The following is a 144,179-nucleotide window of genomic DNA, read 5'->3' as shown; positions in this document are numbered from 1 at the left end:
AGGGCTTCTGGATGTCTGAACAAATGTTTAGCGTCCTCTGCAACAAATTGCATGCAGCTCCGGAACGACAAGATAAGACGTTCAATGAATGTTCAATGAAGGAAGAGAGGGGCGATTGCACTGTGGAACTAGCTGCCGGCTTAGAGTACAGGAGAACTGGGCATCCTTTAGAGTCAGCCTCACAACTGTGTGCAATATGAAAATATTTTTGTTGTCTGCCCAGCCCTGAGCCTAAAGATGGATAATTGTATCACGTTATGAATTCTGACAATTATCTTTTGTGTCTTTTAAAAATATGAAAGACTGCACGTTTGTCAGGATGTATCTGGGACTTGAGCTCTTGGACTCTAAATGGAATATCAGATGCAGTCATTTGTTTTTATAAAAGTGTGGCATGGACATCAAAATTATGGTGGGGGTTGCAACAGAGAGCGAGTGATAGGGTAGGAAACAAAATTCCTCCTCGATGAAATGTAGCAGTCTACAGCTTATTCGCTGTTTGTCATTCTCTTTCAAGGTTGACAAAGCCCTAACAATCTGAAATACATGATAAGAGAAACTTTGAGCTATGACGGCATGATCAGGAAAGTGATCTTGTGTGTTTGTTATTTGGTTGCCTGATTGCATACTTTGTGGGGAGCCTGTCTGTGCAACCCTATTTCTTTGTTTTGGTGCAGTTGTGTGGTTATGACATGTTCTTTATTATGTTTGTAATAGTTTTACGCTTTTAAAGAGTTTCAAGAGAGGTTGAGTTTTGGGCTGATTTTTATTGGGGTGGATGGGTTTTATGTTGTGTATGGGCTGGAAACAAAGTTGCCAGATTGGGTATCCAATTGGGCTTCTGTTGAGCACAAGCTGGAAAAAATAGCTTTGGGCAGGTTGGTAAAATTTAGGCTGATTTTGATAACACTTGACAGTTTCTTAGAAATTATTCATAGGAAAGTGGAAACTTCTCTTAAAACTGTCATCAGTCTGTGACAAAAAAGGTAAAAACTTGCACATCTCAATAAAATGTGTCCTTGCACTCATTTCATTAGTTAGTTTATTTTGAAATGTTGAAAATCTTTTGAACTTGATATCATTTTTCAGCTAATCAACTTTCAACTGTAAATTTAGGTTGGTCAATGTCAACTGTAAATGCTCCAAAGAGTTCAACTAAGGTGCTTTGGCCTAGAAGCCTTACTTTTTATGCTTCGACTTGACGTTGAAGGACAGATCATGCCAAAGTGGGGAAAATACAAGAAAACAAAAACAAAAAAAACAAAAAAAACAGAGTGGAATGACAGGACTGGCCCTATCCCAGAGGACAATTCCAAAGCTCATTGGAAGTATTGTAATACAGAAACCCGAGCATAACTTGATGTTTTGAAAGAATATGGCATCACAATAAAGCATAGGTCTCGTATAGGGTTCCAAGTTACAAGTCTTTTGCTGTCCCAATGGGATCTGGTGCTGGTCAAAACATAATTAAGATAACCAAAAACGCTGTGAACTGAGGATTGCAATGTTGTCACAGGTCTATTAATGCAGTCCATGACTTGGAAATTGATAGGTTACAGAAAAGTAGAATCACTTTATCGCTATTTTACGTTGTGTTGGGGTTGGCAACCCTGCACCTGTTTCCTCTATTAAGGTATCGTCAGAGTTGCATGAGAGAGTGCTGATGTGAATACTGGACTCTCATCAACTGTAACGGGTGAACTGCCTGCGCATTATGGCCACATTACCACTTGTTAATGTTAGCTACCCGCTTGTGCCTGGTTGTTGTGGAGAGATAATTTTTTATGAAGTTTAAATCATTTTATAAACATAATGACATTAAATTTAATTCTAAGAACGTTTTAACAATTCACGTGTAATGCATCGTTAGCTTACCCAAATTAATATGAGGCGTATGTGTTAATAACTGCAGCTAGCTATCTGTCTGACCGTAAATGATTACCATAATGTAGTGTTTCCTATTAATCACATTCAGTGAAATTGTTTTTTTAATACTACAAATAATTTATCACAAATGGCAACTTTATTTTTATGTATATTCATACCTCAAAAATGGGCCCATTTCGCATTTGGTCCAGTGTTTCCAGAGTAGCAAACACCTGCTCTATTTGTTTGGGGTATTTATTTGTCGTTGAGCTGGTTAAAGATTTTAAAACATTGACTAATATAATTGAAATATACAGAGAGATTTGCTTAAATAAGGCTGTGTTCAGAGAATGACTCAATATAGGGCATCACTGTCTGTATGACCACTGTGGCAGTTTTTGCTGCTCAGAAAACACTGAAGCACTGAAGGCCCCTTTCTTATTAACTGGTTGCATAAATTAAGTTGTGCAATCTGAATTTTGGCCTTCTAAAAGATAAACTTCAGTTTGTGACAAATGTATAATACTTCAACATGATTGCTTTTATGCACCATCTTTCACTTACATCTTTGGTTGTTGTCAGTTGCATATAACGAATTCCAAGATGTCTTCCATAACATAGACAGATGAACTACAGGTCCTGGAATCTGGAGCTTTCAATGCCTTGATATGCAGTTTGGTTTGGTTTAGCTTCAGATTGCCAGACCTTATTAAAACAACCGCTGTTATAAACTTAGATTGTCATGCATTTGCAGCTAAGCTAATGTTAATCTGAAAATAATGTACGTTTAAAAAAAAAGTGCATTACCCTTGAAGCACATTTATTGGTAGCTGTTAAAATGTGGTGTTATGGTTGTCCTGCACGTGTTAGATTTGTCCCTGTTCCAACACATCTGATTCGAATGACTAATTCACCTTCTGTGTATCATCAAGGTCTGCACAGGCCAATTAATTAAGCACTCATTAAGTTCAGCTGAGTTGAACCAAGACAACACATGCAGGACACTGGCCATTGAGGACTGACTTTGGACACCACTGTTCTACATAGCTCACCCTTTGTTACTCATAAGCAGTAAATGTGACGGTTCTATAACATTCAGTTTCTTTAACATTTGTTTTCACAGTGTGCCTAAAATTTAACATGCCAGAAGGCCGACAGCAAGATCAAGGTGTATGACTAGTTTGACACAGAGGTTGATGTTTTTGACGAAATAGCCAAGCACTCACCTGGAACCTTCTGAGTGACATTGAGCAATGATAAACCTGGTAATCACTGACATTTCACAGATGTATTTATGTTTAATTTAAAAGCTGGTATGGGAGTATTAGAGTTCCCTTTATTTAATATTTTTGTACAGGTGCTGCTCTATCATCTTTGACCACTCTGATGATACCACTATTCTGAACTTCACAATGTGTGACCCATCAGAAAAGGAAGTCATTGCTGAAGGAAGTCCACATTAAAAGGCCATGCCACATAAATTATAATGCAGAAGCGGTGGGTAGTGGACAATGTTGTTATATCTAACCCGGAAGTTGTTACATTTACTTATGTACTTTTCCAGTCTTACATGTGATTCAAAAGTTTCTAACATAGTATATGTATTTTGCTCTGAAATGTGTGTACTGACTTAAGCACATGAGTACAAATCATACACATAGGCCATAAATAAACATTTTAGGTGTTGAATTGTTTTTAATAATGCTATCCAGTGCCAGTTTAATGACACATTGTTTGATCATACATCAGGATTCCCCCCCAAAAGTGTCAGTGATGTATCCACAGGGATCATTCAAAATGTAGATATGTTAGTAAAAGGCTTCTTGCAACATTAGGCATATGGAATAATCAATCTGCTTGTATTTAATTATGTAGGAGCATTACTGTGATCCAGAGAGCGGTTCAGGCATTCATGGCATTTAAATACCATTCAAAGAAACTGCAGAGGTTTTCTCATTAGTCTCAATATGATATTGATACAATGTAAAATGTGTGGCCAGGAGTCAACATTTATTTTTATTTTTTAAGGTGGTGTGCCAATCCAGGACTTTTACTGTTGACAGTGTTGTCTGATGAGAAAGTGGAAGCAGTTATTGCTATTTTGAGACCCTCTGCTGATGATGACACTGTCTGTGAGAAGATAAAGAAAGCAGCAGATGTCTTCTGTCTTTCTGCGGTCTCTGGACACACAAGGACTGGTAAAACATTTTCATTTGTTAAATTACTGAAATATCCAGAGTAACATTCAACGTTTATCACTGGATTTTCTTTTATTCTTGCATTTCCGATGGAACAAGATTTCAGACTCCTGTTAGGCGAGGTCACTGCCAACAGATTTTTGGAGAAGTGGCCCACCAGTCTCAAAGCAAACGCTATAAAGGAAACCCATGGACCCATACCCACCACTGATCTTTTGGCTTTATTGCAGAAAGCAGAGTTGGCGGCTGAAGTTGAGAATGGTATGTTGGTCTTCCAGGTAACTGTGACAAATTGCTATGTTTGTGAGATGTTGGTAACCTGTTGTTGATCTGTAGGCTGGGATAGTGACATGCCTGCTATCTTGCAGCTGCTACATCTGTTACCACCAGCTGCACAAGGATGAAAGATGTCTGGATCTCAAGTGGTGGATCATCTCATCAGATTCCTAAAGGTAGGCTAAATAGCTGTTTAAAATAAACTTTCCATCTCTTCACCTTTACAATTCAAACTGATTCTGTCTGATCTTCATTCAGAAATTTGCCACTAAATACTTTTGTCAAATGCTTTTTTTTTTTTTCTTTGTAGGCTGGAATTGATGTACAGCAGCATCTAGACAATATTATGCAACCTACTTCTTGCTCGGGGTTCCATCCGAAGCAGCATCCATGTGCTCTTGTGATCAACACCTACACTATTCCATGTATGACAACATGTTCCGTAGGAGTTCTTGATGAGCCCTTTAATGCCCATTATGCCTTTGAAACGTCATACAGTTCTTCCTTGACCAACTTCACTTTTCTCCAAACAACAGTTTACAACATAGATGTTGAAGAAACAAATGCAACCCCTAGGGTTTCAGAAAATGTTGTTAGCATAAGATCAAACAATGAGGTGTTTTGTCTGCAAAGGTGACCATGATACACTAAACACCTTAAAGTAACCCATGGTCTCTGTATTGGCAGGGCATTTTATCTTAAATGTGGTCAAGTAGGATGTTTGTGTTCTTTGCTAAGTTTCCTAGTTTTAGAAAGAATCTCAACAGGTGTCATCTTAGCGGTTTATAAGAATGTGGGAAAGGTGAGTTTTCACCTGACGACAATGTTCTTGTTCACAAGTGATGTTTCAACCAATGTTGAAACAGTGACTGAAACTTTACAGGCTGACTCAGTAGACCTTGTAAATAGTGCCGCAGTCATTTCTGAACACTGTGGGTGTTGTCCAATGTTAAGTGAGCTCTGTAGTGATTTCCATGGAAGAGATTGTAAAAGACATCCAACATCACACTAAAGAAACGGTCCTAAAGCATGCATTTAGCGATGAAAGAGACACTAATGTGCAAGAAAGTTGAAGCATGTTCTGAAGAGCTAGAGAATCCTTTCACAATTTTAACTCAGAATTCAAATTCAATTCAATTCAATTCAAAGATACTTTATTGATCCCCGAGGGGAAATTAGAATACAAAAGATCCAAATTTTTATCTGGCAAGTGGGAAACTTTAAAACTAGTTGTAGGTGGAATTGGATCAAGATTTAAAATAAGGCAAAATAAGACTGGAACATAAGATCAGATTGTAGTTATCTACTTTGGAGTTGATATTAAGTCCATACATAACGTAAATGTTAAGCTCAGCTGTTGATGACTCAAGACTTGGATATTTAGGGTGGATCTGTTTTTAAGGGTCATGCCCTGTTTTCAGCTGAAAAGCACACCATGCAGATCCAGATGTTCTGTGATTGTTTTGAGGTCGCAAATTCTCTCGACTCAAACCGAGGTACTCAGAAATTGGGTGCAATATATTTTGCATTACAAAACTTCTCTTTAAAATTGAATTCTATTTTTGTTAACAAACACCGCCTTGTTTCATGCACATGATCTCAAATGGTAAAGTTTTAGTGAATTTATTGCACCTATTGGAGACATTAAAGTGTTGGAAACTGATGGATTAGTCATTACACAATACCGTGGCTATGTTTGACAGGTTACTGGGGATAATTTGGACTTTGCTTGTTTGGTCTGGCCACACGAAAGAAATGCAAATAGCTTGTACACCTCTCTTATATTTTGTGGGTGAAGAGTTCATGTGTTTCAAATTCACTGAAATCACACAACTGAAAACTTCTCAGTTGCGATGAAAGACATTTTTGTAAGTATTGCCAAGTACAACTTGAGGCTTTTGTTTAAGTATTTTAAAGAACATGTTACATTGCAGGAGCTGAATTTGAGAAAACTAAATTTTGACTATGAAATTATGGAGAGGAACAACATGTCAGTGGATGTGATTTTATGTGAAGAATCAAATGATCTGGGACTAAAGGCAGTGTAATCATGGTGTTTGTTAAACAATGTTCCTACCATTTGGAGATTTAATGTCTGCCAATCCACACTGGGTCCAACTCCTCTTACTACATCAAATAGTAAGCATTGTACTTTTTTGAATGTTTTCCCAAGGTCTTTGTGTATATTTAAACCAAAAGATTGTGGATCACCACAAATTGTTGAAAAAGTTGTATCCAGATGCAAAACACTTTAATCAAAGCACCCTTTCCTCATTCATTTTGATGCTTGTTTTTTGGCTATCCACTTGCCAAAAACCATAATCAAATAGACATCTAATGTAAATGTGATGGCTGTGGAAAGCTTTACAAAATGGTCTGAACTGCTGTGAAAGTTTTAGATTGAACTTTCAAGACAGCAGAAACCCAGCCATAACAAATCTATCCTTTTAAACTGTCACACATAGAATGAAAGCTCTAACCAAGTGTATGACTAAGAGGAGGACCTGACCCCTTTCCGTAGGGGTGGAGCTATAGTGGTGGCCAGGGTCTCATCAACCTGATCGGACACCCAGGTGCCATCCAAGGTGACTGACAGGTCACCCCACCTAGCACTGAAAGATTTGTGATTACAGTAAAAGATGAAGACAGACATGACTTAAGGTCAGCGTTTTTTGTCCATGCACGCCAACCCATGTGGGCTGTTTTGGGGTCATGACCAGGCCCTTTGACTTATTGCGCACTCTCCCATTTTATAACGAGTGGAAGTACAGAAGTACATTAGCAGAGACTAGCCATCTTTGTAAAATGGGGATTGCATTGTGTGACACTCAGCATTTTCTTCACTCTCCCCAAGTTTTAGTTGAGTTTTGTCCTTTTAATGGGTTCCCGTTCAGCGAACAGATCAAACTGTTCCGTAACTGATTCATCATCATTGCCATGCTCAGGTTCTTGCCTTTTGGTTTTCATCATCTTCCATCTCTTGAAAGGATGGGTTGAGTCGTGCGAAGCTCCTCTCCATCTGGAAAACTGAGCAGTCCGAGCCGTTCTGGCTTTCATTGGGTTTCTTTTTATTGGACAGATGAAACGGTTCTCTACCACCATCATTATTAGCATGTCTTTTGTTAGCTCATTTTTGTGGGCTTCCTTGACAAACTTGTGAATCACACCTCTTCATCATTAATATCACAATCATCTTCAAACTCACCATCATAATCTAAGATGATTGCAGTTACTGTCTGTTTTTCTTTGAGTCCAAAATTCTTTGAGTTAGATTTGTCCTAAGACTGTAGAGTGTAGATTATTTAAATGTCCCCCTTTCAGAGACCTGGCACCACTCTCCAATGCAAACAGACGTTTTCTGATTTTTGGCTATGTGAAAAGTCTAATCTGTTTAACAATAATAATCACAATGCATGCTTATGTCATGTCACATGAAATGAGCCATTTGTTCTAGATCTCTATAAGGTCAAGAAGCTGACAAAAGTAGCAACATGTTTTCTTAGTTTTGTTGAGTGAAAAAGTTCCAGATTGCTTGCCTTTGTGTCTTTGGCAAACCTTTTTCAGTCACAGCCACAGATGTTTGTGGTCTTCCCATTCCTTGCAAACACATGGGTTTTATTTGAGCATGCCAACTTACCTTCACTTCTTGCTTAGGATATCAAAAGATGTCGTAGTGCGTTCTGTGAGGGGGGAAAAGGCACTTTCCTCCCTCTCTTTTCACAAGTAACTAAATGATTAAGCCTGTGACTCATTTCCTATATGTTTCTAAGGTCAAGTATGATGCTCCTCCTACATGCTTCTTGTTAAACAGATTTATGCAAGAAGACTATCAACATTTTCTATGCAGTAGTACTTGAGTTCTTCAGCTTTCTTCTTTGCCTCATCTATTTTTCACAAGTAATTCTGCAGCGCAATAGCATCCTCTGTCAGAGGGACTTCTTTGTTCCGCTGTCTTTGTTACATGGTACTATGGGCATTTGTTGACCATAGCTTGACCAAGAGCTTTCCAGCAGCTTCTTAAATTCCTTTGCCTTCTTTTCGGTCAAAATATCCGATGCCATTGAGCAATGTCCAATCCAAACTTCAGTTACCTCCTTCAAAGAAAATCCAATTTTAATGGCAGTAGATGACTTCCCTTACTCTGAAATGCACTTTGTGTACCCAGAACCCTCTTGCAGCTTTAATTGCCACCTCGGATTTGGTTGGGTCACATAGATTCTTAAGACCTTAACAGTCTTAACATCTTTGGCAACATCTTCTAACCCATATAGCTGTGCTGGGCTTGCTCCTATTCTTTTAATGTATCGCCATAATTACAAATGACATGATTTCTGAAGTGTGAGGTCCTCTCACCCTGCATCATATTATAGATGGTTTTGTAATCCCTCAGATGATGGATTGAAAGCAGATAGGAGGCAGCTTTTTGTATTCTTCTTTGACCATTCTTTTCTTCATGCATGGTGTCACTCTGTTGCTCTTCACTGCAGTTCCTGCAAGTCGCCAAGTTCTGTTTGCTTAAACATTGCATGACAGTGTTGGCAGTGCAAGTAATCCTTTATATCTCCCTTCCTTGATGGCAATTGCCATATTGTAATTTCACCTTCTTCCAAGACTTGTGTTCCCAGTCACCCTTATTGAGAAGGGACTCCAACAGCTTCGGCCTTTTGGAGCCAGTTGGAAAACTGAAAGCATAAGCACCTCTGACTCATCCTTAAGTTTGCACTCCAGATGTCATTAGATTTTTAAATTGGCTCGTTTGCAATAAAAACAGTAATGGAGTTTAACCCATGTTCTACCTCAATCAGTCTTCTGTGGTTGCTTTAACTGTTCTTTGAGGTTTACCCTCCTTTTCTGTCTTCTTTTCATGACACCTGATGTCTGTCTAGCTTTTTTGTGTGTCTGCTTGATGGATGACGTAGGGTCCACCAAGGTCATGTCTTTGTCACTGAATGAATGAGTTGCTGACTGCTGGTACTCTATCTGAATTGCTGTTGCTTGAGAGTTCGGGGTCTGTAGATGGTTGGTCTTTACTGGACCCTTTGGTTACTTTGAATGCTTTTATTTTGGAATATGTTACCTTTGCTTTGGTAAATCTCTCATGTTTCCCGTGGTGATACCATAAAGCGTCCATCCTACTTGAAAATTGCTCCATGGCTGCTACGCAGCTGTTCTTTGGCAGCAGTAAGGTAGTCTGTATCATATCCATCATATGCATGAATGAATAACACGGAGGCAATCATCATTGCAAAATTTTTGATAGACTTTTAAAAATGACTAAAGTTACTTTTTTGTAGTTCAAGTTGTTAGGAATACACTGTCTCTATAGACTTTTCTTCTGCTACCAGTTGCTGGGTCAGATCCTAACGTTAAAAAAAGGAGGCAGGGAAAGCTGACTAAAGCACCAGCCTCGGTAAATGCAGTTAGCCAAGCCTTTCTGCTAAACCAGGTCCTGAAAAATAACTGAGTGTAGAGTTTCCCCGTCTTTGGACTCCTGATTAATTGTGATGTTCAACTGTTTAGATCCGAGCTCTTTCATTTTAAGCTTTTCCTGAAATTATCCCCTTTTGAAAAGGTTTTGTTTAAAGAGATTTCACTGAATTGTTTAACTCCTCCTTTTTGCTTCCCCATCTCTGCAACTCCCATCTCTCGATCTGCTAATCAGCTGCACTTTGTGACATCCATCGTGGCAGCCGGCAATGATGTATAGCCAGAACACAGAGAATTTAAATGAGAACACATGAATGCCATGTTTGCCTGTGGTGAATACAAAACGACCATTGAAAGTAACAAATTACTGTAAATTTGTTACTCTCTGTGGGAGCCTAAATTCAGTTAAAGTTTATTCAGATGTGGAGGGTAATTTAAATTCATATTTTTTTTATGGTGATTTATGTTTAAGATAAATAAGGACCATTTACAGCTTAATATGTGTATAGGATGATAAGTTAAAAGATGAAGATTTCTTACATCTAAGCTTTCAAGAAGATATGTTCCTTAAGTACGAGGTTAGAGAAAAAGAATATTCTCCATACTAGTATATGGGATAGGATGTTGACAAGAGTTCAGTTGGAAGAACATAGTAAGATACTTTACTACAAAGTTATCGAGGTATAGCAGAGATGCATTTTGGAGAGGGTGTGGGGCCACTGGTGCCAACCACTTCAATATTTTTTGGGGTTGTCAGGTTATGATTAATTATTGAACAGAAATATGTGAACATGTATTTGGAGCTAAAATTCCCCTCATGTGAAAGGCAGTACCTCTGGCAAATTGAAAAGATACAAATAAAAGATAACTTGATGTGTTACTTGTTGCAAGCAAGAAAGCCATTACAAAAAATGGCTGAAAGTGGAATCCCCGACTATTGAAGTCTTAATAAACATAGTACACGAAATATGTCATGGAAAAGTTGTCTTTCTCCCTCAAGATGCAAAGGGACCCATTTTTCAAAACCTAGACTAAATGGACTGAGTACTTAAAACCTTTACAGTCTGACTTATTTTAGACAATTCAATACTGGTCTTGTGAACAATGGTTTGCTTCCCATGTATGTGATGTATGGTTTCATATGTTGAAAATATATATTTTTTTAAATCTACTAGTTCTGCTACTGCCATTTCTGTTCCTCTTATCTAAAAGATTATATCACTATATATAAAAGTATTCTAACATGAAATCTGTCAAACTGAGCCATTTACAGTACATTGATGGCAAAGACAGCAGTAATTCTACAACAGCATGGGGGGAGGGGGGAGAAAAGAATCGAGGTTGCAATTTTCCATAGTCCAAACCCCAACATAACTCATGCTGCAGCAGGACCTCAGAAGAGCTGCACAGAAACCAATGTCTAAAAACTTTAATATGCTGAAGCAATGTGAGACAGATTTTTATCCTGGATTTTTGCCTTGTTGGCTTTTTTGGTGAGACACATATAAATAACATATTTTACACAGAAGATTCATCATGTTTCCTGACCTTTCCTGTATCTGATGGTTGTACATATGTGATGTGTTAACTGTTGACCTTTTTTAAGATTTAATTTTAAGTAAAGTCAAGTTTATTTATATAGCGCTTTTCAGCAACATGGCACTCAAGGCACTGTCCATAAAGAAAAACATTACAATGATACAGAAAATCAAACAACAGAGGTAATTATAAAAAATAAAGAGAATAGAATGATGGATAAGAAAATTAAAGGACCGTTGGACTAAAAACCTAACCTGTTTAGATAACACAGTCAAAGGCCACTCTAAACAAATAGGTTTTTAATCTTGATTTAAAGCAAATTAGGGTTTCAGTGTTATACGGTTCTCTGGGAGTTTATTCCAGATTACTGGAGCATGAGAACTAAAAGCTGTTTCTCCATGTTTGGTTCAGGGTATGCAGAGTAGATTTGAGCCAGAAGACCTGAGAGGTCTGGGTCGTTGATACACTGACAAGAAGTCAGTTTTAAAATCTATTCTTTGAGATACGTGGAGCCAGTGGAAGGACTTTAGAACCGGGGTGATGTGCTACACTTTCTTAGTTCTAGTGAGGACGTGGGCAGCAACATTCTGGATCAACTGCAGCTGTCTGATCGACTTTTTAGGCAGACCTGTGAAGACACCATTGCAGTAATCAATTCTCCTAAAGATGAACACATGAATTAGTTTTGCAAGGTCCTGTGACATTAGTCCTTTAATCCTGGAGATGTTCTTTAGGTGATATAAGGCCAACCTTGTTACTGTCATTATGTGCATCTGAAGGTTCAGGTCTGAGTCCATCACTACACCCAGGTTTGGAGCCTGATTGTTGGTTTCTAGTTGTATTAACTGAAACTGCGTGGTAACTTTTAAACAATCTTCCTTTGGTCCAAAACTATTACTGCAATTTTATTTTGATTCAGTTGAAGAAAAGTTTGGCCCATCCATGCATTGATTTCTTCTAAGCATTTACCCAGCGCTTGAATGGGTTCATAGTCACCTGGTGACATCGTAATGTATAACTGTGTGTCATCTGCATAGTTATGATAACTTATGTTTATTACAATCTGATTTAGGGGGAGCATGTAGATAGGAGGGGCCCTAAGATGGACCCTCGGGGAACGCCACATGTGATTTTTGTGGTCTCAGATGTAAAGTTACCTACTGACAAGAAAAGGTACCTGTCCTAAACAGAGTGCTGTTCAGGAAAGGCCGACCCAGTTTTCCAGGTGCTCTAATTAAATGGAGTGATCAACTTTGTCGAATGCTGCACTAAGGTCCAATATTACCAGCACTGTGGTTCTTCCACATTTATACGGATGTCATTGAACACCTTGACAAGTGCAGTCTCTGTACTGTGGTGAACACGGAAGCCTGACTGGAAGACATCGAAGTGGTTGGTCGTTATTAGGAAGTTGTTTAACTGCTGAAATACAACTTTTTCAATAATCTTAAGGGGAGGTTTGATATAGGCCTGTAGTTCTTCAGTAGCAGCTTGTCCAAGTTGCTGTTTTTCAATAGCGGTTTAATTGCTGTTTTTAGGGCCTGGGAGAAAACACCTGACAGAAGGGACATGTTTATTATTTGAGTTAAATCAGACGTTATGACTGGCAAAGCTTTCTTAAGGAAAGCTGTGGGTAAAACATCGAGACAGCAGGAAGAAGAGTTTAGTTGCTGTTTAATTTCTTCTAAGTGTTTGTAGTTTATTTGGTGAAATCGGGAAATGTTGTCAATCAGTTCTATTTCTAGAGACAACTTTGGTACTGGAGTTGATGTGGATGTGCTGACTGCCCCTCTGATCTTTTGGGTTTTTTCAGTGAAGAAGTTGGCAAATTCATTGCAGCTCCTGGTCGAGGGGAGTTCAGATGCTACAGTTACAGGAGGGTTCGATAACCTGTCATCCGTGGCAAATAGGGCACGAGCATTGTTTATGTTTTTGCCGATGATCTCAGAGAAGAAAGATTCTCTTGCATTTTGCAGTTGTAAATTATATCTGTAGAGTCTCTCTCTATGGATGTTCTAGTGAACCTGTAGTCCAGGTTCACTATAAAGAATTATAAAATTATTTGCTTGGCATGACAAGATGGTTTAATGCACTCTTTCATCATTATACTTTTTAATGGCTAAAACAAGCAAACAAAAACCAACAAAAAAGAAAACAAGCAAACATTTTTTCCCATCTTAGTTGCAGTTTATAAATCAGCTTCCAATACCCAAACTATCCAGTAGGGGACAGCAGCAGATTTTGCAAGAGGAATAATCAATCTAACACAAGATGGATTTAAGTAGCAAGCTTAATGCCACAGTCAGCAGATGCAATTTATCTGCTGACGGACAACACACAAGACTACTAACTGAATCTCGAAGAATACTTAATTCTGGGGATGAATGTGCATCAAAATGACTTTCATAAATTGGATTTATGTATTTGAACAATATCAAATGTAGCTCTTATAACTTTTCACATCTTCACTGTTGAAGACTGACCCATGTCTTTTGGTTCTCATTTAACTCGTAGCAACAGACATGTTGAGTTTGCCATCACAACGGGCACCATTCTGCTGGCACAGCTGCAGCAAGTCAGCTTGTCTACTGTGACAAATCAGCTGATCTCAATTCCAGCATTCCCTTGCATACAGTGGAAATAGTTTCAGGGTTCATTTGCAGTTTGAAGACTGGATTGTACACGGACAATACAGAGTGAGAAGAGCAGTATTTTAGCAGGCAGCAGAGTAGGAGGGTGGATTTTAAAGATAGGGAGTGAATGCAGCGTGTCTGAATCTCCTGATAAAACACTAGGATTAAGAGCTCTAGTGGGTGGAGACAGCCAATATGGCTGTCTCTAGGGCAAGGCCTGTGTGTACCCAGCTATTAATATCAAATCAAAACACCATACATTGTCCCTTGCAGAGAAACAATCGAGTGACAAAGGAGTGATGAGACCCTCGAGTCGAAATAAATAAATAAATGAATAAATAAATATATTCAGAGGAGGGATTGAAATTCAGCCAAGAAATGCAGCTAGTGATGTATAAGAAACAATGTGAATAAAGCGTATCAAGTTCATCTTAATGTTCAGCTGTTGAGGATAAAAATCCTGCTGGAAGTCATCCTGTTTTCCATAATTAACGTTTCAGCTAACTGGTGTGATGTTTTTTGAGATTTGTTTGATTCACAGTGAAATTCTGCTTGTGCATCATCTGTTTATTAAAAATGTGTCATTGTTTACTGTGGTTGACATTCTGTCTCAAGTTTATCAAGACTCAGCACGGCATGGTATTTATAAAAATATTACTGTTTCATGGTATCATGGTTTTTACCCAGACTTAAAGCAATAAATGTACAGGGGTTGGACAATGAAACTGAAACACCTGTCATTTTAGTGTGGGAGGTTTCGTGGCTAAATTGGACCAGCCTGGTAGCCAGTCTTCATTGATTGCACATTGCACCAGTAAGAGCACAGTTTTGCTCAAAATATTGAAATGCACACAACATTATGGGTGACATACCAGAGTTCAAAAGAGGACAAATTGTTGGTGCACGTCTTGTTGGCGCATCTGTGACCAAGACAGCAAGTCTTTGTGATGTATCAAGAGCCACGGTATCCAGGGTAATGTCAGCATACCACCAAGAAGGACGAACCACATCCAACAGGATTAACTGTGGACACAAGAGGAAGCTGTCTGAAAGGGATGTTCGGGTGCTGACCCGGATTGTATCCAAAAAACATAAAACCACGGCTGCCCAAATCACAGCAGAGTTAAATGTGCACCTCAACTCTCCTGTTTCCACCAGAACTGTCCGTCGGGAGCTCCACAGGGTCAATATACACGGCCGGGCTGCTATAGCCAAACCTTTGGTCACTCATGCCAATGCCTAACGTCGGTTTCAATGGTGCAAGGAGCGCAAATCTTGGGCTGTGGACAATGTGAAACATGTATTGTTCTCTGATGAGTTCACCTTTACTGTTTTCCCCACATCCGGGAGAGTTACGGTGTGGAGAAGCCCCAAAGAAGTGTACCACCCAGACTGTTGCATGCCCAGAGTGAAGCATGGGGGTGGATCAGTGATGGTATGGGGTGCCATATCATGGCATTCCCTTGGCCTAATACTTGTGCTAGATGGGCGCATCACTGCCAAGGACTACCGAACCATTCTTGAGGACCAATGGTTCAAACATTGTATCCTGAAGGCGGTGCCGTGTATCAGGATGACAATGCACCAATACACACAGCAAGACTGGTGAAAGATTGGTTTGATGAACATGAAAGTGAAGTTGAACATCTCCCATGGCCCGCACAGTCACCAGATCTAAATATTATTGAGCCACTTTGGGGTGTTTTGAAGGAGCGAGTCAGGAAACGTTTTCCTCCACCAGTATCACGTAGTGACCTGGCCACTATCCTGCAAGAAGAATGGCTTAAAATCCCTCTGATCACTGTGCAGGACTTGTATATGTCATTCCCAAGACGAATTGACGCTGTATTGGGCGCAAAAAGAGGCCCTACACCATACTAATTAATTATTGTGGTCTAAAACCAGGTGTTTCAGTTTCATTGTCCAACCCCTGTATATTATGATCTAATTTAAGTTCAAATGGAGCAACTATTCCTAATTTTGCTAAAATAATACAGAATAAACAGATTTAGAAGTAGTTGTCAAGTGTTTACTGTGCAATATGTTTTCTCTGATCTCCTTATAGAGTAATGCAGCTCTAACAAGCTTTTATATGTGCTGCTTAATTTTGGTGTACAGGGCAGAGCCTGGGGTTGACATCTCTGCAGACCAGCCACCTGAAGCTTCAAAACAATTTTATCACAATAAGGATAATAATACTGAGCAGCACTCCTCATTTTTCACAACCAGAAATGTTTCCAAACATCCAAATCTGTCTTGAAAGCGAGGAAAAAGTATAAATTATTATTATGATTTCAGTCAACTGGCCAGCAGTGTGCAGCAGCAAGGGGAGTACTGCTTTACTGGAGAACTCAGTCACTTTCATTCTCTAATTAGGATTTTAAACCTTATTAATGGAATTATTAAAACGTTTAGCAGTATTGAAGCCTTATCTTTTTGAAACCTTGACATACCTTGAAATGGGCAATAAAAACTTGGTTTACAAAATACATCAGGGTCATTTGATATTAAATTAAACAAATGTTTGTACAACTACTGGTCATAAAATTTAGAATATCATGAAAAAATTGATTTATTTCAGTAATTAAATTCAAAAAGTTAAACGTGTATATTATATTCATTCATTACATACAGACCGATATATTTCAGATGTTTATTTCTTTTAATTTTAATGATTATAAGTGACAACTAATGAAAACCCCAAATTCAGTATCAGAAAATTAGAATATTAAGACCAATACAAAAAAAGCATTTTTAGAAATGTTGGCCAACTGAAAAGTATGAACATGAAAAGTATGAGCATGTACAGCACTCAATACTTGGAGTAATAGTTGGCGCTCTTTTTGCCTGGATTAGTGCAGCAATGCGGTGTGGCATGGAGTTGATCAGTGTGTGGCACCGTTCAGGTGTTATGAAAGCCCAGGTTGCTCTGATAGTGGCCTTCAGCTCTTCTAAATTGTTGGGTCTGGCGTATTGCATCTTCCTCTTCACAATACCCCTTAGATTTTCTATGAAGTTAAGGTCAGGCGAGTTTGCTGACCAATTAGGAACAGGGATACCATGGTCTTTAAACCAGGTACTAGTAGCTTTGGCATTGTGTGCAGGTGCCAAGTGCTGCTGGTAAATGACATCTGCATCTCCATAAAGTTGGTCAGTAACAGGAAGCTTGAAGTCCTCTAAAACTTCCTGGTAGACGGCTGCGTTGACCTTGGACCTCTGAAAACACAGTGGACCAACACCAGCAGATAGCATGCCACCCCACACCATCACTGACTGGAAACTTTACACTGGACCTCAATCAACGTGGATTCTGTGCCTCTCCTCTCTTCTTCCAGACTTTGGGACCTTGATATCCAAAATAAATGCAAAATTTACTTTCATCAGAGAACATAACTTTGGACCACTCAGCAGCAGCCCAGTCCTTTTTGTCTTTAGTGCAGGCGAGATGCTTCTGACGCCTTCTCTTGTTCAAGAGTGGTTTGACAGAAGAAATGCGACAGCTGAAACCCATGTCTTGCATACATCTGTGCGTGGTGGTACTTGAAGCACTGACTCCAGCTGCAGTCCACTCTTTGTGAATCTCCTCCACATTTTTAATGGGTTTACCAGGTTTCTTCAATATTGAACCTTTTCACAATATTCTAATTTTCTGAGATATTGAATTTGGGGTTTTCATTAGTTGTCAGTTATAATCATCAAAATTAAAAGAAATAAACATTTGACATATGTCAGTCTGTGTGTAATGAATGAATATAATATACAAATTTAACTTTTTGAATGGAATTACTGAAATAAATAAATTTTTTCATGATATTCTAATTTTATGACCAGCTCCTGTAGATATCCTAAAGTTTTGTGTATAAAGTTTTCTTTTGTAAAGTTTCCTCAGTCTTTTGGACATTAATATATCCTCCATCATTAGCTGCTGCAAAATGTTATTAGCTTTTTCTGTCCATTTAGAAACCTCTTTCTTGACTATTAAAGAGTGAATATTCAGTAACAGTCACCTCAGACAGCTAGTTTCTTTAGATTTTTTTTGCATGGTTATTTTACTAGAAATGCCCATGCTAGTTTCAATATTATTAATGTCTTTCAATAGATTAGGCTATGAAATAGTTATTGTCATCATAACCGCCCTAGAGCAGGAATGTTTTAATTTGGTTTAATTTCACTGTGAGAAAAAAGGTTGTTTTTATGAACTGTTTTTATACAGTATAGGCCTATACCTCGTTTCAACAGAGCCGTTTTCTATGCATAATTCAACATTTTAGTGATTATTTCATTTCATGACTTTGTTACAGCTGTTTTTGTAGGTCCTGATTAAAATCGTTGAGGGAAAAAAACACATTAGAAACCAAAGTATTTCAATGTTTTATTCATTTCTGTGCATTCAGAAAAATAACAAACGTTTAAACTTTTGATATTAAAAATACATCTCTAAGAAAAAAAAATCATTACACACATTGGACATCTATTCCCATGTCCAAACTTAGTCACTGCAAACTGTGGCTGACCATCTATTTAAAGTTCAAATGAGCTGCAGCTCAACTAAGAAGGATTAAGTTTAATAATTTTCTTTGCTTATTTTAATTGAATGTGCACATGAACATACTCATATCCACACCAACAGTGTGCGGCCATGCCAGTACATTCTCTTCTCTCCACTCAGATCAAAGGTTGGCAGAAGCTTCTGGGTTCCTGGAGGGCAACCAACTCTCCATGACATGCTTTCTCTCTCCTCACACCTCTTACCCTTCCTCTTTCCATCATACATCACTTCTTCATACATGAACATTTACTACACACATCAGTTTCTGTCTTTTATCAGATAAAATGGGCTTAATCCATTAACTATTTCTTTAATTAGCACTTTTCAAAACAAAAGTGCATAGTTTGACCATCACACTGAATATCAGCGTTTAGGGTGTATACAGCTGGCCAGCACAGGCAATGATCAGCCTATGGTGAAGCTGACACCTTCTCCATCACAGTGCAAATACTTTCACATAAATACGTGTAACTCCACTGAACAACAAATTCCAGCTTTGATAAAATGTGACATTTGTAGTGCTAAAATTCTACGGTTACTGTCTAGATGTCACTAGTCTACTTATGTACATCTTGGTATAATCCTTTCTAACAAGTTCTGCTCTGTGAAATCTATTTTGCATCGGTCATCCCATCTGTCTTTCCCTAACATCCTCACTTCTTCTTTTGTCTGTTTCCTCTCAGCCTCTTTGGGCTTCCTGGGACATGGAGCGACCCAGCGTTTTGGGTGCTTTGGCAAACTCCATGAGAGTCGGCTTGACCGGTGGGAGGTCTCTGGTGATCTCGTCCACGCTCCTCTTGCTGGGACAGATGCCATCTGGCGTTGGGAAGGGCTGCAGATCCTGCTCCGTGTGTGGGGCCCCGCGTCCGAGCCTGACACCCAGCTCTGCAGGTATAAAGATGGGCAGTGGGAGGGTGTTTCTCTTTGGCAGCAGCTGGTGCTCCCTCACCCCTCTTTCCACAGTGCCCACCCTGAAGACTCCAGAAGGGCAGCTCTGAATCAGAGAGCGATACTGCCACTGCCGGAACATGGTCTCTCTGCGGGAGTCATCAGTCATGTTCATGGTCTGACTGTAGATGTCAGAGAAAAATTTGAGTTGGAAACTATAGAAGCATTCACTTTAGAGGTCTATGTCATTGGGCTACCTGGTGTGTCTCACCTGTCCTGAGGTTGGGTCTTGAGAGTAACACTGTGCCAGTCAGCACTGTAACTCTCCCTCTTTGCCTTGTTCTCCTCCCAAACGCTGCAGGTCAGCTCACCTCCCATCCCCACTCCGTTTCTCTTTTCCAGCACGCTACAGAAAGGCATCTTCTTTGCTAGAAAGAGATTTTAGATATTTTTTTGCGTCCACTAAGTTCTTAAAAACTTCCTTTAAATCTGGGATGCTTCAGCTGGATGTGTTTCCAAGCCTTGTCGCCCTTGAGGATGTGTCTGCCTGGACTCAGTTCTGTCTACTGCTTTTATACACGCCGTGTTGCTATTTTTGCTTAATGTTGTCATTCTGCTTTGCAGTGCGTACTGACATCTGACACCGAATCTTCCGTGGCTCATTCCCGGAGACCTAGAGGGCAAACAGAGAAGACGTTTAGGGTAATTGGTTTGATAATCCCTTGATTTTCAGATTGTACATTCAATCACTTTTTTAATCTCTTGGCCCAGCTCTTTCCACATCAGCTGTGACTACAGAGAGGAAAGTTTAAACAGAGGTTAAAAAAACTTGTAGACAGGCAACGCGTTCAGTTTTCGGAAATAGAAACAGTGAAACTGCTGTTTTCCAAGGATATTTCAGGCATATGGGTTGGTTTAGAAAAGAAAGGTTTCAGGTATGCTCTCCTGATTTACCCTTAGTGCAGTTCATAAAGATCTTATGCAACAACTGGGCTTGTTATCAACATAACCACCTAGCCACCGCGTTAGATGTCAGCAAAAGCTCCCCCGCCTGTGATTCATTACCTCAGTGACAGAGAACCACATAAGCTGTTATGAACTCAGGTTACAGGCTGTGAAATACATGCACACATCCCCACAAATCTACACAGACTCACCTCTGACAGTCATCTGCTGGTGTGATGTTACTTCCAGTCCCCCATCTGTGACTCACTCACCCACATGTGGCTCTGAGATCATCCCACTGCAGATATCACTTATCACAAACACAGCATCCAGCACGATCATCATAACAAAAAGTCTAGATGATCAATCAATTAGAAAAAACTTTTTTATTTCAGGATATTACAACATTAAATTACCAGAAGTTTAACTTTAGTTCTTAAATTTGTGTAAACTCATGTACTTCATTTGAACAGTTATTGCAGTCGCTTGGACCAAGTTCCTTTTCATTGACACCGTGTGTGTAAAACACTGCGCTAAAAAGATACAGGGTACAAGCAAACCTGGGGCATCCCCCCGGGTCATATGTTCAGTCGTAATAGCACTGCAACATTTCTAACATTTCGGACATCTTGTAAGCCTCTAAATATGGTCGTTCCATGTTGAAAACTTGTAGGTGCTTCAGTGTGAACCAAATGATGAACAGACCTTCACAATAAAAACAAACTATTATTTATATGTTGATAGTGATTTAAAGGTTAAATGTCTTATTGTGCAAAGCACACAAACTATGGCTTTGAATATATATTTTTATTTAATCGTGCAGCAATATTTGTGACTAAATGTTTCCAGTAACCGCTGACTGATGTGTGCCATTCGTTGACTCGCGGGAAATGTTATCAAATCCTCGATGTTGGTGGGTTTCCTCAAATAGATTTGTGACTTCAGGTCAGATGGAATAAGCTAAAGTTGAAACTTCTTTCCATGACATACGGTAACATAAATAACACAGTAAGCTGTTTTCATAGCTTTGATCGTCGTCTTCTTCAGTATTCCATGATTTTGTATTTGTTTTCTGGTTTTTCTGTTATATTGCTTATATTTTATTTTGTTTTCTGGTCTGTCTCGGCTGGTTTTACTTTGTATTTTACACACACACCTGGTTTAATTTTAAGTTTAATTGACCTCAGATCTCAGAATGACTGAACAGCAGAACGAACTGTTAAGCATTTACATTTTCTGAAAACCAGCTTGCTAATTGTTTTGGTCAGTAAACAGGCTAACTGCAAAAAGCAATGCAAGGCAATAATTGTGTATTTTCCTGCATTTTATGCATTCATGCTCTAAAGGAATGTGTTCGCTGAAGAACTGGTTGTACCACTCTTGGGGGCAACAATTGCCGTGCAGGCTCTGTGATAACTGGCAATGAGTCTTTTACGTCGCCTTGGAGGACCTTTGGCCTACGCTTCTTTGCAAACGTGGAAAATTCTGCCTCGTTGGAGAGTTTTCAAGCATTAACGACTGGTGTAACGTCATACTGCAGCATCTCAATCAAATTTCAATCCAGACTTTAACTAGGCCACTCCTAAATACTTATTTTTCTTCTGAAGCATTCAGAGATGGACCTCCTGAATCATTGCCCCACTCCTTAGCCAAAGTAGCCTGGAGCTTAAGTTCATAAATTGATGGTTAGATGTTATTCTCAGGGATTTTCTGATAGAGAGCAGAATTAATGGTTCTACCAATTAGATCCTCCAGCCATTTTAGGGGGAAATGTGTGACGGGCCTTTGTGTTCTTTTTAGTCACCTGTGCTTCTCACCTCTCTTCCACTGATGCTATTTTGCCAAACCTTTGTTTCACTGAGTCATGAACACTGACCTGAGGTAAGTGAGACCTGCTGTGCTTTTGATGTTGTTCAGGGTTCTTTGTTGACCCTCGGGATGAGTATTTGATGCACACTTGGAGATGTTTTCCCATATCAAGGTTCAACATTGTCAATTGTTTTCTGTTTATGAATATTGGCTCTAACTGTGGTTCACTGGAGTCCTAGGACAATTTTCAAGACTTCTAGATGTCAGTTATTTGTTTCTCATCTGTTTTATAATTTTATTTTGACAGAGGCATTAAATGTTGCTTTTTGAACTTTTTTTTTGCCTTCTTTATGTTGTTGGGAACGTTCTATTTTGGTGATTTATTGATTCCAAAGGTCTGGCAGTAATCACTTCTGGGTGATGCTTTTGAAACTGACCCAGAAGGTTCGGCAAATCATTATTAATTTATGATTTAACAAGGAGGGCATTTATATTTTTATTTGGGCCTAGGTTAGATCAGATTTGGTTGGTTTGATTATTTCAAATAATTACAGGATCACTGAGGGGGAAAAAACCTTTGCCTAGAATGGTTTATTTTTGAATAAAAATTGCTGGAGATGATGTTAGGGGTAACAGTAGATGCTGCAGTAACAATAGAAAAAGGCTGGTAAATTGCATGCTCAGGCACTCTTCCAAGCTTTTCATTTGCCAACGCCTACACAAGGAAGCTTCAACAAACTCCAATAATTAATCAATCAAAAGTTATGCATGCCTAGCTTTTGGAGATACTAACCGTATCACTGATGTTTGCACACATATTTTGCTTATAACAATGACTATATAAAAGAGTAATTATTGAGTTTGTAAATATGCATCAATCTGTGGGCTCTGTGTTTCTGAGGAATGAACAGGGAGCTAGAAGCTTTAAAAAAAAAAGACAAATCACCCTTAAAAAAAAGTACAGATACTTATGTTTTATCTTTTTTTTTTTTTTATCAGTGTATTATTTATCCTGTGAAATGTCTTGTGTCAATCAAATCACAACAATCTCAGCTTTCCAGTGGTATGTTGAACCTAAATACATCTCTTGCTTGGACAGCAAAGTAGTGTGAAAAACTACCAGGACTGCTTTCATCTATCCCATCTGAATTTTTTCAAGGGTTACAGATGGCAACTGTTACTGATCCCCTCGTGACTCCTGAGACCTTAGCTGCCTTAGCTCCTCTTTTTCGCTGCTTCAGCTGCAAGCCTTCACCTATAGCCCCAAACCCTTGTGACCTTTTGTCACCACCTTTTAAAAATATCTAGAGTAAAGGACAACAACAAATGACTAACAAAGAAAAACAATGTTACCTCTGCTGTTGGTTTTATTAAAGCATCTAAAACAGTACTTCAGCTGGCAATCTCAAATGTGAGCAAGTGAGAACACGTTAAAAGCTGCGCACAGAGGTCTATCCTGGTATTTCTCAGATAATCAGAGGAAAGAGGAATGCTGCTGAACTTTGTTTACGAGTTAGCTTGAACCAAATTCCATTACCCTGAAGACTTATTTTTTTGTATAGATGGTAATAATAAACTATTCTGAACACTATTCCTGAGGTTTCTTCTCTTAATTGTTTTTGTTGTTCTTCCATAGAGTACAGTTAACTATTTTTAAGTTTGCTGTCTTCCACCCTAAATATTTTTTCTTAGAATTCAGTTCAAAGACAATAGTATGGTTCCATTGACTCATCTTCTCATGTAAAGATTTATTTTTGTCCACTTATCTCAGGGCAGGTCATGGAGGTAACAGAACCAGGAAGGGAAATCCCATAGCTCTTCTCATTGCCAATACTCTTGAGTCCCTTCTAACTGATCACAAGGAGGCCCCAAGCCAGAAGGAAATTTAATCTTTCCAGCAGGTTCTTGCTTTTCCCCTGTTTCATCTCCTATGGGATGTGCTCAAACGCTTTCCAAAAGCTTCCATGGAAGCATCCCAATCAGATGCCCAAACAATGTCAGATGGCTCACATAAAAAGGAGAAATTTACCATGTCCAAGATTCGGGCCAATTTCCAAGCGGCCTTTTTTTCTCTTAGGTCCTGGATTAAAAAAAAGAAATTGATTATTTGATTATTTATGAACAGTTTCAGTCTGGTTTTAAATGATATTAGAGTACTAAAAAATCTCTATCAACAGATTTAAATGATTCTCTTTTAACTGTTGATTCAGGAAAATCTGCTGTGTTTGCTCTTCTAGACCCAAGTGCTGCTTTTGACACCATCGATTACAGCATCCTCTTCTCATAGCTTGAACAGCATCAAAGTTACTATCCTGTAGTCTTACTCATCCAGCTAAACTGGTGAATATTGTTCAGCTTCAGCATCACTTACATGTGGAGTTCCCCATGGCCCCAGTTTAGGCCTCATTTTGTTTTCTTTAGATCTGTTGCCTTTGGGTTCCACCTTTAGGAGGTCTTCCATCTCCTCCCACTGCCTTGCAGATGATATTTTAATTTAGTCAGTCAGTCATTTTCTACTGTTTATTCCATAGTGAGTCACGGGGGGAACTGGTGCCTATCTCCAGCAGTCTATGGGCAAGAGGCAGGATACGCCCTGGGCAGGTCGCCCATCCATCACAGGGCAACACACAAACAACCATGCACACACCTATTCAATTTAGAGTGACCAATTAACCTAACAGGCATGTCTTTGGACTGTGGGAGGAAGCCGGAGTACCCGGCAAGAACCCACACATGCACAGGGAGAACATGCAAACTCCATGCAGAAAGACCCGAGGCTGGGAATCGAACCCAGGACCTTCTTGCTGCAAGGCAACAGTGCTACAAACTGCGCCACCATGCAGCCCTTATTTTAATTTATGTAAAATAAAATAAAGATAAAATAAAGTGATTCTTTTGTTGCATTGTCCCGATGAGTTCAAATCATGTATGAATTTCCATTTTTAGTATTAAAAAAAAGTTGTCAGTTCTTCCTTACTAAAGTAAAGCAATGCTCCTTTTATTTAAAAAAGTTACAAAAGAAGTTTCATGCAAATGTCATAAGACTGGTCTAAATAAGGGCATTGGTCATTCATTCTTTCATTGTTACCAACAATTATGATAATCTTCCAAAGGCATCTTGTGTTTTCATTCCATGTACTCCGTAACATTTGTCATATCTGAATTTCACTGCAAACTTAAATGCCAGATTTGCTAGGTTTTACTAATTTTACCATTCAGTTAAGTGTACCTAATGTATAAAAATGTGCAAGTGTAGCTATATATGTATTTAAATTGTTTATCTACAAACTTTTGAGACTGATGATGTTGTGAGCCAACTAAAAGCAGAAAACTTTAAGGGGGGCTTTTAATTTGTGCTCTTTTTTTGTGTGTGTGGCCACAAGCTAAACCTGCAGGACATCAGAAGACCTCTGCCTCTCTTGAATGAGTCATACTATGCTACTGAAACAATTGCCGTGGAGACCCTGTAAAGGTGAGCGAAAAAAAGTAAAGTCTGTCAAAGCCATCAACCCCCCCCCCAACATCCTCACCCCTGCAGCCACAGCAGTCTGGGCTCAGCAAGGGAGAATTTTGTGTTGTGTAACAATGCTGCCATGGCTTCTGCAAAGTGACATTTAAATGAGCTCTCATCGACAAAGAGACAGAAAGTGGGAGTGAGGAACATGCAGGGGCCCAGGCAAAATATATTGTGAGGTACTGTATGTTCCATTTTGTTGTGACAGGGAAATGAGTTTGGTGAGATGGCAAGCAGCCTCCAACACAGGTGACCCTGACACAAAGTGCTGGCCTAATGGAGAGATAACTCTATGGAAGTTAACTTCAAACTGATTCCTGCACACAATTGCTACAACTGTGCTTTCTGTTGGTGGCAATCAGGCTGCTGCTGCGTTCAAACACGTGCCTCCACTGGAGTGTTATGTAACAACAACAAGCAGCTGATCATCACAAACACCACCGTCGCCATGCAGATTGTAACCCTGTCGGGCCCCAGAGGGATGGTCACACAGACTACACTGGATCAGGGCAGAACAAAACCAGCCAAGAGAAGAAAACTGCTGGGGCCACATGAGACTGTAAGAAACCCAAATGTATTCAGCTTCAAAGAAAAGTGCCTTTCAAAGGTATTTATACCTCTTGCACTTTTTGACATTTTCCCATATTGCAACCAAGAAATTCACAGTTTTTTTAATGGGATTTTCTGTGAGCTGTGACATACTCTTTGTTTTCAGATCATGGACTGAAGAGTGTTCCTCAAGATGTTGAAAGCTTTGGATATTTTATAGCCTTGTCATATTTTAACGTTCTCCACAGCTTTCTCCCTGACCAGTCTGCTGTGCGCCAAATGTTTCCATCAAACCTCTGAGGCTGACGTTAAACACAGGGGAACTATGTTTACCTCTGAAGGCAAATAATTCTACTCGATTTTATTTAAGGGTATCAGATTAAAAGGAGCCGAAGGTTTTAGATTCTGCACAACTTTGTGTTGGCGTAAAATCCCAATTAATTATTTTGAAGCCTGTGGTTCTAAATGATAAAATGTGAATACTTTTGCAAGGCACTGTATATTAGTATTGCCATGCTACTCAGCAGGAAAAAAAATCATTTCAGGCTAAAGTCTAAAGTTAAACCAACATGCTAACATGTGACTATGCACAAACAAGAGGCTTTAGGCAGAGACTTTTATTTTATCATAACCAAACACACAGACTTGCACATCTACTTAGATTTTTTTTTCACATTTTCCATAGCTTGCTGGAAGGAAAACAGCACCCCGCATACATCCCATCAAAGCAATCTCACTCACACACAGAACCAGTTCGACATAGAGTACTGACTACTTCTTTCAGTTTCTATTTCCAAATTAATCTGAATCCAAATGCATGCTTCAAACAAGTGCTGATCAGATAAAAAGAAATCATTGTTAAACAATATTAATAAAAAAAAAAATGAATTGTGACATTAGATAACTAGGCTATTTATTCAGTGTTTGCAGAATCATGTGATTGACTGGAAGTGCTGATAATCACAGGACAAAAGATAAAGGGGTTCTGCTGGAAAAAATCATTGCTACCCTGAAGGTCCACAGCAAATGAACAATAGACTCCTTGGTAGGGAGAAAAACACTCTCACAGTAAACTTATATTTAACTTTTCACTGTAAATCTGTAAGAATCCCCGCTTAATTTGGAAGAGAGAAAAACAGAAATGGGGAGAAAAAAGTATTTAGCGTGCAGCAGCAAACGCTCAATTTGAGGCTTCAGACACCTGAGGGCATTCAAGATTGATGACTACTGCCCTCTGGCTTCTGTCTGCCATCACTGCAAGCCAGCAGATTTTATTGGATCAGTTTTTAATCATCTTTTTCACTCTCATCCTCTTCTTCATCGTCATCATTGCCACGCCCATTCATGGCCTCGACCCTGGCCAGCAGCAGGGGCAGGTTTATGGCCAGGCCCGGCATCTCCTCGTCAGAGTCATCAGTCGGAGGGTAGAACCGTTTCGCCTTGGCCAAGAAATCTTCAGCTATGTCGAGGTACACGAGGCGATCCTGCAGAGGTGAAGACAGAGAAAGGTGAACTACTTACTGCTATAAGCTGCAACTTACAGCTATTATCTATTATAAACAAATATGTTATCGAATTAAAGGGATACTTTGGGAATTCTGATGTGAGATTCTGATAAACGTTTATAAGTAGTTAATTTACCTGCATAAAATAACTCTTGGTGGCTAATGACTACTCCAAGAGGGGCCAAGACCAAAGTGGACTTCTACCCTCCCAAAACAACTCCAGTCTTAAAATGTGGATGGCAGTAAATGCAAAAGCTATTTTATGAACCTTTGTGTGTACTGGAGGGTCATTTAGTGATAAGCTCTTAACTGAGGTTGGAGGTGGTGTGCCACCAAAGATCTTCCTGTGTGAAACACATACTGAGAGAGGAATATGTAATTCCAAGTAACTCCCTAATAGAAAAGTTAGGTAGTGTAAAAATCTATAAAATAGCTTTCAGTTTAACTTCTTTAATGTTTTTGTTTATTACACAGTAACTATGGCCAGAGACACTTTACATGTTCCGTTTCACATAGGAAAATCATTGGTGGCGCACCGCAACCTACCACCATTTCCTGAGAAAATAATAATCATCTTCTGTTAAATAAGCATCCAATCCAAACGTGACAATAGTTTAAGTATTCATAAAATAGTGTTTGCATAAACCAATAAGATGATTTTCAGACCCAAGATCTTTTAAGATGGTAGAACCCTGCTTTGAGCTCAAACCGTCTGAAGTGAGCCGTTAGCTTTAAACTACTTGATTAGCTAATCTGAATTTATAATAAATGAATGAAGTTATTTGCAGGTAGAATATGACCTATCCCTTTAACATCTGAATAGTTTTTTTGGCCTTCTCTCACCAGGATGAACAGATATCGTTCAGGTGGCGGCTCCTTGCTGCTGAAGATGGAGGTCTCGGTGTGCAACGTGTGTAGCATGGCGCGTGCTGCCGGGGCATTACGCATGCGGTCAGCTGAGGCACCAGCAGATACTGTCAGCAGTGAGTCTGCCTCAGCCATGAAACCTGGAACAAAATGAACAGCCTTAACAATGACAGCTGTGTTCCGCTGATTGTGTTCCTGTATGTTCTAGTTTTACCTAAGTTTTCCAAGACAGTTTTCCATTTGTCTCTGACTTCTCTGCGTGTATCTCTCATGGCTTCAATGTCCACACTCAGGCGACGATAGCCCTGCAAAAAAAAAAAACGTGTTTTTTTTTTTATCTATGCAAAAGGTTTTTGGTCTGCTTTTCTCAACTTTGACAAATAAAATATGCTACAGAACAGAATCTATGGTTCCATTAGTAAGATAAGCAACAAAGCAGCTCCAGACCATCACACTACCACCACCATGTTTGACTGTAGGGATGTTGTCCTTTTTCTAAAATGCTGTTTTAGTTTAACACCTTCCAAAATACTCCACTTTTCTTCTCATCACTCCACAGGATATTTTAATAAAAATCTTGTGGATCATCAAGATGCAAATGTATTTAGCCCTTTGTGCTATCTTTGGTCAGCTGTGCTTTTGGCCTTGGAACTATCCCATGGATTTCATTTTTGCTCATTAACTTTAGTCGAATTTTGAACACTTAACTGAGGCAAGCAAGGCCTACAGGATTTTAGATACTGTTCTGGGTTCTGACCTGTTCTTGATGCAGTCTTAAAGGGTTTTTAGTAGGTCAGCCACTCTTGGGATGGTTCACCACTGATTCATGTGTTCTCTGATTTGTGGATAATGGCTCTCACTGTGTTTTGCTGATGTCCAAAATCCTTAGAAATGGCTTTGCAAACCTTCCCAAACTGAGAGATGTCAATGAGTTTGTTTGTAAATACATTCTTGAATTTCTTTAGATTTCTGAGATGTTTTACCCTACTTCATGTTGTCAGATGGGTTTTGTTTAAATAATTACGCGACTCTTGCTGTAAATATTGACTTGACAGTTGATTCATGATTCAATAAGGAAGAAATTTACCTTTTCACCTAGGGGTTGGTTTGGATAGATTGTTTTCCTTTAATTAATAAAATCATAATTTCTAAACTGTTTGTATTTCGTCAGGTTACCTTTCTCTGATGTTAAAATGTGTTTGATGATCTGAAACATTTAAGTGTGACAAAAAGCAAAAACAGCAGAAATCTGTAAGAGGGCAAACACTTTTACAGCCCTGTCTATGTATTTACTTTACATATAAAAACATGCAGTACAAAACAATAATATATCAGTTGTTTATACTTGTTCTTTTTCTTTCTTCCCTTCCTCTACATACCGTAGATCCAATGCGGGTCATATTCCTGGCCTGAAGCAGGGTGTAAAGCGTCCGGTCATCATCTCTTTCTGAGTGGCTGCGGTCTCCAGGTTCACTCCACAGGTTGGTCTCCTCATCTCGTCGCTTCTGGACTTCACGCGTAAAATAATCCAGCGGGTCTGGACTGTGTTGTAGCACAGCACAGCACAACTCATTCACTGACATATTGAAATATGTTTTGTTTTTTTTAAGAGTCAATCAAATGGTAAGGATCTGCAGGAGTAGAAAATTCTTTCTCTTTTTTAACTGTTTTCTTACGTTACAAGAGGTTGCTTTTCCTCTTCATCGTCCTCATCTTCAGCACAGCAGCAGCAACAGAACTGCATGCAGAACCTCTTGAAAGCTGAACCCATCTAAAATGAGCAAGAGTCAACAGGTACCAGGTCTGCACAATGTCACAAACTCCAGATGGAAGTTCTGCTTGACCTTATTTGAAAGATGCAGCACCTTCTTTGGTTCTTGAAGCAACTTCTAGTGGCACTTCTGCAGCTCAGTGTCCCCTGTGAACGCTCTGGAGAGATTTTTTGTACTGAGATGACCTAATTCATGGATAGTATTTCAGGAAAAAAAAACACAAAAATATTGGCTAAATGAAAAAAGTATTGCAATATACTGCAAGAACATTTATGTGATCCACTTGAGCAAACCAGAGTTCCTTTTCAGATTTAAAACAGACAGGAAATACAAACAAAATTAAAGACATAAAAACTAATCACTTATCTCCAATCTCTACCTAATTTTCAGCCTCCCATTTTCTACAATCTCGCCATGGCTCCACACTGAGTCTGATGTTTGGCTGGAAAAGCTCAGGGAGATGACATCCCGACAACTGGTGCTTCTTATCAGCCTCACATAGAGGATAATACGGGCACTAAACAGGCTTTTGCTCTCATTGATAACATTTACACACCCATAACCTCAGAAGACAGTCACAGCACAATCATGTGAGCAGCTTTGTGTCCTATCCTATGAATTGTGTTTTGCCCCGAGGACAACACATCTTTTCTACAGCAGTAGGGCTAATTGTACATGCTGTATCTACCACAATGGTGTGGATTTAATTTTTAATTTGATTATATGCTGTTCCATAGGGTGTAAATAATTTATAAGCTTTAAAGGGCAGCACGTTTAGATTGACGTCTTCATTTTTACAAAAGACACCCTGAGCTCTGGAAAAGCATTGTGTGTGTTGGCATGTGGAGTGGATTCCTAGCACCCAGCGTGACTTTCTGTTGTTAGGTTATGGCATTAATGCAAAGTAAGGCTGTAATAAACGAGGCCTCAGTCACAGTGTGTCGTTGTTCAGTGCGTAAACACGGTCATGATGCAGTGCAGAAAAATGTGTGTCGATAAGACCAAGACCTTCAAATGTGAAGGGTTTCAATATTTGTACTAAAATTAATAAGGTTTCTATATTTCAAAGACAAATAATATCAAAATAAAAATAAATGCAGATTTCGCAGTACGGGCATCAATTTTCATTTGAACAACTATCAAAAATCACACCTTTATTTTGCAATCAAGAATGAAGGTTATATTTTTTGCACTTATAAGAGACTTTTATTCAAACTGCCACATAATTTATACGGTGGACTAAAAGTCAAGTTGAGGAAAAGTCCATCCATCCATTTTTTACACACAGTCTGTCCCTGCAGGGTTTTGGATGCTGGCGCCTATTTTTGCATCACTGGACAGGAAATGGGTACACCCTGGGCTCATTCCCAGTACAAGACAGAGGAACACAAATAAGCACAGAACAAATAACCATGCATGCACACACTCACAACATAGGGGTACATAGAGTGGCTAATTTACTTAGCTTGCATGATAATGGATGGTGGGCATAGGCAAGAACCTGGGAAGAGCCAAGATAGGCGCCTCCACACCGAAAGGCCCAGATCAGGATTCAACACAAGAACCTTCTTATTCTGAGCCAACCAGGCTGATGAGTGCACCCCATGTAGCTGCGGAGAAAGTCCTTTTTAAACTAAATTCCTAAATTTCTCTGAAACACAAAACAAAATCCACATTGAACCGACAACATAGCAACTCACCTAAACGTGTCCAATATATACAATCAGAGCACTAATTAAAACATTTAGAACACCTGGATCTGTAAAAAATAACAGCTGGACAATGACCCAAAAGTAAACTTCAGGCACAGTAAGGAGGAGGGTGGGGTAAGTGAAATATCTCCAAAGCTGACCAGTCGAGAAAAGGGATGGCAAAGTTTCCATAATAACCATTAGTAGCCACCTGCATGCTAACAAGTTGTTTGGGAGTGATGCCAAGAAAACACGGTTTATCTGGTGTTAAACAACCTCAATGTATGGAATAAGATAAATGTCAAAAAAAAGTATGCGTAGGTGTCTACATTTTTAACTAAGTAAAAATGAATAAATTTAAGATTTGTATTTGTGCCTTGTTGTCAACTTATACATACATGTGACATCAGATGTTTCATCTGTGACAATATAAGTTTAGAGGTTACGAATACAAGTTACAACGTTAAAGCTTTGCAACAACACAAGTACGAAACACAAATTTACAAGTACGAATCTAAAACCCCTGATGAAGCTGTTACACTCCTTACCAGTTGGTGGTGGTAATGCACCTCAACGTTGTTAGCCAACCCCCGTTAAACAAGAAGAGGAAGTGGGTTTTGTGCTGTTCCCCAACAGTACCTTGTATTCCTGCAATGAATCAGTGGGAAAGCACATCCTGCCCACTGTCAAGCCAATACGTGGTGCTGTGGGTCTGGTATTGTGGTTAGAGGGCATGGCATCATGATATCTTTGGTATAACCCAATATTTTAAATAAAATATTTGACACATCTCGGGAAAATTGAAAACTGGTCATCACTGGGTCTTTCAGTATTCTTATGATCCCAACATAAGCTTAATCTAATTCAAATGAATACAGAAATCGTTCACCAGGTACAAAAGTCAACCTTCTCCATGGCCACCTCTGTCCCCAGGCCTAAATCCTATAGAGGAACTGTGGGTGGACCAAGAGAACATAAGATGGTGCAGAGGAATGGTCAAAGATCCCTCTTTTTCAATGCTGCAAAAATAAATATGCTAAACTGTTGGAAAAAGGGTGTTGAACAAACTGGTGCCAACAACCACCAGTGATTTTGTTTAAAAAAACTACAAGCATGTGTTTTTTTGTTCTCCACAGAATAATAAATCACTTGGTTCCAAAATTAGATAAATAAAACACAGAAGGATAATATTTTGAGGCTTCTCCTGTCAAACAGCAAGAAAGGAGAAAAAAATCAAAGTGCTGCAATAACTACAGACGTCAACACTGTGAAAAACGTTGTGGAACCAGAAGTGCACATGCATGCAAACTCAAGATACTCCAAGACCTTCAAATGTTCTCCGTTGTTGCTTTTCATTAACCTGATCATCATCAAACCTCTGCAGACACACCACTATAGAGTAAAGCAGGTCAAATGACAAAAACAAGCCTTACAAATAATGGGTTTCGTTACTAAAACTAAAAACAAAGAAAAAACAACAATTGATGAAAAATCTCAGAGAACGTCTGTTCACAATTTACTCACATTGTTACAAACTGGACCCATTTCGACTGACACCAGAATTTGTGAGTTAAAGAAAAAAAAACTATCTCAAGATAGGTTCACCCTGTTTTATTAGACATTTGTTAAGATTCAGTAAAAACAGTTGGTCAGTAGGGATGGCTTTGAATTAACATGTTTGATATGAAAATGAATTAGACAAATTAGTTTGAAAACTAATAAAGAAATAAGTAAACATAAGTATTCCAAGCAGGCTTCTTATACATTTAATAGACCCTCAGTGAAGAAGAGAATAAACAGCTTGAAATTACCAAAAAGCAACAATAAGTCTTGTATGTATTATTACTGCAACAAAGGCACAACTGTTAACAATATCTTCACTTGAAATCTCTACTGTCAGTATCTTAATGATAAAACAAATACATTACCCGGTTTATTTCATTACCCAAACATTTTGGACTTCATGCACAGTTTTTTTTTTTTCCCTACAATAATCGCAGCTTCCAAAAACAAAGTAAAATTCCTCACAGTCGAATCCACAACCTTGGTCCTTCAGGAAGAAGAACTGAAGTTGTCTCAGTCATCTTAAAACAAAACCACGACTTTTCCGGACAGTTTTAACTTTAAACCATGATTGTTTTTAAATTAGCACCAGTATGCAGACTAATACCAAGTCCAAGCTGAAGGGGGTGTTTTCACATGATTACAAGCTGCGTTTTGCTACATTATGTACGAATTGAAAGCTAAATATTTATTAGGTCCATATCTCAAGGGCACGAACGAAGGATAGCAGGGTAATCAATTATAATTTTAATTCATTTATAAATCAGCTAATTTTTTCACCCCCAACAAGGCCACATGAGGTTATTGGCACAAAAGACAGCTGTAGTAAGAAGACAGCCTGGTCTACTTTTAACTTCTGAACAATCATGCCTTTGATGTGAATTCAGCTTTAAAATATATGGAAAACACACAAAAAAAAACTTTTTTAAAAACCATGGTACAACAGATTTCTCTGCTATGGAAAAGACTGAGCCGTTTCCCAAAGTACGTCGGTTATTTCTCCCTCTAGCAGTGAGCAGGAAGTACCGCGTCCTCTTTATGTATCACAGTATTCTTTGAAATAATGTTTGGTGAGAATATGGCTGTTATGTGTAGGCAGGTAGATAGAAAGAGAAAATAAAAAAGGTGCAGAGAAACGAAAAAAAAAAACAACCGCAAATCAATAATAAACATTAAGTTCTGTGAGATAAGGCTCAGCTGCCTCTGTTCTGTGCCAACAGTTCTTACAGATCACCTCTGACCTCATGAAAACCTTTCTTGTCAATAAAGTGCACCACACCTCAACTCAGAACAAGTCAAATTTCCTCGTGAGAATCAGAGCAACAGCCACAGGTAAACTGTAAAAAATTAAGTTTTGAAGATAATCAGCTGCTCCATCCAAATCACTCGGTCTGATCCAAAATATGGTCTCCTATGCTCAGAGATAAAGTCTGTTCCGTTACAGCAGCTTGTTGCACACGGCCTTTCAGCTCAGAGGCTTCACAGGATGCTGCTTCCCCTTCTCAGGTGGACGATGGGGTCCAAGACAAAGAACATAGCAGGGCTGCTTCCCAGGGGGCCTTTCCTTAGGCTTTTAGGGGTGATGATGATGATGGTGGTGGTGATGGGAGGGCCGGAGGTCAGCGATGCGTTGGCGTAAATGGGACATAAACTCAAACATGGTGGCAGCAAGGCTTTGGTGGATGAGGTAGCGGGGCAGACGGCCCTAGAAAGGAACGAGTGAATATTAGGTGGTTGGAGAGAACAACATGGTGATACATATTTATGCCTTAAAACGTGATCAAGAAGAATAATTCTTCAGGCTTAATGGAGATGCCTTGAAGTTCTTTACTTCATTATCTTGAGATAACAGCCTTATTATGTTATCATCTGGCAATAACAAGACATTTAGCTCACTGTGATGCGATAAGATGAGGTTATTACCGTCTGAGGCTCATTTAATAGTTCTTATACAATTATCTCAAAAGAATATTACTTTGAGCTATTTATTTCAAATTCAGTTTCAGTGATTCATTAATCAGTTCTGAATCCTTTTTGTTGTGATAATTCATAATCTAACCATGCTGAAATAACAAGACCTTAAGCCCGTTTTAAGGAGGTAGAAATTTGATCAGGTTATAAGATGAGATCTCATGTTTATCTTGTTGTAACTCAAAATAATAATTTCATATGGAAATAATATGATCTCGGGCTCCTTGTTGTAAACATAGTTTAAATGTCTCATTTGCTTTTAAAACTGCTTCATTCTTTTATTATCTGAACATCTCAAAGCTCTTAATCTTGAGCTAAGAGGTTAATATATCCGTCTCAACACAGAAATCCTGCCTGGAAACATAAATTTAAACCAATGCATTACTGACTTATAAACTACTCGCTTTGTGCTATAATCACCCTATTATTTCAAAAAACAACAAACAAAAGGCTGGCTTCTCAAAATTAAGAGGTAGTCAACTCCTAAAACTCCTAAAAGAAAATGTGCAGCATCACATCAAGTGCTGCGGTTTTCCAGTTTCATACATGTATTCTTTTATCATTAAAATTACTTCACTTTATTAGCAGTTTGTTTTGAGAAAGTCGGATTTTAAAGTTCTCAAACAGAGTAGTGGAAATAAATATGGCTTCATTTTCTATGCTCACTCAGATTTAAATGACTCTAAAAGCAAATACCAGAATTTCCAGACTTAACTATTTTTATTTTATTTTAATCTCTTAAAATATCAGGATTCCTACAAATTCTTATCAGATGATTTTCAAATAGCTACTGTTCTGAAAACTTGAGGTTGAAAATGTTTTCACCTTGCGTGGATGCTTCACGCTTTTAGAAATGATCATGGTCAACATATCTTGGATAATTTAACAAAGATTTACAAGAATATATCTCAATCAGGCTGCCACACGTGGGCATCGCTTTCTGCTTCATTCCTGTCAGGTTGCTTGGTCATTGGATGTAAACAGCTCGAGTCCAGGGACAAATTTTTAATACGATGGAGATCTAGGCTTTGATTTAGCCAATCTAGAACATTCGCCTTGTTCTCTTTCAACCATTTGTGTGAAGCTGTTGCTGTATGTTTGTTGCAGTTTCCTGCTGGAAAATAAATCTAATCCCAAATTGCTCTCTGACAGACTGAATCAGATTATCATCCAGGATTTGGTGATATTTTTCTGAGAAGCATCTCCAGAGCATATTGGTGCCACCACCATGTTTTACAGTAGAGTGGTCCAGTGCTTAATGTTTGCCAGACATAGTGTTTAGTCTAAATGCCAAAAAACGTTGGCTTTTGTCTCGTCAGAGTTTAAATCTCCCATATATCTAACTGGTGAAGAACCTGGGCAACAGTTTTATGTACAGTCTCTCCCATCCGAGCCACTGCTTTGAACTGCTTTAGACTGGTTGTAGGTGTGTTGATGGCCTCCCTCCCCAGTCTTCCTCAGGCCAGTCACCCTTCTAGAGAGTATGGCCTTCTCTAGGCAGATTTAGAAGGAATAAATACCAAACTTATTCCATTTCTTAAAGGTGAATTTCACTGAACACCATGGGTCGTGCTGTGAGAGGCCATCTCCTGACTTATACACTTTAGATTTATAATTAACTGACATTAGTTTGTAAAATTCTTTTTCACGTTAACAAGAAATACGTTTTTTTTGCAAGTTCTTGTCTATGAAATGATTTACAAAATCAGCCAAAGTGGAAAACATCAAAGGGATGGTGGGGTGTCATAAAAAAAGACTTCATTGTTGATTTTTCCACCTTCAAATCTGTGTTGAGGACCCAGATGAATGTGCAGACAGACGGGTTACTGCTGGATTTCAGAACCACAAATCCTCCTGGGCCATTTTCTCCCCTAGAACAAGCAATAATAAAAAGAGGATGTTAAAAAAAAAAAAGGCACCACTGCAAAAGAAATCATGTTCTCTTCTACTGGAGTGATGACAGGAAGTCTGCCTAGAGGTATGGACTGACCTGACGTAGCGACCACATGGGGGTTTGGCATCGTGGTTGGTTGCCATGCCAGCAGACATGTAACAGTCTCGTTTGCGTTCGACTCGTCGAACATTAACAAAGTCCCTTGAAGAATAAAATTTAAAAAAATAAATAAAAATACAACATCAATAAATCAATTTACTTTGTTTCAGACCCGAAATCTTGGTAAAAGAAAAAAGGAAGACTGATCTTTGCATACCTGGCAGACACGACTCCTCCCGCTGCACCAGCAGAAACGTCGTAAGTCACCAAAGTGTTGTCGTCAACCCTCTGGAGGATCTGAGGAGGAAAGTATAGAGAAGTATTAAGCTTTAGCTCTGCAAAACATCAAGGTGGATAATGTTCGAGAGAAGCACTTCACCTGGCAGACAGAAACAGTTTTGTTCCACTGAACCATTTTCTCTGGTTGCAGAATCACCTCCTGATAGACAAACTCAGCGGGGCACTGCATCAAGCCCTGAACAAATGAGAACAAGGCAAAAAATCTGAGCGTGAATCCAACATAAATCATAACCGGACTGTCCATTGTTTTTTTGGGTTTTTTTAAAGCAGATACGTCATTTTAAAAAACACACGTTTCTGACACAAAAACAACCTTTAGAGTGAAGCCCTCTAAACCAAGGAAGCACTAGCATACATAGAGATGTGTTCAAAATAATAGCAGTGTGTTTAAAAATGTGAGTAAAGCTCATAATCCTTAGAATAATTTTTATTTCCATGCACTGAGAACACTGCATATTATATTCTAAATCAAACCATGAAGAAAAATGAATCAATCTTTTAATCACATTACAGAAAACTGAGAAAAATGACCATTGGCCTGTTTGATTAAATATTCGGCATTTTTCTTTACAAATTCAAATGTTTACTTTATAAACTAAAAAATCTTTAGGATTTGGCATTCCTGTGAATCACTGAACTAATATTTAGTTGTATAACCACTGCTTCATATCTGTGCTGCATGGAGTCCTGGCACATGTGAACAGGTATTCCAACCCAGTTTACAGTTTCTCTGCATTTCTTGGTTTTGCCTCAGAAACAACCTTTTTGATGTCGACTCAAACGTTTTCAATCTGGTTAAAGTCCTGGCTTTGGACTGACCACTTTTGATGTTCTGTAACCAAGATACTGCTCGCCTGCTGGTGTGTTTAGGGACGTTGTCTTGTTGAAACACACACTACAAAGGCATTTCCTCTTCGGCGTAAAGCAACGTGACCTCTTCAAGTATGTCAATATATGCAACTCCATCACCCCTTATATGGCCCACCATAGTAAAAGAAACATTCTTCACAAAATGAATGACCTCAGTAACTTACTTTGAACACAAATCAATTCAATTAGACAAACTCAGGAGCATGCAAGGAGAGCATACACCTACTGGTACTACTTGGTCCAACTAGTACTGCTGGATTTTTAATAACGCTTAATGCTACTTGAGCATTATTAAAAATAGCTGATCCAAATTGCAGACTTTAGAAAGTAGGAATGGTAGAAAGAATCTATTTGAGGCATCGAGATGGACGATCCTGACTCAATTATCTAAATGTTAATTAATGAGGAACGCAGAAGGTGCAACACTAAAGGGCGTAAGAGCAGCACTCGGACAGTTAATGGTGAATGTATAAAGTAACATGCAAAGAGGAGAAATCCCCAAGGGATTTTTCATACAGGATGTGTGAAATTAAAATGAAATCATTCGAAACACAAGAAAATAAGGGAATATATTACACATTTTGATCCGAAGTTGGAACTACAACAACTGATCTTTCCTGCTAGCGTGATGTGGAAGTCTATTAAGTTAACGAGGCTAAAGACTCCCCATAATTTAGAAAAGGCTAAGCTAATTACAAAATTCCTTCCAACCTGTTAAAGATCTGTGATCATCGAGAGTGGTTTAGAATCAAGGCTTTTGCACTACGAAGCGGACTTTTCATGTAACATCCCGTCTCAAAGGTTCTTCCCTGAAACACTGCTCCAGCGGGACCAAACCTGAATACAACTGAAGCTCCCAATTTCAGAGTCAGCTGGTTTTACAATGACAAAGGCTCTTCCAATTCCACCCCATTATTTTTTGGTAAAATTCAGGAAACAGATCTGGAACAAATGACGAGACTCTGATAGGATGTTTATGTCTGAATGATTTATAAATCAGTGTTTGGTGACTTCCAATATATAAAAAAATGTCTTAAATATTTCTCCAGTGTGGATCCTTTGAATCAAATGTTCAAAGAACATAAAAGCCGTGAATCTACACCTTTCAGTACAAGCTGGGTGGAACGGATGAGGCCAGCAAGTCTTTATTCAAAGAGCAAAATAGTCATTTCAAAAGATGCCTTTAACGGCTTCAAAAGATTCCCACAGAGAGAAAAACAAATCCAGCTTTACACATTACAATGTGATTTGGACTTCATGACATTTAGTTTCACATCTGCAGTACCTTGAGAATAAAAGTCCTTCCATGGTAGGGAATCTCCAGAGTGTAGACAGAGTCTCCCATGTCCTGTCAAAACACAAAGTCTTGTCAGTATCAGAAAGTTTTACAAATTTTCCAATTTAAAATTCAAACTTTTTTCAATTGCTTAATTTCTCTTAATCATTTTTTAATCATTTCTTCTCATTCAAGTACAAAACATCAACCAAGTTGGGGTTTATTTATTCCACAGACTTTGAAGCAACACAACACTTCAGGGTTCAGATTCAGCAGTGGGATAAAGGGCTATTTCACTATGATTTTGGTATCTGGACAAAGTTAGAGTTGCTCCATTTCCAAATCTTTAAGAGAGATGAATAAATGCTGGATTGGTTTATCTGAAATGTTCTTTTTTTAAACTTTAAAAATGAAATAAAAGTAATATTTCACACTTTTCCAGATTTAAAGACTGCGTAGCAAACCTGGTCCCAAGATCTTACATAACACTTGAAATTCGAAGCAGAAAAAAAATCTAAGATTTAAATCATCACTTGCAGAAAAATGTTGCAAGACGGGAAGTGGGTTTCTCTTTCAGTTTTAAAAGCTACTAAACTGGTTCCATCGACCTTCACGGCTTAACCAGATACCCGAAGGTATGCATGAGGTGACCAAATATCTTTCAAGTCTGATCTTCCTATTGACTTCTTTTTATAAGAGTTGAAAGAAAATAAATGATAGAAACAGCCACGTTTTATTTGGATTAACTGACCAATTTGCTGATAAAACATGGAATTTATTGCCAGAAGAAATGGCTTTAAAAAGGCACACTAATGTAGCCTTCAGTACTGAGTGAAGAACAGAAGAGATGCTCCTACATTGTTTTTCTCAAATTTCCAGTTTTCCTCCTGGGTGAGGATCTGCTCCACCACAGACATGGCCTCTCGACCCTGTTTGACATACTCCTTCTCCTGCAGCGAGATCCATACAGGGAGAAATTAAAGAAAGGAGGAGGATCATTAAATTAAACAGCTAAAAGGCACTGATGCAAATACCTGAAAGGTGACAGCTTTGCGCCAGAGACCCTCCTCGTCCAAATCCTCGTCCGAGTCTGCAAAAAAAAAAAAGGTCTTCACTTGCAGAAATCAGGAAATAAACAAGCATACGGCGGAAGATGAATGGTAAATATGTTCAGACCATCACCTGCTACAGATTCAGGTGGAGAGTAGAACTGTCCGTCTGAAACAGGGCGGGAGTAGATCATAGGAGCACTTTCACAGGCCGCGTTCACTGCTGCTAGGTAAGCTGAGGTTAGAGGAGGAAATCAGTTAAAGAAAATGGACATTTCTGTTGAGGCGTGATTAAACTTGTCATTTTTCTCTCACCTCGCTCATCGTCGGCTTCCTGGGAAAGGACCTTGAAGTCAAGGAACCAGGTCTCCAACCACGCCACCACAAACGAGGTGATGGGTAAAACATAGCCAAAAGCATTTTTGGACAGGAGCTGTGCACAATCAGAAAGAAATGGCAAGGGGTGTACTTTCACTTTTATTATGCATGTTTAGACTGGCTTACTTCCTTATAGCTCAAGATAAGAAGGTTAGGGTTATATAAATGTAATGGGAAACGAGCTTGGTTCAGTGAGACAGTGTAGAAAAGACTATTTAGTTGATGGATCCTGCAGTAAAATCAAAACAATGTGAACACAGACTATAAATGTTTTGCAGAAAAGCAGAAGTGAAAAAGCTGAAGAGGGTTCAGCTGATAAGCTCGTGCTGCTGAAGCCTAATCATGAAAGTGCTACATTAGTAAGGTACTCACTTCAGAAATGATGACCTTCACTACGAGGAAGACGCTGGTCACTAGAGTCGAAACCTGCAGAGAGTACCCGAGCACTTATTGACGTCCCGCATAAAAGATGAGATTTTACCATAATTTAAATAATGTATTTTACTGTGTCTGAGCTGACTTACCGCAACAACCCACCAGTGTTTCAGCTTAAACGCTGCATAGCCAATTTGTAGACAGAGGAAGCGAAACAAGGCAAGGACCTGACGTGAACAAGAAGAGAAGGGTAACCACATGATGTCATCAAGTGCTAAACTTTGCAAATATTTTCCCCTGCAGTAAATCTGCTTCCATGCTCTCCAGAAATAATCCAGATCACAATCTTTAGACTCGCACCAAAGCAAGAAGGATTTAGCACTTACAACTATGTCAAAGAAGGAAGACTTGAAGTTATATCTGACAACCTGGTCTTCCAGATTCTCCAAAAGTGTACCAGTGACCTGAAGGACAGCAAGGGAGAGTCAAAAAGAAATAAAGTAGAAGAGCTGCATTACTTAAAGATGCCTCTGAATAAACACGCATTTACATTTAGCTCTATAATCCACAGAAGCGTGATGAAGAGGAGATCAAAGGTCACAAAGAGACAGAAGGTGCGCCGGACATCGGACACAGCTTTGCGCTCTGCAGGCGGAACCAGGAGGTATGGAGAAGGGAGGGTCAGCGACGTGGAGTAGGAGGCGTTCAGAGAGGCGATGGCAGGCAGGCTGCCCCCGAGCTCCCCATACTCTCCCCCCTGCATCGCTGCTGCCTGAATGAAAGTCTCACCTGCAACAATACAAAAGAAAAATGTTGATTCCCTCTCCTCTTCCCATTTCCCAAACAGCATATCCTCAGTTTCTTGGATTACATATTAGTAGCTCCCAAATGCAAAATTAACAGAGGCCACTTCTAACAAATCAGATGAGTATCAGAGGTGCCTATGTCAACATATTTACTACTAATTTTGTTCTGAATGGTGGATTAATGTGGATGCCGAAGGTTGCATCTTTCAAAAGGGCGCGTCTGAAAAATGGGCGACAGGTTACCTGGCAGAAGTAGTTGTTTTAAATTCATGAAAGATCATGCCCATTTATACATATCTGCACAGGTCCCTAACCTTTATCTGAATTTATATTAAGCTCAAAAGGCTGTTTAATCCTTAATATGCTTTAAAGCACAATGAGTTTACAATGGTTGTATGGTTTTTAAAAAGAGAAAGGGGAAATAAATTTTTTAGTATTGTACCTGCTGATCAACAATTAGGAGAAATCAGGGGGAAATTCTACGTCAGAGAATCTCAAGAAATAGTTGGGAAAAATGATTATGGGAGATAGACAGGAAAATGAAGAAGATAAGGCACAAATCTGACAAATGAGAGCTTACTAATGCTATACCATGTAAGTATACTTAGGAAATACTGCAAATCAAAAGTAACACAATAGAAATAAAAAATGTCCTTTAGGATAAATTTAGGCTGAAAATTTTTACACCCCTAGATGATTCAGATTTAAAAAGGTATTTCCTCTCGACCTACAGGTTTGTTTCTGTTTGGAAATGACATACAGTACAGACCAAAAGTTTGGACACACCTTCTCATTCAAAGAGTTTTCTTTATTTTCATGACTATGAATATTGTAGATTCACACTGAAGGCATCAAAACTATGAATTAACACATGTGGAATTAAATACTGAACAAAAAAGTGTGAAACAACTGAAAATATGTCTTATATTCTAGGTTCTTCAAAGTAGCCACCTTTTGCTTTGATTACTGCTCCGTACACTCTTGGCATTCTGTTGATGAGTTTCAAGAGGTAGTCACCTGAAATGGTTTTCCAACAGTCTTGAAGGAGTTCCCAGAGATGCTTAGCACTTGTTGGCCCTTTTGCCTTCACTCTGCGGTCCAGCTCAACCCAAACCATCTCGATTGGGTTCAGGTCCGGTGACTGTGGAGGCCAGGTCATCTGGCGCAGCACCCCATCACTCTCCTTCTTGGTCAAATAGCCCTTACACAGCCTGGAGGTGTGTTTGGGGTCATTGTCCTGTTGAAAACTAAATGATGGTCCAACTAAACGCAAACCGGATGGAATCGCATGCCGCTGCAAGATGCTGTGGTAGCCATGCTGGTTCAGTATGCCTTCAATTTTGAATAAATCCCCAACAGTGTCACCAGCAAAGCACCCCCACACCATCACACCTCCTCCTCCATGCTTCATGGTGGGAACCAGGCATGTAGAGTCCATCCGTTCACCTCTTCTGCACCGCACAAAGACACGGTGGTTGGAACCAAAGATCTCAAACTTGGACTCATCAGACCAAAGCACAGATTTCTACTGGTCTAATGTCCATTCCTTGTGTTCTTTAGCCCAAACAAGTCTCTTCTGCTTGTTGCCTGTCCTCAGCAGTGGTTTCCTAGCAGCTATTTTACCATGAAGGCCTGATTCACACGGTCTCCTCTTAACAGTTGTTCTAGAGATGTGTCTGCTGCTAGAACTCTGTGTGGCATTGACCTGTTCTCTAATCTGAGCTGCTGTTAACCTGCGATTTCTGAGGCTGGTGACTCGGATGAACTTATCGTCCGCAGCAGAGGTGACTCTTGGTCTTCCTTTCCTGGGGCGGTCCTCATGTGAGCCAGTTTCTTTGTAGCGCTTGATGGTTTTTGCGACTGCACTTGGGGACACTTTCAAAGTTTTCCCAATTGTTCGGACTGACTGACCTTCATTTCTTAAAGTAATGATGGCCACTCGTTTTTCTTTACTTAGCTGCTTTTTTCTTGCCATAAAACAAATACTAACAGTCTATTCGGTAGGACTATCAGCTGTGTACTGTATCCACCTCCTGCAGAACACAACTGATGATTCCAAACCCATTTATAAGGCTTGAAATCCCACTTATTAAACCTGACAGGGCACACCTGTGAAAAAACCATTTCAGGTGACTACCTCTTGAAGCTCATCAACAGAATGCCAAGAGAGTACGGAGGAGTAATCAAAGCAAAAGGTGGCTACTTTGAAGAACCTAGAATATAAGATATATTTTCAGTTGTTTCACACTTTTTTGTTCAGTATATAATTCCACATGTGTTAATTCATAGTTTTAATGCCTTCAGTGTGAAGCTACAATATTCATAGTCATGAAAATAAAGAAAACTCTTTGAATGAGAAGGTGTGTCCAACCTTTGGTCTGTACTGTAGGCCTCTCCCATAAGACAGCAAGACAATCAAAATGGGGTATCAGTTTTTAAAAATAGCAACTATTGTGTTTTCCTTAACATTTTAACATAAAAGGATATATTATCCCCAACAATCAATGAAATGCATTTATTGGGAATAGAGCCATCAAATGCCTCTTTTATGTTCCGACAGACTTTTTGGTCATTCATTTTTTAGGTTGAAGGCCCCCTTGGCATTACCCTAATCTTTACCTCCCTCCAAAGATTGTGAAGTTTAAGTCAGGATTATAGTTGGGCCACTCCAAAACAATAATTTTAATTCTAGTCAGAAGATCGTTATTGATTAAATTAAAAGATTATTTTAAATCTTACTCTGGCAGGGACTGAAAAGGCTCAATAAATCTGAGCCTAAATGTAAATAGCTTCTAAGTAAACTATTAAGAGAATCGTTTTGAGTAGCTAAACTGTCAGTCAGGCAATGTGCAAGTCATCAATAATTTTCTCATTTGGCGGTAAATATATCAACACGTGATGAAGCTTTCTGGTCAGATAACTAGGAGAAGTGCTTTTAAAATATCGGACCAATTACTTTAGGTTATGACGTTAAGAATAGCCTTCATTGTCCTTTTGCAAACCACCGTACGATGGTTCTCACATTTTTGCAACCTCCCAGGCTTCCTCTTCGGTGGTTTTCCTAGTAAATGTCGCCTGAAGCATGCGCACAATTGCCATTAAAAATAAATGTGCACATCGTTGAATTTGCAAGGTATTATTTACTGAATATTTTTATATTTGATTAAGAAAAAAGGGCCAGACTACCAAACATTTTGAGAAAATTGGTCAACTGGCTTCATAATTTATTTCAACTGAATTTACATTTGGATTTAACAGTTTAAGCTTTTCAGTGTGTATGACGATTAGCTTGTGGTTTAAAAATCAGATACATTTTAGCTGAATCAGAATAGTTGCTCACTGGCATCAGGATTTGGTAGTGCAATTGCAGTATAATGAAATGACAATCAGGGCTGAGTGCGTTCCTATTGTCTCTGCAACTATTTCTAAAGACCCTAAACCCAAAGTCCTCGAACTAAAGCGAAAACTGTTTACATCACAAGAAGTTCAGGCTACATTTGGGGTGAAATCCCATGACTGACGACTCGTTACAAGCCGACCATGTCTGTCAGCAAGCTGGAAACTAGTCCAAAACAAATAAGGGGATAAATCCACAGAACAGCTAACTAAAACTTGAATACATTAAGTAAACATGCACAGATTAAATAACATTTAACTAACTGACGGGCACAGTTGCTAGCCTTTTCCCCTGTTAGCTTAACTAACCTTTTTCGAACAAGTTTCACCAGGTAACTATTACAAATGTGAAATACTCACAATTCCAGGAAGCAACTAAAGCAAATACCAACACAAATATAGGAAACATGGTAACCTTAAACGAATCCTTACAATAGGATCACATTATAAATTTAAAGCAGTAAACTCACTTGATTTAGCACAACATCATCAGCTAGCGAGCCTTCCGGAACTATCAAAGATGAAGTGTTGCACCAAGATGTATCACTACACTACGCTGGCAAATGGTGAGTCACGTGACAGATATCGAAGCAGATTTACTGGATTCGTTTCCGGTGTTCCGGTCCTTGCTCTCTAACGCGCTGACTGCACAAGCGGTTTTAGTTGTACTGACAACAAGTCCTGAGGCTGTTTACATAATTTTAATTTGTTGAGTTTTTTTTTCCACTGCTTACTGTTTGGGCTTGAAATTCAAAAGAATTGCCTGGGAGTTACTTCCGGTTTGTTAGAAAATGACATTTCCGATTGATGTGTTGTTGTTTTTTCCAGTAACTCACGTTCACGCGATAGTTTTTCGTATAACTAAAACAACAGTGTAATAAAAATAAATCAAATTTAAAGCTTTATCAAACGTCAGATGTTTTCTCTTTTATAGGCAACATTAGAAATGTTTCATGGGGTAAAAGTATGGTATAACATTTCCATTACCCACCAGCCACTGAGCAGAGAGGATCCATATTTTCTTTTACACAATGAGCAACCAAAAGAGATTAAAAATGAATCTTCAGAGCTCACAGTGAGATAACTGCCACAGTCCCAAGAGAGAACCTCTTGATTTCTTATGCCACTTTTACAAAAATAGGGAGTTTGCTAAACTCTACCAGAACTTTAACTAGGTCTTGGGGCAATGTGCTTTGTTCAGCTAAGATTCAAATTTAGCTTTTCAGCAACAAAACATGTGGGTTTGGGATTAAATAAAAAATGAATGTTGGAAAGCACTTCATTGTTACTGTTAGGTATAGTGGAGGATATATGATGCTGTGGGCCTGTTTCTCCTTCAAAGGCTGTGGGAACCTTGTAAAAGTACACTTTGATCTCAATCAAACAGAAATGTTCCACTACATCTCTATTGAAAAAATGAACTAGAACATTTTAGAGTGAGATGTTACGGCAGTAAAAGGCAAATTAAACTGTGTCAATAAACAAGCCTGGTAACGCATTTCTAGACTACCAGCAAAGGTACTGCCTAACCTAAAAATATTATCGCAAGCCTTCTTTCCATTAATGTTATTTTTAATGTTGTTCTGGTCTCTCCAAGGGATGAAGAGTGGCACAGTTGATAGCACAGTTGCCTTACAGCAAGAAAGTCCTGGGTCTGAATTCCAGCCTGGGCTCTTTCTGCATGCAAGTTTGCATGTTCTCCCTGTGTATGTTTGGGTTCTCTCTTGGCATTCCAGCGTTGTCCCACAGTCCAAAAATATGCATGTCAGATTAATTGGTTACTATACCTTGCCCTTAGGAGTGAGTGTGTGTATGACTGGCTGTATGTCCTGGGTGTCTTTGTGTTGCCCTGGACTGGCACATTTCCAGGGTACACACTGCCTCAATGACCACTTTAGATAAGCACAACCCCCTCATGACCCTGCACAGATTGATCCTGCAAGCAGGTATAGACAATGGATGGGGGGATGCATGAGTAATACAAGCAGAAACACACACTAAACACAGACTGAGATAAAGTAGAAGAAAAACATCTTTATTTTGATATCATAGAGTGCTCACTTTAAGACAACCACGTCACATTATGAAACAAAAGAGTGGAAAACAAAAGAGAAACAAGGACAAAATAAGCAAAAATATGTTCAAACAAGTTTTTTCTTCTGTCTTTTCTTCTGAACTGGACCAAGAAAGGTAGGAGGGTGACAGAGAGCGAAAGGTTGACTGAACATACAACCTACTGCTCATCCAGTCAGTTTGGTTAGAGGTTTAAAAAAATATTCTTACGAGTCTTATGAACAAACAGCAGCCCAGATGAAACATACGGCACAATGCAATCACCCTGTGTTGCATCTGGAAATCTTCCCATGCATTACTGCCACCAGTAAATTATTAGAATTTGAATTAGACTGATTGTAACTTTAATTATTTTACATTTTGTTCAGTAAAATATGTTTTTATCAACTATAAAATAACAATATAACATTTGTGTACAGAGCTCATATGACTGATTTACAAAAAATAGCACATCTAGTTTAAGGTGCCTGGTGCTGCATGTCACATGCTTGAAAACAAGCAGCTGAGCTCATAAACTACACTTGAGACTAGAAAAATAGCTCTTACAGCATAAAAGTATGTTAGCAATCCAAAAGAAATAATTATAAAAGAGTTAATACACAAAAACCTGTGTGATATCTTAATTTTATTCCAATAAACAACAAGGAATCTAACTTTTTTCCAGTAAATTATTACTCCAACTAAAATATGGAGGCAGTAGATGTTTCTTTTTTCATGTGTTTTTCAATTAGAGGTAGAATTGGCCTTTAATTTTAAATTTCAAATCTTACAAAGTTAAAGAAATTAGTAAAACAAAACACATATAATCACTGAACCCATAACTTTTAGATTAAAGCATGCTTTAGATTTTTGAGAATGATTTAGTTCATTTAAAAATAAAAAATTTACCTTCAAAATAATAAAAGCAAAAAGCTTTTACTAAATCTGGACTCGTTATAATCTTGATAAAGTCCTCATAGAGTAGAAATTACAGATTGTTGGTTAATTTAAAGGCTAAAGCTGAGAACATGTAGCGAAAAAAGGTCTAAAGTTAAAGGTAAGAGGTGAGATCAATACATCATTGGTTATAACTCAATTAGAAAAAAAGAAGCTGCAAGTTGGACTTTACAACCCTGTCAAGCTTTTTTTTCACCACAAGATGGCAGCACACACAAAGGGCTGATTCAAACAATGTAGGTCTTGATTTCAAAATGAAACAGAATACATCCTACACATTTTTAAAGACCTCCAAGTGTTTTCACAGAGAGTCATAAAAGAGCTACCTTGAGTCTTAAATTATACCCAATAAATTGTATTATCTGTTCAACCTTTTAGCCTCTTAAAATAATGTTTAGCTCTGAGCTGAAGCATTAACAGTGATGGGAGGACTTCACCTTGCAGAGGTTTTGGTCACACTGACCTTGGTCCTTCAACTTTCATTATAAAAACAGGTCAGTAGGGCCAAATTGTGCAATGCTCTGTCAGTGGATCATTCGTCAACTGTTCATAAGATTTTTCACTTTATATCCAGGTGACCCTTTAGAGGGTACGTAGTACAAAAAGCTTTGTTTACTCACGCGCACATGGAATTTTCTATCATTCACACATCTCACCAACAAGTGAAACTCCACAAATTTAAAAATGTCTTCATTTCTACAAGTTCCCCATATTATAAACAGTTTGACAACACCAACTCTCTTCCTTAATAGTCCCTCCAAAATATGTTTTCCAATCTCCCCTCAGTTACATGCCCGACTGTTCTCAATCTTGTCCTGCTTTTCTTCTTCCTCCTCCTCCTCCGCCTCTTCATCTTCCTCATGTGCTGTCTCTTTCTCCTTGGTTGTCTCTTTCACACTAGAAAACTTTTCAGTGGTCGCTGTCTCTTGATGATCTGAGGAGACAAAACAAAAAATTAAAAGGAGCAATAAAATCTTCTTTTTTCATCTATTTTAACAGGTATCCAGTGTGTACCAAAAGCTATGTGTGTACCATGGTTTACTTTGGGTAAGACAGTCAATTAATTACAAACTAGGTGTTTACTGGTGTTTCATGTTTGAGGCTTGACAGAGCTGCTTGAAATCAGCTGCATTGCAAGTGTCAATTCTTTGCCGCACACTGCATCTGTAAAGCTTTAATAAACAGCTCAGTTTTCCACATATTGTTTCATCCCAGTAACAAGGCAACCAATGGCTGTTCTGATATGAATTGCACTCTGAGCGAGTCTTTCCTTTTGAGACTTTGAAATACACCCCACCAAACAATAAACAAAAAAGTAACCTAGTCTCCCCATTTTCAGCAACCCCCATTAACTACACATGTATAAAAGCAATAGAGCACTTTTTTAGGTCGCAAATAAAAGTTATACTTTTCTATCTGATATATTTACGTCACAAACCCCACCCCCTCTTTGACCCACATGGCAGAACCCTGGTCTTAGCAAGTGATTTTAGAACATGTATTCCAGACTGGGGGCCTAAAAAAGTTTGTCTATGTCATGAATCAGTTAACTTTGCTGTATAGGATGATGCAAAACTTTAAATAGCTGCACAATAAAACCATATTTTGTTTCTTTAAATTATGCTAAGAAAACACTGAAAACACTTTGTTTTATAAAGGATTTTATGTTTGGAAATCATACTTTCTAGATCTTTGCTTGCATGGCTTTTCATATCCATACAGATCACCCACACAACTAACTGGTTGCACCGACCAATCTCAGTTTGTCTCACTAGCACATCCACTTACATTCACTAGTCCCTTTATTAGGTAGACCTGTTCAACCACTTGTTAGCACAAATTGTGAATCAATCCAATACATGGTAGCAACTCAGCGCATGAAGGCATCTGGATGCGGTGAAGACAACTTCAAACCGAGAATCAGAATGCAGAAGAAAGGGGATTTTAAGTGACTTTAAATGTGGCATGGTTGTTGGTATCAGATGGGTATTTCAGAAACTGTGGATTTGCGAGGATTTTCAGGCAGCCCACAGAATGCACCAAAAAATGAAAACATCCTGCAGTTGTGTGGATGAAAATGTCTCGTTGATGAGAGAGGTCAGAGGGGAATCAGTTGATTGATTTTTAGATGATAGAAAGGCAGCAGTGGCTCAAATAACGATTCTTTACAACTAAGGTTTGTGGAATATTATCTCTCAATGCACAACACGTCAAACCTTGAAGCAGATGGGCTACAGCAGCAGAAAAAAAAATGGACAATAACAGACTGGATAAACTTTGTTTAGTCCAGTGAGGTTTGATTTCAGCTGTGTGACTTAGATGGTATTTAGATGGAAGGGTCAGGATTTGGCATAAACAGCATTGAAGCATGGATCCATCTTTCCTTGTATCAAGGGTTCAGGCTGCTTGTGGTGTAATGATAGGGACTATTTTCTTGACACACTTTAGGCGCTTTAGTACTAATTGATCATTGGTCAAACACCACACACCTCCTAAATATTATTGCTGACTTTTTTCTGATGGGTACTTCCACCAGGGTAATGCACCATGGCACAGAGCACAGTGCAGCACCAACTGGTTTCTAGAACATGGGAATGAGTTTACTGCGTTCCAGTGGTCGCCACAGTCACCAGATCTCAATCCAATAGAGCACCTTTTGGATGTAGTGGACCAAGAGTTTGATATTATGGATGTGCTGATGATAAATCTGCAGCGACTGCATGATGATATAATGTCAATATGGACCAGAATCTCTGAGTCATTTTTCTGATATGTTTTTGAATCTATGTCAACAAGAGTAAAGGCACCCCTTTGCCTTCAAAACGTCCTTCATATACAGTACTAGCAAGGTGCACCTAATAAACTAGTCAATGAGTGTAGATGCCAATCAACACACAATATAAAAAAAACACATCTAAACCTGTGAAGTGTGAAAAAAATTGAATGTCCTGATTTATGACAAACTATCTTCTGCCCAAATTTAAAGCTATTACTTTTTACTTTGCAATACAAACCAAATCAGGCCTCATCTGACCCAGCATATCACTCAACTCCCAATACAGGCTATGGTCATCATTGCTTATCTCAGATGCTTGACTCTTTAGGCAGGTCTAATGCAGGAGAGTATCTGGTGTTTGATTTGTATGGACTCCCACTGGCTACTACAAAGTTGTGTCACTCTTTCATGAGTGTCCTTCCTGAAACTTCTTAGTGTAGTTCAGTCTTATGGCCTTTAAAAGTCTACATGCCTAACCTTCCCATACTTCCTGCTGCTCCACCTGTCCCACCTGTACAGACTTTGAGCTTAATCTGCATGTTTGGGTCTCTTAGTGTACTGAAACTTGAATGCTCTGTACTCATTAAGTGTTTTGGAACACGGTGATCTGTAAATGTTTGAATGGAAAAGGAAAAACAGTTTGTTCGTGTGTGTGTGTTTGTGTCAACACTAAGATTTGTTTCTAATACAGTCTTAGTAAAATTGGTTACCCTTTAAGGAAAAAAACACAGTAAACCATAAGGAAGGTTACCCTTGTAAAGATACCCAAGTAATGACAAACCCTCAGTCAAACATGGTGAAGGCAGCATCATCCTTTAGGAGTATTTTGTTTAGATTTTAGGGGATTATCAAAAGGCACATCCTAAACTGGGACGTTCAAATTTCACAATAAAAGGTGTACTATACTTTTAAGGATAATTTTAAAATCCTGCAATAGCACTTCTTCCTTAAATCTGTGTTTGAAGGTGATGTTTCAGTGTTTAAATTAATAACACATGCCCACATATATATGTTTATTTTTTCCTTTGGAAATCTGAAGTAATATGTTGCGTAAAAAAAGACCCAAATCAAGTAAATGATTTTCTGTGTCTAAGCAGGCTTTCACAACACAAAGGGATTTACAGAGACAGTCTGTCATCTGGACAGAGCAATAATTCAGAATGAAATGTTACTGTTCCCCTCTGACGTAACAGAGATTATAAAGATAGAATTTTGAGTTATAAAACAAATCAGATCTATAAAAAGGTCCAGGCACACTCAAAGGGCCAGGGTCAACTCAAAGTTTCTGTATTTGGAGATCAAGGATTTATATGAAGTGTCAGTTTAAAGATTTAATTTTAGATTACAAGACCTGATCATGACCTGATTCCTGTGTGGTTTCACAGACCGATTCACCCTTTGGTTTGGTCCTGGTGTCGGCCTTAACTACATAAATTACAGTGGAAAGAGAAAGAGCTCATATAAAGCTCAGGGTGACTGCTCAAGATCTCACTGAAAAACCTCAAGAAAAACCATCAATGTTCTTAACTTTTATTGAGTTTCCTCCAGAATGAACCCACATATCTTATCCATCTCACCTTTTCTTCTTTAAATTTGACCATTTTAACCTTTTTGAACCAAGAAAACTATTGTCATATATGAGGCTACACTCCTATCTTGTACATGTACAAACGGTAGAGCAGTGTAATGTTCATTATATTTTTCATCATGACAATAATAAAGGACTGTGAGGCTTGTTTCTCATGTTCTCTAATGTTTGTTTAAAACACAAATTTTTGTCATATTTCTTGGTATAAACATTATCTTAAGAATAGCTCCAAATGGTTGTTTCTGATTTGTTCTCTGCAATTTGCTTCGTGCGTGTTACAACAGTATGAATCACAATCAGTGCTATGAAAGCCTTCATCAAAATGTGCTGGTAGAAGGTTGAAAGAAAAGACTTGAAGGACTTTTTTTAAGTAGCCTATAAAAGAACACTCTGGAGGTTTGCTGGCAAAGAATTAAAAAGATAAATGGTGTCAGTGTCTAAATGACTATTACTGAAAAGGGCAAAAAAAGGAATTTCCCAGTAGCTTTAGCTTTATTGTCAACATCTATGGTAAAAAACGTACACTGTCTATCAATTAAATTTCTTGAAATTAATTCAACAAATGTTATGGTTCAGGTTCCGTAATCAGAAAACACGGAGACCATGATTAAATATTTCTGAACATCTTCCAACCTTAAATATGACATATATTCTGTACAATTAAACCGAAACACTAATAAACATGATAGATGAAAAATGTAGAAAATAAGAAAGCTGCAATAGACTGATTGATTGATAAGGAGGCATTACGTCTGTTGAAAAGTGGTTTGATTCAATTCCAGCATTCAGTCTTCTTTTGTTGACACATGCCATTATATCAATTACAGAGAATCAGTTTTTAGAGAGTTTTTACAGGAAGAAAAACATCTCCTTCTGCAAAGGTATCAGTCAGGAGAAGGGTGCAAAGAAATTATGCATACAATTATGCATACAAACCATGACACAGTGAAGACAGTCATTAATAATTGGAGACAACATAGAACTTCAGTAACATTATAAAACTGGACGATTTCCTGTATTGATGAGAAAACAAGACAGAAACCTGTTAAGGAAATCCCCAGAACCCTGACAGCAGGTGAGAAGAGCTGCAGGGATTTATTGTTATTACTGGTTTTGTTCTACATGTGACAAACAAGTTGCATTCTCTATATGTTTTTACAAAAGATTATGGTTGCCCCTTACATTTGTCTAAAGACAAAAGACTTTTTCTCCAAAGAAAACATCCAGACCTAGGTAAAACCTCCTATAATGGGATGGGAGAATGTATTGAGATCTGTTGAACCAAAGGTTGGTCTTAGTCCACAATTTCAAAAGAAAGCTGAAGATTGTATTTTTCATCTGCATCACAGTAAGTCAAAGTATACATCAAAACCAGCCAAAACAAAAATGGCTTCACTAAAGAAAAAAATCAACGTTTTGGAAAGACTGAGCCACAGTTTAGAACTAAATCTAAGAGAAAATCCACAGGGTCGTTTGAAGATCATATGGAGAAATATGGAGGACTAGAACGTCAAATCAAGATGTGGAATGCTAAGACTCTTAAAAGAAGACTGAATGCTTCATTTGAATGAAAAGATGGCTCCACAATATATTAATTCAAGGCTTTCCAAACTTTTGCAACCAGCTTTTGATTTTTTTGGTTAAATTGTACAAGATTGTACAGCAAAGGAAAACATCAATTTACACAGCTGGGGGCAAAAATGTTTCAAAATATATTTTATAAGTGATCACAGTGATCACTGTCTAATTTTGAATAAAACCTGTAAATGTGACTTTTTAATGTTTATTTTAGTTAGTGTTTTGTTTTTTTTGCACATAGTAAATTAAGAAAAACACCAGTTTTGAAACCAAAGTATAAAAGTATATATTCCAGTTTCAGCAGCAGAAGGTGTTTCAAGGTGTATTTTGTCCTTTAGGAGGCAAAAGTGTCATTGTCACAGTGTGGATGTTGTCTGCAGACGGTTGACAAAGAGCCTCCCTCTCACCATTAGCTTTGGCGGGAGATGCCTCGTCTCCCTCCTCTCCCTCCCAGTGGTCCTCATCCTCTTCCCCTTCACAAGGGTCTTCCAAAGGATAGACACCTAGTTTCTGCATTTGGGCTTCTGCCATCTTCTGCACAGCTACACACAGACACACAGGGAGATGGCCACACGAACACATGGACACAGACAAGGGGACAGAGGGATATGTTGTTTTGGTTTTACCACGCTTCAACAGTTTTTAGCCTCACAGCGGATTCTGAGTACAGCCCAGGCAGGCAGGAAACACATGCACAGAAAGACCGACAGAAAGCCAAGAAACAAAGCCCCACACTGATCTTTTTTAAAACAGAGCTTTTCCTGTTTTCTGCCACTTCTTCTAGCTCTTTTTTATATGTTCTCATGTTCTGCAGCACACTCTACAATTCTGTGCTCTCTCATCTGTCCTATGATATTATCTCACCTACTCCTCACTTTTCCTTTGGGTCACGTTGGCATTCTTTCACAGGCTCAGATGCAGAGCACAGCACTAAGGAAGGTCACTTTTTTTACGTAACTAAGAAAGGTTATGCAACAAGAAATCTTCCTGAGTTTGATCTCTGTGTCCCTCACTGTGCTGACGAAGGGCAGATTTCTGGTTCAGGATCGAGGCTTCCTGACTCATTATATCATCACCCGACACACACTACGACCCACATGCTAAAATCCCATGTGGATGAAATAATGCTGCATAACACTTATTTGTGTTACATGCATCAAAGATGAAATGAAATCAGGCATGGATTTCGATCATGCATGATTTGATGTCAGTGTGTTTGTGCCACAGCTGTATAAAAAACTGACTGTAATCCTGGATGATCCTGACTTTCCTAGACTCACACTGTGTCTCGCAGCTGTCACACTCTAATCTGTTTCTCTAGTACTTATCTGTCCTTCACAAACACCCAAACTCTGTTTCTTGTGTATTTTAAAGGCAAGGTTTTATAGAATCATGCATATCACAATGATGTGTGCATAGAAATAGAGTTAGAAAGCATTTTATTGCATTTTTACCATATGCTCATGCATAATATAAACTTTTATCGAAGGTAACAGAAAAGCAAGGAGGACAAAACCTGCAGCGAAGCAAGGTAAAATAGAAAAGGATATAAACATAAGGATAAATCACAGCTCACGGAAACACCACCAGCAGAATTAAAGCTGTTTGTACAAACCTTTGAGCGATGGAGGTTGATACACATTCGGATTCACACGTTTTGGTTTAAGCACGCCATTCTCCCCCACAACCCACTGTAAAGAAAAGGATAATAAGATTAGCCCAGATTTTCTCCTTCACTTTCTCCAAAAACATCCCCTAAACCAACTATTAGGGGGGAGGATGTCCTTACTTTATCCATATCTAAGAAAATGTTACTGTAGACATAATTTGTTAAAACAGGGTTAATTTTGGTTGCTCATCTGCAAATAATTCCCTTTATTTGCCAGATAATAAAAAATCAGGCTTTATCTTTATAAAGAAAGGAATATATGAGTCCTATGGAAAGCATCTTAAAGCGTATAGACATGGGGAAGAGAGTGTCTCGTTTGGGAACGTTCAGTTCTCTACAGATCTGATCCTTTCCAAACAAAACTTTAACCAACTCAAAGTTTTCAAATGAGGTGTCTCCACCTGACTGAATTACCAAGAGAATCTGTGAACAACGCCAACAGCAACCACGCATTGAAGGACAAGTCCAGAAACTCAGGCTGCAGTGGCTCACCCAAATCTGCAGAAGGAATGCTGATTGACTGCTGCATCAACTCTGTGTATGGAATTCAGTGAGATCCACAACAGGGTTTTTGGTAGCAAGGACGACCTGGATATTTAGTCTCCACCAAGAAATTGAAAAAGAAGACTGATGCCTCTTTTACAAAATATTTTGCTCAGAATCCTGCAAAGACAAAAGGCCTTTGAGCTTTCTCTGGCCATTGATAAATCACAGATGTTGATATCCTGCACTGCTGTGATTTTTTCCAAAATAAAGATGGTGGTGCGGGACAACTGGAGGTATAGTGCATCATGGGCATCAGCCTTGACTTGCTGCAGTCACAGGCCACGATGGGACAGAAAAAGGTGGAGGATATATGATGAGCCACAGACAAAGAAAGAGTGAAAAAATGTTGAGACTTCACCTTTACCTGATGAGTGGACTGATCATCCTCAGGAGATTGGTCGGCTACTCTGAAAAGCGTGGCAGGAGTGGGCCTCCTGCGTCTGATCTGTAAACAAACATGCAAACATAAAGGGCAGCCATGAATAAATGAATAGTCAAAGTGGCTGATGCTGTATTATTAATATCATTCAGTACACCTGTGTGTTAATCTAAGAAAGAAAAATATGTCGACAGTGTTGACTCCTCATGCTGGCTGAGGACACATTAGGCCCTCTGTGACTTCATTAGCAGGGTTGGCCGATGAATGATGAACCGGCCAGTTTTAGCACCCGATAACACACCACAGTCAATAGAGCGGAACACGCATTTAAATCTTTCTAATTGAACAGGCACTATTAAACTTATGACTTAAGTTAATAGTGCTAAAGCTCTGTATACTCGGTTTATATAACACCATTTTGCATGTGGAACCACTTACAAACAAAAAGTCAGAGGTGCCTCTAAAGCCTTATATTTCTTCTTGGAAGCTAAAGTCAACTATCTTGCTACCTAAAGAGCAATGCAAGGGTCTGGTGAACTACAGGTCGACTTTAAACCTCAGACACAAGCTAACCTAAACAGTGGACTCTGTGTTTTCAAGCAAATGTCCATCTTTGTATGTGTAAAGGCCTATAATAAAATTATAATCCCATCGATAAGATCGATAAAATGAACACTGAACCTTTTATTGTGACGTCTAGAAACAGACACCAATAAATTCACTTGTTATCAGTTAGGCTGTTTAGAATAATCTGAAAGATTGTGTTAGTAAATAAATAAATAACAGTCACCAGTCAGTCAGTCATTTTCCACTACTTCTTCCATAGTGGTTCGCGGGGAAGCTGGTGCTTAACTCCAGCAGTCTATAGTGGGAGGCAGGGTACACCCTGGACAGGTCACCAGTCCATCGCAGGGCATAAATAAATAACAATGGTGTTTAAATTTTGCACCTCAATTGTTTTACCTAGTGCAATTAACTGGAGCACCAATTTGCTTTTTCTCAGAATCTGAATTTAAGTGAAAAGTGCAGCATTTATGCTACAGCTGAATCTCCTCTATTTCTGACTTTATACCAATGTTTCTCATGGCTATAGGTCAGTCCACCCTTTCACTAATCTGCACCCCCATTTCCTATCCAGACATTTCTTTCCTCCTTCTTTATGTCAAAATATAAATATTTTCGGATTTTGGATTGGTTATTCATTGTCTTTTGCTCCCCATGTTCAACAGTTGGTGAGGACGTTGAAATTAAAAGGTTATTTTAGAATTGATTCATGTCTCTTATTGCTAAAAAGCGACTGGCTGATGCTACTTCCTGTCTGTGCTGGATTGTTGTAACATTTTATAAATGCATGCTTCTCCTAAATGTCTTCATTCACTGGATACAGTTTATGTGGCAGGTTTAAAAGGTTTCCCGCATCACTGTAAGTTTTGCGCTTGGGCTGAGTGGACAGACTGGGTAACCTGTAGACTCTGTCACTGGCACACTTTTATTTATAAGGTCATGCTTGGACTGCTTCCTTCTTATTTGTTGGCCTACATAAATGGAAAAGCCACTAGAGGGTATTCTCTTTGTTGTACTTTTACTTTTCAAGTCTAATGTCCAAACTAAGTCGAAAGGAAATCTTTTCAGTTTTCGCTCAATCTGCATGCAACAGGTTACAGAGATGTTTTATTAGTCTATTTATGATGGTGTTTAATTTTCTCTTTTCTTGAATTCTATGTTCAATTGTCAATGTCTGTCATGAAGGTGATGGCTTTCGGACCCCAGAATGCAGACGGGAAGGCAGAGTTGTGGTGACTAAAAGGTTTTAATGTAACAAAACATTTTTCCGCAAAGAATGAACAGAATAACAGTGTAAATATGGGCATGGCAAAGGAGAGGCAGGGAGACTGATTGACATGGTGCAGGTGGAACGAATGATGCTCATTACAGGCTGTTGCAAGAGTGAACACAAAACATGGCTGGAAATAAACAAGGACACAATCAAACCCAAGAAATATAGCTATAACAGAACAAACTTAAATGCACTCAAAACAGAATACAAGGATCATGAGAAACTAAACATAGAGAAAAAATGTAACCACCACCTGAAAAATGATCAGAAACAGGATCCAAAATCACATTTTGGAGAACATAATCAGAGAAAACCTAAAACAAAAACTCAATTACCCTCAATCATGACAATGTCATGTACATCTGTGCGCTGCTGCCAGTCTTGACCTGGTTTCTCTTCTAAAGGAGATTTCTAACCTCAATGTAATTTTCCTGGTGAAATAAAGGTTAATATTTTTGCACTTATAAACAAACTCGCTTGAACTAGTTTTATTTCACTATCATGTACCATTTCTTTCTCGATAGTTTAGTATGTTCCTTGAATTATTGAATTATTGAGATAGAAATGTGCAAAATCTCAAGTATAAAATATAATTTAGAGGTTCTGAACATTTTATAATACTTCCTATTTCCTATTTTGATTCTGATCCCTATTTTTACCAGTCGAGTCCAATGAATGAGAGATTATAACCTCTAATCAAACCAAAAAAACTCAAAGCAATCTCCTGCTAATAAATATTGTTAATATAAGCTAAATAACCACATTTCCTTATTGAAGACAATGCACAGAATACAAAAAAATAAAATAAAAAATACTTTAAATAATTTGTTGTCAAAGTGGCTCCAAAACATTCCCTATGTGGGCATGAATTGACCTGGTATGAAATATGTAAACATACACAAAAAGTAACATCCTATTTGCCTTTTAACATCTCCCCAAGTCAATCTCCACTGTTCTTTTAACATAAAAAGTGTTAGGAACTGCAATCAACTAAAATTGAAATTTAACTAAGTCTCTCCACTAAGGGGAAAACATTTAACAAGCCACTTTTTCCAACATACAGTAAGTAAATAATTTGTGCTAATAAGATTAGGTCAGGGTGGAGTTTTCATGTTACAAGAATGTTTTGTGCAATTCAACAAGAAAGGCTGTTTACAGCGCTTATTACTTCAAGTGATGTTGTCAAGAAATGCAGAATGAATGGTGTCTAACATCAGCAAAAAAAGCTGTTTAGTTAAGTGGAACTGGCAAGAGAAACAAGAACGTTATTGAATGTGTCCTCTGTGGAAGAAGTCAGTCTTGCCAATGACATGATCCACTGTCATTCAATGCTGTTTATGGCACCACATTGCATTGTAGGTAGGGAGTTATCCTGGCTATATTTTGTGTACAATAACTCCATAATGAGACTTGTGTTTGTTTTCCTTCTGTCCCTTTTGGTGTGTCATCGCAGTTAGGAGTGTGTTCCCAAAGCAGCGGCTTTTTTAGCACAGTGCTGGACACCCTCCTCTGTCCCATTCAGCCAAACAGAGTACACCGCAATGGATTTCAGGCACGTTTATGACACCAGACACGTGCTTTAATCCCATCATGCAACCTCGAGTTTTCCCCTCTCTCCTGGATGTCACACTCTATCCCTCTCCCTCTTATTCTCCTCTCATTTCCATCGCACTTCCTCTATCCTGTTTACATCCACTTCCATCCTTCATTCCTCGACAGTGACATTACCCTCATCTGCCTTTCTTCTTTGCATCATACTGTAACTGCAATCATGTTATTTCCCCCTGCACCCTGACACATCTGTTCCTATTTTTCTTAATTTTCCCTCTTGATTGTCAGTGTACATACAAACAAGGCTTCATCCGACATTTCCGTCTCTGTCCTGGAGAGATGTGGAAGCCTGGGGCATCTTGCAGCACAGACACCTGCCTGGCACCTGCTTCCTGCCCTTGAGAGCACCCTGAGGTGGTCAAGAAGTGATAGTAGACACCAAGTGTTGACACGACCAGACACAGGAGAATTAGAGCTATTTAACTTGAAACAATACAGGAGCAGTATATATTTGTCTTTGAATGGCTTGAAATTCTTAATGTAACAAGTCAAAAAACTATGGATTTAAACAAGATTGACAAATATGAGATACATTTGTCAAGCTTCTGTCTGTTACTGCTGTCTTTCTAATTTATATTTTCAATGCGACCTTTCTACTGAAATGCCACAAATAGGATTGAGGGATAAAATGATTACAAAACTTGATTCCAAAATGATTTAATTACAGCTGACACCATTCATGGTTGTATTCTTGTATTCACCCAAACCAAGCTTAAGTGTAGTCCTAATCTGGTCATCTATTCATGTAAACTGACATAAATGATATAAAATGAGAGCACATTTTATGCACATTTATGCCAAATTATAGAGTTTACAGTAAGCACTCACGCTGATGGTGGCAGAGCTGGTGGCGACGTGTCCACTTTAGGATGACATTAACATTGAGTGACTCTAGTAATTTTCCAGCCTTAAAACCACCCCTCTCTGCCTTAGTTACGCAACATCATATGTGACTTCTTCAGCTACGACAACACTGGGACACAGCATGTGGGATTACTCCAGCTATGCTTTATCCCTCCGTGCCCTCCCTCCTCTACATATCTTAATCCCTTGTTCCCAATCTCTCGACCCTTCTCAGCACCATGAGCAGAAATGTTTTTGACTCACTACCAGTTACAGCAGACTTGCACAAGGCGGGCTGAAGCTGTGGCTTCTTTTTTACCAACGCCACAGGTGAGAGCACAGGGATGATACCATCAAAAAGTATTATTTCAGTTTATTTAAAGCTAATGAGTGGATTTGATGAAGTGTTGCTGTTATTGAATGTTTTTTATCTTTTCTTTTCATCGGTTTTGGAGAAATGCCCTGTTTCTGAATCCTTACTATTGTCCTATACACTCATTGGCCACTTCATTAGGTACACCTGTCCAACTGCTCATTAACGCAAATCAGCCAATCACATGGCAGCAACTCAATGCATTTAGGCATGTAGACATGGTCAAGACGATCTGCTGCAGTTCAAACCAAGCATCAGAATGGGGAAGAAAGGTGATTTAAGTGACTTTGAACGTGGCATTGTTGTTGGTGCCAGAAGGGCTGGTCTGAGTATTTTAGAAACTGCTGATCTACTGGGATTTTCACACACTGCCATCTCTAGGGTTTACAGAGAATGGTCCGAAAAAGAGAAAATATCCAGTGAGCGGCAATTCTGTGGTTGCAAATACTTTGTTGATGCTAGAGGTCAGAGGAGAGTGACCAGACTGGTTTGAGCTGATAGAAAGGCAAAAGTAACTCAAATAACCACTTGTTACAACCAAGGCATGCAGAAGAGAATCTCTGAACCCACAACACGTTGAACCTTGAGGCGGATGGGCTACAGCGGCAGAAGACCACACTGGTGCCACTCCTGTCAGCTAAGAACAGGAAACTGAGGCTACAATTCGCACAGGCTCACCAAAATTGGACAACAGAAGATTGGAAAAACGTTGCCTGGTCTGATGAGTCTCGATTTCTGCTGCGACATTAAGATGGTAGGGTCAGAATTTGGCGTCAACAACATGAAAGCATGGATCCATCCTACCTTGTATCAACGGTTTAGGCTGGTGGTGGTGGTATGACCACAGTGTACCCATCTTCTGATGGTTACTTCCAACAGGATAACGCGCCATGTCATAAAGCACGAATCATCTCAGACTGGTTTCTTGAACATGACAATGAGTTCACTGGACTCAAATGGCCTCCACAGTCACCAGATCTCAATCCAATAGAGCACCTTTGGGATGTGGTGGAACAGGAGATTCACATCATGGATGTGCAGCCGACAAATCTGCAGCATCTGTGTGATGCTATCATGTCGATATGGACCAAACTCTCTGAGGAATGTTTCCAGTACCTTGTTGAATCTATGCCACAAATAATTAAGGCGGTTCTGAAGGGAAAAGGGGGTCCAACCCAGTACTAGCAAGGTGTACCTAATAAAGTGGCCAGTGAGTGTATATATACATATATATATATATATATATATATATATGTATATATACATAATGCTGTGGAGGGTTTGCCCCATTTTCCGATCTGATAGCTTTGTAAAGTGAGATTATTTTGATCCTGTGTAGCCTCTCTGCAAACTGTGGTTTCAGCAGCAGGATGCAAGTGAGCAAATGGCAGGGAAATCCTCCTGGGACATCTGAACTTTATTTTAGGTTAATTGGATTCACAACAATTGATGTCAGGCATGAACTTAAGAATGTTCTGCGACAAAGTATTAGTTTATAAGTGTGCACAGCCATGTTACTGCAGTTTTTTAAATATATATATTTTTCCCCTGAACAGATTTGCTTTACAATTATCTATTTTTTATGTCTAAACCCCAAAACTAGACTTTTAATGATGGTTGTACAACCTTTTGAGAGCCACTGTAAATGAGAAACTCATAAAAGTATATTTACACACATGTCAACTTTAATATCGGGGAAAAGGTTAGACACCCAGGGCTCTGTGACAGGGCTGTCTTGGGGTCATGAGTCACTGTTGAAACTAAATTTTTCTGTGTTTTCTGGGTGTGTGTGTGTGTGTGTGTGTGTGTGTTGGCAGAGGACAGTCTTTGTTAGCATTATAGGTGCAGATTGGCTGATTTGGGTCTACTCCCTAGAGGCTGGGCTCTCTAAGCTGGTACACTCAAACCAGTCCTATAAAAAGCAGCTGCAGTAGGACGGCATAAACTAGATCAGAGGTGCCTCTGGGGATTCGGTAGGATGAGACAGAAAGCCTGTACAACTCTGCAATGGTGCTTGACAACCAGTGTCTCCTGGGAAGTATGACCTCGACGCAAAAGCAGTACGAATTGAGACACAACTCGGATCTCTTTTTTCTGTTTTCTTCCATCCCTTGTGTCCATTACACACTTGTGTACATTACATCAGGTCATCTTATCAAGCAATCTGTGATATGGTGGGGGCATCAGTCAAGTACATATGATGATATATGAACCTGCAACGCTCTAGTGGAATAAATCCATATCTGTTGTGATGGATAGATAAAGATCTGTGCAATACTGATTTGTGCTTATGACATCAGTCCACAGGCAGGCTGTGTTCAACAAAACCATGATAAATAGAGTGCATCAATGTGAGTAGACCTTTAAAATAGACCTTTAAAGCTACATGAGGTTAATGTTTCCAATTCAAGAAATTTAGGAGGACCAAACCCAATGAATGCAAGAAAAAATATTTAACACAAAGCAAGGAGCCATTCAGTCAGTCTATTTTGGATGGGGATTCACACGTCTTTCTCTTTCTGAGTGTTTTTTGAAGGGGGGATAGCTGTGTTACAGCCATATCTTTTATAAAGTAAGCTTGAGAAAAAGATACAATAGTTTTCACTTTTCCTTTTTCCAGTAAAGTCATTAAGTCTTGTAATTAACATTTAGAGCTAATAGCCAGACTTTTCAACAATTTTTGATCAAACTTACTTAAGATATAGTTTATAATCAATACATCAACAAGGCATGGTCAGAATTTGCTTGTTAATGCAGTGAAATTGAACTTTCCATAAACATGTTCTTAAGCAAATGAGCAGATTGTTCAGAGTTCTTCTGAGTAGATCTATTTGTATTTTTCTTTTTTGTCCCTTTTCATTTACATGTTTTTAATCAACTTTTTTGTTTTATACTTGTTTTCTGTAAGGTTGTGGCAAAATATACTATATTGGAATATGTTTTTGTCCATCTACCTTTACACGTCTGCTTTTACATGTACATGACCCTTGATGACATCCTATTTTTCATGTTTAAGGTCCAATTTGATGTACCCACTATTGCCAGCAATAGCAACTTTAACTATTCTGTAATCACCTTCCACAAGGTTTAGGACTGTGTTCATGAAAAAACAGCATTGCAGCCTCCACTCTGATTCATTCTAAAGGTTGAGGTCAAGACGCTGGTCAGTCAAATTTCTCCACATTAAACTTTGTACACCTGCAGCCATAATTCATTGATTTGGTGGTGTCACTGAATACTTTTGGAAATATAGTGTATCTGAGGTATACATGGGAATACTGTGTGGATTTCTGGATTGACTGGAGAAAACATGGAAGAAGTTAGTGAATAGGACCAGGGTGCACTGGAAGGACAACATTTCATCGTTGAAGATCTGCAGCCATCATTTTGATCCAAGTTGTTTTTCTTAATGTGTCCTGTGGGGGGTAACTACTGGTGATGTTGATCACCAGACAGATGTATTTACTATCAGGGCCAGTCCTTCCAGTCACCCTCACCATGTTTGCCTGGCAGTGCAGCCTTTACCATTGCCAAAATACAGTCAATGCAAGGAAAGGGAGTTCCAAAGAAAACATTGCACAGCCACATAGAAGTGGTTCATTTAAGTTTCTTCATTCATTCCCTATACTGCTTTGTCTTTGTACTTATCACAAAGCTGTTTGTCCTGCTACTGTGTTGGCATGTTGCATGAGTTGATAAGACAATACAAGCCACTTTTATGTGCAGCGAACAACCACAAATACCAATCAAATGGAAAGGTTCAAAGTCAATTGTGTTCTAAAAATGATTGTTGTCTTTGTCAGTGTTTGCTTCTGCTTTTCCATACATCACTATCAATCATGGCATGGAAGCATCTGAGTCAAACTTTGACTAAAACAGGTAAGGTTGACTAACTTGCAACTCAAACTCTTTGGGCTCTGGCTCCATTTGGGCTTCATTCAAGCTGTGCTACTCACAGCACTGGACTGACACATGAGATAGAAATGCTTCAGAATCTCTCACAATTTGCTCATCTACCACAGTGGTTACTATCACCTGTTACCCCACTGCCGACTGTCTATCCTCACTGAGAATTAGTAGGTTTCAAGCTTAGTTCCTATAAACCCATCCTTGTTTTTATAGTTGTTGTTCATATGGTAGTGAAGTGCGCTTTCCAACGTAATAGAGTTATTGCTTGTGCACCACCATGTCGATTATCCTGTCTCTGGAGTTGTCACATGGGTTGTGTCCCTTTGTCTCTTTCTTAAAAAAGCCAAGTAATCTTTGCTGTCATAATTGCAAAGATTTCTTTGAATACTCAGATTCCTTGTATTGGACCACCATTACCAGAAAGGAGGCTAATCAGACTTAACCTCTCAGCATTCATTGCAGTTCTGGGATTCCAATAACGTCACAGAATGAGATTATATAAGGAGCTCATGCACGCAGCTACGTCTCAGTTTGCAATGCCAGTTTGCAGCTCTCTGGACCAAGGAGATGGACACTTTTTTGTGCAGGCCAAACTTACCGTGGATAACGGGATAACTTCAATCCTGCGTCCCTCAGATGGTGTGAAAGACTAAACTTTCCAGAAACAAACTATCCAAGTGGGTCTGGCATTAATCAAAGCATGAAAAGCACCTCACAACCACTACTAAGTACAATGGGAAACTGTTATGCTTTAGCACCGTTGTCTTCCCCTTTTTCTTGACCACGAGAGATCTAGCTAGCTCACCGAGATAACAACCTAGCCACAATGCGTGCTAACAAGCTTGCTAAATTAGCCTGGCTCCATCTTTGCTGTCGGTGTTCTGAGTATCTCTGAGCTAACCCCATCATCACTCCATTTGCCCATACATGTCTGCTATTGATGTCCATCATGGTTCCTCACATTCTTCCTCACATTCTCATTTGATCTACTAGTTTTAGGTGGAGAATTTCATTAAGTTTGTTTGTAAAAAAATCTGCCTTAATTCTATCTCATTTGTATTAACCATCAGCTTTCCTCCTGTTCTACTTGAGTCCCCTCAATTTGCTCTAGCAACCTTTAGGTTACCTACAGGTAGGGTGCTGACTACCAAGGTTTTAATAGTTTTGCAGTTTTCATTTGTTTTTATTTTCAATTAGTTTTGACTTCAGATTTTCAATTCTATTTTAATTTTAATTAGTTTTTAGCATTTGTGTGCTAGTTTAGTTTAGTTTTTAATTTTTGAAAATGCTTAGTTTCAGTTTAGTTTTTATTAGTTTAATTTATAGTTTTAGTCTTTTTTGTAATACGAGTTACATACTACATCCTGTGGATGAGGGTTCCTCATGCTCCTTTACCTTCTCAAGATAAGTTAGGTTCGCTGTTTTGTGGGACTTTTTCAAGTTATTTTTAAGGTTCATGGGATTTTTCCCCTTAATAATTTACAACATATTTTATCTCATTCAACTATAAGACAAATGCTTTTATCCAAAACACAATCATATCAAAGCAATCCTAAAATTGGACTGTGGCTCTTTCTCTCCAGTTTTGCTGACATGACGCCAGGTGCGGACGTACTGCATCAACTCAGGTGACTTGACTGACCTACCTGCCATCTAATGGAATAATGTGGCACAGCGAGAAAAGAAAAACAACCAGAACCTAGACTTCATACTAATGCATGAGACACACAAACAAAAACTAAGGGCATCACCTCAATAAATCAGTAAATTTTCATTAGTTTTGTGAACACTCATTATCAACATCGAAAATATTTTTTTTACTTACAGTTTTTGTTATTTCGTTTTTGTTAACGATAATAACTTTGCTGACTACTGATTAGTACTTCATAGAACATCACTTTTTTTAAAACTACTGTTACAATATAGAACTTCTAAAGGCAAATAGCAACTGTGTTAAGTTGCCTGGTGAAACATTTGCAGACATTCATCCACTTGTATGCTCTCACAAGGGCTTATGGCATGACTCAGTCACCTCAGTGTTATTGTTGGCTAACTGCCTACATCATGATCAAGACAATCCACACTCTTTTCATGTGTTGTTCTACGATGGTGGAATGACCTACCAAGTGCTACCACAACAGGGGCATCACTGTCTATTTTCAAGAAACTCTTCTAAACCCTGGTCATCAAAAATCATCACCTTCCCTAGCACCTACCCTGTACTTCACTACCCCCTCTACTGCTCTTTCTGCACACCTTCCCATGCCTGCACTCAATTTCTACACCATCAACCCTAGCTGAACCTGACTAGTGGTCTTTCTTCTAAAGGGCTTATTGTTAACTTTGATATAAACTGCATTGTTATATCCTCAGATGTACGTCGCTTTGGATAAAAGCATCTGCATAAAATAGTGATCTTCATATTTATGTTGTGCTTTTTATTATGTATTTCAGTCATTTATTAGGGGGTGGCCTAGAAATACAACATACAACTGCAATGATTTTTAAACAACTAGAATTAGCTGCATAGGTTTTAATTTACTCTTTTTTTTCTAATCCACTCTGGGTCAAATTAATTTAAAGAGGTTCAAATATAAACATACATTTCTACTGATATCTGGATAAGCAAGTTGCAGAGAAACTTTGTGGGGTTTTTTTTAGCAATGGACAAGCTTTCTCCAGAAGGCATTTGGCTTGTCCACGTGGTTTACTGAAAATCTTACTTGAGCTTAAAGGTGTTTGGGATTCTGAAGCAGGGGTTCTTTCTTTGCAGTTCATGGTAATTAGATAATGTTGTTCCAGCATTTACTAGTTCATGGCAGCCTTGATACTTGGTGGCTATTGGGTTGATCCTGAACACACTAATGACAGTTTGACAGGTGACAGTATAGGTCCACTTAAACTTGGTAACAATTGGGTATTTCAACAGGGCAATAATCCAAAACACATCAACACTGGTTTTGGAATAGAATACACTGACCTCAATCCTATTAAAAAATTGTGGATTATGCCTAAAAAAACGCCAGATTATTCGATAGATTCTGCCATGAACAGACAAACATCCAGCCAGAGTTACACCAGATAAATAAAAATCCAAAATAACCTGTTCACCAAATAATGTTTGTCTAATAATTCCACCCGGGATAAAAGACGGTTAAAACTTATTATAAAAAGCCTGAATTAAATCATATTCATGATAGACGTATGCAAACTTCTCACCAGAACTATAATTAGACTTCATGCTAAATACTGCAGCCTTCTCCACATTTTTAAAATCACCATATAACAATCACAATCAAGCCTCTGGAAGCTTCCTCAGCATGAATTGATTTAAGTCTCATAAGCATAGAATCCCTCATCCATTCCAGTTCTTCACATTTCTCGGATTAATGTGCTCTCCTGCAGTGTTATTCAATTTCTGCTGCTGTGATCTTCAGCTAGGCTGAACTCTGAAGAGCAACTCAATTAAAAAAAAGGTCATAAAGTCAACCTTTTTCTCTGAATCACACCCTGCCCCCAGCCAGCATTTTAAAATGAGATGGCCAGGTCTCATGTGACGCTCTAAGTACTGCCTTGCAAAGAATTCAGTAAAACAGTACAGTGGAAAAATAGCCCATTTTTGTAACCATGGATATGCAATGCATGCAACGTCACATGCCTTAGTTTATTACCTAGTTTAGGAATGTTTACCATATTTAAATATGATTAACTTTTTTGCTTGTGTGGTTTAAGATATATATAAAAACCAACCCTTTTTAATGGTGAGTGTATCCTCAATATTTTTTCATTTGGATTAGTCAGAGAATTGGACAGACTATAGGCTGCTCTCTAAACTGAACTGCTGCTACCACCCCAAACATCCTACACACAAAGCTGGCAGGTCAAATGTTTCCATAAAGTAAACACCCAAAGAGCAGCAATCAGAGACATCATGTGACCAGCCAGCTCTGTCAGACAGTTTCAGTCTGTATCTATTCTTCAGCGCCGGGTAGGTTGCACTGAGTAACAAGTGCTTATTGAGTTTAAAGCTGCTTTTCACAAAGTTCAAGGACGTTTCTGCACCAGTTGCAGCCAAAACAATAGATACTCATTCCTATCCAGGCACATGGTTTTATTGAATTCCCTCAAGTCTGAGAGGCTGCTGCATGTCACTTTCTAGCATTCACAGAACACTTTTGCAGTGACCTTTGGCTCTTACTTCTAACTAACTGAAAAAAAACAGATGAGCTGCAGATAGTATCCAGAGGGGCTCTCCAATGACCCCCAAATGGGTGTCATAATTATGCTGCAACCATATACAATCATACTCAGAAAACACCCTCTCTTCTGCCTCCAGATTTCCATGTAGCATTTATTTAATTAGCTGATCATCCTGTTGTTTCAGGAAACTGCTAGAACAAGAGGTTGCCATCACCTTAGTGTGCAGATGAGTGACAGCACGCCATCTGCCAAGCCATGGTGCACAGCAGATGAGGTGCCAATCCAAGTTATTTTATAGATAAAAGCACGGCTGAGACCCTGCAGTCACTGAGGTGATTCTGCTTCCCTTGTTCATGCAGTCAGATTCAGTTGTATTGCTGTGTGTGGTTCCAGAGGTCAACAGGCCGCAAAACAGAGGATGGAGCAGCTGGGGTTACTCAACTGCAATGATATGTTTACCCAAATGTAATAAAGGACAAATGAAATGTTTGTGTTCATGGCTGCAATGCATCCTACAGCGGCCACCAGATATGCTGACACCACTCGTAAAGATCCATAAAAAAGCTTAAAAAAACACTTTTTACTGTTCTGGCGTAATTTAACTTAAATATTTACCCCAATGACTGCTGGAGATTACTACCAGCCACCCCAGCAACCCTGCAGGGATAAGCGGGTATGGACAATAGATCTCAACAGATGCATGTTTAGAAGTCTATGCTTTAATCTGAGTACTTTTAAAGTGGAGTAAAAATCCCATATTAACAAAAATTACATTTCTTCCAAAATCAATTAGTTCTACACTCTCCTATAAAATAAATAGTGTTTAATTTACCTATTATTCTCAACTAACTAAAGCAAGCAGATGTAATGGGAGGGTAGAAAATACAAGTGACTGGCATGTAGAGAGCATATAAAGGTTGCTTTGAAGCATATTTCACAACAGAGCTGTTTGGTTAGCTTTAAGCGGACCAGAGGTTATTTCTTCAGATAGTCCACTTCATTCGGCTGTGTGAAAGCTCGACCATACACTGGTAAGGAACATACATGCTAACTCTGGTCCGCTTGAAAGGTCTCAGTTTACTTGCAAGTGAACCCTGGTGCAGTTCTCTTACGGTGGGAAAGCAATGGACTATCTTGGAAACCAAAAGGAGAAAGTGAAAAAGGGAGGAAATGACATCTGATTTACAGACATAGATGTGATCCTAAATCTTATTAAATCTTATCTTGCTCAGCAATTGTGTAACCACAACAGCACATCGTACTCTCTCCCTGTGTGTTGTCTTAATCTGTGATCCTGCATTTGTCTCGTGTATACAAAGCAACATACTGGATAGCAATCTGCCTTGCTTGTTGCTCATACTGGACAGCTTTTTGTGATAGCTTTCCAAATGAGCAGCAGCTGTGACTGTCTGTCCAGGCAGTTTAGCCCATTTTAAAAACTGTAATAAATTACCTGAAAGCGTCCCTCAGACGCTCCTGGTGTGAAAGACTAAACTTTCCAGAAACAAACTATCCAAGTGGGTCTGGCATTAATCAAAGCATGAAAAGCACCTCACAACCACTACTATGTACAATGGGAAACTGTTATGCTTTAGCCCCGTTGTCTTCCAAAGGCCCTGGGAAAATGTTAGTGTGCTTGGCATCATGAAATAAAAATCTGTTGGTCTCTGCTTGATACCTAAAAGTTGGCCATCCTTGGGATAGTAATAATCCAAAACATATGGCTAAATCAACACATGGTTCATCAGACACAAAATCAACCTTCTTTCATGGCTGAGTCAATCCCCAGACCTAAATCCTATAGAAAACCTGTGGGCTGAGCTATGGAGAAGAGTGCATGAGTATGAATTATGTCCAGATTTATTACATAAATCAACCAAACTACATACATCAGTGTTAACTTGAAGCATCCAACGTCAACCTCAGACAAACTGCCAAAGAAATACGCAATTACAGCAATACATTTTAGAGATTATAGCTCACACAGTAGCAATAACATAATTCTCTCTTCTTAGCTTTGATGAAACAGGAGTTGAGACCAATCCTATTTGTTGCGAGTAAGCACTTTGCTCAAAATGCCCTCATCTGCCTCAGCATCCCCATGGATCTTTAGCCAGCAGAAGGGGACTCAACTGTGCATAGGCAGCTGAAGGATATAGTTCAGAGTCCAAATCTTGACACAGTCAGGGTGAAAACATTGATATCTGACAGCATCTGGTAACAAGTCAGCTCCTGATCAGGTAAAGATTGTATGCCCCCGACCCCATTTCTATCTCCATTTCTAAATTTCTAATCTGCTTTGTCTCGTAACAGAAATGATAATTATTTGTTGGTTGGTTCAAAAGAAGAATCACTTCAACTGCAATGTGATTTCAGCACCATTAAAGAATAAAGGTGGTCACATCTCTTCACACCCTGAACACAGCCTAACTTGGTCTGACCAAAATTTAGGTACTAAGTTGGGAAAAACTCTGCATTCCAACTACAAACCATTGGACCACAGTGCTAAACGATAGGAGGCTATGCGGGAGCTTTGCAGGCCTCCTGTCAAGTTCTTATCATGTTCTCTCACAAACACAAGGAAAGAGGGCATTATCGTGGATTTTCAGCTTACTGTGTACACTGTAATCAACAGACCTTTCTCTCAATATTTATGTTTTTTAGCTGTTTAAACTTTACATTTCAATGCAAAGCATTTCAAAACAATGGCCATTATGTCAAAGAGGACACGCTTATTAAAATAACATACAAACGTTGAGTTTTAATGAAGCCACACTCCTTAATTAAAATGGAAAAAGCAAAAGGAAAGTTTCACATCACCCACTGGCATGTTCTTGTTTCAGAGTCATTAAGAAATCAAAATGCCAGGACTGTCAAAAGCTAGAAGGAACAAAAACAAACATAACCCACAGCAAAACAGAGAGTTATTGATTGTGTCCAAATAATAATTACATAGTGTGGTTTAATAACTTTCATGCCAATTAGTTTTTGCCACTACAAACATCTACCAACTGCTTTTGGGCAAAGGAAAGCTCGCCGGGAACATAAATAATGCTCATAAAATAAACAGATCACATCATGGGGCAAACTTGAGACAGATTTCTACTGTGGCATTGCCGCAAGCCTGCTTGTAAGGAAAGATCGCTGCTGGAAATGTGCTGTTCTTTCTGGGATTGCTTGTTGACAGTCACCACACTGCTAAAGTTTATCCACAAATACTCAACGCATCAAAGGTCACTGTTTGATGTTTAACCCAGTGACGTAAAACTTGAAGTGGTGGTGGTCGGTTTCCTAAGCTGTATATGGGATTTTATGAGAGGACTGGGAGAGATGGGCCTCCATAATATTTCAGGGGTGATATAAGGTTTTGTGTTAGAAACTTTTTAGCTAATGTCCTTTTCTGTCCTTTGATAATCTCTTTTTTTATTTTGAGTTTTATGTCAGTTACAAGGCCAGATGGAGCCAAAGGAGGACAGGAATGTCCACATGAAAGTAGTATTGTCAGTGCCATGACCCTAATCTCTGTCCATTATGCACATTACTCTCCATCACTTGATAAGCACGCAGTATTAGCATGTTTGGAGTGGGGTTTAGTGATGAAAAACATGCAGGATTTTTATCCATAACCTCCCAGACAAAAAAAAAAATGTCGCCTGATCTCTAAATGTGATGAATTCTGTCTATCTGAGTGGATCTCAAGAAGACATTCAAGTGTTAGACAGGATACCAATGATGACACTGAAAAATAAGGGTTACGCAAGTGAGCATGACGCAGTGAATAATGTACAAAAACAGAAGTTTGTGCTAATTTGTTTTACAAGGCAGCAGCAGGTTGTCTGGGTCTGTGCCTGCATGTGTGTGTGTGTGTGTGTGTGTACTTTCCATCCATCCATCCATCCATCCATCCTGAACACTGAATTTGAATTATGCTTTTTCTATATTTGAAGAATTTTAAGCAGGGCAAGCTCTCCACTTTGTCACATAATGGCACCCTATTTGAGGGTGAAGGGTACAGTTGATGCAGACACTTTCAGAACACACTTTAGCCGATTTACACTGAAAGGAGTTAAGATATTTCCAATCAAAGGTAAGACCATGGTGATCCATGTATGTGATTCAGGCTGTATCCACACATATCTGTCTCTGTGGGGACCTATTAATGATCTTCCCTTGTTTTAAACTTAAATATATAAACCCAAGGTTCATACCCTAACAATCAAAACATTCTGATGTCTCTTGTTGGAGCCTGCTGTTGGCAGGGAGTGACTCTAGCTGTGTTTTTACAGCACAGATGAGCAGAGGAATGAACTTGCAGCTTAATGCATTCTGGCATGTCCTACTTTGCTTTAAGACCACAGTAAAGATAAGTTCATTTAAAATCACAGCACAGATGTCTTAAATCTATGTCAGGATTTTATTAAGGAGAAACACCAACCTGTAGGGCATTATCAGAGGTCACAATTAAAACAATTCTCTTAATGGGTATGTTTTTAATCAGGTTTTTTAAACTAATTTCACTGGGTGACAACTAAAGCAACCTAAATAATTAGGCAGATTATGTTAAGTGTAATTGAGCAAAGACAACAGAATATATTTAAAGAGACGTACTACATACAAAATTTAATTTGTTCTGGAAGTCATAACTCGGATCTCTGAATGATCCCAGACCCAACTTAAGCTCATTCTAGTTCCAAGTTGGTAAACCAATGGGACACGCGCACACACACAAAGATAGACAACTATGCAAGCACAATCTCTCACCTAAAGTGGCCAGTTAATCTACCATACATGGTTCTGGTCGTGGAAGGAAGTAAAAGCCTATTTAAACATTTCAAAAACATGCAAAATCAACAACACAAAAAGGCTAAATTCCAACCACATAGTGATAGACCAAGTAAAATCAAAGAGTGGATTCGGCAGATACTTAAGCACATCTTGTGCAGATGTTTCCAACTTTCTACAGAGTCAGTGGCTACAGACCTGCAAGCTTCATGTGGCCTTTAGATGAGCTCAAAAACAGTGCACAGAGACTTTCATGGAAATTGTTTCCATTGCTCAGCAGCTGCATCAAAGTGTTGTATCACCAAGTGTAATGCAGTGTCAGATGCAGTGGTGTAAAACAGCCCACCACTGAACTCTTGAGCAGCGGCGAAGTGCTCACTGGGGTGACCGATCATACTTCTCTGTCCAGCAATGCAGAAAATGATTCTGTGCTCAGCAGTTACAAATCTGCACTTACCTTCCTACATTGTGTCTAGTGTAAAGTTTGGTGCAGAGGGAATTGAGCAAGGGGCTGTTTTTTCAGGAGTTGGGCTTGGATCCCTTCCAGTTAGAGCAACTCTTAATACATCAGCATACCAAGACATTTTGAGACAACTTTATGCCCAACTTAGCAAGTACAGTTTGGAGATGTCCTATTCCTGTCTCAACACAATTGTGCACCACTGAGCGAGTTTGGTGTAGAAGAACGTGACTGTTCTGCACACGGCCCTGACCTCAACCCAACACAACACCTTTGGAATGAATTAGAGCAGACTGCAAGCCAGGCTTTCTTGTCCAACATTAGTGTCTGACCTTTTTAATGCACTTCAGGAAATTCACCAAAAGTTCCCATAAACACGCTCCTAAACCTTATAGAAAGCCTTTTCAGAAGATGGAGACAATTGTAATGGTTTGGCTAACTTCACATTAAACACCATGGATTAAAAAATTGGACATTCATGGTTGTGTGAAGGCAAACAAGCAAATACTTTTGACAGTATAGTTTAAGTTGCATTCTTGACCCAGCTGAGCATAAATTCAACTGACTTCACTAAGTCGTAAAATATTTTTTTCCAAAAATGTGCAGCTCAGCTTCATTAAAACCAATCTGGACTACAAGGCTGCTTTGGTAGTCCCAGTTGAGACAACAATGCTTAAACAATGATATTATCTGAAAATTAGTTCAACGAGTCAGCTGAGAGAGAAACTGTTGCATCAACATTAACAACATGATGGTAGGAAATTTAGGCTGAATGATCAGCTCAGACCAAATAGCTGCTGTTTTCTCCCTCCTCTCACTGAGTAGGAGGTACGGAAGCGTCTCCCTCTACAGCATCAGCAAGTGTTCTCGCCTAACATACCCAAAACATTGTATTGTTGTAAACAAGCTATTTTTTTCTAACAGACAGATCTGTCCATTACAGCTGACCTTTTAGATCGCAGCTGCGGGGGAGCGTTCGGTGACATAGTTGCACTGGCTGTCTCTATAGTAGCAAAACCAATTCATTCGATTGTGGTTTTGGGATTTAAATGCCATCGGAAAGAACACTGAGGGGTAGATCATTGTGAAACAAGTTGCTACTCAGTAGCCAAACACGTACTTGTAAGGGACAGTAATTGCAATGGGAGGGGTAGGGAATGAAATGAGTGCTGTTGACTGTTATCCCCTGCCCACCCACACATCCCTGGAGAATCCCATAAAACTTAAGTAGATGCTATCGGCTTTTAAACATACATAAACACATGCTCTCCTAAATGCCCCTTCTGTTTCCTGTCCTCCCCGAACAGCAAATTTGTTGCAACAATCTGCATTCATTCACCTGCATCCAGGGGATCACTTATAGACTGCATGCCTTGTTGCCTGAATTTTAGCTCTAAACTGATGCAAAGACATGAACATATATTACAATCAGGAGGTAAAAAAGTCAAGTTCCTATCCAGAGCTGTCTAAGACAAGTTTAAAAAGTGTGGCTAATCATATGGTGCTTAAGCAAAGAGAGTCCAAAACCCTGCAAAGACGGAAATGAGACCATCTTTGAAAAAAAAAAAAAAACCAGCAGCTCACATATGGTATCTTGGTGTCCTGTGGTTATTTGGAATAAATGACATAGAGTAGATTGCATGAATGTGTGCATATGTGAGTGAAAAACTCATGAAGCATTACAACACAATTTGACAGTCGATGCGGGAGTACACCCAAGACAGATGAACCCACAGGTCATATTTGCTTCTTTACCTTCTGTCATGTAGCACATCTCCCTCTTATTATCCCACCTCATCTTTCTTCAGGCTCTCAGGAGGAATGAGCCATTGGCCTCAATCTTCCAGACCACTATGGCCCACTTATCCCCGATCTATAATAAGAGCCCCTAGCATGACAGCTAAAATGAGAGATCAGTGTTGCTCTATCAAAAAAAAACTATCACAGAAAGAAGCATGTTGTTACTCTTGTAGGACAACCAGTGTCAAGGATTTACTAGAAAAGCTCAGGTTAAAGGTTTGACTGTCAGAAAAATAATCACCATGGCAATCAAGTGACAAATAAAATGTCAGCGAACTGTTACAGCAAACTATTAATGACTTTTACAACAATGTCACATTGTGAAAGGGGTCAAAATGAAAACATACAGCAAGGCATTCATCATCTAAGGAAGTAGAGGGAGGGAAATGTCATCACAGTTTTTCAACAGAGAGACAGGCTCAGGCTTAAAATGCAGTCCTGTGGAAAAAAAAACTTGTTTATATTTTAAAAGGCTGAGAGCAGCTGGATTTAGGTTCAGGTTTAAACACGCAAACAATTTAACAGCTTAAGCTGATCTTTCCTCTTGGTTCAAATCGTAATCTGTACACTGCCCGCTCACCATCTCCACTTGCCGAGGGTCCAGGTTGGTGGGAGCCGAGGCCGGCACAGCAAACTGGATCCTTTTCCTCTCTTTGTGCTCTCCCTCGACGTCAGTTGACATAGAGGGTTCCATGTTTCTGGATCCTGGGGCTCTGACTCCCAGTGGAGGCCAAAAGATCTATGCACCCTCTCTGGAAGAACCTCCCACAGCTGGGTAGTCCCACTCCTGGCAGCTTCTCGCTTTGCCTCACCTCTGCACTGCCAGACTTTCTTCTCTCCTCTCTTTAGAAAAAAAAAATACAATTGCATATACTTGTTCCTACCTCCTGTCCACTTTTTAGCTGTTGTTGTTCTCTTCTATCCCTTTGATGTTAATTCAGTCTGCCTCTGTGTGCTCTCACCTAAAACCTATGCAGCAGGAGTTACTGAAGCATGTCCTCAGATCTGGCTGTGTTGTAGGGCTGTAGATGGGTAAGAGGAGGGGAGGGCCCAGCAGGCAAAAGAAGGTGGAGACATCAAGAGAGGGAGTGGTCTGAATTAATGGGGGGAGGAGGAAAAAGAAGGGACAGGGGGGAGCTGCTGTGTAAGTTAAGATATATATATATATATATATATATATATATATAATATATATATATATATATATATATATATATATATATATATATATATTATATATATATATATATATATAATATATATATATATATATATATATATATATATATATATATATATACATATATATATATATATATATATTTCATCACATTTACTGAGCCCCTTTTCACTTTTATTTGTGAATGGGAGATGTATGCTTATTTATGCCATTCAGAAGCAGAACTTAAAGACGTTTCACAAGATTTGTAGGTGGTGCTCCACTTAATAAAAGAAAAGCAACTTATTTTCAAAAATGAGTAAGCAAACAATGCTATTGAAGCAAAGAAAATGCAAAGCATTCCAAATGCATTCAACTTCTACTACGGTTTCCATATCTTGTCACAAACATCGATGTATTTCATTAGGGTTTTACTTACACCAACACAAAGTTATGTAGTATAGTTAAGTGGAAGGAAAACAAAACTGACCTAATAAAACCCTTTTCTCTTACAGTTCCAGCTGCAGTTCTTTTGCTGTGTGCCTCTACCAGCTTTGCACAGTGCCTGTAAATGGATTTTGAAGGAAAATTAAACAGAAACTCTCGTGTGCACCAGATAACTTCTCCAATTCATTGTGTAACTCAGAGAGTATTTCAGGCTACTGTGTAAATACCTGACCTAATTGTGCTATATTTCTAGTTTGGGCTGCAGTACAATGACATTGCTGCACAGCTTGCAGGGCATCATGTTTATGTTGTTTAAGAACAACACTTAAAAGGAATCTTGTAGTCCTGTGGTGTATTTCGGTAAAAGGCGTACATGAAAAAATCTGGTGCACACAAGAGAGTTTTTTAATATATGTTTTCCTTCAGTATCCCTTCACGACCTCCGTAGCCTTCCACATCAAACAGCTGACAAAATTTGAAACGTTTCCATGGGTGGTAATACTTTCACAAGGCACTGTGGAGTTTTGATGTTTTTATGCCACGCAGATATTGGGGGGGCATTACTGCCAGAAAACAGACATTTCAGAGCTACTTTCAGGGACTGAACACTAGCTGTTATTTTACTCACATGGCAGAGGGATTTGGACAGTGTAGAGCGGTGGATTTGGCCCGGGGGCAGATTTGAGCTTTGACATGAACTGGAACGAAGGAGATGGCTTTAGTAATGGCAAAAGAGGAGGAGGTGGTGGAGGAGGAAGGGTATAGGAGGCTAGGGGGGCTTTGCTTGCAGAATATAGAAGGTCAAGGTAGATTTGGTGCTCTGGGAGAGTTTCTACATCTACAGACTTTAGAATAGAGAGTAATCTGAATGTTTATCCCGCTGGTGAGAGCATTATTTATTTATTATTTTAATCTTTGAGTCAACAAATCCCATCCCTTTCAAAGATGAAAAATGAATGATGTGGCTTGTTTATGCAGAGTTTAACACATCCCTCACAAAGTTCAAAAACAAATAAACCTTTCTCAGTCACAGTGGTTGCATAACTTGTAGTGTGATCGGCAAGAATTGCACAATTTTTCAAGGGGAATGACTAATAGGGCTCTGTGCCAGAGTCCAGCTTGCTACAAGCCGCAGCATTCTAGTTTTTATTCAAACTAGAGATTGAGTCATTTGTGGCAAATGAGAAGCGAATGATTAACCACAGCATGTTTGATACTTAAATGGCTGCTTAATCAGAACACAAGGATGTCTTTTACAATGATTAGATATAAAAAGGCATCCTTAAGTTTTCTTTCTGCTTCCAGTGAGTATATTAGAGTGGGTATATGTTGTTTTACAGACAATATGCGAGCCAAGCCATGAAAAGTCTAATCTTTAGACTTGCCTCAAATGCTTGGTTTGCAAAAAAATTAAATATACTCATCTCGTTTTGTTTTGCTTCCGAGGTGGCAGACTTTCTGATCTTTATAAATAGTTCTCTAAAGTTTTAAATAGTTTTCTAAAGATACTTTTGAAACTGACAAATGAGCCTCATTCTAATTTATTGAATATGACTGCATATTATTGCAGAATATTGCAAATTATTAAAGCTTATGTTCAGCTTTGCTGATGAGACTAAAACTTTGCTCTAAAGTGTTTCAGCAACAATTGGCACAAGAGGTGGAACAAAGTGAAATCTGGTTTAGAGATCACACATAGAAACCATTTATAACAAATTATAAACAGGGAAAATAATCTAAAAATGCTGAAATAGATAAATCATTTCATCTAAGCGACGGTCACCTTTCTGACTCTAAACCCAAACAAGAGAATCTGATTTGGGCTCTCTGTAAATCCTGTTTTTGGTCCTCTTTTTTTTTTTCATGACAGGATTCCAGCAACATTTACTATTCTCTGCACTGTTAGTTTGACACCATCTCTGCTGTAGAATGCACCAATAAACAGCAAAATATCACATTTTACAAACATCCCCCTACCCCCACTCTTTGACTGTACAGATTTACAAGAGAGGGAAAGTGTTCAGGTAGGCTTTCAAATCTATGACACAAACATTCCAGAGCAGCCAGGCATTATAAAATTCACACACTGTCTGTCAAATTAACATAATTACAACACATTGCTGACATGCTGACAAATAAAATTTGCTGTAATTGGAAATCAAACAGATTTTCCCCAGTATACAAAGTTTTTTTTTTTTTCTGCTGATTTGTTACCATTTATTCAGTTATTTTTAGAAAACAGTGTTATGTAAAAACAGCTGGACAACCTGCTCTGTGTTGGTGGATCTGAATCCTCCCGAGAGAATGTTTGTTTCTGTCTCTAATTAGGTTATATCACATATGCTCTTGCAAAGCTAGCATTTTACTCACATTATTAGTGCCTAAACCCATCCACTTGCAGAACCACATGGTTCCACTTCTATTTCTAAGCTCTGTGTGTGTGTGTGTGTGTGTGTTTAAACATTGTGGTTGCAGAGGTGTCATTACATCATTGGTCTGGCAGGACTAAAGGAAAAACCTGCTGAAGATAAATCACACTTGCAGCGTCAGAAGTCAGACCTCCTACAGCATTCAGGGACAACATGTACGCAATGTTTGACACGTGTCGTCTAGAGTAACACATATACACACACGCACAGACGCTGGAGACACAACATGCCAGCTCCAAAGTCAGATTAGAAAAAGGCAGTAACCCTAGCTGCAGTGGAGCTGCAGGACACAAAAACATCCCTGTTATAAAAATAATGTAGACCTCCAACAGATGATACCTGAACTACTATAACGCCCAAATGCATTCTGGGTAGGTATCAAAACATATAGTTTGCATCACGTCATTTTCATTGTAGTCTAATTTTCTCCACATATTTTGGTTGATTGTTGCAGTAATAAGCTGTTTGCAGAGGATTTTCAGGGCAAACATTAAAAGATTACAAAAGAGGTTTTGTACCAGTGTAACAAGTGGTGATTCTGCAGGGAGAGGTGTAGCTCATCAGTCAACGCCTGACGGGACTCCTCACTGATCCCCCCTCCATCCTGTTGTATAAGCAACCCATCACACAATAAACAGGTTATATTCGCACGAGAAGCCTCAGTCAGGCTACCTGGGATTGCTGCACGTCCAGTGATTCTCAGCACCAACTGGAATGTCTCAGTCCGTCTGAAAGGGGATGCACTTGCTCCATCTACTGGTCTACATATGTAATAACACGTTCCAAAGAAAAGGTGTTTTATTTATTCACTTTTTCTGTCATCTACAAACCACTTGGGTGGGTAACACTAGCAAAAACAAGCAAACTAAGCATCTTCTTGGAGCCCCTAAACCAACTGGAACCCTTGTCACACAAGTCAGGTTTATAAATGTTATTTTATTTGCAAGTTATACACCAGTGGCAGTTGTCCACAACAAGCTGTGATCCGTGATATTTTAATTGTGCTATCTAAATCAATGTAGTCAGACTTTGAAGAGTATTTTTAAATAAATCCTAGCTGTTCTTACACTTCATCTTCCTACAAGGTGTCACCAAAAGAGCAGGAGTAAGAACAAAATGTAGGTTAAGCTTACTAAAAACCGATACTCATCTAGAATTTGCAAGCAATAGCCTAAACATCCATCAGCAATGCCTGCTTATCATTTGTCAGGACTGAAGGCGGGCTGTACTTGATCAAGAGGTCAGTGGGTGAGAGAAGTTTTAAATCCAGAACAGGGTCAACAGGGGCAACAACAAGACAAGAAATCATTCACGAACATGTTCAAGGGCAATTCAGAAGCTCCAACTACCATACCATTCATGTTTTTGGACTGTGGAACAACCAGACAAAACCTTCACTTGCGCAGAGAGATTATGCAGCCAATAAGCAGCAGAGCAATGGCCCTGGCTCAGATGTTAAATCAAGACAATGTTGCTGCAAGCAACAGTGCTTACAATCACAGAGTTAAGGAGAAAGGACATGGGAAAAAAAAAAAAAAACAGAGGATCTGGGGTTACTTGTCAGGTAAAAACTACTTGAAACAAAAATCAGACTTTTTTTTTAATCAAATCTGCATTTAGATCTGAATTTGTTTAAACGGTTGCTTGTAAATTTAGGAGACACATTTAGACTGAACATGTCCAAGCAGAGAATGGGTCACATGGCCAAAACCATGCACACACTCATGTCTACACACAATTTAGAGTCACCAATTCAACTAACATGCATATGAACATGCAGACTTTGAAAACAAACTAGGGTAACCAGAGAAAACCCACACAAGCATAGGGAGAACATGCAATAAGGATTTGTCATCATTTAGGTGGTCTTAATCCTGCAGCCTTTCTGAAAGTCCCTTATCTGCTTTTTCAGTCATGGTCAATCAACCTGAGTCTTTTTGGCCTGGTATTTTTGCGTTCACTAAACCACCTAACTTTAATTGCTTAGTAAAGGTAAATAGGTACTTTGTTAAAAGCAGCCTGTCAGAAAGACTAAATTTTTCCTAATTCCCTTCAATTAACAAATGAATAACACCAATTTTACAAACATAAGATCACAACCGGCCTTCATTTAAGTGCTAACTGTATAACAATGAGAACATTTGGTGAAAATCTGGTATAAATCTTCATCGGTTTTCTGTATGTGGGGAGCAAAAATACACAGAACAGATTTGGGTCTGGTACTGTGACTGTAAAAAAGATCGAGTTCCTGGTGATATTACTGACATTTTTAATGAGTAACTTGTATATGCTTGTATAGTCAAATCCCAAATTATTAATACCCTGGCAGATTTACGTTTAAGTTTATTTTAATTCAACCAAGAAGTTTGTTTCTGATATGAAATAAAAAAGGCATCTCTCAGAAGATAAAACAATGTAAAAGGGGTAATATTTTTGAAAAAAGTCATTCTCATTCTCTCTGGCATGTCCAAAATTACTGATACCCAGAAGGTTAGATCTGGAAAATCATAAAACTAAACTCAACTATGCTTTAGCTGCAAGTCGAAGAATCTGTAAAATGTACCAGTTGGTGTCCTCAATAACCAAACAAATTGTATTTGCAATACAAGTTAATCGCAATGTATTTCTCTCTATTTTGAAACACTGAAGGAACATTTTCACTAATAGAAGCTGTATTTGTGTATAGACAAGATTTAATTAGATATAAACTACAGAAACTACAACTAAATGGTTTATTAGTACATTTTTTTTTACCATATTGTAAATATGCGGCCACCATATTGGATTTTGGCATTAGGTTAGGGAGGAAACGCTGTTTGAATTTTGACTTCAGTGTATGTTTGGACTTTCAGAGGTAATAGATGAAAATGTAATCTTTCTTTCTTTTGGTGGCAGTATTGGTTAAAAAGTTGTAGTACTGATTTAAAATTTAAAACAGAGGGGCTACTCATTCTAAAAAGTTTTGACAACTGCTGTTCTCATGGTTACCACCAGATGGCAGCCTTTTCCTACATTTTCCCATTAAAGATGTCATTCCTCTAGACAGAGGCTTTAATTGAAGTGAGGTTCTCATTTGAAATAGAAAGCCATTTTAACTGTTGGCATCATTTAAAGACATTTTGCAAAAGTAATGATCCCTTCAAGGAGGCAGTCTCCCAACAGGGAATAATTTCCTAAATTTTGAATGTAAGGGTGAAGAAAACAGGAAGCTTTATGGGGATGTCTGAAAATGTCGGCATGATCAAACTATGCTTAACTTTCTTCCTAAGATTTTGAGAAAAACAACCAAGCAAAAGATGTGTTTGTCTGGCGGATTGGGACATATGAAGTAAGGGATGTAGCAGGTGGAAGACATGGTGAAGGAAGAAACAGTGGAGGACATGGCAGTAGGGCAGTGATTTAATTAGCACCCTCTACCCCCTCCAGCCCTTCACTCATAGCATCAATAATGCATGGCCCCTTGTTTCTACTGCCATAATTAATCCTCTCTTACTATAATTAAAAGCCAAAAATCCCACAAGATGGTTCGGCTTGGCCAGGCAATGGGTAAGGTTGGCACAGAAACTAATGAAACACTCACCCTGTGGACAGACGCATTGACAGGATAAGATGGGTTGACAGACAGATCAACAGTCCAAGCTAAACTCTCTCACAGACATGGAGGATGAGGCATGAGGAAACCTGAAATTCAAGAAAAAATTAACAAATTACATGAAAATATTGGACAGAGAGAATTGTTCCTTGAGCTTGCATGTTGGATTTGTGAATAAGCGAAAGCAGAAAGAAGGACAGATTCACGAGCGCACAGATCCACACCGAGGCATACAGAGATTTACTTACAAAAGCATCCTGCTCCCAGATGAGATCCTTCTCTGCTGCAGCCAAGCCTTGACAAGAAGAAGAGGTGGAGCTTTCTGATGCTGCAATTAGGACCACACTGTCTGGGCAAGCAAACTGAAATGAATATTTCAGTCCGGAGATCTCCATGGGTACCTATCTGTGGTGGGGGCCTGGCACACCTACAGGCACACATTCAGACACCCGTGCACACACCAGTGAATACAAAAACTACCCATTCTGCCAGAATAATTTGTTTACCTTCTAATCACAGACGCCACAATCATCAGATCAGGATCTCTGTTCACTTTCATTGAACTATTGTGCAAGTCGTGATAGATTTGTATTAATAGGAGCAGCTTTTCGTGTAGCTGATGCCTCCACCTTTGTGAAAATGGATGCAGGGAGTATGCAGGTCTGGCTACATGCCAGGAAACAGCTCAATTGGAGGAGCAGAGGTCACTTCTGACTTAATGTCTTCTCCTGAGTCTCTGACTCCAGCATCATCTTTCTGCAACAGAAAGCACTCACCTGACTAAGTCACTAGTCAAGCATTTTTAAGCAGCGTCTGACTTTAGGGGCTCTGGTGCCGGCAGATCTTCCTCACAACACCTCACTACTGTAAGAGCACTCCCTTCGGTCTCCCTCCTGCCCTGCTGTCCTCGGCCCCATCTCCACTTGATTTATCGCCCTAAAATACCACTGCACTAATTAGTCAAGTAATTAATTAATAGGCATTTGCATTTGTGCATATGCAATTAGGGGGCTGAAGAGAAGAGAGTGCAGCTGGGGTCCGGGCGTCTGGTGGGGGGAGGTGGGAATGATGATAGTGTGTTCTATGTGAACGTGTTTTTCTGCACATGTGGAAGTTTGCACTTCTCACAGAACGAAGAGCAGGTCATCACTACACACGTCTGTGAAAGATAAGGAAAATCGGGGACGACTTTGAAATGCGAATGGATGTCATTTGACCTTTGATGATTTGATATCTTAAAGAGATAGAGCTGCAGTTTTTGCATGTTGACTGCATGCACTGAAAAGCACAGCAGGTGGACCCTACCTAGACTAATCCGCCTTCAAACTGGACACAAAGGGATTCTAAAATGCCATAAATCCAAATAAGCTCTCCTTGGACATTTTAATATCAGATCAAATTCTCCTTGATTGGTGTTGCTTTAAACCCACTGCTGGCTAAACTCGAGCTGTTGACATTTAACATTCATTTTGGCAAGGTGACCCGAAGGTTGTTTGGAACTTGTTGAGAATAAACCCTGTCCCCTACTGTTCTCTCTTGACCGTTGCTGTCCCACCCCCATCACCCCCCATGGTGCAGCTAAGGAAGAATAGGGCATCAATTTGGCTAGTAGTGATGCCCCTCTGCACACTTGCATGCTGACACAATCACATCATCGTGGTCAGGGGTAGTGCCAGGTTATCATCCGAGCTAATCACATTAGGGAAGAGACACATTAGTGAGTGTGCAGCACCACTGCTCTCTCGTCACTACTGTCATGCTGCTTGTGACCCCCCAGATGACCCCTGCAAACTCTGAAATGGCCCCAGAGTTGTGTCTGTGGAGGAGATTCCGGGCGGGCCCAAACCCAAGGACATGATGAGCTTCCATTAGCTATTTATCATCCTCCAGGTCCCTGTTCTCTCAGCCCAGTGGGTCTCCTCGTGCCAACTTGGAGTTTGTGGTCATCAAATTCATTTCTACCACATTAACTTCGATAATACCTCCTAAATAGAGAGATCTCTGAGCTGGGAAGAACACAATGCAGCAAACCAGACACACGAAAGAGAACCAGGAATGCTTGCATCTCTTCTGTTCATGTGCCAACATGCCTCCTCCTTGTTCCTGGGCACCTCTGCCAGCTCCAACCAGCATCAATTCCCTGTCATCCACCATTGCACCCCCTCTTCCTCCTCATTTTTCATACATCCCTCGTGGACATGCACACCTGGGTCTCACGGTCTCGCTGTTCATTCCTTCCTGATGCTTTCCGCTGCAGGCAGCCCTCACTCAACATTGCAGAAAACACAAGATTTCAGACAGCAGCTACCCACAAACGTTCAGCTGCATGTGCAGTGTTACACGTTTTAATATGATTTCATCTGGGACTCTGGCAAGTGGGTCGGCCTCAGCCGGAGCCAGGCCCAGAAGAGTCAGAACAAATCACAATTGGTTTTGGTTGCCGTTCCTCTGAATTTCATGAAGGTATAATTTGATCCAATTAGGAAAATAAATAAACAATATGCCTTCTGTTCCCTGGCCTTAATGCACTTATAATGCATCCCCACCCCCCCTGCTCCCACTCAGGCATGAAGGAATAAAATATGGTTTGGAGGGTGAATCAGAACTAAACCCAGTTTACCCAGTGTTCATTTAGTGAAGAGTTTTATAATGGGCTTAATGCAGCATTGTTTTTCATCTTTTCAAAGTGATAACATGTAGATGAACATAATTAATTGTTTAATTGATTGCTTGTTTAATGGATTTCATAGCTGCACTTGTTTCTGATTAGGAAGACGTCATGGCTTATTTACTATACAGTCACTTGAACATATTTTACAGATGAAACTGAGGCTGATCTTGCCAGATTATACACTGACCTCACTATACTCACATGTCTGTATATATGTATGGCTTTTAGTAGCATCTTTCTTGTGGTGATTGCAGCATCCCACTCACTTATTGGTCATTAACAGTGAGTTTGGCAGGTGGATGAGAAATTTGGATTTTAAAAAGTGGCCTACATGTCTGGAGGCAGCAGCTCAGGTCAGAAAGGATGAGTTTTGTTGTTCCTCCATTTTATTTTCTCCCTCTCTCTTCTGTTATTCCTCGTTTTTTTGTTTTTTTTTTCTGGCTGTGTGAGCGCTGCCGCGGTGACAGATGGCGAAGCCCTCCTCCTCCTCCTCCACCACCACCACCATCTCCATCTCCTCCTCCTCCTCTCTCTCCTTTCCTTCTTTCACTCTGTGTGTCTCTCGTCCCCCGGGAGGGCAAATCTCTCCGAATGCGGGCGCATGTCAATCACCGGGCTCTCATGTGATGGCTCTTGCCGGTGACGTGCCAGCCATATGGGCGCTGGCATCACAGCCATAGCTGGTATGTAACCCCTTCCCCGGTAGCTCACGGTTGCCATACGTGCACTGACACACACACACACTAACCCTCTCTCTCCCTCTCTCTCTCACACACACATCCATGCATACATGCCCTCACGCATGCACACGCAGACACGCCAGGACGCCGGGACAGGAGGACGCACCGTGCGACCCATCAGCAACAGTAAACGACATCCGCGCGCATCCTGCACCTGCAAGCTGACGAAGAGCGGTGCTTCGCTCGCTCGTGCGTCCCTGAAGATGGTTTGAAACCAAAGCGCATGGTTTTCTTCCTCTCGGTTTTTGCCTCCCATCAGCCGCGAAAAGCGAAAGCAAAGGTAAGTCACATTAAAAATTTAAAAACAGAAGTAAATAAAATAGAAATACAAAATCCTAAATGCAAAATGTTGAAGAATAATTTATCAAGCAGATTAAATGAGAATATGGTTCTAATTGATGGCTGTTGGGGTTTTACGCACGCAAGTCGCTTGTAATTCGCAGGCTCTTTTGGCATTGATCCATATGGAGATCTAATCATCTAATTGTTCTAGCAGGTTCGCATCCATCTAACGCAATGCAAGCGCTTTAAGAACAAATATCACACGGATCGCACAAGCCTGGTCGGGCTCGTAGCTTGGCAATAATGTGGCACTGTCAGGTTTGCCCTTCAACTTCTGACACCAGAAGCTACCTGGATAATAAAAGCTATTAGATAGACGGCCTGTGCCAGTTTCACCCCCTCTTGGATCGTTTTTCAGGGAATCAGTCCTGAGGATTGGAGTAGACCCTGGTAGCAGTTTATAATGTTGGACACTGATTTGCTGTCGAGATTCCTGCGCTCGGACGATGATGATCTGATAAACAAAAGACAACAAGAGAGACAATAAGAGATTTTTTCTTCTTTTTTTATCAGCTCCATGGTTTGAAATAAGGAGGTCCATGAAAGCTTATTGGGAGAACTATTGATAATTTTTTCTCTTTTTTCTTTTTCTTCTTTTTTTTATGATTTGCACGTTCAGACTCGGGGCAAATGAAAGGGTGGGACGACGCCACTGACCGTGACAGGCTTGATATATATCTATTTGTCCACTTTTTCAGTCTCCAGTCATTATTCAAAAACACTCAGGACTTCAGTGTTTTATATTTTTAACGAGAGCTAAAAGGATACAAGCGATTTCCATTTGTAAAATCTGAAATCACGCACTCGTGCATACTGTATTATGTGTGAAATCCATTTCGTGCAATATGCATGTTCTGTTAATTAAATGTTGTTGCGGGGTTTTTTTTCTCTAATTGTGGAAACCTCCCGAGCCTGTGATTTAAAAACTAGATTTTGCCCCTGGCACAGCCCCCGAGGTAATTAAGCGAGCATCAGAGCCCACACTGCTGCTGCAATATAAATGTAACATGTTAAGAGGAAAGTATATATATATATATATATATATATATATACAGACCATTAAATATATTACATATCTGCCAAATGCTTATATAGTAAAATCTTCCTCGGAGCAATAAAATAATCTATTTTCTCTGCTCTGATGTGCGCGAAGTGGATGAATAGTGCTGGAATGCAGCCAGAAGTATATATGGGCGTCAGGAGGAGTGAAAGCAGGGACCCCCGTGGGACCTGTAACGTGGCCCCTGCCGCTGGGACCCGCTGCGAGAGGACGCGACAGGGCAAACCAGTGACAGCAGGGAATTAAATGGGGATCCGTCCAGCTGTAAACTGGTCGAAAGCGTCGAGACTCAATTTCTCAAAATTCTTCATTAGAGTTGTGTAGAAAATATGCCCCTTTATTTTACACTTTTGATTTATGCTACAGTAAAACAATAATACTATATAACAAGCCTATAGTCTGTTTAGGATGAATTGTGCAGCGGAACACAAGTTTTTTTTCTAAATAGAAGCCGTTGCAACCGAATTTCTCCCACACTCCCTCTGAGTCTATTTTTTTCCTCCCTGCAGATTCACAATGTTGACGAGGCTTTTCAGTGATCCTTCGTTGCTTCCCGACGTGCAAAAATACTCCGCTTGGGCGGAAGACAGCGATGGAGAGGACCAAAAAATCAAAGACGAGGATCAGGATGCGCAGGATGACATGGAGGCCTCTGACCTGAGGGGAAGCAGTCGGACGCACTCTGAGCATGCCGGGGATGACGACGAGGACGACGACGCGGAAGAAGACGGTGAGGATGGTGAGGATACTGAGGGTGACAGGCCCAAGAAAAGGGGCCCTAAAAAGCGCAAAATGACCCGGGCCCGGATCGAGCGCTCCAAGGTGCGGAGGATAAAGGCCAACGCTAGAGAGCGGACCCGGATGCACGACCTTAACTCTGCACTCGACAATCTGCGTAAAGTTGTGCCCTGCTACTCCAAAACACAAAAACTGTCCAAAATCGAGACGCTGCGTTTGGCAAAGAACTATATATGGGCCTTGTCAGAGATACTACGCTCTGGGAAAAGGCCTGACCTTGTTTCCTACGTCCAGACCTTGTGCAAGGGGCTCTCTCAGCCCACTACCAACCTGGTGGCGGGATGCCTGCAGCTGAACTCCCGAAACTTCCTCACTGAGCAACAGTGTCAGGACGGGGGCAGGTATAGTTCCGGCTCCTTCTCCATGCACTCCTACCCGTACCAGTGCGCGCGTCTGTCCAGTCCCCACTGCCAGCCGGGCTCGAACTCGCATCCGCTGAGGACGCACGGTTATTGCTCGGCGTACGACTCCCTGTACGGTGGGAGCGGATCGCCGGAGTATAACAGCCCCGAGTATGAGGGCCCTGTCAGCCCGCCATTGTGCATCAACGGCAACTTTTCCCTGAAGCACCAAGGTTCTGGTTCCCCGGAAAACGAGAAGGGATACCACTACTCTATGCATTACTCTGGCCTGCCTGGCTCCAGACCCGCAGGGAGCCACAATCTGGTGTTTGGCTCCTCAGGGGCCCGGAGCGGCATTCACTCTGAAAACGGCCTGCCTTACCACGACATGCACTTACACCACGAGCGGGCCCCCGTGTATGATGAACTGAACGCGTTTTTTCCACAATTAAAAAGTGAAGCCCATCGTGCGTCCTCTTGTTGTCAACAATCCACCCTCGACACACTTTTGGACTAAGCCCGCCAGGATTCAGGCAGTATCCTGGAAACAATAATAATAACAATAATAAGACCTGTCACTCATGTTTTAATTGGTGTTTTTTTCCCTTTACTTGTCAATATCCAGTCTGTTTTGCTATAGTCAGGGATGTAGTGGAATTTCTACAACATCTTTTTGCGCTATAAAAGCTTTCCATCCTTTGAAATTGACATGCATTTCAATGGGATTTAATAAACAAACCGCATTAAAAAGAGAACAATAGGGTTTGAAATGATATTCATCATGTGTGATTTGTGTTTGTATTAGTGATTGTATGCATTTTGATGGAAGGACGTCCTATTTCACCTCCACACATTTTTTCTTGTACCACTACATCGCTGGCTATACAGCAACACTCCCCCAATCATGGTGACTATGTTATAAAGGAAAAATAAAGACAACATCACCTGCAAGGGACAAAATAAAATAAAAAAATCTAACAGGAGTGCAAAAACAAATGCAGAGTTGTTAAAAAAAAAAAAAATAGAAGATGTGTTAGTTGGGTTGTTTTTATGAAAATGAATTGTATATTTTTTCCGCCAGGAAATCAGTCGTTTGGCATCTATGCAAAACCCTACGAGAGCACGAAGCAAGGCAGTAAAAGGCCCAGAAAGACACTGATCCAATGACAGCACTGTTGCTGCACACACACACACACACACACACACACACGCATACAAACACACACACTGGCATCACAGTTAAGAAATCTGACAAACAAAATCGTCAATTGAATTCAAACACTTTAAAATACACTGGAACTGACCATGGAAGATATTTCTCACTTAATTTATTTCTATTGTTTTGTTAGTCTAACAGGGTCATTACACTGTATTTTTGCTTTATTGCCTATGTTTCTTTAATATCTGTTGTTATTATTATTATTATTATTATCATTATTACTGCACGTGTTTTATTATTTATTTTGTAATTATTGTTAATAGTTCAAGGAAATGAAAGAACCCCTGTGTTGCTGGTCACTTTTTCTTTTTTTTTTTTCATAGAAATTAAAATCTTTCAACTTTGTATTCAGCTGACTGTGTGGTAAAATAAAATAACAATAAATGAGACTGTGAAACTGTATTATTTTTTATACATATATACACTAGCTAAACATGCGCGTACCCATGCCAGCAAATACAGATAAAAGCAGATATTCATTTATTACACTTTCTTTTATTATGAAATGTTCCTGCAAAGAATTTGGAAGAGGGAGGCTGGCATAGCTTGGTGAGCCGCAACCTGCAGGAGCTCCTTTGAGCATGGGGGCAATTAATGTTAATAAATAAGAAAGGAGGGAGAAGGTTCTATCTCATTCCTTTCTAATGACGTAAAAATATATATTTTTTTTCCTTTTTTGGCACAGAGGATACAACATAATCTTGTAGCCGTCTTGAACAATATTTTTTTTTATTCGAGTTGAGACGTTCAGCAGGTTATTCAAGCTGATCATTGCTTACCCACCTTACAAACAGCAGGTGATTAAATGATGCCAATAGGTCACTTTAAGAGCATCAGAGTGGCAACTGAAAACCACTAAAGTTACAACAAAAATACAAAATGTTTCTCAGCAACACGGAGAGCTCCTGATTTTTGTTACATTTTTTGATTTAGCCGGCTGGAAAACATTTTAGAAGATAGTTAACTCTAAAGTTTATGTTTCAAAAGTACAAATATATAAGAAAACGAAAGGAAATAAATGATTTTTTCACCGGTTTCAAAGAACTTGAATTATGAGAGATAGAAAGACCGGAACGAATTTTAATCAAATCTGAAAATCTTTCGGTGCATATTTCCAATTAGTAATTCAGCTGTAGATGAAATTCATTTATTTGTTAATTATTCAATGGAAAATGGAAAATTCGCTGTCGATTCTTTCATACCTTATTTTGTCATTAATTCGTGTTGATAAAACCGAAAATCTTAATTGATATGGAATTTTAAAAAAATAATGTAAAATTGACGTTAACATCCGCAGCAGAGGAAAGGTTTTGTGTTGTGAATCTAAAAAAATATATATATTTTTTGGTGGGGTCCAAACACATGTTCCCACTCACAGGAGTGCAGGGGGCAGCCGTTGTCACCCCGGCTGGGTTTGGAGCGCTGCCCCGGGACCCATATGTTCTCCCCAAAATGTCCACGGCGCTGTGTGCGGTCAAGGCACAGACCTTTGTTAGCGGGTTTTGATTAATAAGTGCAAGTGTTTAAATGCTTCCTTTCTGTTTAAAATAAACCGAAAATGCTTCGCAGCCCATCTTTTAATTGTATTCCTGGTCTGCTTATTAAACTGCTTATTGATCACAATTGTCTGTTTTTATATCTGTAGGTCCACGGTTTTTTTTTTTTTTTTCCTAATGCACCTTTATAAATATGGATATTTGGGGCCAAACAACTCACTTGGTTCCCTTCTGCTGAAGAACAAAATCACTTTTAAAATTGGCTCTAATTAAAAACAGTTTTAACAGGAAAATGAAAGGGAAAAACAACCATATGCAAGTTTTAAGCTGTGGATTGCAAAACCCAAAGAAAATAAAATACAGCATCAAGTAATCAAAGTACGTGAACTTAGGCTTCCGAAGACTGCACTTCTGTTCCGAAATAATTGTAACAATGCTTGAAACATTGCGTTAAGCAGCAGATTATTTATTTTTCTATATTGTACAACAGCTTTTTTAAAGACATTTGGCCCATTTTGTAGATTAGGACGCATTTGGCTGACTCACTGAACAATATTAACTCCTTGTGTTATATTTTGTAGGTTAATCGGTTTGTTTTGTAACACAGTTTACAACCTGTTCTGCTTGGCAGATATTTCCACCTGTGGGACTCCCTGCAGGGAATCAAACCAGTAACCCCGCGGGGTTTCTTCAGGTTTGCTCAAAAAGCCAAGGAAGCTGTTAGGTCGTCTCTCTGTGTTGTTGTTGTTGGTTTTTATTTTTGTTTTATTTTTGTTTTCCACTTTTATGTAACTTTTAGACCCCTCATCAGCAGAAGGGAGAGGGAGAAATGCTGCATGGATTTCTGCAGGAGTTGGTCCAAAAGTGAAACGAGCCAGCAATGGAGAGGGCATCTATCAAAAATACCTCCTGAATGCGCCACTATTACAACCAGCACCACCTCCTCATCCTCCACAGAAGTCCGGTGAGAGCGAGGAAGAGGAAAGGCTGGCAGGCTGGCGGAGGAGAATCGTGCCAAGTCCCTTAATGTTCCCTAGCAGTAGCACCAGGAGCTCCGGGGAGGACAGCCCGGCGTGCGGCAGTGCGCCGCGGTTCACCGGGCCAAAGTGGCACTGCTGGGAGGAGTCGATGTTTCTTTCTTAATTTTTGCAGCATCTGTTCATTATCCGGAATGCCTAAAAACGAGAGAGAGGAGAGGCTCATCCTGAGTAGCCCTTTGAAACACACACTCTCATAAACATACAACATTTTTGTGAGTTGCGCCATAAATATGCATATTCCGCTCTAACGCTGTGTTTTACATGAGCTCAAGCGTTGAAAGAAGCGGGTGTTGCATCCTCAGCATTCGACTGTTGACATGTTCTAACCTTGCAACAAATGAGTCTGGTGGCACACATGCAAAGACCAATTACCACAAAAAAACAACGACTAAACATAAAAAAGAAATCACCAGGTGAGCGTCAAAATTGCTAAAGCTCTGAAAAGATCAAAGATATGATTTATTTGAATAAAAACAAGTAGGCTACCAGAGCGTTTCACCTATTTACATGACAAAATCTCCGAATTATTTATTGTCAAAAACTGTTCGTAATCATAATGCGGTTACATGAAGAAATAGTTTAATAAATACTTAGACTAGACACTTGCACAAACATCTAAACAATTGTAAGTGCTCATTCTAATTTCACTTAATTGAGAAGTGTTAAATTTACATACAATTAGGTTTAAGGAAAATATAAAAACAAATAAAAAACTTCCAGTGACACTCCGTGCTCCACTCAGGATGAAAAGTGAGTGAATGAATCTCGCTGTTTAAATTATCATGTTCATGCCCACTCATTTTCTCACTCAACTTGGTAAGAAGGGGGAAAAAATCAGGAGTGTTTGTCCGACATAACAGTCAAAAGTGCGATTATCAAAATGTCACAAGTACTATGGTGTGAATTCCAATTAACGTCGAGTTAAAATAATAACGGAATGTTATTTTTCTTCAAAAATCAGAGAAAAGTGTGGAAAATGTGATTATTCAGTGCAGTGAAGCGGAATGTAATCTGGTCAGGAGATGGTGAGCATTTTCAATCTGTCAGGGACAAAACGAGATGGCCGCAGCTTAAACTTGCCACTCCATCGCAGATAACTCGTGTATTCAAATATTTCATATTCTGAAGGAGAAACACATGTAACAAGGTAGATTGTTAACTTCTCTGGCACCTGCAAAACAGATAGCAAAATGCGCCACATGTGCAAAGAGGAAACTTAACGTGCGCACTTTGGCCAACATCCTTAACAGTGTCAGGCAAGGGAAGCAGTCCATTCACGGGAAATTCCACAACATCTGTTTGGTGTCACGCAATAAGGGCGCGGTCGAGTGTAAAGGCGGGCCAGCTGAACTACAGCTGGAGGATTCGCCAGGGGCCTGGCTCCTGGTGAAGAGGGGGAGGAAGAGGAAGAAGAGCAGGAGGTCGCGCGCAAAGAGAGCTGAGAGAGAGGTGGAGATTCGGGTGAGCGCCAGGTAGGTTTGAGGCCCTTTGGAGAGTGGCCAGGTAGGTTTGTGTGGTTCCAGATGTTCAGGAAGAGAACCTTCGCGACAGCTCCTCATCATCCTCCTGGAAGTCCAGATGCGCTGTGCACCGGAGGGTCCGGAGATGGGGTGTGTCTTGCCCGCTGTTTAGGAGGTTAAATATAAATGCAACTGGATCAGATATGGAGGATGAAGGGGTGGGGGGCATTACTGGTCTGCACAGATGGCACGGGTACGCGCGTTTCTAGGCGTGCAAGCCTTTGTGTTATGATAGGGTCGCACGATGCCCTGGTCACATGGGCAGCAGTAATTGGCCTCCATATTGACCAGTTTGCGGCGCTTCGGGGCGGGCAGTCTCCCAGCTGGACCTGTCAGATGGTATCGCATCCACCTCACTGATTACTCCTCCTCAGACGACCTCCGAACCTCTTCCCCATTTCCCTCTTTCATCTTGCTTCTCCATTCATTCATCCCTCCATCTCCGTTACCTTTAATCTTGCGCTGCCCGCCTCCTCTGCCATCACACGCATCTTCATTTCAGACCTCCTTTAAACTTTTACCAAGAAGTTTGCAGAGGCGGCACCAAGGGGGGGTCAGAGACGTAGCTACTCCTATAACTTTGACTATAACCAACCAGTCGTATATTTATTTGTTTATAATTGATTAATTAATTATCTCATACTTATTCACACACACCAAAATGATTTGTTTTTGGTTTTTACTGTATGACTTAAATCAAACATTTTGGGCCCCTGTAACAATGGTCTCAATAGTTTGCTGGGAGTTCGAACTAGACTATTCCTCCCCACAGAACTGGTGATATTTGAGTCAGGTTTGAGCCGCTTTGCTAGCACACACCCTCGCAATTGAAGCCACTGCAGAACACTTATTTATTTATACCCTTAAGTCACTTTGTAATGAAACTGGTGGTATTCTTAGTGTCATTATCTGTTTGGGCCCCAGCTTTAAATTCTTGGGTAATGCCTTGGTATCTTATTGCAATAATTCAGCATAATGTTCTTTCCACATAATGCCATTTTCCTAGTTCTCCGTGCAACAAAACACCTACACAATATGATGTTGCCACCCCATACTTCACAGTTAGGATGGTCTTCCCAGGCTTGCAAGTTTCCTTTATTCTCAAAATGTAAAAATGATCATTGTGGTGAAACACTTCATCAGATCCCAGGACATGTCTCTGAAAATTAAGCTTTTTGTCTCCAAGTGCATTCCCAAATTGTAATCTGACTTTTTAATATTAGACATTAACATTCACATTGGAATTTGCCAATGTTATTCATTTTTTTACATATTTATCTGTCCTATAAGTAAAACTGGGCCAGTGTTAATAACCGCTGTTTATTTCCATCTTGTTGCTGTTTGTTTATGTGTTTCTGGAGGGGGAGGGGAGGAGGTTGGCCATGTGGTTTTTGTTGGGGCATGTGGCAGTGATAGTGATGCAGTGCAGGATTGTAGTGCTAAAGCAGAGAAGCTATGACAGCAGTGTGGATCTTTTCTCACGGCCCCGAAAGGGTAGGGAAATATATGTAATTTATATAAATTATATTGGTCAATATTGGTTAATATCAGTTAAAGGCCATAACAGCAATGTTAATGTCGGATATCAATATTGGCCCAAAGTTTTCATATCGGTTTGCATCCCAAACGTCTTCCTGGCTAAATGGCCTTTTCAGATCATGTCAGTTACGGAACTCGTTCACTTTGGATAATGACAGTCTCGCTGACCTTCTTCTGCCAGCATCTTCATAAGGTTTTTTGCTTTTGTTTTGGGGTTGATACATGGATTACACAACTAAATACGTGAATCTCTGGGAACAGAAAAAAAACTCCCTCATGGATGGCTGATGGCTGGATATTCCCATGGTGTACATGTGCATAATTGCTCGAACAGATGACTATAGCATCTTCAGGCAACTGGAAACTGTACCTAAGTATGAACCAGACTTCTTGAGGCCCACAAATCTCTGCCTGATGCTTCTGCTGATTTATTTTGATTTTCCCATGATGTCACAAGATAAAGCAGTAATTTGATGCTTGAAATGCATCCAAATGTGGGCCTCAGTTTAACTTAAATCTTGTGAAATCAAAAACTTAAAAAGCTAAAACAATCATCACCTTCCTTCTTACTTGTGTAAAAGCAAAGTCATCCTAGTTAAGTTCTAAAACATATTACCTGGAGGCACCCAAGGAACTCTGCACCCAGAGTAACCAACTAGTTGTATTTTTTCAGTGGAAACAAATCTTTAATTCCAGTCTGCTTTTATTTTATTATATAAATTACTTCAATTATTGTCAAAATTATGTTTTAACAATTCCGTAAATAAAAATCGACCAAAAGCCGCAATCTGACTTGCTGTTTTGCACTCGGAATTTACATTCATCTTTTGTGTGGGAGCTAAAATTAAAAGCTATATTTAAAACTAAAGGTCGTAAAGACTTGGCTTGCAAAACACTTCTGGAATCAGAGTTAAAATAGGTAGCCATGCTGGAATGTTTTGAAAACACAAACTGGCTTTAATTTAGTCAATCAGTAAGAAAAAAGGCACCATCTGCGATTTTTAGAAACATGGTTTATTTAATTGCTGAACAATTTGATTTGAATTATTTCCATCCATACATAGGAAGATTTGGACAGTTTAAAGTGTGTTTTTGCAGCAAAAACGTGGCATGAGGCCCTAAAGAGATTTTAATCTCAAGCCCCCTTACCTACATGACCAAATGAATTAAACTGAATGGGCTATTTCTCTAACTTGCTTATTTGTCCTTGCAGTCAAAACATACAGTGTTTCAGTACAGACTCAAAAAAGCTGAAAATGAGGGCCCATGTTCAACTGGTTGTACTGCAGAAATTGTTTAACTTTTGGGAAATAATCAAAAATTCTTTAAAACAAATGACTCCAAAAACAGTCGAGTTACTTTAAAAAAACGACTAAACCTGACAACAAGCAAGAACTAAACAGGTTCTGAGATTTACTGTGCATTTGATTCATCTCGGAAATCACAACTCAGGCATGAGAATGAGAAATGAGAATGGGAATGAGAAAGGCGTGAGAATGTCAAACTGGAGTACAGCAAGTAAGAGGAGCATTGGGATTTGTTAACTACTACTGTAGTGCTAAGTACTACTGACAATACACGACAATAACAATTTATTTCTCTCCATGTTATATATTCAGACTCTACAGGAACATGTTTACATATCGTATCGTTGGTTTAATGAGATACAAACTGTCAGAAGTTTTATATGCATAGCAGTCATATTGGATATCAAACCAAGAGCTGCTGGACAACAATCGACTTCTCAGTTGGAACTGTGATTTTTCTGGACCTTCTTGTTGTATTTTAAATTCGACTCTTGGAAAATTTGACTTGGAGCAGCACACCAATACACTGTATGACAAATCAAGGCCTCTTGGGGGCATCCTGCTGGCCTATGGCCCTTATGCAGGAACTTAGTTTGCTTATGCCTATGGCCTACTCCATTTGCAACAGATCCCTGCATGTCTAAGTGACTTTTATACCCTGGTATCACCATCCCACCCTGAGCAGTGATGGTGTGTGTGCGTGATTTGTTGTGAGATGCCCGGCTGTGAGGACTTTGCACTAAAGAAAGGATTTTCATCCCATTCTTGGCAGGGGAGGGTCTCTGGGTAGGTAGAGAACAATCGTCTCTCCTTCACTGCTGTCAGCCAGAAAACACAGAGAGCTGGCACACGCTCAGTGAGAAAAAAAGGAGCTGGAGTGACAACAGGGATGGACACACACAAACACACACACACACACACACACACACACACACACACACACACACACACACACCATCACACACACTAGTACACTCAAGCTCTACCCTTGCTCATAAAATGGGTCCTGATGATACCGCCGGGGATTGTGGATGACAGGCTGGTTCCGTGATGTGGATGAAAGGGCCTCCATGAAAATAGCCTGTAAAATGACCACAGTGTCAGCCTGCTGTCAGACTAACAGATATACTCACCAACAGAGAGAGCGGGAGAGAGGAAATAGAGATGGAAATAAGAAAGAAGAACATAATCTGCCATGCATGAACTTCTGCTGGAGAGCACTCACTGGGGATTACATGTTTAAAAGGTCCTATGCTCCCTCATTTGGTCAAGGGTTTTCAGCTCTTTTTCTTCTCACATGCAGGAGTGTAACATGCATGTGTCTCTTTATGCATCAACAGAAAAAACAAGGAGGAGGAGGAGGATGAAGTGTGTTTGACTGTGAGGAGGAGGAGGAGAATGGGAGAAGGAGGAGGAGATGGGCATGCTGAAATTCTGTGACATCTGTTCATTACAACTAGAGTGTATTTATTTTTATACAGCCAGCCACAAGAAGAGAGCTCGACTGGCACCGCTGGTTAATGTACCAGCCTGCTAATACGGCAGGGCAAATTAAATATTAACAGAGGAGACAGAGAGGATGAGGAGAGAAGTGAGGACAAATGAGGAGAATGAGGGGGAAATGATAAGATAATATGTGACAAAAATGCACCTCTGCACACCCAGCGTCTCCATAAAAGTCCCCATTCTTCTCATTAAGAAGATATGCACCATCAAAACACATCACCAAGGAAAGGCTTGGAATAAAAAACACTACAGCTTAAACATTTCTGCTGATGTGATTCTGCAGTGAGAAAATAGGAACAAAAAATTGGTTCAGATCAGTAGTGATGGGAAAATGCTTTCTTTCAAACAGCATGAATAAATATCAAATAATATTTAATTTTTTCACACATAATTTTGTGAATTTAGCAACTAACATGCAGCTAAATGCCTTGTGTCCTTTTTGTACAATTTTAAACCTCTCCAAATATGCATACACTGCATAACCTGTTTCAAATGAGCCAGACCTGCCTTTAACACAGAAAATATAAGGTTAATCAATATTTTCCAATGAAATCTTGAAGAAGTATCGCTGGAATGAGTTAATTTACAGGACTGTGCAAGAGTATTGATACGTCTTGAATTAATTCACATTTTATTTTGATACAATCACAAACAGCAATGTATTTTATTGGGATTTTATCTGACAGACCAACACAAAGTAGTGCATAACTGTAATTGTATTAATCCTCCTTTGCCCAGACCCGCTTAAATAAAACTGAGTGCAACTAATTGCCTTCAGACGTCACCTAATTAGTAAAAAAAATAATAATAGTCTACCTTTGTATGTTATTTTATCTCAGTGTACATCCAGCTGTTCTGTGAAGGCCTTTGTTTGTTCAAAAACGTCAGTGAACAAACATTGTGTCCCTTGGTCATGAAGACCAAGGGACACAACAGACAGGTTAGGAATAAAGTTGTGGAGACCTTTACATCAGGGTAAGGTTATAAAATGATATCCCAAGGTTGGCTGACTGACTGGGCAAAGAAAGCATTAATTAGAGAAGCAGCCAAAGGCCTGTGGAAGAGCAACAGATCAACAGCTCAGTTGTGAGAATCTGTTCAAAGGACAACTAATAATTGCGCACTTTATGCCATTGAAAGAAAGTCATAAGAAGTCCAAATTACAGTTTGCCAAAGGTCATGTAAGGGCTACAACAAAAATGTGGAAGAAGGAGACCAAAATTCAACTGGTTGACCCACAAATGTGTGGCCTATAATTACCACTGTCCATCACCCTGGACAGGTTCCCTTCTATTAAACATGGTGGTGGCAGCATCATGATATGGAAACACATTTCTCAAGCAGGGGAAGGAAGACTGATCAAAGCTAATGGGAAGATGGATTGAACTAAAAACAGGGCAATATTAGAAGAAAATCTGTAAGAGGTGGCAAATTTCTTGAGTAGATAGATCAAAGAGAACATGTTGGAACAGCCCAAAAGTTCAGAACCAAATCCAATTGTAAACACATGGCAAAATCTGAAAAGTGATGTCCTCCATCCAGCCTTACAAAGCTTGAGTTATTTTGCAAAAAAGAATGGGCAAAAATTTCAGTCTCTGGGTGTGTAGAGCTAGAGCCAAAATACTTTCTGCTGTCACCTTAAATAAGGGTAGTTCTACAAAGTATTGGCACAATGTGGCTTAATATACACGTGAACGCAACAGTTTTCAGATTTTTATTTTTCAAACCTTTAAAAGCTATGCACTTCACAAACATCACACAAATTTTGTGTTGGACCATCACAGTTTGTAGTTATAACAAGGCAAAATATGTAAACAATTTCCATGGTACGAATACTTTTGCTAGGTACTGCATAGGTGTATCTGAATCCCCGTTCATATCTATGGGCAGTAAATACCTGCAGGAGTAGTAATGATGCTTACTGCTCATCTTTGTCCTGCTGCCGCAACACTTGATGAAGAGCATGGAGGGCAGCCTCTAATCATCCATCAAGGCCTTTGCATCAACAAGCCCTTTGCTCTGCCTCTCCCCTCCCACTACCCGTTAACTGCCCCCACTTCCACCTCTGCCCGGGCCCCTCTCTCTGTCATGCTCCCTGGGGACGGCCTGCTCTGGAATGCCGCTCATGGGGAAGAATCTCGCTGCAGGCGGGCAATATGTCACATGTGTCTCAGAGATGGAGACAGGGAGGCAAACAGAGGTGTGACAGGTTTGTGCTAATTTTTTTTACAAGGCAGCAGCAGGTTGACTGTGTCTGTGCCTGCATGTGTGTGTGTGTGCGTGTGCGTGTGTGTGTGTGTGTGTGTGTGTGTGTGTGTAAAATATTCCCGGATTGAAGGTTTAAGAGGTGCAGATTAACAGGCTCAGGACAGAGAGCCTCCCTCAAAGCTAAAGGGGAATTAGGATGGCATTAACATCCCTTCTGCCCCGGCACATTAGCCTTTCATTATCGTGTGGTTGCACAATCCGTACCAGGCAATTCCCACATTCATGACAATGTTGACATGTTTGGAAGCTTTGTTATTCATATGCCATTATCAGAGGTATACTCTAATAATCAGGCAATTCCACATCGGCTGTAGTTGTATATTTCGATCTTAAAAACCTTTGCTGTAATTATGGTTTGGTGCTACTTGAAAATTGTGACCCAGTGCAGTAAAATGTAAGCATTCACATAAAAAATACAGGATTTCTCTGTGCCATCAATATAACTGTCCTTGTATTCCAACTCATATTAGTCTGGGTAAGCTAGGGCTGGATTAGAGATAGAGAGCCTGTGACTGAAATGGAAAAATTGAGTGGGCATGAAATATATTGGAGGTGTTTATTTTTCAGCATTGGCTTTACAGCACAGCCTCATAATTATTCAAATTTCTGCTGTATTAAGCTAAGAAATTATTCTTAATTCCTATGTGTCTTTACTTTTCAATATTATTCATCTAAAGGCTGAATTCAATACCAAATAGAAAACTAATGAACAATTATCCATTTTTTATTTAAACAAGTTTATTTCCATCATTTCAAAATATAACATTCTGCAAAATAGCAAAAAAGATCCAAAATGCAATGCCCCATACATTGGGTGCCAATAATGGATTAGGATATGTCATTATAGAAAATTCAAAGCATGGCCAGCTATTCTCCTAAATCAGCTGCAGTCCTTTCTTTGTTTGACATCTTTAACATTTCATCACAGTAATTACAAATTTTCAGCATTTGACTGACAGTCAAAATCAAGACAAAGCTAGCCAGATTCAGAAAAAAAAGCTAAATATTGAATTTGACATCTGTGGTCAGTTAATTTGTGGTCTCCTGTGCATGTGTGATACAAAAAGACAAGTACTGAATCATAATCTTTTCTCTCCAAAAACATCTTCAGCAGATGCAGATGAACCAGATATTTACATATGTTGTATCAAAGAAAAGTTTATTTCCCTGCGTGATGTTTTTCTGTTTTCTGTTTGCATGAATGGACTTTTCTTCCACTGTCTAAAGATGTGCATGCTTTGCTAACTGGTTACTCTAAACTAGCCTTGGGTGGGACTGGGTGTGTAGATGGCTGTATGTTTCATGTATCTCTGTATTGCCCCTTTGATAGAATGGAAACTTTTCCAGGTTTTTAAAAAAAAAAAGCAAAAGTTCATGAAGTCAGAGTCCGGGACCTTTTTTCTTGGTCAGTTGGCTTAATTTTTTGTTTCATTCCCAGCCATGCTTCTAGTTGCCACAGCAGCCAGCTCACTAACCTACCTGGGTCTAAACTACAGACAGACACAGCTGGAGTACCCAGTGCGGAGGTAAGAAGCACAGTTTTGATAAATTTCTGAAGAATATTCAGAGAATTAGACCCAGGAAGTTTTTATGTTCTATTTTCACATAGTAATAGATTCCCTGGCCCGGAGTGATGTCCATGTACAGGATGCAGGATTCGGAGTTTAGTAAGTATGTATTGGGGAAAACAAATTGGGAGCAGCATTTAAAATTGGCAGATGAGCTTTCCTATTTGCAATTTAACCTGCTATGTTGTAGATCTCAGCACCGTATGAAATACTTGTAATCTGTTATCTGGAGATAAAAATTGGTTCACCTTTAAGGAGCAAAGGTTTGATTGCAAAGAGCAATAATGGGAAAAAAGGGATTTAGACATCTTAAAATAAACATGGAAGTTGCTGCATTAATATTGAGAAGAAAGAGCAAACATCCAGCATCTAATGTAGAATATTAGACTCTAATTTGTTAAGGTGCTTTAGACTCTTAACAGCTAACTTTTTGCTGTTTTCTGTTTGCCTGCATGTGACAAAAGAGATGTGAAGACGTGGATTGACACACCATGTCTTCCTCCAGAGTCTCCCTCCTCAGCATCACCAGATTAATGGATTAGCAGGCAAGGCGAGCACTAAAGCTGGCTAATTCTCACCCAAGCACATAGAGCTAAAGCTACTCAGAGCCCCGCAGAGCCCCTCTCTGCTCAGAGCAGCTGTGTGGTGGAAGGAAGGACGGAGCTTCTTCCCTTCAACGAGCCTCTGGGAAAAAACTGTGGAATCACAGCATCACCTAATGAGTTTTTAACTAATGATTTTTAGTATGCCATAGCCTACTGTTCATACAAAACACAACATTTGTGTGTTAGGTTTAAAAACTAATGTACAGACTTGTTTTTTGAATACGTTGATTTTTAAATCTTACGATGTTTTCGGTTTAGTAATGTCCTGTGCTTTACTAATCATGCAACATTTCTTTCTAATCAATCATATATGGAGTTAACCTATAACAACTGCGATGATTTAAAAAAAAATAAGATTTGGGTGCTCAATGTTTATTTTCTCTCATCCATGCAGGATCAGATTTATATTTACAAGGCCAAATATATCAATACATTTCAATAACACCTTTAATAGGTAGTGCTAACAGTTCCAGATTGTTTTATCCTTTAACCCCTAACAAGACCTGTATCCCTTTCCGTAGTCAACCTGCATGACTACCATTGGTAGAATATTTCTGGCAGCAATAAATGATATGTTTGACATAAATTATTTAATTGACCAATACTCAGTGGATCACTGTTATCCAAGATGTTCAAAAACCTAAGAAGAAGAAATTCAGATTTAAAAAAGATAAGAAAATCTTTTGAAGCCATTTATTATCAAAAGACCAGCCAGGGATTGGTGTAGCTAATTAGCAAATTATTATGTACTCTTTTTGCAGAACATTATATCTACTTTAAGACTTAACAGCACCCCTAAACTCAGCCCCCCACACCAGTTTTACCTTGACATTTGACAATCAGTTCATAGCATATAACACTCAAAGACCAAGCAAGCCAACAAAACAAAATGGTCTCTTCAAGGTTTGCAATAAAACCAACTAAAAGTATCCAATTTAGGTTCAAAGGCAATTTTTCAGATTTTTTACATGTTGGATTTTAACAAATTACTCTTATGGATTTTTAATTACTACCTTTAAATTTGGTCGGCAAATTAAGGCATCGGGGATCCAAAGGTTGAAAATTGTGCTTTACATGTGGGAACATGTCTGGAGCCCAAACTTTGCCTTCTTGCCATGACACACAAAAATTAGACCTTCCAGATTACTTAGAAATAAAGATGCACATCCATACCACAACAATACTGCATGGTTATATTCTGAGATCAGTCAAGTCCCAGCCCCTGAGAACTGTCATCTGATGGCCTTGCAATATTACCTGTATGGGATATGTGTCCTGAATGACAGTTAAACCAACCAACCAACCACACTGTTTCTCTAAGTGGGTGGGCTTTGCAACCATAAACTTTCTGACAAGCTGTGCCCAATATAGGGACCACCAATCAGAGCTCAGTCTGTGTGTTTTAATTGTAGAGTTGACTTCACTTAGAAACTGAGAGGCTGTTAATATACTATACCATTCTTAATGTGAAGTCCATCCATCCATTTTCTATACCCGCTTTTTCTATACAGGGTCACGGAGGAGGGAGCTGGTACCTATTTCTAGCCGTCTACGGGCGAGAGGCAGGATACCCCCTGGACATGTTGCCGTTCCATCGCAGGGCAACACAGAGACGCGCAGGACAAACAACTATGCACACATCCATTCACACCTAAGGGCAATTTAGAGAGACAAAGTAACCTAACTGTCATGTTTTTGACTGGACCTGGAGAGAACCCACAAATGCATATGGAGAACATGCAAACTCCATGCAGAAAGATCCTAGGCCAGGAGCCGAACAAGGACCTTCTTGTTGCAAGACAACTGTACTACAAACTGCACCACCTTGCAGCTCAACATGAGGTTTAATATGAAGTTTTAATGCAAATTTGGATCATATGGCTAAAAGAAGACCCAGCACATAAGAGAAGATTTTTGGTTAACTTATGTGCAATGCTTAATGAGAACCTTAATAGACTAAACTCGGTGGTTTTCATACTAAACTGTGGTTTTGATGGATAGCTGTTTAACACTTTTCAAAATGTCTTGCTGCTGGTTTGGTTGTGTAATTTCTGTGAAGTTGGTTTTGTATGTTTGCTTACTGGTACTTATTTTTGGTTAGATAAAACATTTCCTGAGTGTGATTGTTTAAATGTCACAAGACTTACAACAATGTAGATAATTTTCTTTTGTTTTTTACATATTGGAGAGATGCAGTTTATTCTCCCTTTGGAATTTTTGGAGTTACAAATGAGAGGAGAATGTCAGAGAGCCACAGATCAACTGTGAAACTGTCCTGAGTGTAGTCAGTTTTACGTCAGCATAGACTGAGAGGGTGCTCACCGAGAAATGTGCACCTGTTCCAAGTTTGATTGCTATTTTCAGCCTCCCACATAGGCAAGCTAACTTTCTAATGGAGAAAAAGTTTAAGATCAGACAAGGCAAAGACTAGGCTATTTGGACACAATCTAAAGAAAAATGGTTGGATGAGTCCAGGTGAGACTTTCAAACTTCGATACAATTAGGTATTACAACAGGACAATGACCTCAAATACATATTGAAACTGTTTTTTAAATGGATAAAACAGGCTTAAAGTAGGCTTCTGCAATGGTCTTCCCAAATCCCTGACTTCAAAACTGACTTCAAAAATGTATAGACTATGCTAAAAGGCAGTTTGTGCCAGACGATTCTGCCAAGAAGAGTGGTCAAATATCCAGCCAGAGTTATGCCAGAAGCTTGTTGATGGCTACCAAAAGTGTGTGGTCGAGGCACAGCTGGTGAGGGACATTTAATATAATCCTTGAAGGGGAAGCGAATGCTCTTAGTTAAATGCATTTGTTACGGTGATTACATATTCTCTTCTGTTTTGTTTGGGAAAGAGAGCTGTTTAGAATAAAAGAAAGAAGAAAAGACATATTTTAAGAACACAAAAACGGAGGCAGAATGGGTAGTTTTTGTGTCACGTAAATGTTCAAACTGTTGTCCAATTCCAATAGCTTGGAAAGTCCTACTCTTTTCACCCATATAAATAACCTAAATCAGTTATATCATTTACATAAAACAACACAGAGTTATTTGTCAAATTATTATTTGAATAAAAAGATTTCATTGGATTTTGCGCGGTTTTAAAGAATGGGAAAAACATAGATTTTTTTACTTGCAGTAGTCAGATTTGGATGTTTATTTATGCTAAATAGAACTAGACTGACACATCATTTTCAGGATTACCCCTGTAGGGAATAATTAAAATCACAGTCCTTCCGAACAGCTGCATTCACAAAGCCTAAGAGCATCCAGCATACTTCCAGTAAGATGGGTAAACAGAATAAGGACCCATGATTACTGGAAGTTCAACAGGATATCACCTTTATGTGGATCAATTTAGGGGTAAGTATTTTACTTTAAATATATATACAAAAAATATTTATTCATGCTTTATCTTGAAACATTTTTTACCAGTCATCTTGCTGCTATCAGAGGGAAGTAACACTCCTCACTGAATCAACCAACACTGAGGTAAACAAAAAATGCAAAGCTGCTCAGCTGTCGAGGCACATCATTATGAGGATGGCTGCTGCTTGCAAAGTGGAGTTGTGGTGTAAATGTTGGCTTTTACCAGAATGAGATTCAAACTGTCAGCTATCAATGTCAGCACCTTCCAACAATATTTACTACTTCGGCTGCACGAAGGTCGGAAAGTTGGCGGGACACAAAAAACAGACAATGAGGCATGGGAACGAGATTTCCCAAAAGTGTTTCATCACACAAACATACACCCTCATTCATCTTGGGTTTCGGTGCACTTTGGAGACCTAAAGCAAGCAAATGACATCCATCTCAGTTCGGGTACGGTAAACAAGAGGAAAAGCGGTGAGAGGGTCCTTGGTTTGGGCACGTGCTCTCCAGCGGGCAGAAGACAATGCAATGCTGGCAGAGCCGGAGTCTCGTGCCAGAGGGAATAGAGTGCCACATGGTGCCCCTTTTGAGTGGGGCCAGCCCGGAGGGGGATGTGGGCCACAATGCATGCACACATGTGTGTTTTTGTCTCTTTTTGTGCATGCACTTGTGCGCAAATGTGTAAGCTATGTGTGACCATCCATACATAACGTATCGAAAGAGACAAAGCAGATCTATCATAATTTTTTTGGTAATACATGTAGATTTGTGTGTGTTAGAGTGTAAAACTGGTTGTGTGGGTGCATGTGCATATGTGAGGGGTGGGGCATGCTAAGGTGGAGCGCAGGGTGTGTGTATGTGCATGTGTGTGTGTGAGCAGAGGTGGGGAGGGGGAGTCCCAGTTCCCCTTTGCATCTTAAATTCCTCAACATCTGTTCAACCCTTCTCTGTGCTAGCAGCAGCGGGTTGTGATTTCGATGTGTATGTGTTTGTGCATGTTTGTGTATGCAGATGCCTCTGAGTATGTCTGTTGCTGTGTTTGTGTCTGTCTGCATATGTGCATGCTCTGCTGAAGGTGCTGGTTGTTACCCGCACCTTAATTAGGGAAGGAGAGGGAGACTCATTTTCAACAGCACTCGCAGGTATTGTGAGGTGTTCTCACAGTGAATACAAAGGGAGGCCAGTTCACCTCCAAAAGCTGCGACGCCCCCTTGGTGCACTGGAATATGACCTAAACTACTACCCAAGTTTCATGCTTTTGATCAAATATCAAAATGCATGTTACCCAGTTTGGCCTGAAACTACACAAAGTATTCTAAAAATCAAGCAGAAGATTTAAAAAAATTAGAACTGCAGCTGCAGTTCCAAATTCCAATTTCCAAACCAAGCCAAATCTCCAAGACTGAATACAGCATTTTAAAGCACAAATTAACAAAAAAAAAAGTCTCCAAGAGATGTAGGGTAGCATTACCATGCAATGTGCACGTGTGAGTTAAATGACAGAAGATTTTTGGAATTAAATATTTATGTCCTGTGTGCCATCTCCTGAGTGAGAATTTCAAAGCATCAACAGCTTTGAGGTCAGTAAACAGGGGTGGAAAGTACATTTTCTCAAAGACATAGCATTTATATTTTATAATTCCTATCTGACTTTGCTTAAGATAAAACAAACTGTATTGAGTGTCTTGCAAACGAATACACTTCTTTGCATTTTGTCATATCACATAGAGAAACTTTGGCATATTTTGGGAGGATATTATGTGGTATCACAACACAAAGTCGTGCATTATTGTGAAGTGACATAAAAAAGAATATAAAGCTTTCAATTTTTTTTTTTACAAATAGAGAGAAAACACAAATAAAAAGAAAGTTTTGGTAAGTTTTATTCTTTTTCTGAACTAAAGTAAAATTTTACTATAGTAACATTAGTTTAATTTAATTACATAATTTTTTACCTCTACTTTCACTTTACAGAAAAAGATGGTTCTGGAGTGTATTTACTCAGGGGGTCTGAATCCTGGTCACACTTTTCAGATTTCTGTTGTAAAAAACCATTTATTGGGTTATTTTCCTTCCAGCTGACAACCAATATTACCTCTAAAAAGTATCTCAGAAAAGTTTAATATTAGACAGCGTGTAAATATTTCTTTCAGGCTTGCCTGTCTGTGTCTCTGAAAGTTATCTGAAGCAAACAAGTCAAACTGCACACGCTCAGTAACCTCTCTGACAGACACTAACCGTTCGGCACCCCTCACTAACCCGCTGCCAGTCTTGTGCCACCTCAATGCCAAGTCTGCCAAACTTGTGTCACATCAGAGCAGACCCCATGTCAACTCTTCACAGTACATATGCCAACTCGATGCCCTCCACATGCCAACCTCACGCTACAACCGTGGTAATCCTAAAACAACAATGTGCCAGTCGGGGACCTCTGTTTGGCCCACAATACGAATCCCACAGCAGTTTGTGCTGGGCGACACTGTGTGGAAGTAGAAAAGGTCAAAAGTCACCAGCGAATTAGGGTTCAATGACAAATCTGTTGATTTGGTTCTTTTTCAGTGGATGCAGTAAGCAATGAAATCCTGCTCCCAAGTCCTGCTTAAACTCGAATCTCTGTGGGTTCCCTCCAGCATGCCTGTCTACCAGCCTGTCTCCCACAAAAGCCTCTCACCTCTGTCTCTCTCTCCTGATGCCTGCTGGCACATTGGGAGCAGTGGCCCTCATATCCCTGTACCATCTCCTCCCTCCATCTTCATCCTTCCCCCAACCACCCCTTCGTCCCCTCCCTCGCTCTTCCTCTGGATGCCAGCCGACGGCCTTCACAGTGTGGCACGCCATCTGCTGCCGCCCGCCCCGACAACCCATCCACCCCTCCTTTCGACGCTAACCCCACCACCCCACCACCACCCCTGCAGACTGCAGCTACCCACAATCCCCTTCTTCCTCAGCCGTGCGGCGCATAGAACAGGAGGCTTTCGCACAGATCACTTCACCCCCTGATGCCCCTGCCATAAAGGAGGAAGCCAGGAAAAAGCTTGCATGTATGAGTGTGTGTGTTGTAGAGTTGGTGGGGGCCTCATAGACAAAGTAGACAATGTTTTCTTTTCTGCATGTAATTTAAAACAAAGGTTATTTTGTGAAGCATATGTAGAGGCCCACTGCAAAACACATGGTGCTTCATACTTCAGTATTTACTTGACGTGCATTTGCATTCACCAGTTAACAAACACAAACTTTAGTTTTAAAATGTATCTTTTTTGCTATATATTGTATGCTTCATGCAACACAAAAATATAAGATGTTTTTTTGCACATTTTTAAGTAACGGAACTTTCTTTTGTTTCAGGTTATTTAGTTTGCTCTCTTCCATATTTGATATTACTTGAACACAAGTCAAATAAGAGAAAAGGTAGGAGACAGGATCACAAGTCCTGAAACCTGTTTGTGGTTAAACTGCCACAGCCTTTTGGGAGCTGACGGTGTCCCTTGCGGCAAAGCCCTCTGATCAGTGTTTAGCTTTGAAGAAGCAAGCTACAAAAGATTAGACATCAAACTCTAGGAGGCAGCGAGACGGAGCTGCGCTCCATCCATCTTGTGTGAGCATGGAGCCTTATTCCTGGCAATATATCCATCAATGAGCGCAACATTAACCCTCTGGATCCGAACCAACATCTCCATGTCTCTCTCCATGTCTCCTCCCCTTCGCCTCGCTCTGCTGAACACACACCAGCGTTCAGAATGCGTGTTCACCATCGTTCTAAATTCAACCCAATATTTCCCACTTTGCTGTTAAAAATGATCCCCCCCCCCCCCCCCCCCCCCCCAAAAAAAAGCACCACTGATGTTTATCTCGTCTCGATTCACCTCCTCTTTTCTCCTCACCAGATCTCCTCTCTGCCGAGCAGCCCGATCTGCTCCTCTCTTTGTCTCCCTCCCAGTTGGTGTTAATAATTTAACTACAGAGCTGCTGCAGAGCTGGCACCCATCCAGGCCTCCGATTGGCACTGTCTGTCTATGATACTGTGTGGTAGCACACATGTGTGGGTGTACAAGAGAAAGAGGAGGACAGTGTGCGTGCAGGTTAAGATGTGCGAGTTATTTCTCTTTCAGACTTCAGCTAATAACAAATTACCCTCCAAAGCCACAAGAATGTCACCTAAACCAGTCACGGATGGACAAAAAACAGATTCTTACTCTTAGATGGGTACATTTAACTAGCTATTAGTCAGTCAGAGACAATGTATTATAGCTGAAAGTCTTCTGGACTTTGACGTTATTCTTAGTGTGTAGCAACAGTAGTGGGTGTGATGTTATTTTTGGGAACAGACACTCTAGAAGCATTCTGCAAATGCTTTGCATTTTGCAAATTAGGCTTGCATAATTACTTGATCATTTTAAAATAAAATGTTTGTCTTAAATTCAGGTTTCAATAGAGGTTATTATCTGTAGCTATTAATCAACTAGGTGAAAATTGTTGCAAGAAGGGATTCAAATAAAAACTTTTTTTTTATAGAATTAAGATTTATAGCAGAAACTGTAGCAGAGAAAAATAGCCATGAAGCACATTAAAAGGAGCACAATTTGAGATTTCAGTGATTTAAAAAAAAAAATCCACTTAGGCAGGCATAAAAAAGCAAGGAAGCAGAGAGATGTTTGCATCATGTCTCAGAAGGCATAGTAAATTTTTCAACATAAGAAACTGCAGGCAAAGAAAAGATCTGGTTAAGGAATAAAGATTTTTAGGCTGTGAGATGTCCTGTTCATAATGAATAATGACAACAAATAAAGAACCAAGATGACACAAAATTTGACGTCAGCAGCTCACATAATCATACTAAAAGCAAAGTACACTTCCGTTAAACTCCAAGCCCTCATGCATTTTGCATCAGCAGAATCTTTGAGTGTTCTTGGTTGTTTCACATACTTTACCTTTGGATTTTGTTTCATAAATGATATTTTGGAATCTGTTGTGTTTTTACAGTTAAAGTTAGAGCTAAATAATTTTAACACTTAGCAATTGGGGTGTCTCCAAAAAGATTTCAAAAGGAAAGTCATAGGGGAGCCATTCGCTCGGAGCATCCAAATAAAACCAAAACCCATATCAGCATTTCAAGAAATATTTGTCATACAGTGCCTTCCAAAAGTATTGATCCCTTTTTCTCATTTTGTCCCATCACCACCACAAACTACAATATATTTAAATGGTATTTTATTTGATAGACCTACAAAAAATAGTGCATAATTGTAAAGTGGGAGGAAAATGATAGATGGCTTTCAACATTTAAAAGAATAAAATCTGAAAAGTGTGGTGCAGATTTTTACCAGCTGCAAGTCTTCTGAAGAAAATCTCTACAAGCTTTGAACATCAACATGCTTAAATCTCAACATTTTCTTCTTTGCAAATTAACTCAAGCTCTATCTTGTCACAGATTCTCAAATGAGTTTTGGTCTGGACTTTGACTAGACCTTCCTGCTTTGGTCTAAACTGTCCAAAATTGTACCTGTGGCTGTATGTTTAGGGTTTTTTACCTTGCTGTAAGATGAACCTCTGTCCCAGTCTCAATTCTTTTGCAGCCTCCAACTGTTTTTCTCCAGGATTGTTCAGACTTTAGCTCCATCCATCTTCTCACCATCTCTGACAAGCTTCCCCTACTGACGAAAAGCATCCCTACAGCATGATGCCACCACACCCATGTTTCACTGTGGGGATGGTGAGTTCAGCTTGATGTGCAATGTCGGTCTTCAGCCACACAAAATGTGTGAATGACCAAAAAATACAAACTTTACTTCTTATGTTCCCTTTAGCAATGGCTTTCTTCTTGCCCTTCATCCATAAAATCTGGATTTGTGGAGTACACAACTATTAATTGTTGCTATTGTCTGTCTGGCGATGGCCAGGCCGCAACATGAAGGTGATCCATCCTCGTCAGACCTCAAGCAGCCACAACACGTTTTTTGCAATGATTTATTTACAACATCTTATTTGACGTTTCAGATTTTAACACTAAGAAGAAGCTGGGACTTATGCCAAAACAACAAACAAAAGAACCTATTTGAAAAATTAACCAACCTCACCTATTCAAACACATAAAACAAATGACAGTTACTTATCTCCCTAGCTAAGATAAACAGGAGAAAATTAGGATCAAAATAAAAAGCAGTCCAGCTTACAAAATCCATAACATCACATACAATTATAAAGTTGTTTACAGAGGCACTTCAAAAGTAAAGGTGTGGCTGGTTGGGATGAGTAGAGGATGAAAGACAGGCAGCCCACGGCAGCATCATCTACTCTTAAGCAACCAATCCGCCTACATCCATCTTCTGAGTCCACCAAACACGGAGAGGTACCTGCACACTCAAATTTACAATGGGCCTCTTGCTTCTGTGATTAGTGAGATTAACTAGGTGACTTCTGAAAGCAAAGTTGATTACGTCAGATTTCGTTTAGGGGTGTCAGTGTAAAGGTTCCTCTCAAAGCCCCACCCATCTACAGGTCCTTTTCAAAAAATTAGCATATTGTGATAAAGTTCATTATTTTCTATAATGTTATGATGAAAATTTAACATTCATATATTTTAGATTCATTGCACACTAACTGAAATATTTCAGGTCTTTTATTGTCTTAATACGGATGATTGTGGCATACAGCTCATGAAAACCCAAAATTCCTATCTCACAAAATTAGCATATTTCATCCGACCAATAAAAGAAAAGTGTTTTTAATACAAAAAACATCAACCTTCAAATAATCATGTACAGTTATGCACTCAATACTTGGTCGGGAATCCTTTTGCAGAAATGACTGCTTCAATGCGGCGTGGCATGGAGGCAATCAGCCTGTGGCACTGCTGAGGTCTTATGGAGGCCCAGGATGCTTCGATAGCGGCCTTTAGCTCATCCAGAGTGTTGGGTCTTGAGTCTCTCAACGTTCTCTTCACAATATCCCACAGATTCTCTATGGGGTTCAGGTCAGGAGAGTTGGCAGGCCAATTGAGCACAGTGATACCATGGTCAGTAAACCATTTACCAGTGGTTTTGGCACTGTGAGCAGGTGCCAGGTCGTGCTGAAAAATGAAATCTTCATCTCCATAAAGCTTTTCAGCAGATGGAAGCATGAAGTGCTCCAAAATCTCCTGATAGCTAGCTGCATTGACCCTGCCCTTGATAAAACACAGTGGACCAACACCAGCAGCTGACACGGCACCCCAGACCATCACTGACTGTGGGTACTTGACACTGGACTTCTGGCATTTTGGCATTTCCTTCTCCCCAGTCTTCCTCCAGACTCTGGCACCTTGATTTCCGAATGACATGCAGAATTTGCTTTCATCCGAAAAAAAGTACTTTGGACCACTGAGCAACAGTCCAGTGCTGCTTCTCTGTAGCCCAGGTCAGGCGCTTCTGCCGCTGTTTTTGGTTCAAAAGTGGCTTGACCTGGGGAATGCGGCACCTGTAGCCCATTTCCTGCACACGCCTGTGCACGGTGGCTCTGGATGTTTCTACTCCAGACTCAGTCCACTGGTTCCGCAGGTCCACCAAGGTCTGGAATCGGCCCTTCTCCACAATCTTCCTCAGGGTCCGGTCACCTCTTCTCGTTGTTCAGCGTTTTCTGCCACACTTTTTCCTTCCCACAGATTTCCACTGAGGTGCCTTGATACAGCACTCTGGGAACAGCCTATTTGTTCAGAAATTTCTTTCTGTGTCTTACCCTCTTGCTTGAGGGTGTCAATAGTGGCCTTCTGGACAGCAGTCAGGTCGGCAGTCTTACCCATGATTGGGGTTTTGAGTGATGAACCAGGCTGGGAGTTTTAAAGGCCTCAGGAATCTTTTGCAGGTGTTTAGAGTTAACTCGTTGATTCAGATGATTAGGTTCATAGCTCGTTTAGAGACCCTTTTAATGATATGCTAATTTTGTGAGATAGGAATTTTGGGTTTTCATGAGCTGTATGCCAAAATCATCCGTATTAAGACAATAAAAGACCTGAAATATTTCAGTTAGTGTGCAATGAATCTAAAATATATGAATGTTAAATTTTCATCATGACATTATGGAAAATAATGAACTTTATCACAATATGCTAATTTTTTGAGAAGGACCTGTAGATAGATAGATAGATAGATAGATAGATAGATAGATAGATAGATAGATAGATAGATAGATAGATAGATAGATAGATAGATAGATAGATAGATAGATAGATAGATAGATAGATAGATAGATAGATAGATAGATAGATAGATAGATAGATAGATAGATAGATAGATAGATAGATAGATAGATAGATAGATAGATAGATAGATAGATAGATAGATAGATAGATAGATAGATAGATAGATAGATAGATAGATAGATAGATAGATAGATAGATAGATAGATAGATAGATAGATAGATAGATAGATAGATAGATAGATAGATAGATAGATAGATAGATAGATAGATAGATAGATAGATAGATAGATAGATAGAGATAGATAGATAGATAGATAGATAGATAATAAAAAAACACAGTGTGAATCTCGAAGCCGCCTCCTACAACTCTCACCCTCCCACACTCCTGGCCATGCTCAAGACATGATGGCTGTAAAACCGGAGCAAGAAGCTCACGACATTCTATTTAGTCATCCTCGCTATCATCAATCATGCTTAGAATAACCCGTCACATAATTGTCTTCCATCATCATCATGCTTATCACAATGATAGACATTTGATAGACATCTGTAGCTTTTTTGAGGGATATACAGTAAACATCAAATAAAGTGTAATAAAGCAATAGTTTGGTTGTCCCCCTCCCTTGGAAGAGTCACTCTCAGGTTCTCACATCTCCTGCATGGAAAGCTGATGTTGTGAATGAATACGTTGTTGCAGCATCAAGGCCCTTGCAAGGATTCATAGTAAACAGACATATGCAAGGCCGCCCACCGCTCCACCTTATCCAAATCTGACATCTCATAAGGGCCCTTCACACTTGTCGGAAAACATAAAGACGCCACGAGCGGCTGTGCATGTGTGCACAGAACCTGCACTGTCATTAATTTCAGCGACGGAGGGAGGTCAGTGTACCAGACGGCCTGCTTGTGTGTGCAAGCATGTGTGCAAGCTGGCGTGGCGCTACAGTGGATGCACACTCCTATGTATGTGTGAGCGTGCTTGTCATGAATTGGGGGATGAAACATGGATGTGAACGTGCACGCGCACACACCGGCGTTGACAGGTGGCTGCGGTAAAGAGGTGGTCCCTGAGCTGGGGTCTGCCTGTCTCTGGCTGAGAGAGAGTAAGGAATAAAAAGCTCCCAGCAGCTGTCGCCCTAATTCCTCTAACACGGTGCTTGTGCTCTGATTAGAAAACAGGTCTGGCCTCTAATTTACTCATGACACCAACTAATGCTCTATATCTCAATCGTTCCATCCCCGCTCGCCACTGTATGGCCTGCCTGGCTGGACACAGACACTGATGCACACAGAGTGACTCAGAAGACAAAGAGACGTGCACAAACAAGCAGCTGAGTATGACACCAATGAGTACTAATGAGGCTTTACCTTGATGGATGCTGCTGCCGTCTGAGAAGTCAGGGTTGTCGCTGCATGGTGTCAAACTCCTTATCTACAATACAACGAAGCAAATTCCAGGCACAAGAAGGATTTCACATTATTTTTGCTTTTTTGTTACACTTAAATGTTTCACATTATAGGGAGAGGTGGGTGCCTGCGACCCATGTGCAGAGGCTACATTCCTCGATGCAGCTGTCACAGATTCGAGTACCAGCCTGTTGACCTTTGCTGCATGTCTTCCCCTCTCTCTCTCCACCCCATTTCCTGTCAGTCAACATACTAAACAAAAATGCCACTAATGCCAAAAAAAAAGTGTCAGGTTGTTAAATTAGTGTTTTGTTTTTTTTTTAAGTAATGATTCCTTTATTAAGGGAAAAAAAGTTATGCAAACCAACCTGGCCCTATAAGAAAAAGTATCCTTTTTAAACTACAAGCTAACCCCCTTTTTTTTTTTGCCTGATTACTACCAATCCTTTCGTATTAGAAAATCACTTAAATATAACCTGTCTGACAACATGAAGTAGGATAAAAAGATGCAAAAAGCAACACATCATGCCCCAATTTGAAGAAATTCAAGAACATATAAGAAAAAAACACTCTGATATATGTCAGTCTGGGAAGGGTTACAAAGCCATGCATTTTAATGCTATGGGACTCTAGTGAACCATAGTCAGAGCCCTTATTCACAAATGGCGAAAACTTAGAATTGTGGTCAACCTACAAAAATTATTCCAAGAGCAAATTCAACTCATCCAGATCTCAAAAGAACTGGTTCAACATCTATAGGTCTGCAGGCCTCACTTGTGTCAGCTAAGTCATTTCATGACTCTACAATAAAAAAGACACTTAGCAGAAATGGCATCCATAGCAGGGTTCCAAAGCGAAAAATCACTGGTGATCAAAAAACACAAAGGCCCGTCTCACATTTGCAAAAAAAAAAAAACAACATATTGATGATTATGGTACGACCTTGAAATGGCTTTCATGCTCAAAAACTAGATGGCTGGATTACAACAACTCTGCAAGAAACAGTGGGTTTAAATTCCTCCAGTGATGTAAAACACTCATTGCTAGTTGTAAACACTTGATGACAGTTGTTCATAAGGGTGGCAAAAACCAAAAACAGTTATTAGGTTTAGGGGACAATTACTTTTTCCACATAGGGCTAGGTTGGATTGCTTTCTTTTCCCTTAATAAATGACATAATCATTCAGAAACGTATTTTTGTATTAACTCAGATTATCTTTGATATTAAAATGTATTTGATTATCTGAAACGTTTAAGTCTGGCAAAAACAGAACAACTCTATGGGTTTAAATGATTTTTCTTAGCACTGGATTTTAATACCTATTTGACGATGACAAAACCTGACATATTAGACGCTTTGTATAAAATAAATCCCTTTAGCATGTAAAAGGATCCACGTGTGAGACCATTTCTTCCACCCCTTTCTTTGTTATGTTTACATGACCGTGAATTATTATCAGTTTTACTTCTTGGCTACTTTCTTGACGTTCTAGTTGTTAATTACAGAAACTGATAAAATATTCATCAAACCTGCAGAACAGAAGCCAAAAAAGTATCTGTAAAAGGTGTTAATTTGATGTTAAAGCATATACACGTGTCAAAATCTTTGGCTCATCTCCAGTTTATCAAGTTGCGAGTTTGGAAATATCAAACTGAGGAACGAAATTTAGGATGTGCATGAGGTCATCATCTGCAAGAAAATGATGATGCTCTCAAGGCAGAAACAAAATATTGAAAATGAGTTGGCTTCAGCTTAATTCAACAAGAAAAATTGTCAGTTTTTATCTTTATGTGCAATATATTTGTATATTTACAATATAGTTTTAGTTTTTTTGTTTTGAAGGAGAAATAACTTTTAGGCAAAATAGCTGGTTTGTTAGGTATTTGGGGAAAAGGTCAGATGATGAGAAATGTCTTTCAGCACATTCAATCACAACATGTCTAAACTAAATGTAACCCAAGCATGTTTTTCAAATGATACTGTTTATTGGTTAATTTGGCCACACTCTAGGAACCATTAATCAATGGTCTTCTGTTTATTGGGGTATAAATATGATGTGAAACAGACACCCATTTCTTTAGGTCACTGGACACTGTGGGGGGGGACAAGGAACCAAGTTTAACTTGCCACCAGGGGAGAAGATAGATTATCCAAAACTAAATATTAGAAAACTGCAGCAAATAGTGGCATTTTGGGGTCACCAAATTTTCATAACAAGCATTTACCAATCTACTGTATATTCTAGAAGAGTTGTTTGGGAGGCACGTCAGAAATAAAACCTTTTCTGTCCTACCATTACAAACACAGACGTGGAGTTTGCCACACCCTACTGGAACCATTTGATTTGCTCTTATGAGACAAATAATGAGTTTTCAGCAACAAACACTTCAGGTGGATTCAGTAAGGAAAAAAGGATAAATATGTAGAAAAAGGACCTCATGCCAGATAATAAGCACACCCATTGTTAAGTATGGAAGAAGAGCGATGATGATATAAGTTTAGTTCCTCTTAAAAATCCTGGAAACCTTGTTACAGTGTGTTGCATCACAAACTCCTTTGTGACAAACCATGTCTAAGACCTAAATGTTTTAGAAAACTCATGGGGTGAGCTGAAGAGAAGAGTGCTTTAGCGGAGGCCCAGGCCTCTGGATGATCTAGAGAGATTGAGCAAAGATAGGTCAAAGATACGGCTCTTTGTATGCTCCAACCTTGTGAAATGTCACAGGAGAACACTAAATGCTGTGAAAATTGGCTAAAGAAGGTTGTAAGTATTAACAGTTGAATCAAAAATAGTAACACCAGTGGATTTATTAAAAACAGTTACTTTTGAATATAGGATTTTTTTCCCGTCAGTGAAAAAACCGGCCTCAATATAGCAATGTAAGCCGATTCTATGTCAAGGTTTTTATTACATCTTCCAAAGGGTACCGAAAAATGACAAACCAGAAATATTGTGAAAAGAAAATAATGGGAGTTTCAAGATAATCAGACATAAAAATAGTTTGACAGTATCAGATGACCTCACGGAGAGAAGTTTGACTGAAAGCGTGACAGAATGTGAAGTTATGTTCCGTGGTGCCAGTGGAGGAGGAGGAGGCGTCTGGGTGCCGTGACGCGGTTTGCCCAGCAGGGGGCAGAGGTGTGATGCAAGGAGTGGGAGGTGACAGCTCAGTGTCACACTGTACACGCAGGGTGTCACCTCAGCAAGCTGGGAGATGAAAAGAAGAGAGACAGAGAGGAGGAGAGGGATAGAGTGGACAGAGAGACAAAAAGGTGAGAGATCGGCCTCAAGCTGTGCGCGTTTTTCTGCTTCTATCTTTGTGAGCACAGAGAGATACGTTTTTGACCTGTCCAAGAGTTAAAAGTCTACTAAAGGTTCAAGATCCAAACCAAATTCAGGCTTTATTTATCCACTGCTTTAATGCAAAGAAAATATGGCTGCATTCTGTTTTGAGTCTGAAGCTGCAACACTGGGCTGGCGGCCTAAGGTATGTGGACTTTGTGGCTGCTCAGGGCCTAAGAGAACTTGAGTTTACCCAATACAGATGCACAGTTAAATAAATCAAATAATTATTTATTCTGTTCTAGGTTGGGAAACATGCACAGTGTAATGGAAATAAAGAAAAACTTTAATTTTGAAAAGTATTTCTGACCTTATTTTGAAAAACCAACACAACCTTGGTTAGGTCCACTTGTAATTTAGATAGCAAATTATAATAATCCTATGAAAATGTTTATGATGAAGATGTTTATTCTGAAGATAATATATGAGCTTTAATTTGAAGTGCTAACCATCCCTTTTTCATCACTGGTGTAGTTAACCTAGTAATGTAGAACAATGAAGGTTTTATTTTTGAAACTACTTCATTATAAACATATTCCTGTTTCAAGTGATTTGGTCCCATTAGAAATGGGGAACCTTCTTTTGCAAGAATCTGCTCAAAGACATTTTGAATGGGATGTTTAAGCTCTATTTTGAAAAAAAAACAAAAAACTATTCTTGTCTTGCTTTAGGCCAATAGTTACATGACACCTACAGGGGTTGAACAATGAAACTGAAACACCTGGTTTTAGACCACAATCATTTATTAGTATGGTGTAGGGCCTCCTTTTGCGGCCAATACAGCGTCAATTCGTCTTGGGAATGACATATACAAGTCCTGCACAGTGGTCAGAGGGATTGTAAGCCATTCTTCTTGCAGGATAGTGGTCAGGTCACTACGTGATACTGGTGGAGGAAAACGTTTCCTGACTCACTCCTCCAAAACACCCCAAAGTGGCTCAATAATATTTAGATCTGGTGACTGTGCAGGCCATGGAAGATGTTCAACTTCACTTTGTTTCACATTGTCCACAGCCCAAGATTTGCGCTCCTTGCACCATTGAAACCAACGTTTGGCATTGGCATGAGTGACCAAAGGTTTGGCTATAGCAGCCCGGCCGTGTATATTGACCCTGTGGAGCTCCCGACGGACAGTTCTGGTGGAAACAGGAGAGTTGAGGTGCACATTTAATTCTGCCGTGATTTGGGCAGCCGTGGTTTTATGTTTTTTTGATACAATCCGAGTTATCACCCGAACATCCCTTTCAGACAGCTTCCTCTTGCGTCCACAGTTAATCCTGTTGGATGTGGTTCATCCTTCTTGGTGGTATGCTGACATTACCCTGGATACCGTGGCTCTTGATACATCACAAAGACTTGCTGTCTTGGTCACAGATGCGCCAGCAAGACGTGCACCAACAATTTGTCCTCTTTTGAACTCTGGTATGTCACCCATAATGTTGTGTGCATTTCAATATTTTGAGCAAAACTGTGCTCTTACCCTGCTAATTGAACCTTCACACTCTGCTCTTACTGGTGCAATGTGCAATCAATGAAGACTGGCTACCAGGCTGGTCCAATTTAGCCATGAAACCTCCCACACTAAAATGACAGGTGTTTCAGTTTCATTGTCCAATCCCTGTACTTCTGCAATAATGTTACCTATAAATACCTGTTCTAAACAAATCCTAACTGTTGATTAAATGTTTAGACCTTCATTACTAATGCAAGCACTTTTAATAATAATAATGTGAAGGGAACCCATGTCATTTTCAAAAATAATATTAATATATTCATTTTATTTCATTGTTGGGTCACTAGTAACTGTTAAAACAGGCTGGTTTGAATGTAGAATACAAAAATCATCAAGCTTGAACCATATCAATGGGGCCCCAGAAGAAATTCTTCTCACATCCTTGATCCAAGAGGTAATGCATCTGTATTTTATGGCCACCTTAACTATAAACCTTCTCTAAAATGTGTATGAGTTTTGTAATGCAGTACAGCTAAACTAGTTTTCTTTGTGACTTAATGAATCATTCAGGGTGTGTGTGTGTGTGTGTGTGTGAAATCCTTTCCATATCTTCTTTCTTCTCTCTCTTTCTCCCCTCTATTTATCTCCAGGGACTCACTTGGCATCACTCTCTACTTTTAATTCTTGCTCCACAAACCGCTGGTGTCTATGCACAGGCTGTCCCCCCCCCCCCACATATTACCTCCTCAAGAGATAAGAAAGTTACACTGTTGTACTTGATACATTCAAATGCTCCAAAAATGTTAGCATTTCTTTACTGCCATATGAAATATTAGAGAGAGGAGCTTATAAAGAAATACAAGCGACGTAGATTATACAGTATATGTCGAATCCATACACACATAAAAGTCTGTAATGGCTCCCAGGAAACACACACACATTATCAATGGCAGTAACTGAGCGAAGGAGAGGCAGCATCATCTCAACTCAATACAAATCTGTATTGAAGTAAAGCACACACATGCACATGCCCGACGAGCCCCTAAAAGATAAACAAAAATCAAGGAAGTTGGAGAACATGAACATCCCAGATTTATTTGTTTATTTCTATCCCCTTTTATAGCTCCTTTAGTTTCAGACCAGCCTTATACTCAAACACACTCGGAGCTTCAAAGTTCTCCTGCAAAACATACATTACACTGACAGGCAGACAAGCCAGACTTCAAAAGCAAGAAATAAATAAATTAAACACAAGTGTGACAGGGATTAATTAGTAAAAAGAGGGGATAGATGGAGATGCAAAACAGGAAGGAGAGATGGAGTTTGCAGCAGAAAGAGAGGAAGCAGCAAGGGAGCTGAAGTGATCTTTGGAAGGAGGCTGGAGGTGCAAGCAGCAAGACGAAGAGTGTCATTTCTAGTCTTACTAACCCTGATCTGGCACACAGAAAAAACAACAATAAATAAACTTTACAAATATAAATGTGTGCAGGTTGTTCATTTTCATGCAGGATGAGCCAGAGCAACTTTTTTTTATACCCTTTCGATTTTCCTGCGCCATCTTCTCTTCATTATTTGGAGAACGTGAGTGTGAACGCAAATATGCAAATGAAACGGTTATTATTGCATTGCTCATCAAGCAGCGCGAAGCAGACATTAATAGGCTGATGAATATGCATGTGAATTTGTTAATTAAGTTAATTATTCTGCTGAAAATGCATTCGTCTTCCAAGGACATCTTCCCCAGGATTCCAACCTGCTCTCCTCATTAGTCATGCGATATTTTACACTGGGCACCGGGACAAGAAGTAGGGAGGGGAGGGGTACCAAGGGGCCACCGGGGTTAAGACGTGTACGACATAAGGGCATTGTGGGTTTTTGAGTCCACTTAAGAACAGGGATGAGGGCATCAGAGAGAGATATGATGGCATTGTGATGACGCCTTATCATTCATCCACTCTTCAAAACTGAAAGGTCAGTGAAATAGACAAAGCACAGTGCAGACAGATACAGAGGGGCGTTCACGTTTCTTGTAGCCAGACGTTCGTTCCATCTCGGCTTTTTCCTCTTTTCCTCTCCAGTAATTCCCCCTCTTTGCTGCTTTTCCTCTAATTGCTTATTAAAACCCTCTTAAATGAACTTTTTGTGCCAACTTTCCAACACATTAATTAATTGTTGTAGCCAATTAAGTGTCGCTGCGCAAATGAGCTTCAGCACAAATGGTCCTGCAGGGCCCGCACCCCCCCTCTTCCCACACCCCTACCCTCTCTCTTACTGCTTTCCCAGCAGCCCCTCTGCCCTTAAAGAGGCAGCACCGACACATTCAGGCACAGAGGGGGAGACAAGGCAGTGATGCTGCTGTGCTGATCGAGCTCTTTGAACCGAATTGGTAATAAGAAGGTGAGACCTTGGGAAAAATATACTTTGGTTTGCAGAAGTGCAGCATCACACAGAGAAGATGACAGAGCAGGCAGAGAGAGGAGACAAAAGGTCCCAGAAAGATATTTAAAGATGTCAACAGAGTCGTATTTCTTTGAATTGCAGCCTCGATGCTGTTGCTAGACAGAGGGGGATGTTTGTTCACGCTAGTTATATTTTGTTTATATCCCTGCTTTCACCATAAGTCTTTCCCATTTACACATAAGCCCAAACTTATTTATACCCCTGATAGATTTAGTTTGAAAGTCGACTTTTAGTTTTACTAACATTTTTCTTCTAACTATTTGAAGATTATGGAGTGGTCCAGCCAGAGCCCTGACTGGAACCCTTAGAAAATCTATAGAGGGAGATAAAGATTAGGGTGATGGCAAGGAGGCCTTCCAACGTCAAAGAGTTGGAGCTCATCGCCAAAGATAAATCATGCAAATATCAGTGGAGATATGCAATAGCTCGTCAGCACTTCTGAGGAGGCTTTGATTGCTGTAATGCCCATAAAGATTGTCCACAGAGTATTGAAGGTGTAAAGGGTATAAATCATTTTTAACATTTGACATTTTTAATAAAAGTTGAAAAACATGTTTATCTTTTTACATGTCTTGTTGCTTAAATGGAAATTTTACACAGGGTTCAGAATAACTTTGGGCTTAAATGTACAAAATATAAAGACGGCCTAATGATAACATTATCAAACAGACAGGACCTTTCTCAGGATGTTCAGGACTGAGTTGGCAGGCCAGCTTTAAAAGGTGTTTTTTGAACTCTGTGGTAACTGTTCCAAGTGCATGTATCAAAATAGGAACAACTCTGGCCTTTGTTTTTCACATACATGATATCTTGATCTCCAGGTCTTGATATCAGTGTTTTGTTTTTGTTTTTTTCCATCAGCTAGAGATCAATAAGCAGACACTTAATCCTTTTATTCTGGATAATATCTAGTCGGTTACTTAAAATGATGAGATCTTTATTGACAGGCCTGCCGTAATTAATAGACACCTCATTGATGTTTAAAGTTCTTTCCCGATTTTGATCGTATCCTTGATCAGGTGGCTGGTGTCCGAGGGGCTTTAGCAAAGTCCAGTGGAAGTGGTTGGATATTTTGCAATGCATCTGTGTGTAGTAAGTTGGCGCTGTGTGGCTGACTTGCTCCTTTTGGTGACTGCACTTACTGTCCACATTTTGATTAAGAAAAACATGCAGATGTATCCATGTGTTAGGGCCTGGTTCTTAAGCTACTATATATTTAAACTCTCGGTGTCGACCTCGAGGCCAACATTTTGATCGGACAAATCTCTGTCAACTCTTGGGTGATTGACGTTAAATACCTCATCAGGCATGGGCTTTGATGAAAGTTTTGGCATTTTTCCTATAGTATCTCAGCCTTGATGTTTTTCTTGTTTGAGAGTAGTTTCCAGGATCATTCCATAATCTTTTCTACCTCTTTAACCAGAGTATTTAACCATAGACTTTATGACTTAGACATAAAGCCCAGCACTGGCATTCTTGTGAGCACCATCAAGGTCAATAAGACCACATCCATTGCTGTGGCCAGATACATAAACGGTGCTGGATATCAGCTTTTGGATGATGGAAGTTGTAACTGGAAAGACTTCTCCAGGTTTTTAGGTCCTTTTCATCATATTTCCACAAAACTCCAGTTAATAATCCCAGAGCTGTACTGTGGGACTGGCACAGCTAGGCTGTTAATTCCTTTTACTTTGTCTTACTCTTAGGAGGAATAAATGCCCTTGATACTTTTTCTTTGATTTTTTAAGTTCAATTTGTCCATTTTTGTGCATGCTGAAGTAATTGTAGACATTTAAAAATATCATGATCATTATTATTAGTGTGTATCATAAACATGAAGGCCAAAACATGTGATTAACAGGAGTTAACAGTTGGGACTTATATTATAAAGGTTTATAGATACAATTCAAAATAAAAACCTAAAACATTTCATAGGTCAGACTATTGCAAGCATAGCTCTAAACCATGCATGAAAAAGTGAACTTGTTTCAAAATAAAGCTTTGACGTACCCTTCAAAATAAAAGTTGAAATATTTTGAGTAGATTTTTGCAGAAGCTGGCTCCACATTCTTAATTGAAGTAAAACAGTCTTGAAAAGGGATTATGTTGCCCTTTTAAAATAAAGCTTTTGTATACTTTTCAAAATTGAAGCTTGATATTTTGTAGTTTAAAATATTGCAAATGTAGATCCTGCATTACCAAGTTGCCTTAGCCATGGATGGAAAATAGATTAGCCCTTCAAAATAAAACCCATACAGTCTCTTCAAAATGAAAATCCTAAGTTTTCATGGGGTTGATTGTTGCAAATCGAGGTTCTACATTACTAACGGTGGTATGCACCAAGAGGCAGGCATAACCAGAAATTTATATATTAATTTATATATTAATATTCTGGTTATTGTTCCTCGCTGATCGATTTATAAAAATAATACAATGTGCATGTTACTTCAACCTGGAAGTAAGCAGCAGAAATGAGTTTGTCTTCTTTAAATGATGAAATCTGAAGGTTTTTCCATTGTATGTTCAGAAGGCGTATTTGTAAAGACGTCCTGGATGACTTCAGGTTCTCCTAGAGCCTTGCCCTAATTCTAGACATAACAAGGATGAGTAACATTGCATTTCCTAGAAAACTATTAAAAAAAAGAGAAACGGGGGGGGCGTGTTATGGCATCTATAAAGCATGCTGTTTCAGCAGTAAAATATACATCACAGCTGTGAGGAAGTGGATAGGTTTTTGAAATATTGCATAAACAGAGATGCACTCATAAACAAAATGGCTGACATAAAATTTTATTTGATAGAAGACAAAGAAAGAAGAGCTGATGAAAACAGGAATATTTACACGCAAGCTGTCTTAATAATTAAAAGATTCTGATTCACGTTTTGTTCAACAACAAGGTGCAGGAATCTCAACAAATGTGCTTTACTTTTAATGTATACATTTGTCAATATTTGGTGTTCTGGACTGATATTTGCCTGTTTTGTTGCATTTCGCCTCGTCTTGGATGTGGAGCTGTGGAGTTCCCAGCCTCTCCTCAATGAGTTCACAAGCTGATCAAACAGCCTCGAACATCAAACCGTCAAATTGCTCACAAAGACGACTGCAGACTGCACACACTCACACGTTTTCATTGCTGTGATACGCTGTAAGAAGGCAGTTAAGAACTTTTTATTGATACCATTTTATACGTTGAAATTAAATCTTGAAATGAGATCTGACAACTGGAGAAATTTCTGAAACATTTCAGAGGTTATGCTTAGTTGTATCTTCAGTCTGAAAATTCTGTCAAGCTTATTCAAGGGAAGTATAAACTAGACTGGAAGTTTAAACTCAACAGTGAACATACACTGAGTTTGCTGACAGATCACAATCAAATTGAGACAAACAATGCTCATGTGACATTAAAGGAACATTCTGTAGCTTGTAGAGAACTTAAAAAAATGCTTCTATGTCTCTATGATGAAATCTGGCTATCAGATTTGCATTTTCTCTTAAGTCTGGACTGTTAAAAGTTCCTTTAAATGTGAGATGGGATCCAAACCAGGTGTTTAATATTACTGGTCATCAGATCTGAGAGGCACTGAGAAATTTTGATCAATCTGACATAAAAATACAAATATTCATTCAATCAATTTAGCGTGAATAGACCGAAACAGACCTTCGGTTATTTCACAGTTTGTCTGGAAATCTACCAGAATCGCAGCAGCTGACTGAAGTGCCAGCATTCAAAATGGAGCCTCCATTTTGATCGCCGCCGACTGTCCCTGCTATGGCGACGACAAGCTTCAGATTGGCACATTTTTGGGCATTCCCCATAAGGTGCTTTTCTGATTAATGGCACTGCCTCACTCGCCTCCCTCTCGTCACTCCTCAGCCCTGATTTATTCGTCTCGTCTTTGTGACTTGGCAGTGGCATTGCCCACTACATCCTCCAGTGGAAACTCCCTGCGGGCACATTCACTATTATTTGGAGTCCCGACGGGGAGAGGCATCAGACAGAATGCATCACCGTCTCATCTCATTCACACTGAGCCTGTGCTAGAGGGCAGGTGAGCCTCCCTCTGCCTCCTCTCTGAATGGATATCTCACCCAGAGGGCTCAGCTGCTCGCTGGGCCAGAGGGGTAAGCGGCTCTGTAAGCTTGCCAAGTGAGGAGCTGTGCGTGAAGCCAATTCAGCACACACACACACACACACACACACACAGTCTGCACGATCCTTGGAAGCTTCTGCGTTTGCCCATCTAAGGTTTATGATCCTTGGCTGCCTGTCGGGATCATCATTGAGAGATCAAACCAAGTGGGGAAATAACCGAAATATGAATATTATTGATATACAGGGAGTACCAATCGTCGAGAGACAGCATGTCTCCATCTGATTGGGTCCGAATATAATTACTCCAATGCTGATTGGGCTTGAAGCAATATTATCAGTCTGCTGACTTAAAAATCTGCAATTCAGCTGTTTATGCATCTATGCTACATACAAAACCAACTGATCGGACTTTGGATCAGTCGGCCCTGAATGGTGATCAGCATCAAATACTGAAGGTCCAATTTTTTTTTCATTTATTAAAAGTGCTAGAAGTGAAAACTCCCACTTTTATTTAAGTCTATAAATGTATGAGCTCACAACACGTTTCCCAAATATTAAAAATCAGATAAAGGTTGGGGACATATGATTAAATGCATATACGAGGATATTATTCTAACCCCTTTTCAGTTGTAATCAAAACTACCACTTCTCTAAAAAGACCTGCAATGACATATTTATGTTTTATGATATATGCCGGATTTAATTGAACAAAACGCACAAATAGGTTTTATTTTTTGTACTCTATAGAAAGAAATTTCTGAACAGGCCAAACAGAGAGGACGATAAACACAAATCTGTATTGGGCAAGAAAAACATGATTGGTGCATCTCTGACAATGATTTTTAATCCCATACGGTGAGCAGGTTGCTGCTTGCAGAGTGTTACAACCACAAACTTTAATGTGTTTAATTAAGGTCTATGTGATAGACCAACACACATTATGCACAATTTTGAAGTGGAAGAGAAAGATACATGGTTTACAATGTTTTTGTTTTTTTGGGGGGGTTTTGTTTTTTTACAAATAAAAATTGGAAACGTATGGCATGAATTTGTGCTCATCACCCTTTAGTCTGACCCTTAACTTAAAGATTTTAATTAGATTAGCAGCCAAGACACCAACCGTAACTCTGGAAGAACCACAGAGGATCCAGCTCAGGGATGACAATCTGTTGGAAGGACAAATATGAGTTGTGCACTACACTCTGGTGAGGTTATTCCAAAACTGAACTTTTTATTCTGCTTCTATACCACCCTGAACACACCATCCCTAGCATTAAAAATGTACTGGCAGCATCATGCTGTGGTCTGATCAGAGAAGATGGATGGAGGTAAAATAAAAAGCAAATCTGGAAACAAAAACAAAAAAAACTTTTTAAAACAGTGAAAGACTTGAGCCTGAGTCAAAGGTTCCACTTTAAGCAGAACAAAAATGAAGTCAGAGAGAAAATTAAATGATATAAATCAAAGCATATCAGTGTTGGAATGGCCCAGTCAAAGTCCGGAGCTAAATCTAAATGAGAATTTCGGGCAAGAATTGAACATCAGATTGGATTATCTCCATCCAATCTAATTTGAGTTGTGTTGCAACATAAAATGCCAAACGAATAAAAAACAAGGGCAAATATCTGAATGCTGTCTTTCAGGATTCCAGTAATCTTTTATTGCGCACTAGCTAGTATCCTACAATCAGTGTGTTTTTTACCCTTTTAACCTGGCCAAGCTGCAGTTCTCAAGTTTAACGAAAAAACCTGTTTGGACTACCATCTAGTGGTCACTTCACACAGAAACATACAGAAATTGTAGATAAAAAAGTTCATCTTGTGGCATAACCTCATTTAATAAACTGCCCACACCCCAAAAAAAACAGAGATTTGTCTTTGTTTTCTTTCTGTCTTGATTTTACAGACGTTAGTTCTCCCTTTATTTTTCTAAAGCAAAAAACGGAAACAGAATGGCTGACCGTCACTGAGCATTTTATCACTTTATTCATGTAGAAAAGAATCTCGGCAAAACAAAGAAAATAAGGTGGAAAACAACTTGTTGCAAAGGTTTCCAGGCAGGTGAAGTGTTTAGGGCCCACCAGGAAAATCCAGGTAAATCTGTGTGCGCTTTTCTTTTAACTTTAACTAGCAGAATATAGCATGTGCAAAGCTGTCATTTTTAATGATTTGATATAATTCATTTTTGAGAGAGAAACACGAGATCTAGAGACTTGTTAACAACAAAAACCATCGCTGCATGTAGGAGGGTCAAAATTCAGGTAGGACAGTACATACCAGGCTGTTTTTGGGTTTAAATCAAAACGAAAGCTTTGAAAAAGAAACACAGTCGTCACTCAAAGTGGATCTGAAGCCACATTCTCCCACATGACCGAGATCATTCGGGAAAGGGCTGCTGGTGTCACAACGGTAACAGGCTGAAAACAGGGGGAGCTAGCTTGAAGAATAAACTGAAAAACGCCTTTTCTCCGTAACACTGATAATCGCACTGAAAGGGGCCACTGGAGTGAAACTGATAATCATTTAGAGGGGGCGAAATGACCTCATAGTACTCAGCATTAAGCTTCAGTTGCAAAGCACTCAGTTTAGGAGTCCAGCCTCTTCGGTGTGGAGAAAAGAGCAAAGATTTGGAGGCGGCGTGTGTTGCAACCTGAACTATTTCTGGACAGACTGACCCCGTGTCCAAACCGTCCCACCAAAGGAACAGAACAACTTGCTCCATTAGGCAAAAAAAGTTCATCATATTACCTGAAAAAAACCCTAAATCTCTTTCATTAAACATTCACTTTCATAATCTTTGATTTGACTTTCACTACCTGCTGTTGGTCCAGTGAGTCACTTTCTGTGGCTGCATTCTCCATCTGCCTTTCCCTTCAGGCCAGGACTGCTGGAACTGTCCCAGGATACCCAACATTAAGGTCACCAGTGGATTCAGGTTCAGCGGGCTGCTCCTTGGGAAAACCGCAGGTCCTGGTCCTTTGGGAACTGAGATGAAGTGGTGGGAGCAGCAGTACCCGCCGCTGCTGGCGACTCAGCAGGGGCGGAAGGTTTAATGGGAGAGTCTGCAACCCAGGGTGGGGGAAGCTCTTCACGGCCTGCGGCATCCACAGCCGGGGATGGGTCTTTGCTTTGCTTGGAGGCCACAGCCTCCAGGTCCGGCTGAGAGATGAGCTGGAGCAAGGCAGCAGCCACAGCAGGGCTGATGTCCTGGTTGTTAGGCTGGGTTTCTGACTCAGCTTGTTGGGAGTTCACCAGGAGAGGAGCTGGTGGAGGTGACCCCGGTGGGGAGGGGGGGCGCAGTTCACCGCTTGGAGGCAACTGGTTGGCCAAAACTTGTTTCCTTTTTGACACAGCACCATCTAATGGATCCAAAGAACAAAAGGAATTAAACAGAGGAAATTTTAACAGAAATGTTGAGCTTTTTTTTCCCCCCTTTTTACCCAGCATGTTCTACTCCTCACTTCCATAAAAAGATCTGAACTTAGCTCCATAATGCTGACATTCCTATATCCACCACAAGGGGAGCACATGACTAACTGTATGCAAACATCAAGTCCTTACAAGTTTCTTTGCTCTCAGCTGAGGTAACCATAAGAAATGGTCTAAAGTAAAACCTATTAAACCGCCAAGGTTTTAAAGGGTTAACAAAGCTATGTTTTTATTAAGAATAATTTGCCATCATTATTCATTAAACAATTATACGCTGCACACAAAACTTGAGTTTGTACCCATCACATATAACTGTTTTATATAAAAATACAGTTGCGTGCTTGGAGAACATTAATCTGTGTGTATTAACAGAAAAAGGAGCTGAGATCCAAACACCGGTGTGGGATCTTTGTAAGAGAGTGCAGCCCAAAATGGACCAAGGTTGTGACTTTCAGCTTTCAAAGTTAAATTCCCCCAGGTGTGTAACCACTCCAGTGTCAGCAGTGATTCAGCTTAACATTCATACTGATAACAGATCTCGAGTGAAAGCTTAACAAAAAAAATGTGACCAACCAAAGTTAAAAGAAACATGCAGGTGAGATCTAAAAAGATTCAAAATATTTATTTCCACTTGATAATTTATTAGACTTTCTTCATAAAAATCCTGACATTACAGACTGTTTTTCTGCAAAGAAGCCACGACACCTCCTTTATGATGAAAATGAAGTGAAGATAAAACGTGAAAATGAAACAGACAGAAACAAAGACAGTGAGAAAGAAACAAGAGGGAGATTTCATGGGAACCACACAGTGTGAACCTTCTTTTATTTTAGTTAGCTGAACATCACTTGACTTTAATTTGGTTTTACTGAGCACTTCAGTCTTGCACTGGTCATGTCCATGTGCACAGACTTTTACCTGTTTACCAGGGTCACATGACAGCCAATGCACAAGAGATTTTCACAGGTTTCTTTTGCTCTTTCAAGACAGGCGCTGAAAGGAGATGAGTATTTGTCAATAACAAGAGGATGGGGCTGATGTATGATTGGTCTAATAGCCAGATTCATTTGGATTATTGTTCCTTTCATCAGGTCACCTAAAAACTAACTTAATAAAAGTTTATAGGTCTTATACAGTTTTCCTCTGCTTTCCACATTTTATGGATTTCCCTCCCGACTGGCTTCCTCTTTGTTCACTATCTAAAGACTAAACCCAGACTTGCCCTTGGAATCAGTAGTCGAAGCGGACGAACCGCGCGTGAGCGCCTCCTCTGACTTAACGCCATTGCTTTCGTCGCTTTGCTCCTCGGTTTCAGGTTTTATGATTTGGCCCAGAATGAGGGCCAGCAGGCTGGCCTGGTCTTCCTGGCTGAGAGGAGCTTCTCCAGATGTGGGTGAGGCCTCCTGGGGTTCAGGAGGCGGCTCTGGTGGCTGGGGCATAGCAGGAGGCTGAGTCTGGTCCTCTGGAGCCCCCTGGTGGGCAGAGGCCTCATTAATAGTTGATAACAACTGGCTGACAGTTTCTGAGTCAGAGAGGTTAAGGAGCTGGGCCACTTGGGGCAGCTTGAGGTCAGTCTGTCCCTGGAGGAGGTTAAGCAGCACAGCCAGCTCTGTTTGATTCAGTTGCTCTGCAGCTGCTCCCAGACCTGAAATTACACATCATTTAGCAAAAACATGACTTGGAAAGTAACAAAACAGGTTAAATAACGTATACTTAAGAAAATAAAAACATTAAAAAGCATCTGGCTGCAATGTGATGGATAAAGCCCTCCTGACTATAGTCTATAGTCAGCAATAGCTATAGACTCGCATCATTAGTCATCTTTGGTGGCCACTGAGTTATGCATTAACACCAAAGTTCAGAGATCTAAACCAGACGTCCACCACCAGATCTGCTCCAAGTGTCGTTTAGTAAGGGGCTGCAGAGTAAAACATTTTATAGGTATATTTATTTCCATGATAATAATGGTCAAACAACTTTTATAAATAAATAAAAATGTCGGGGTCGCTGTTCTAAATAATAGGATCACTCTTTGTGCTTCATTTCTGTTACACTATTTACATATTTCTTGACTTCTGACAGAAATAAATGCCATTATTCTAAACCAAAAGCTTAAACGAATGTTGAAAACAATGTTAAAATAATAATAAATAATGTCCTTTCAGCTTTGGGGGAGAGGGAGTTGAGAAACTAAAGGGACAAATTTAGCTTGAAGAACTTTGAAGACAAGTGTTGATGTAAAAGTTGGGTGAATACTTGTCTCTCTTTCCTGGGGATGTTCAGGGTCTTTAGTCTGTACAATTAGTGTTTTCTAGTTTGTTTGTTTTTTTCATTTCTTGTTTTGGTATGGATGTTAAATGTAGCATTTTGTTCATATGCAATAAAAATGGTCAACAAATGAAAACAAAAAAGAAACAAAATACTATGAAGTGATCTGTTACCTGACAGCTCAGTCTCTAATTTGGCTGTGGAGGGCGGCTTTCCTGGGGGAGCGGGCGGCGCTCCAGGCGGGCTGCTGTGGGGTCGGCTGTTTTCTCCGCTGGAGGTCCCAGCGATATCTTTACGGGGCACTTTGGGCACAGGCACATCCTCCGACAACCCACTCTGACGCGCACGTCTCTTCTTTTTAATCCATAGCTCATGACAGTCCTGATGATGAGGAAGACTTGACAAAGAAAGTGCACACAGGTAAAAATTTGGTAAAATAAATTGTATTTCAAACTGCAGAAAAGAACAGATTTGGGACAACTTTGCAACATGAATGCTGTTTGTAAAATGTGCCTTAGTGAATATGTTAAAAAGTCTTTCGCTACTAACTCTGGTGGCGACATCCTGCCGGGATCTACATCAGTAAGAAAGTCACTGAGAAGAGCTTGCTCTGATGTGCAGCGACGTGAAGGGTCAAGGGTCAACATTCGATCCAGCAGGTCCAGAGCAGAAGTAGGCAAACTGCAGAAATGAACAGATATTTTACATGAAGAAACAGAAAACAACTGATATGAAATGAGCTCCTGGGAAGCTACATACAAGGCAAACTCCTCTCGTAGCCGCCGCCTGTACTGCTTCTTAGGTTTCATGGTGTTGAAGAGTGGAAGTTTAATGACATCAGGCCACACTGCAGGACAAGGACTTCCACACAGACGGCTGTAGGAAACAAGGATTAAAGGACATGGGATTACAGGGGAAGAAATCCGGAAATAAAGATTAAAGCTAGATCAGCAGGTGAAAGAAAATTGGTGGTTTTCAAATTGGTCATCAAATCTGAAATCAAGGAGCCGGATTTTCTTTTATTCACACTGAACCAGCACCTAAATGTCGATTTCCCATCTCTAAAGATTCTCTGCTCTTCTGTTTATCTTTTATTCGCACAAAATGTACTCCTGGTCAGAGGAACTCAATGGAAATGAGTAGTTTGTGTTTATTTTACTAACAAATTATGACACTGATCAGACAGACTAGCTGGGTTATGGTCTTTTAAGTCAGTTAAAGCAGATACAACACATAAGCCACATTGTGACTGTAGATGTTTCTCTACCTGATGAGCTCCAGTTGTAGAAGTTCCTGATTTGCCTGGAAGATGGGTTTTTTAGTGAAGAGCTCTCCAAGAATACACCTTAACAAAGAAAACCAACAGAAAAAATAAGTACACTCACTAAAAATATATAGAACATGTGGCATAGTAGCCCAGTTTATTGTAACGAGGCATACTTGCTTGGGATTTTTTATTTATTAAATGTTTAGTAAATGAGTCCTAAATATACAAATAAATTTTACTCTTTGAATGAAATAAAGTTTTAACAATATCTAAGAAAACTATATTTACTCTTAACAATATATAACAATGCGTAGTGTTTGTTATTATAGATACTCAGGTTTGGGTATTTTACAACATTCAAGGAATATGGCAAATACATAAACGTAAGACTTTGACCAGTCTCTGGTTTTCACAACTGAGGCCTTTTAAATTGGCCCTAATGCTGAAAAAAAAGGAAAATCATTAACATAATAAAACATCAACTTCAGCTTTATTAACCAGTTATATAGAATATGGCCAATTTTCTTCAGGTAATTGGAAAAACAAAACGATCTTTTGTCGCTGTCACCATGACAGAGATGCTGCTACACCACATAATTAAAAGTAGCAGGAGAAGCTTCAGTACTTATTATTTCACCAGATAAATCTATGCCGAGCTAAAAATTCATCTGGCTCCCCAAAGAAATAGAAAACAAATGCAAACAATTAATCTTGTAAATTGCCGATGTTGTTGCTTACATTGCAGAATTGCTTTGAAAGCATCTGTTAGATAATTAGTGACTATTTCATATAAACATAACCAAACATATAAGTAAATATTTATTTTGGTGCAGTTTCTGTAACCGAAACATGAGAACCAGTTTTTAGAAAACAAACCTTTGCTGCTTTTATCAAAGTTGCTTCACAATGAGAGAATTGTGTTTAAAAGTTTCTTGGAATAAAAACAAAAACCTGGATTATGCCTGAACAGGAGCGCCATTTTGAATGTTTTAAACTCACCCACAGCTCCAAACGTCAATGGCCGGGGAATACCTCTCCTCCCCAAGCAGTAGTTCAGGGGGACGGTACCATAGTGTGATTACTTTATTAGTATATGGTCGACTGCAGTGGAAGAAAGACAAAGAACCATGATGTTACATGGCATTCATACACCTCTAGTGCCCCCATGTGTCCAAACTGAAATATTTCAGCTGCGAGAAAATGGATTGTAGCTCCATCTACAGGAGAATTACTCATTCAGAAGAAAAAAAAAAAAAAAAGATAAAACTGAAACTCGTGCAATCACAAAAGATTTAATGGGGTCTCCAAATATAGTCAAGAGCTACTGTTCTTCAGCTTTTGGATGCAACCCTGCACCAACATACCTCATTAAATGGCTGAACTACCTCAGCAGCATGACATCAAGCCCTGATAATTCACTTGACTCGGGTAGGTTGGAACATGGATGCATTTCAAAGCTACAGGGCAGCCACTCTTTAGGACTGGAGTTGGGCTTTAAGATAAGTAGTCGATATATTGCATACATTTACAGAAACACACCCACCTTTCCTCAGAATTGTAAAGTCGAGCCAAACCAAAGTCTGCCAGCTTGATCTGACCTCTGCAAACAGAGAAACATCCAACATCTGCCATTAGGAACAAAGTCAACAAGCATTATCTCAAACAACCAACCTGCGTATTAGAAGTATATTTGCTTTGTCTCATTCAGACTACAATACAAAAGGGTACACAACATTATAGGACTGACCATTTGCCAGATGGGTTGTAGCAATAATAAGACCTGTCAGAGCTTAAACGCCAACAATCGCCATGCAAATAAATCAGTTGTCCACCAATGATAAGCTACTAAATGTTACTTGGGTTGTCTTCCTCTAACCTGTTATTGAGCAGTATGTTGGAGCATTTGATGTCCCTGTGCAGGAAGTTGTTCTTATGGCAGTAGTCCAGACCTTCCATAAGCTGACGCATGAAGCTGCGGATGTGTTCGTGGGAGAACTGGACTAGGCCCGACTCAAGAAGGCCCATCAGGTCATGATCCATGTACTCAAATACTAAGTAAAATGCACCTGAGAGCAAATACAAAAGGATTAGTTTAGAGACACATGTAAAAACACACGCCGCAGTCAGCTCAGAAAATCTTGGCTGAGGTGGCCGGGGCATCTGAGCAGAAGGACCTGGAGTGTGGCGCTGGGGAAACAGATGTCTGGGGTTTCCTCCTGGACCTGTTAGTCCAGTGGCCCATTCTCAGACAAGCAGAGCACAATAGATGGATGGATGAATGGACGTTAAAAAAATGTACCATTGCAAAAAATGTATCCACCCCAATGCAGCAACAGCAAGCAGGACACCAGCTAGGGTTAAGAATCCTGATACACTTGCTTATTTATTGTGTGTAAGACCATCCTGATAAACTAATATGGAGTAGCATCTGCAAAGATGTATTTGAAAACACAAATATAGGGGCTATTAAATCTGAGAGAATCAGAACGGCTGTTTTGCAACTGCAGACACAACAAGTATGTGATCCACCCTTTGCAGGAAGGTTCTCCCGAGTCCACTGGGCCAGTCTGTGAGCACAAGCATACAAATTCAAGAACTGAGGTTGAGAAACAACTGCCCTAACCTTGATATGTAATAATGTGTTAAGCATTCATGAGCTCTTTTTCCCTGTTGCAGTGCTAATTAATCACGTGGAGCCTTTAAATGGGAGCGGTTCTAAGGATTTCTATTGTTAAGGCTCATCTTAAAACAAGAATAATGTATTTGTTTTTCCATTAGACGAGCAGTACTTCATAAATAAAGCCTTCCACAGTCTCAAGCTACATAAACAAATAAATGTAAAGTCAAAAAGGAAATTCACACCAAGTTATCTGTGCTCTTAGACAGCAAACATTTTGGCAATGGCCATTAGTGTTGTCTTAACTTTAATAGTAAGACTAATGACAGGAATTCTGTTTATACATTCACAACAATAAAACATTTGTATAGCATCTCTGTAACTATAGTACCTTTATCCTTTTTAAAGTCAAGTGCATCCTGCTTGTCGGTAACGATTTCCTTCATGTTGACAACGCTACGATGTTTGAGCTGCCTCAAAATCTTTATCTCTCTGATGGCAGTGATGGGGAAACCCTCTTTCTCATTGTCCAAACGCACTTTCTTCAAAGCAACAAGTTCCCCTACAAACACAGGCAATGCACATGGGATTTAGAAGAAAACACATTTAAGTAATATATCTTGGCATAATGACTAATGTTTAGCAAACGTATACTTTACCTGTATCTTTGTCCTTTGCCTTGTACACTTGGCCATATGTGCCTTCGCCTATGATCCCAATTATATCAAATTTGTCTACACAGCGTTTGCCCCAGTCACTCAGGTTATGTTTTCTCTCACCATATCGTGGGCAACAAATCCTGGAAACCAAAGAAAAATAGAAAAACAAAGATAAGAGCTAACATGGCAAAAATGACTGAATAGGTCATGGGTGATTAATAAAAGAAGCTGACTTTGGTCTCTTCTTGAGGGGCAGTTGGGGTACAGGAGGCGGCTGTCGGACAGGCGACTGAGGGGGCGACGAGTCAGCTCCAGGCAAAGTGGGCGGTAGAGGAAGATCAATAAGAGAAGGCCGGCTGCTAACCATCTTCTCCTTTCTTGATGGCCTCTGGGGAGGGGTGGATTTCTTTGGACTGATGGAGAAAAGCAAACTAATTCAGAGACGAGTCTTATTTTTTTTAAAGAAAGTCCGAAGACATGTTCTAATAAAAAATAAACATATCCACTACATTGACAATCTAACAACTCAAGAAAAAGCAGTCTGCATGTGGCTATGGCAGTTCAATTTAACAGGAACCTGAAACAGGGTCCCACATAAGAAATATAATACTTTTTTTTCTTAGATATTTGGTCATGACTGCTGTACCACAGAAATTAATTGTTATTCAAAGGAAACTATTTAGTGTAATATGAGGAATGACTTTTACAAGAAGGCGGTATGACCTTGTGGAGAAAAGGAGAACTTTCTTGTTTTAGGTTTAGGCAATAAAATAAAACAGGTTCTGACTTCGAAAGAAAATACTGCAAAAATCTTCAGTGATCCATGATTTGATTCCAAGCACTCAGCCTTTTTTAGTAATAATTAAAAGTTGTTTTTGGTAACATCTATTTAGGCTTTTGGAGCTTCGAAGAAAGCCTTGTTGCTTTAGTTTTAGGCCAATTTTTCTATTTTCTTAACACACCCCACATTTTGTTTTCATGCTCATGGTAATAAAGATAAGCTAATACCCAAGTTTCACTTCAAAGACCTTCACTATTGATCAAGGGTGGCTTATAGGATTCCGTGAAAGTTTCGCACCTTGGAAGCAGGTAAAAGGATACTAGGGATAGTTTAAACTTATGCAAAGTACTATATGTCCATATTAAATAATAATCAATTCTTAAGGTCTGTAAATGTGTAAAAACAGTCCGTTTCCATTTGACACCTCTCACCTGTCCTGAGCATTTCCCAGCAGCATAGGTGGTAAAGGCAGGGGGGGGAGAGTTGATGTCTTGTGGAGTGGTGTCTGACGAACAGGACTGCGCGTAGGAACATACCCGGGTGATTTTGTCTGGGACATGTGATGTGTGGTGGGCTGATTAACTGTTTCCAGCTGAGGAGGAGGCGGTGGTGGGGGTGGCACCTGTGTGATGGGACAGGGGGGCACAGGAGGAGAGGGCTCGGGAGGAGGAGGAGCAGGGGAATAGGTAGGGGACGAGGGTAAAGGTGCTGTAACTTGATCTTCACTCTTGGGAGTATCAGAGGCTATTTGTGCAGTTGCCTGGGCTTCTACCTTTGCAACAGAGTCTCTTTCTATCTGTGGCGGCTCAGTTTTAGCAGATCGTGAGGATGTGGAACTTGCAGGTTTTTGAGTGGATGGAAGAGGGGAAGCAGTACCACTGGCGTTGGCGCGAGCAGCCGCCTCAGCAGCTAGGCGCTCTTTTTTTCTGCGGGTAAGCTCTGCACCCAAACTGGAGGTGAGGGGCAAGCGGGAGGAAGGAGGGGAGCGGCTAGCTGGACGACTACTGTGGGAGCCGCCACTTCCTAAAGCTGAAGAAGTATGCCTCTTGTTGCGTGAACGAGAAGAGGAGCGACGAGAAGAGTAGGGCAGTGGGGAGCGGCTTCTGGAACGGCCTGAGCGTCTGAAATAAAACAGACAAAAAGAACTTAAAGTTGTCCCAAAATAACTTTTTAAACAAAATAAAACAAAGTAGTTATATTAAATGTGTTGACGGAAAATAAAAAAAGCCTTCAAAATGTAATACAGATTCAACTGGTCAAAAGATATCTCCAAATATTTCAGCCTTTTATTTTATCCCCTCAATAGCAACATTAACTATGAAATCCAGTGGTAATTACATAGTAATTTTTTTTAGGTGCATTAAAATCAGGACAAAGAAATTACATGTCAGATTACTATGAAAATCCATAAGGTACTTCAGTTAGATGGTGGAGTGCAAGCTAAATAAAAAAGCTTTTGGGTGTAAGGACGGTTGGACTTCAACCTCCAGACACAATTTAACAGTTTGCCAGAGTGAAAGGTTTAACAGTTTAACCTGACTTGAAACAGAAGGTTTAACATATTCCCTGGAGATGATCATGACTTCACTACTCCTCTCTTAAAATATTTAATCCATTAAAACTTAACTTATGCAGGTGTAAGCAGTTAAAAAGTTCTTAGTACGACCACCCTTACAGTTTCCAAAAAGATGTACTCACCGAGACACGGGGCTGGTGCTGGAGGACCTGCGGTTAACATAGGGGCTGATGGAGCGCCTCCTCAAATAAGGGCTGCTGTCCCTCTCAAAGCTTGAGGACCTGTGCCTGCTGCCATATGGACTGTCCGACCTTTGCCTGCTGCGGCGAGACAAATCCCCATAAGGACTTGGGCTCTTCTGAGCTAACCTCCGCCTGGAGTAGCCGTCATCCCCCTGCTGTCCATAGTTACTACCCAATGGACTCTCACTGCCTCTTCTGGGACTCGATGATACAGCAGAGCTAGCGCCCTTTCTGCGAGGGCTTCCCCTGCTTGACGACTTGCCCTTAGGGCTTGACTTGTGGCTCTTGGCGGACTTGCGGTGAGTCCGGTCTGTCCGGCTCCTATGGGAAGAACCACGGTTTCCATCTCCTCGGCCTTCTCTTCGCTGTTGCCTCTCTTTATGAGACTTCCCTGAGCGACTGCTCTCCTTACTGCGAGATGAAGATGTAGATGATGTAGTGCTACCTACACTGGCTGCAGTCTGTACAGAGAGCGCTGACTCTCCACGCTTGGTGTTACCCTCTGGTTGGAGCTGGCGTTTGGTCGAGGAGCCTGAGGAAGCAGTTTTCTCCTTGACTTTCCCAGTGTTGCCCTTTTCACGATCTTTGCTGCTCTTTTTTTTGTACCCATGCTCCCCATTCCCAGAGTCTCTAACTTTATTAGGGTCCTTAGGCTTTTTCCGGGAGAGTCTTTGACTCTTGTTCTCTCTCTCAGGCTCTCTGCTGATATCGTCTCCGTCGTGTTCGGGTGAAGGCGAGGGATCCAGTCGGTCCCCACCCCCCCTCTCAGAAGGCCTGGAGGAAGGGGGGTCCGAAAAAGTGTCCGACTCGGAGCTGATGTCGTCGTACTCCACCAGAGGTTTCACCGTGTTGACACCAGGAGGCGCCGTATTACCGGGGGCAAAACCTGCGGGTCCCGGTATCGCCGAGGATTCTCGGTTAGGTTTGTTTGATTTATGACGCTTTCGTTTCAATGATGGTGTGGACATGGAAGATTTTAACAGCGCCTTACTGTCTTTGCTCGTCATGTTTCCCTCAGAGGTATGAGCCGGGCCTTGGGTCTGATGTGGCACGCCGCCGCTCGGATCCGTCTTCCTCTTGGTCCCATGGTGTCGGTCCGACCCTGGCATACCTCACGCCGGCTTCCGTGTTCCGAGAGATTCATCCACAAGAAAACAACGGCTACTTCAACTGTCGAAACAAATGTTGCAAAGCAGAAACAGAAAAAACATAAGCACAAAATGAACACTCAAGGCCGCTCACGTCCAGTCCTCCTCGGCGCCAATTCATTCCATTCGCTCACCAAGAGTAGTGCCAAAACAAGAAAAAAAAATCCAAGGTGGTTTTACTATGCAGCAAAGTTTGAACTCTGAGTCAGTCAGTGAATGAAGAAGGTCCAAACCAAACATAGGAGCACTGTGGATCGCCTCCGCCTCAACGTAGCTAGCACAGCTAGCTATTGCTCGACAGCTAGCGAGCGGACTCCTAAAAAAGAAAAAGTCCCTTTGTGAAAGCTGTCCTTGTCCGATGCCAAGTTAAGAAAACGTATTTTTATTCCACAGAATAACGGTCTGAGCTTTCAGAAACAAGCAAACGCCTTGAGTAAAAGACGCTCGTTTCTCCAACAAAATGAAAACTTGACCCGGTTGGTGCTGTTTACATGTTCCCTTTAATGTAAATTTTATCCCCTATAGATTCAATATTGATCAGAAATCATAGTATTTTCGTGTGTAGTAGATGTTCCAGTTTATTATTAATGGCTCTGGAAATCAACCAGGCCTATATTTAGGGCGATGCTAGTGGATTTAGTATCATCCACAGCCCTATCTGAAGGAGACTACAATCGCCATTGTGGCTCCTATGACTAACAACTTCTGCTTACCAGCGAATTAACCGGAAAAGAGGGTGCTGTCAATCTAGAAGGTATCGTAGCAATGTCCTATCACAAGAAAGAACCCACCCACTGCTCTCGCGATGGCGCGACAGCAACGAGAAAAGTTCCAAGTTGCTCAACAACTGTTTTCAGCCTGTCAGATGACATAAAATGATCACAATATGACACCTTACAAAACCAGAGGTGCTCATATTTTAGTTAGTTTTCTT

General features: G+C 39.8%; 6 protein-coding genes and 2 long non-coding RNA genes across 19 annotated transcripts; 3 read left to right on the top strand and 5 right to left on the bottom strand.

Annotated features, from left to right (window-relative positions):
• Positions 1-18,298: 18,298 nt before the first annotated feature.
• On the bottom strand, positions 18,299-19,931 carry LOC124863213 (telethonin-like). Its single transcript, XM_047357509.1, has 2 exons — positions 19,648-19,931; positions 18,299-19,558 (listed from the first exon to the last, which is right to left on the bottom strand). The coding sequence occupies exons 1-2, from the start codon at positions 19,794-19,796 to the stop codon at positions 19,168-19,170; spliced, it is 540 nt and encodes a 179-aa protein (XP_047213465.1). The 5' UTR covers positions 19,797-19,931; the 3' UTR covers positions 18,299-19,167.
• Positions 19,932-26,079: 6,148 nt separating this feature from the next.
• Positions 26,080-37,857, top strand: LOC124863307. 2 transcript variants are annotated; one of them, XR_007037105.1, is made up of 5 exons: positions 26,080-26,251; positions 27,561-27,701; positions 28,545-28,681; positions 29,950-30,046; positions 37,726-37,857. It is a non-coding gene; the product is annotated as an uncharacterized LOC124863307 (long non-coding RNA). The 2 variants fall into 2 exon arrangements; XR_007037106.1 differs by lacking the exon at positions 37,726-37,857 and having other exon boundaries at positions 26,081-26,251; positions 29,950-30,109.
• On the bottom strand, positions 26,796-33,475 carry LOC124863306 (melanoregulin-like). The gene is made up of 7 exons (XM_047357639.1): positions 30,717-33,475; positions 30,431-30,522; positions 30,242-30,336; positions 29,945-30,107; positions 28,780-28,870; positions 28,542-28,705; positions 26,796-27,677 (listed from the first exon to the last, which is right to left on the bottom strand). The coding sequence occupies exons 3-7, from the start codon at positions 30,334-30,336 to the stop codon at positions 27,480-27,482; spliced, it is 711 nt and encodes a 236-aa protein (XP_047213595.1). The 5' UTR covers positions 30,431-30,522; positions 30,717-33,475; the 3' UTR covers positions 26,796-27,479.
• On the bottom strand, positions 33,625-46,626 carry LOC124863305 (stAR-related lipid transfer protein 3-like). The gene is made up of 15 exons (XM_047357638.1): positions 46,476-46,626; positions 42,354-42,592; positions 42,190-42,267; positions 41,953-42,030; positions 41,801-41,854; positions 41,366-41,483; positions 41,184-41,285; positions 41,036-41,091; positions 40,859-40,951; positions 40,011-40,073; positions 37,935-38,030; positions 37,773-37,852; positions 37,553-37,657; positions 37,340-37,433; positions 33,625-35,296 (listed from the first exon to the last, which is right to left on the bottom strand). Exons 2-15 carry the CDS (start codon positions 42,564-42,566, stop codon positions 35,165-35,167), a joined length of 1,362 nt encoding a protein of 453 aa, XP_047213594.1. The 5' UTR covers positions 42,567-42,592; positions 46,476-46,626; the 3' UTR covers positions 33,625-35,164.
• A 1,393-nt stretch (positions 46,627-48,019) lies between these two features.
• LOC124863342 (protein phosphatase 1 regulatory subunit 1B-like) lies at positions 48,020-78,384 on the bottom strand. 6 transcript variants are annotated; one of them, XM_047357681.1, is made up of 5 exons: positions 77,946-78,380; positions 57,530-57,616; positions 56,572-56,647; positions 55,364-55,498; positions 48,020-49,948 (listed from the first exon to the last, which is right to left on the bottom strand). In XM_047357681.1, exons 1-5 carry the CDS (start codon positions 78,057-78,059, stop codon positions 49,797-49,799), a joined length of 564 nt encoding a protein of 187 aa, XP_047213637.1. In that variant the 5' UTR covers positions 78,060-78,380; the 3' UTR covers positions 48,020-49,796. The 6 variants fall into 6 exon arrangements, with proteins under 6 accessions (XP_047213637.1, XP_047213638.1, XP_047213639.1 ...); XM_047357682.1 differs by having other exon boundaries at positions 57,536-57,616; positions 77,946-78,379; XM_047357683.1 differs by lacking the exon at positions 55,364-55,498 and having other exon boundaries at positions 77,946-78,384.
• Positions 78,385-88,242: 9,858 nt separating this feature from the next.
• On the top strand, positions 88,243-92,550 carry LOC124862393 (neurogenic differentiation factor 2-like). The gene is made up of 3 exons (XM_047356279.1): positions 88,243-88,346; positions 88,478-88,683; positions 90,315-92,550. The coding sequence occupies exon 3, from the start codon at positions 90,322-90,324 to the stop codon at positions 91,459-91,461; it is 1,140 nt and encodes a 379-aa protein (XP_047212235.1). The 5' UTR covers positions 88,243-88,346; positions 88,478-88,683; positions 90,315-90,321; the 3' UTR covers positions 91,462-92,550.
• An 11,086-nt stretch (positions 92,551-103,636) lies between these two features.
• LOC124863583 lies at positions 103,637-105,714 on the top strand. Its single transcript, XR_007037162.1, has 3 exons — positions 103,637-104,365; positions 104,449-104,506; positions 104,872-105,714. It is a non-coding gene; the product is annotated as an uncharacterized LOC124863583 (long non-coding RNA).
• Positions 105,715-120,870: 15,156 nt separating this feature from the next.
• Positions 120,871-143,945, bottom strand: LOC124862659 (cyclin-dependent kinase 12-like). 6 transcript variants are annotated; one of them, XR_007036974.1, is made up of 16 exons: positions 142,038-143,945; positions 140,771-141,460; positions 139,792-139,971; positions 139,559-139,698; positions 139,291-139,461; positions 138,159-138,348; positions 137,826-137,882; positions 137,282-137,383; positions 136,283-136,360; positions 135,775-135,891; positions 135,565-135,696; positions 135,189-135,412; positions 133,970-134,392; positions 132,135-132,677; positions 130,440-130,485; positions 128,140-128,369 (listed from the first exon to the last, which is right to left on the bottom strand). XR_007036974.1 is itself a non-coding variant. In XM_047356708.1 (15 exons), exons 2-15 carry the CDS (start codon positions 143,204-143,206, stop codon positions 132,256-132,258), a joined length of 4,095 nt encoding a protein of 1,364 aa, XP_047212664.1. In that variant the 5' UTR covers positions 143,207-143,267; positions 143,380-143,945; the 3' UTR covers positions 131,286-132,255. The 6 variants fall into 6 exon arrangements, 2 of the variants coding, with proteins under 2 accessions (XP_047212664.1, XP_047212663.1); XR_007036973.1 differs by lacking the exons at positions 128,140-128,369; positions 130,440-130,485 and adding an exon at positions 120,871-121,177; XR_007036972.1 differs by having other exon boundaries at positions 128,140-130,485.
• Between the last annotated feature and the right edge of the window lie 234 nt (positions 143,946-144,179).

The sequence above is a fragment of the Girardinichthys multiradiatus genome, chromosome X, assembly GCF_021462225.1.
Source record: "Girardinichthys multiradiatus isolate DD_20200921_A chromosome X, DD_fGirMul_XY1, whole genome shotgun sequence".
Classification (NCBI taxonomy): domain Eukaryota; kingdom Metazoa; phylum Chordata; class Actinopteri; order Cyprinodontiformes; family Goodeidae; genus Girardinichthys; species Girardinichthys multiradiatus.
The sequence above is the reverse complement of the archived record's forward strand: the minus strand, read 5'-3'. Positions and strand labels throughout refer to the sequence as shown.

What these genes read in the sequence shown, in the direction of transcription:
- LOC124863342 (XM_047357681.1), bottom strand. Translation starts at nt 78,059, where the DNA reads ATGGAACCCTCTATGTCAACTGACGTCGAGGGAGAGCACAAAGAGAGG. An exon ending in TCAACCTCCATCGCTCAAAG is followed by an intron (nt 55,499 to 56,571) that starts GTTTGTACAAAC and finishes GTCTGTGTGTAG; the next exon opens with CTGTGCAGAAGATGGCAGAA. An exon ending in ATCTCCCGCCAAAGCTAATG is followed by an intron (nt 49,949 to 55,363) that starts GTGAGAGGGAGG and finishes TTGTCTCCTCAG; the next exon opens with ATCATCAAGAGACAGCGACC.
- LOC124863213 (XM_047357509.1), bottom strand. Translation starts at nt 19,796, where the DNA reads ATGCCTTTCTGTAGCGTGCTGGAAAAGAGAAACGGAGTGGGGATGGGA. An exon ending in AAGACCCAACCTCAGGACAG is followed by an intron (nt 19,559 to 19,647) that starts GTGAGACACACC and finishes TGACATCTACAG; the next exon opens with TCAGACCATGAACATGACTG.
- LOC124863305 (XM_047357638.1), bottom strand. Translation starts at nt 42,566, where the DNA reads ATGCAGGGGGGAGAGTATGGGGAGCTCGGGGGCAGCCTGCCTGCCATC. An exon ending in TGAAGGTCATCATTTCTGAA is followed by an intron (nt 41,484 to 41,800) that starts GTGAGTACCTTA and finishes GATTGTGCACAG; the next exon opens with CTCCTGTCCAAAAATGCTTT. An exon ending in GGAGGAGTCGTGTCTGCCAG is followed by an intron (nt 37,658 to 37,772) that starts GTATGCAAAGAT and finishes TTATTCTTCAAG; the next exon opens with GGACTTTGTTAATGTTCGAC.
- LOC124862659 (XM_047356707.1), bottom strand. Translation starts at nt 143,206, where the DNA reads ATGCCAGGGTCGGACCGACACCATGGGACCAAGAGGAAGACGGATCCG. An exon ending in CCCCTCAAGAAGAGACCAAA is followed by an intron (nt 139,699 to 139,791) that starts GTCAGCTTCTTT and finishes TTTGGTTTCCAG; the next exon opens with GATTTGTTGCCCACGATATG. An exon ending in GGCAAAGGACAAAGATACAG is followed by an intron (nt 139,462 to 139,558) that starts GTAAAGTATACG and finishes CTGTGTTTGTAG; the next exon opens with GGGAACTTGTTGCTTTGAAG.
- LOC124862393 (XM_047356279.1), top strand. Translation starts at nt 90,322, where the DNA reads ATGTTGACGAGGCTTTTCAGTGATCCTTCGTTGCTTCCCGACGTGCAA.
- LOC124863306 (XM_047357639.1), bottom strand. Translation starts at nt 30,336, where the DNA reads ATGGGTTCAGCTTTCAAGAGGTTCTGCATGCAGTTCTGTTGCTGCTGC. An exon ending in GAAAAGCAACCTCTTGTAAC is followed by an intron (nt 30,108 to 30,241) that starts GTAAGAAAACAG and finishes GCTACAACACAG; the next exon opens with TCCAGACCCGCTGGATTATT. An exon ending in TGACCCGCATTGGATCTACG is followed by an intron (nt 28,871 to 29,944) that starts GTATGTAGAGGA and finishes TTTTTTTTGCAG; the next exon opens with GGCTATCGTCGCCTGAGTGT.